Raw genomic sequence first — 144,179 nt, 5'->3', positions numbered from 1 at the left:
CCATATCGTTGGATGCGATTGGGGTTATTGCAGCCATGATTCCCATATGCATACTTCTAGGTGAGGACATCGAGTGATATAGGCAGAGGAACGCCAGGAGCGCTAGGGACAGAGTTTCCAGCCTAAAAGCCTCTATTAGGCGTTGTCAGGCGGAATGGGATCACACCGATCACGGCAGGTGGACCCATAGGCTGATCCAGAACATATCGTCCTGGATCGGTAGAAGACATGGTGAGGTAAACTTTTTCCTTACCCAGTTTCTGTCGGGACATGGATGCTTTAAGAAGTATCTACATGCGCGTGGGCGGGTAGGCTCACCCTTTTGCCCCGTTTGCACGGTAGCCGAGGAAACGGCGGAGCATATGATGTTTCACTCCCCGCGTTTCACGACCACTCGGTGGGTGATGCTTGCGGTCGTTGGGAAAGACATCAACGCCGACAACATCGTGCAGAGAATGTGCGCTGAGCAGCGCGCATGGGGTGCTGTCGATAGGGCGGCAACGGATGTGATAACGGAGTTGCAACGGCTAGAACGTTTGCAACGACAGGGCCTGACATAGCTTAGCTAAGGTCAGCAATGGGCTGATTGGGCATCCTAGGCCCTAGGTGAAGGGTAGTGGCGGTATGAAGTGACAAGGGTGGCGTGTGAACTCACATACGCAACGGATAAGTCGGAGTGCTTAGGCACGTCCTCCCTCCTGAAGTAAAACCTAACGGTAGTTCCGGGAGGGGTCCAGGAACGGGCAGCAGGAGAGTTTTTAGTAGGTAGGCGCATGTTGGCACCTTGTGAATCCTATTTGGCACCGTGAAGGTGCTGTCTATAAAAATTTTCTTCCTGCATAAACAATACAAAAAAAGCATACCTCCTGCAGCGCAACGAAGTCGAACTTGCGTTCCTCACTTCTTCAGAAAGCACGTTTATACTTCCGAGGAAATTTCGAGACTGAAAGTTTCAAGTTCTTAAATTCCAATTGGAGTTATTATTACTTATGTCGATCGTTGCTTTGGTTTTTTAGTGGTTTAGGCTTGCAAGGACCGCAACCAAACCTACAGTATTGCTGGAGGACCAAACTAGCTCATAAGAGCCAGCCTTCCTTGTCATCATACGATCGTGGTTTCCACCGAGGTTGGTTACCCGATCTCCACCGAGGTTGCTCGTATCCCGGTTGGTAATACGAAGAGGTAGGGATAAGAGTTGCTGGGTGAAAGGCTACTGTAGGGTCTATTTTATGCCCAGTGCTCAAGTCAAAAGTAAGTAATAGGCTGATATTTGACTTAATAGCTTCATTTAGACATGATCCGATGAAGTAAGATAAATAAATAAATAAATTTAAAAAAAATAGTAATGTGTGTGAATAGTTTCTAAATAATAATATTATTACCAAAACAGATTTTTGTGTTTGTATTTTTAAAACAGGATGTTTAGGGTTTTGGGTTTGTTAATCAAACAAAAAGTTGTTATGTAACGTAATTGCTCACCTGTTGTTCTTGCTTGTGCTACTAGTTCAAGCTGATTACTGGCCTAGATAACGAAGCGAATGCATTGTATAATTGGCATATATTCCTAGTCTTAGCGTAAATCATACATCTTTACTGTTTTGGCATGAACAGCAAATTGAAGCTTTACATTGACTTAAATAGTTTAATGTGATTTATGCATGTTGGTTACAAGATTTTTTTCGTTTTAATATTCGTATTCTCTTTCTGTATGCACTGCCTGGCCTCAGCATAATAAAAAATCAAGGCGTATAGTAATAGTGCATGGACGAAGATTTTAATCAAAACATGTGGTTTTGAACAATACGCATGGAAATTAGTTCCACAGTTGTTGCTGTATTGAAAGTTAAAAATTATAAGCTACAGAGCAACAAAAGGTAACATTGATTTCCTTTTGCTCACTAACTTATTCGTTCATCGAAGCCAGTATAAAACAGATCCTTAATTAATATAAAATCATAGAACACGTCATTTCTTCTAGCACCCCTGCAATGGTTTTGATATAAAGTAGTTTGGAGTCACCCTCTGCTTACATTCTAAAAGTTTCGCGCTTCATGGTTTCCCTCTGTGAAAACATTTTCATTGCATTTTAAATTGCTTTAATTGGGTTGAGTCTTGATTAGAAATCAATTATGCTGTTTCTTCTGTTTTCATGCTAAATATATAATTCTCTTTCATATACAAATATCTTCGGTCCTTTCTTGGCTACATTAAATAAGTAAAGAAACTTTTTGGTGCAAACGTAGTTTTTCTAACTAAAGTAAACGGAAAATAAATACGAAGACCATTGCGGATAAACCTCTGTGATACAGCTGAGCTTCTCTTCATCTGCCTTTGCTACTGGAAACCAAAAGTATATTTCCTCTTGCAACAACTTAGCACGGAATTCTAATCTGCGAAAAATAGTATGCAGCGTGGAATAACTTTTTGAGGACGGTACAAAAAAAAGGGTGAATAGAAAAATGCCTTGCAGGATGCGTCGTTGAAAGCTTTATGCTCACATGACTAACAGAGCTGACGACATTCCCAATCAGTGACGACGATGATGCTGATGACAGTGATAGTAGATAGAAATGGGAGTGAAAATGCTGAAGAGAAGGTGCATCGGCTGTGTGCAAAAACTCTCCTTTACAATTCTCTGCATGTATTTGTTTGTGCGAGAGGAAGTAAAAGAGAAGTAATTCGTGCGAGAAACCGGAAAATCGGCTGACTGTAAAGCAACGGATGTGATAATGTGCAGTGGAGGAAGCACCAAAACTGACTGTTTGATGGAGGAAAAATGCGGCCATCCGACGAACGAGGCCAAAAAGTGCGCGTTTGTTTGCCTGTGAGGGTGGGGAAAATCGCTGTTCTTAAAGCAGTGTGCCGGAGAACAGAATTTTCGAAAAAATGCACACACATGTGATGAGATGGGATGGGGGCGGTGGTTAAATGAGGTTCATAGGAAGCTGGTCCATAAGCCTTGTTCAATTGTGGTGGGTGGGAGATGCTGGACTAAGGGAAAGTGACATGCCTGTTGGGAAACTTCAAATATCATCGACTGGGAGATACCACAGCACATGTAGAAACCAGGAGGACGGTTTTTGTGTGTACATGAATGCCGTTGGCGTTCAATGCCTATCGAGTTGAAATCGGATGTTTTTTTGCTCCGCATCTATTGTTCAAATCGCGTTTTCAGTAGAATCGGTACAGCTTTTTGTGTGCCGTTGTCACTTAACTGCAGCAGAGGAAATTTTTCATCATCAAAAGTAGTTAATTTTACGGAATTTGTTTGCCTGTTGCCACTGGGAGTTTGTTGACATGTTTGTGATATGTAAAAAGCTAATTATGAACGGATTTTGATTTTAGTAAACTTACGCTTCAGTTGCTGTTTGTTCGCATTGTAGTTAATTTTTAATGTTTTGCCAGGCATTTGCAACTGAATGTTATTGTAATTTAACGTCCCAGTTGGCTTCGAGGTATGACGCTGACATAATAAGTCAGTCGTCGTATGTTCGTATCTCGACTGGGAGAGGCTGTTATAGTCAATAGGATCGTAGCAACTGGCCCTGCAATTGTCCTGCACTCTAACAGCTGGCTGCGAAGTCTGTCGTATAAAAACAGAAGGTCAAGTTTCGATAACGGAATATAGCTTTGCATTGTTATTGTAATCTATTGTGATTGGCGCGCAAACCTAGTTCAGCGAATAATGAGACCTGACATGAATGAGCAGCATTGATGTCTTCAGATACTAAATTTGCTACAGTGTGGTTCAGTAAAATAAAATACGACAGCCATGCAAACAAAACCCTTATAGTCATACAAATTTAATTTAATTATTAAAACTAAATATGTTGCCATCGGAAAATTTAAGTGGTTATATACAGTTAGAATTTTAGAAAAATCTGTTTTCTGTTTATTTCATGATCATAGTGTACATATATTTAAGGAAGCACACAGAAAATTTCATGCCAATCCGGCAAATATTAATGAAGTTATACGCATATCTGTAACAACGTGTCAGAGCGATTGAAGAAGGAACGCGAAACTGTGAGCGCGTGTTTCTCCAAACCGTGTTTTCAAAGTCGGTGAGAAGTTATATACTACAGATTAATCAAAGGTTTTACCTCACCGCTTATTATTTCTTGTTTAATGGACAATTTAAGAGAAAAATTTATGCGAAAAATCGATTTTTTATGTTTAACAAGCCGCCATTTTGTCAAAAATGATTATATTGCTAAATTCTTCGAACAGTCTACAGAAAATATATTTTATCGCCGATTGCCTTCTGGTTTGTCGATTTTCGGTGATTCAGTCCAAAGATATCGCACTCACCGCAAGACGCCTTATTTTAGAAGAGCTCCGGGAGATTACCTATAGCAGCTATTTAAATTAATTTTTTCAAAAACAAAATATGTTAAAATAAAGTCAAAAGCTAGTGTAAGATGTATACAAATTTTCACCTTAATCAATTAAAGGGGCTAACTGTATATAACCCTTAAACAACGCATCATAAGTACATCGTTACTGTCTTTTCGAACTGTGGCAAACCGTGAGAAACCAACATCTTTATTTTGGAGTCAAACTCAGTGTAGTGGTCACGTTTCTCACGCCACGAAAATTCGGCGTTAAATCTTAAAACCCCATATAGGTCTCGTATATCGTTAGCCGTCAAAGTGACTGTGATAGAAAAAAATATGCATTTTCACATACTAAGTAATTTTGTAGAACATTTGAAAGCACTGAAAAAATCTTGCGAAAAGTGCATTTGATTTTTCAGGGTTTTTTAATCAAATCATATTTGGCTAACACGGACCCGAATGACTTTAAATTAAAAGATTCTTAAACCATAAATTCATAAAATCCATAAAACCATCATCATCATATTTGGCTAACCATATAGCCAAGTGTCTACTAAAGAGTTGGTATAAATTTTCTTAATGCATTCAAACGCTTGTCGAGAACAATGAGTAACGAACGATTCAAGATATTAAAATATGGAAACAATGTTTTATTCTGATACCTAGGTGATTTGATCCTATATGCTGTATGCTTTTACGAACCTGTCAAAAATGGCAAGATGGCCCGTCTGGTTCTGCCCGTTGTGTATCTGATTGTTCAACAAAAGTATGATGCTTAGAATTCATTGTTGCACCTTAATTTTGTATTAAACAATCAATAGTTGATTGACTATAAAAAATTTAAAAAGTTCGTTTTTGGCAAGGTGCGATTTTGGCAACATACAATTTTCCGGCGTGTGGCTAAACACGTACCGATGCTGCATATACCTTCATTCATAACGCAGTGCCCGTTGCTGCATTGCAGGTCCCAAACAAGCTTTACACACTTAACAAAAAGCACCGAATTCGGTAAAATTTTACCAAAATCTAAACAGCTGAACGTTCGGTAAAAATTTCGATGGTGCGAATCGACGTTTACAGATCATTAATAATGTTTGGTGCAATAAAAAATTTTACCGAACGTTCTGCTGTTTAGATTTCGGTGAAATTTTACCGAACCGATTAAGTGTGTACTGTCAGGACAATAACTTGGTTAAGGTTGAGCAAATCGGGGCCTGGGCTGAGGGGCGGTAGCTTAGCAGGGGCGGTAGCTTAGCAGGGGCGGTAGCTTAGCAGGGGCGGTAAAACTTAACAGCCGGGGGGGGGGGGTGAAACTTAACAGGGGGTTAAACTTAACAGGGGGTAAAACTTAACAGGAGGGGTAAAACCTAACAGAGGGGGGGGGAGGAAAACTTAACAGGGGGTGATACTTAACACGGGGGGTAAAATTTAACAGGGGGGATAAAACTTAACAGGGGGGTTGCAGCAGTGAGTGTCTAGACTCTATGCAATGTAAAAATGCTTTGCCATATTGTGAAGCATTTATGCAGCATATAATAAAGTTTTTCTCAACAGTGTTGCCAGCTTTTCAGTTTTTCGTTTGATTGATAATACTAAATGAGACAATATTGCTTCAAAAAGGCGCAAAATATACTTTAGTTGTTTGTTCGTATTCGTAGCATTGTAAGATGTTTTTAATCTCGCTGATATAGACATTAGTGCTTACCTTTTTACCTTTGTTCTACTATAACAAAGGTTTAAAAATTGGTCGAAAAACACGAAGTTGATCCGAGGCCCGGAGGGCCGAGTCACATATACCAATCGATAAGGTTCGACGAATTGAGCAATGTCTGTGTGTGTGTGTGTGTGTGTGTGTGTGTGTGTGTGTGTGTGTGTGTGTGTGTGTGTGTGTGTGTGTGTGTGTGTGTGTGTGTGTGTGTGTGTGTGTGTGTGTGTGTGTGTGTGTGTGTGTGTGTGTGTGTGTGTGTGTGTGTGTGTGTGTGTGTGTGTGTGTGTGTGTGTGTGTGTGTGTATGTGACGCTTGACTCGTCTGTTTCTCGGAGATGGCTGAACCGATTCGTCAAATATATAAAAATTACGTGACATGATTTTCTCTGGAATCGCTCAACCGATTTCAACAATTTTAGTATCAAATGAAGGCTCTTGCTACTGCAATTTTTTTGTGGAGAGTTTTATCGCAAATAATCAAGCGGTTCAAAAGTTATGCTTAAAAATGTGCTTTTTCAAGGTGTCAATTAGTCGAACGTTTCTCAGAGATGGCCAAACCGATTTATGCGCTATTAGTCTCATTTGGTAGGTAATATAGCCTAATAGATCACTATTGATTTGGTTTTTGATTGGATGTTTAATTTGAAAGTTATGAGCAGTCGTGTACAGCATAATAAAAGTTACAATTATTTATAACGTATTTAAACAGATAATTAATCAGATTTCAATTATTTTAGTATCAAACAGGAGGCCTTAATGCTGTGAACATATCTGCTAAATATTATTAGAATTGGTTTTACCAGTTAAAAGTTATTTGAAAAACATTGATGAAATTATTCAAGCAAACTTCACTGATATGAACCAAACAGAGAAAAAAACGCGATCATGTGCTCTAGCGTAAAAATGCTTAATTTTCCAGGTGGTGTGTCTTTGGAAAAGTTTATTTAAAAAATCTGGCGCAACTTTTTACACTATTAGGGTGACCGTAAATCTACCTATTATGGTGATACAAATTTTTGTTTTTTTAAATGCGTCCAGAAAAGTACAGTGTCTCCACATAATAACTATCTATCTCTTACTGGTTGCGAAGTGTACCGATTTTTTTAAAAATGCAGCGAAAATTAAAAAGTTGAGATATCGAAAAGCGGTTACGTCACAATTTATTTAGATAAGTAATTTTTACACGTCAAAAAAAATTCACTCAAATCGATCCTCTAAGATACTGCGATACACGCACAGTCGCTGAAAACATATGATTTCGAGGAGAGCGCGTTTAAACTATTGTACAGCACTGCACTTCCCTTCAAGTGATCCAACAGTTTTACTGTAAATTCTCAACGAGACCACGTACCGAAAAATACTATGGGCTCAACATTTCTAAAGATAAAAGCCTTCTGAAAATGCAAAACAAACAAGTTTTTCGATTTTCCAGTGAGGGTCCCCCTTCAGTTTCTGAATCCAGCTAAAGTACAACATATGACATCTTTAAGTACTCAAAATTGCAAAAGTAGCTCATTTGTTGACATATAAAGTGTCCAGGGTTACACTGGCCACAGCTGGACACATTCTAGGAACGTTCCGAATACATCCAGGAAAACGGACAGTTGCTCACTTAAACCAAACCCCAGAATGTCACCCCGCTATTAACTCAAAATAACAAATTATACAAATAAAAGGTAGACATTTTTTGATTGCTTTGGAATATTATACAAATTTATCAGTATATTACATAGACATGCATATGTATTGATGATAACTATCATAGTGTTATCAAAAAGTTGAGTTCCGAAGGCGTGTCGAATTCTAACTCAAATGACAAATGAGATGGTACACACTTAAAAAACTCAGCAAAATTTGCCGAGATTTGGACAGCCGAGCGTTCGGTAAAAATTTCAGTTTTGCAATTCGACGTTTACGGATCTTTACTAACGTTTGGTATCATAAAAAATTTTACCGAACGCTCGGCTGTCCAAATCTCGGCAAAATTTTGCCGACTTCGGCACTTTTTTTAAGTGTGTATAACAAAGGTTCCTTTCACCAATAGGTGGATTAAATCGGGTTTTTGTTTACTGTTCCGATGAGATTAATATTCCCTTAATTAATGCAATTAATCTTGCGGAAAACTGAATAGTTGGCAACACTGTTAGGAAATACTTTATTATATACTGTATACATGCTTCCACGATATAGCAATGTATTTTTACATTGCATAAAGGCTCACTGTTTCAAAAACAGTAATTTTGCATTTTGTTTTAAATGAAAAATGCTGGCTTCCTTGCTTTAAAACGCTATATCTCGGGATCGATAAAGAACACATCGGGGGGATGAGTGATTCTTATGTAAAAAAAATCTGCGAAAAACGATGAAATTGGATTTTTTGAGAACAAATTGTACTCATTGAGAGAAAAATGTAAATTTAGTTTTCAAATCAAGTTAAAAAATATTTGGCAACACTGGTGCTCAAAGATAATTTTTTTTTCGAATTCCTTGGATAATGTCTTTTGAAAATGTGAAATTAGTGTCTTTCTAAACCTAATATTTCCGGAGATATAAGCAAAAGAAAATAGGAGGTCATTTCTCCTCAAAATGGAGGTGCTCCCATTAATCTGGTGCCGGTTGGACACCAAATTTTGGATTTTTACTTTCTGACCGAAAACGAACAATCTGGCAAAATTGGGTTCAAATCCGTGAAGGTCGATTACACGTTTAAACTTATTGTCGGTCACTTGGTGTGGAATCTATACCCATAATACCCATCTATTCCTTATGTTCTGGCAGCACGGACGACGGCGATGAGACGCTTGACCTACAGAATCCAGTCCAAGTACGCGGTGACAGCACCCAGAACAATGACCATTGTATTAACCATTAAACAGAGAAAAGTGTGACTGGTGATTTTGTAGGCTATAATTCTATTCGTTTAGTTCAACCAAATTTGCATTCGGAAGTAAATTCCATTTATAATTTAACTTATTTGTAAGTAACCTCGACAGGTTTATCGCGATTGATTAGATAATTATGTTATGAATTTCGACTAATTTAGTTGGTCTAATCTAGATTTCGCTGGAAAGGAAATAACGTGTTCTCCTACCGATATCCAGTGCATCTAAAGTGCGGTTAGGTATGCGTAGTTTATCTAAGCCGAATTAATTTTCTGTCGATTTCTAAATTAGAATATTAAACTTACATAGGTGATTGAAACGGTTTCTCAGTAGTGCACATTCGAAGAACCTTGGCAGGGTTAGGTAAAACTATATGTAGGTATGCACCACATGCACATTCGGCCATCGTTAAATAAATTTTCTTTTAGCTTTGAGCTGCAAACACCAAACGCTGCTGATTGATTTTTTACTCGCCCCAACATCTTCAAAGATATATTGCAAGGATGCATAAGAATGATGCTCACGACTGTGGAGCCTGCGATCGTCCGAACTCCGCCGATGTTGGAATGGTAGCGTGCGACGCGTGCTGTGTATGGTATCATTACTCATGCGCGAGAGTGTCTCCAGGAGTAGAAAACCGTGAATGGAGATGCAGTCCGTGTCTCTCCGTAGCCGATACTGCGACGAAGAAGCCTGCGAAAAGTTCAATGACCTCCTTAAACGTCCCTGACGCTGTCCTGAATGAAAGTTCGAGAGCCCTTGGTGCTGTTCCTAAGAAGAATAAGGAGAAAAACCCGAGTGCCCGCAGTGTGGCGCCAAGCGAGAAGTCGAGAAGAAGTAATGTTACCCCGAAAAAGAATCCGGAGGTGCCTGCTGTAACGGCTCCAACCCACGGCGAAAAGAAATCTACTAAATCCTGCAGTGCCACTGCGAGGGGTCGAGCACAGCTAGCATTACAACGTTTGGAAAACGAGCGATTACTGGAAGAGCTGAAGTTGCAGGGAGAACGAGAACGGTTGAAGGAAGAACGAATCCGACTAGAAAAGGAGAAGCAGCTCAAAGAGCAAGAGCACGCGATTAAGGCCAAAGAGCTTGCGATGCGAGAAAAATATCTGCGAGAAAAACTCCAGTTGGAAGAACAAATAGCCGATGACGACGACCGGAGTGAATCGAATGCGTCCGGTGGCATCGATAGAACTAAAGAATGGGTAGAAAGTCAGCGACATCAGAATGAGTGCGACGTGGGTGAAAATGGATCAAAACCTGCGGTCCAGAATCAAGAGAATGTTCATAAAGACATTCAGAGTATATTGTGTCCAAGCTTGCCTAAAGGTTTACATGGTGCGGGACTCAGTGCCAATCAATTAGCGGCAAGGCAAATTTGGCCTAAAAATCTTCCCACGTTTTCCGGTGACCCAGAAGAGTGGCCGATATTCGTCCACAGTTACGAGACTGCCAACACCGCTTGCGGGTTCACTGATGTGGAGAATATTATTCGACTTCGAGAGTGCCTCAGAGGCCCTGCGCGAGACGCTGTTGCCACGAAACTTATGTTTCCGCAAAGCGTAAATGCAATCATAAGTACATTGAAACGATTATATGGCAGACCGGAGATACTAGTCAAAAACCTGCTCGACAAGGTTCGTCGAGTGGAAGCACCAAAATCGGAACGACTAGAAACTTTAATCAATTTCGGTTTGACGGTGGGACAGCTTTGCGACCACCTGGAAGCCGCGAACCTCCAGGGGCATCTGTCCAATCCAACACTACTTGGCGAGTTGGTGGAGAAACTGCCCGCGTCTATCAAACTTGAGTGGGCTAGGTTTAAGCGACTTCATGCTGATCCTACGCTGAAACACTTTGGCTCGTTTATGGAGGGGTTGGTGAATGATGCTAGCGAAGTTTCATCCCCGGTTTATTTGAAGACGACCACTGCAAAGGGGGATAAAGATAAACCTCGAGAAAAGGGACATATTTATACTCACGAAGAAGTATCAGAGGTGCAGATCCAAAACGAAAAACGTCAGCCATGCCCTATATGCGAGAAAACTGACCACCGGGTGCGCAACTGCCAGCGTTTCCAGCAAATGGATGTGGCAGCCCGATGGGAAGCCGTCAAACGTTGGAACCTTTGCGAAGTGTGCCTTTATGACCACGGTCAATGGAGATGTCGGTCCAGATTTCGATGCAATGTTCCTAATTGTAGAGTCCGCCACCATACGTTGCTTCATGGCCCAGGAGCAGAACAACCACGAGACCATCAGCAACACGTGCAAGCTTCGGAGTGTAACGCTCACGAACAGACGCCAAGATCAGTGCTTTTTAGGATTATTCCTGTAACATTGTTCGGTGAAAACCGCAAATGCGAAACTTTCGCATTCTTAGATGAAGGTTCCTCTTTGACACTAATCGAAGAAAATTTAGCCTCTCAAATTGGAATAAGAGGCGTTCCGGAGCCATTGGAACTAAAGTGGACATCGAGCGTGATGAGGAAAGAGAATTTCTCAGAGCGAGTGAACTTCGAAATTGCCGGTAGAGGTATGCCGCAACGATACAAGTTGAAAAACGCTCATACTATAAGGGAACTTAACTTACCGAAGCAGAGCTTACCAATCGAGGAACTGTCTCGGCGGTTTACACATCTTCAAAATCTTCCAATTTCGTCTTATAATGAGGCCGTACCGAAAATCCTGCTCGGATTAGACAACCTAAATCTCTTCACACCTTTAGACCGCTGTGTTGGTGGACCAGGAGAACCCATCGCTGTTAAATCATTATTAGGGTGGTCTGTTTACGGGCCAGATGGAAGTGAACGCACGAAGCACGTGGTTGTGAATGTTCACGACTGTGCTTGCGGAGCCGATAGAGAATTAAACGAGTTGGTCCGACAGCAGTTTGTCTTAGAAGATATAGCAATTGGGGCAACGATGCAGCACGAGTCAGTCGATGAGAAGCGTGCTCGTGAAATTTTGGAAAGCACTACCAGATTTGTAGACGGAAAATATGAAACCGCTCTCCTGTTTAAGCGCGATGACGTGCAACTACCAAACAGTTTTCCCATGGCGATGAAGCGGTTGAAAAGCTTCGAGAATCAGCTCGCGAAAGACAGCAACCTGAGAGACAGCGTCAACCAGCAGATTATCGATTATACGCGAAAGGGGTACATTCACAAAGCAACTAAAGAGGAGCTAGCGGAAATAAGCGGAAGGACAGCTTGGTACCTTCCATTGGGCTTAGTGACGCACCCGAAAAAGCAGAAAAAGCGGCTAGTTTGGGATGGCAAGGCTGAGGTGGAGGGGATTTCGCTCAACTCACAACTTTTGAAAGGCCCCGACTTACTAGTTGCACTTCCATCAGTTATATGCAAGTTTCGAGAAAAACGTGTAGGATTCGGAGGCGACATCCGAGAGATGTTCTTACAATTGCGGATGCGAAAGTCTGACAAATATTTTCAATGTTTCCTCTTTCGGTTTGATACTCGCCACCCTCCAGAAATCTATATCGCTGACGTCGTGATGTTCGGAGCCGCATGTTCACCTTGTGTAGCGCAGCATGTATTGAGAGTAAACGCAGATAAGTGGGCGCACGAATTTCCTTCGGCCGCAGCAGCGATCATAGAAAAAACTTATATGGATGACTATTACGACAGCGCCGATAGCCCCGCTGAAGCATCCGAGCTGGCCATACAAGTGAGAACGATTCACGCTCGTGGGGGGTTTGAAATGAGGAACTGGGTAAGCAATAGCCTCGAAGTTGTGGAAACGCTTGGTGAAGGTAATGTCTTCAAGGAACCGCGTGTTCTGCAGTCATCTCCGGAGGATAGATGGGAACGTGTCTTAGGAATGCTATGGCACCCAGAATCGGATAATTTAATGTTCTCTATGGAATTAGGAAATCAGCTTCAACCGTATGTATCTGGGGGCCAACGTCCGACAAAGCGTATCGCCCTGAAGATTATTATGAGCCTTTTTGACCCTCTCGGGTTGCTGGCGCCGTACCTTATTCATGGCCGGACGTTAATACAGGATGTTTGGAGAAGTGGAGTGCAGTGGGATGAAGAAATGAGAGACGAAGAGAGCGAAAAATGGAATCGCTGGGTGAAACTTCTGCCTGACATTGCGAAACTGCAAATCCCACGTTGCTATTTCGGAATGGCGAATCCCCACTCGTATAGCACATTGCAATGTCACGTTTTCACCGATGCTAGCGAAAATGGCTACGGCTGCGCAGTTTACTTTCGCATTGTAGACAACTCGAAAGTTAAATGCTCGTTGGTCATGGCGAAAAGTAAGGTGGCCCCTCTAAAACACATCTCCATCCCACGATTAGAATTGGAGGCCGCTATGTTGGGAGCTAGAATGCTGAAAACGGTTCTCACAAACCATTCGTTAACACCTCGCGAAATTTACCTCTGGACAGATTCATCAACCGTGCTTTCGTGGATTCGATCGGATCACAAAAAATACAAGCAGTTTGTCGCCCATCGCATCGGCGAGATTTAGTCGCTATCCCAGGCGGAATACTGGCGTTGGGTTCCATCTAAGGATAATGTCGCCGACTGCTTGACGAAATGGGTACGAGATACGGAACCAGAGTCGAATAGTAGGTGGTTCAAGGGTCCCGCATTTTTGTATCTCAACGAGGAAGAATGGCCAAAACAGAAGGTCAACGCCAATACCGTGGAGGAGCTACGTTCGTGCTATTTGCTGACTCACATCTCGCTACCTGCAAGTATAGTCGACGTGTCGCGGTTTTCTAAGTGGACGATACTGCTTCGGACGATGGTTTGTGTTTTTCGCTTTATTAGTAACTGCCGTTTACGACTCGCAGGCCGACCAATAGAAACCATTCCCGTGACAAAAAATCAAGTAAAACTATTGAAATGTTCAGTCGTGGCTCAGAAAGTGCCATTAAAGCAGGAAGAATTTCAAAACGCGGAACGATTTCTATGGAAAATGGTGCAAAGCGAATACTATCCCGATGAAGTTCGAATTCTGGTGAAAAATCGTGAACGGCCAATTGAGGAATGGACGTCCATTGAAAGGTCCAGCTCCTTGTACAGATTATCCCCTTTTATAGACGAATGGGGAATCGTTCGAATGGATGGAAGAACTGCTAACGCCGTCTACGCTAATTTCGACGCGAGATTTCAGATAATTCTGCCAAAAGACAGTCCGATTACACGACTACTACTGCATCATTACCATTGTCGTTATGGCCATGCGAATAAAGAAACGATAGTGAACGAAATTCGACAACGGTTTGAAATTTCCTGTCTCCGCTCGGCAGTAGACAAAGCGGCAAAAAACTGCCAAAACTGCAAGATCAAGAAGTGCAAACCCTTACCTCCCCGGATGGCGCCATTACCCGAGCAACGGTTGACGCCACACGTCAGACCCTTCGTTTACGTCGGCATTGACTACATGGGTCCATTGGAAGTAGCGGTTGGCCGACGCAGAGAGAAGAGATACGTCGTCGTCTTCACGTGTCTAGTAGTGCGAGCTGTTCACTTAGAAGTTTCCTATGATTTGTCCACCGAGTCGTGTATTATGGCGATCCGGAGGTTTACACGAAGGAGAGGATCCCCATTGCATATATTTACCGACAATGGCACTAACTTCGTCGGTGCCAGCCGCGAGTTGAAAAGACAAATCGAAAAGATCGATTCAGACTGCGCGGGAACTTTCACCGACGCCCAGACAAAGTGGTCATTTAATCCCCCCTCCGCACCTCACATGGGCGGAGTGTGGGAGAGAATGGTCCGTAGTGTTAAAGAGGCGATGGAATCGTTGGATGACGGACGGAAATTAACCGACGAGATTCTGTGGACTACGCTCATCGAAACGGAGTGGCTGATAAATGCACGACCACTCACTTACATGCCTCAGGAGCCGACCAACCCCGAGGCATTGACACCTAACCACTTTATACTTAACGGTTCTTCCGGTGCTCACGAACCGCTGGAACCCTCGGCAGATTTGGGAAAGGTGCTCCGAGGTAGCTTTCAACGCTCACAACAACTAGCAGATGCTGCCTGGGATCGTTGGTCGAAAGAGTACTTCCCGACAATCAACAGAAGGACGAAATGGCTTAGCGACGCGAGATCTCTGAAAGTCGGAGACCTCGTATATATAACGGAAGGCAGACGAAGGGCGTGGATAAGAGGCATCGTAGACGAAGTCATTCGTGGTAAGGACGGCAGAATTCGGCAAGCGATCGTGACGACTGCGACCGGTAAACTAAAGCGACCTACCGTGAAGCTGGCTGTGATGGAAGTCGGTGGATCGTCGGATCCTCCCCTTGATCCACGGGGCGGGGGATGTTCTGGCAGCACGGACGACGGCGATGAGACGCTTGACCTACAGAATCCAGTCCAAGTACGCGATGACAGCACCCAGAACAATGACCATTGCACTATGGTCCAGAAAGCGATTTTAGACGGACAAAAATGATTGCGCCTTAACGGGATATTCTAGCTCAATGAAGTCTTCGGCAACTTTTTGAATGAAAACATGACGCATCTTTTAAAAGGGTCGTCTAATGTTCAGATGATACCGTAACAACAAGTCAAGTAATAATTTTTTAAATAAGTTTGTTTTCCATTTTTTAGTTTCAAAACATTAAAGATAGATTAATTTCACGTAACTTTTCTAAACATTCCAAATTTCTAACTCTTACGTATTTTCAGCAGTGGACCTTTGTTTATGGACGACCCGTAAAATCATATTTCCTCTTATAACTCTTTTATCTCAACAGATAGCTCAATATGATGTTCTACAAAAATTTGTATACGTAAGAGAAGAATATTTTTGCAGAAGACTGTTTTGCTTTATCTTTATGAGTTAATAAGTTATAGCCGAATTCAGGTTAAAAACAGACCAATTTTACTGAAGCATAACTCAAAAAGCGGCAAACGGATCTTGATGAAACTTTGGCGATTTAATATACACATATGCATAAAGTTTTTAGCGAAAAATGGTGGAGGTGTTATTTTTTTAAAAAAAGATAAAATTCTTTGAACTTTATGATTTACTATAGCTAAAGTTTTCGTTTTATCCATCCCTAACTGCCCAGGTACAGTTTCTTGCTCAGTTTCAAAGCGTTAAAACATAATTTTGTGTAACTATTTTTTTAGAAAATGTCTAAAACATAATACAAAGCTTGTTGCTTTACTATTTATGTTTTATCGAGACAAATACGAACGCTTATCTTACGACAATCGCGGTCTTTTCAATCTGTGAAAAATATTCATGAAGTTTATTTGATACGTTTAGTATCAATGCCTACATTGAGAGAAAAACTATTATATATACGCTGATAAATTACATAATTAAGAAATCTAAATACTATTTGCACTGTGACTGTCGGAGGCAAAGGATACCAGCCATAGAGCTATACATATAGATTGTTCTGTGTATTCCCGAAACTGTACATATTTAACCTTCTAAAGAGGCAACGATAGATAATGACTATTTTTCAAGAAATCACACTCAAAAGAAAGTCAATTTGATATTCATGCAAAAGTAATAATCTGGACTAGCAACAGTTAAGGCATATTATAAAATCTTTATTTTGGGTTTCATATCCAATCCTTGTTTTTTCCAAATATTACGAAACTCAGTGCGTAGTTCATCACTGAATATTTTTGAGGTCGAACATTTTGTTTTAGATGTCCTATGTTTTCAAAAGTAAAAATTGACAAAAATCGTGCAATTATTTTCGTCACAATTTTCCTGAATTTTTGATTTTAAAACATAAGAACTCTTAAACGCATAGTCAGAATGTTGCAATGCTGATGCCAAAATGTCAATCTATTCTCAGCACAGATATTGTGTTATCCAATTAGAATAAATTTCATATATGGCTCTAAGACACTCAAAGCAAAAACTATCTGCAGAAGTCTACCCGTTGAAGGGTTAGTTATATGTTTGCTAATAACTATTAGCATCTCGTGCATTCGCTCAAATAAATCAATGTGGTGTATATTTAATAAATGTTGAAATTGACTGAAGTTTTTTGAGCATTTCAGTGGAATACTAAGATTGAAAATAAAGAAAAAAAAATCCCGATTTATTTCCATTGTTAATTTTATAGTTTTAAATGGATTTAAAAATCATAATAGAATTCTTCTTGAATTTCAATGGTAAATTTCCCGAAAAGTATAACAATTAGTGGAATTTCCTTCGTAAGTAGTTCGATTACCCGCAAATCATAAGTTTTCCGCAGCTCTGCTTCATCTTCGTCATTTTTCACATCGCAGTTATTTTTAGTCTATAAAATATTTTCAAAAAACATTCAAAACATATTGCGAATATACGCGTATAACAGTAAAAGTCCGTGTTAGTATCTAAAGGGATCGTAAAAATCGTTTAATTCAAGGTTATTATTAAACATTCTTTTAGTTTTTTCGCTTAAAAACAAGATTGCGAATGTAACTCTTTGAATGCATTCACTATTTTAGTATCAACCATGGTTATTGCCAGTATATTTGTTGTGTATAGTATTCCATGGTCGCATACTTGATTACTTGAATGTGAATCTATGAAGAAAACGACAATTTTAGCTATAGTAAATCATAAAATTCAAAGAATTTATCTTTTTTTAAAAAAATAACACCTCCACCATTTTTTGCTAAAAACTTTATGCATATGTGTATATTAAATCGCCAAAGTTTCATCAAGATCCGTTTGCCGCTTTTTGAGTTATGCTTCAGTAAAATTGGTCTGTTTTTAACCTGAATTCGGCTATAACTTATTAACTCATAAAGATAAAGCAAAACAGTCTTCTGCAAAAATATTCTTCTCTTACGTATACAAATTTTTGTAGAACATCATATTGAGCTATTTGTTGAGATAAATGAGTTATAAGAGGAAATATGATTTTACGGGTCGTCCATAAACAAACGTCCACTGCTGAAAATACGTAAGAGTTAGAAATTTGAAATGTTTAGAAAAGTTATGGGAAATTAATCTATCTTTAATGTTTTGAAACTAAAAAATGGAAAACAAACTTATTTAAAAAATTATTACTTGAATTGTTGTTACGGTATCATCTGAACATTGGACGACTCTTTCAAAAGATGCGTCATGTTTTCATTCAAAAAGTTGCCGAAGACTTCATTGAGCTAGAATATTCCGTTTAGGCGCAATCATTTTTGTCCGTCTAAAATCGCTTTCTGGACCATAGTGCATTGTATTAACCATTAAACAGAGAAAAGTGTGACTGGTGATTTTGTAGGCTATAATTCTATTCGTTTAGTTCAACCAAATTTGCATTCGGAAGTAAATTCCATTTATAATTTAACTTATTTGTAAGTAACCTCGACAGGTTTATCGCGATTGATTAGATAATTATGTTATGAATTTCGACTAATTTAGTTGGTCTAATCTAGATTTCGCTGGAAAGGAAATAACGTGTTCTCCTACCGATATCCAGTGCATCTAAAGTGCGGTTAGGTATGCGTAGTTTATCTAAGCCGAATTAATTTTCTATCGATTTCTAAATTAGAATATTAAACTTACATAGGTGATTGAAACGGTTTCTCAGTAGTGCACATTCGAAGAACCTTGGCAGGGTTAGGTAAAACTATATGTAGGTATGCACCACATGCACATTCGGCCATCGTTAAATAAATTTTCTTTTAGCTTTGAGCTGCAAACACCAAACGCTGCTGATTGATTTTTTACTCGCCCCAACACCTTATAGAATCGAAAACTACTGAACCGATCGGCATGAAAATTTACATGTGGGTGTTTTTGTAGGCAAATTTTTTTCTATGGTGAATTGAGACCCCTTTAAGAGGGGTGGCTTCCATACAAATGAAATAAAAATTTCCTCATAACTCGAAAACTAATTAATCAAATGGAATTTGGTGTGTGGGTGTTTTGGAGGCATGAATTTTTTCTTTGGTGAATTGGGACCCTTACCTTACCCCTTACCCTTACCTTAGGATAGGGGGCTCCCATATAAATGAGACCCCTACCCTCTTTAGGAGGGGAATTATATTCCCTCCCCCTTCAATAGGGGGGGGGGGGGTCTCGTATACAAATGAAATACAAATATCCTCATAACCAGAGAACTAATCAAGCAAATGGAACCAAATTTGGCATGTGGGGGTTTTGGAGACCCCTTGTAGAGCTCACCTCTATCTAGGTTTATTTATTTTCCTACATCTATTGACTTCTATTACATTCCTTCAGTTGGGTTACCCCTGCGAAATGGTACTTTCTACGAAAAGATTTTCCGTGAAATGGTACATCCCGCGTAAGGGTTTTCGCGAAATGGTATTCTGCGAAACTCTATATTCCGCGTTATGGTCAACCGAGAATTGGTGTTCCGCAAAATGGTATTCGGCGAAATGGTTTGTAATGATGGCGACTATTTAAATGCGATCCGCTTTATTTTATCAGGCTAAGCAATGGGGGGAGTTGTTTTCTACTTTATTGTGAGAAAAATTTGTATAATAAAACACCCATGAACTCCCCAGAAACTTGCAAAACTCGAGATTGTGACAAAGGTCGTCTTCACGATTTCTGTACAACACAGTTTAATTTGTGGCAATACGAAGTTTGTCGGGTCAGCTGGTGAGCCATATATATTCACTGCCATGGAACTGGAAACGATATTCAGCTCTGTCTTCTTTGAAACTCATTATGAATTATTCGAAACTCAGCAGTTTGGTTTAATAGAGAAATTTTATTTCAATGACATTGATATTCCTTCTGGAAAAAAGGTTAATATTGCATTGACTGAAAACCGATAACGTGATTTTTTCAGTCATGTTAACTACTAATCAAGTAACTTAGCAATTTCATGAAAACGGTATCTGTGAAAATTTAAAAGAGCTCCGTTTTTGTTCAAATTGTGTAAACCAATTCAGTTTCAGAAAAATTTAGCGCCACGTTTTTTTATTTGGTTTTTGGGGTACCTGTTTCTGAAATATGGTGGACCTGAAAATCAATTTTTGACCAAACTTTTTTTTAATTAACGTTTAATTAACGACTGAACTGATTCTCATGATTTTGATAGCAAATAAAAGGTCTGTCACAAAAAGTGATAAGAACCCACTAGCTTTCTTCCACAAAAAGTGATAAGAACCAACTAGCAAGGTTCCTTTATCCACCAGGTGGATTAAACTGTTTTTTTTCAGTCGCTTTTTCTGTCTTGTTGTAAAATTAGTATTAAAGTAAGCAAAAAAGTGTATACGTTCGTAATATGACTTCAATTACGTAGTCGTGCTAACGTAAGAACTAGAATGACTCTTAAATGCCTTGGACACTTTACTTTTTGTTCTTACAAAGTATAAAAATTACCTTTTTGCCGACCGGTTTCGGGTAAGTAGTTACCCATCTACGGGGCCGAGTCCAACTAATTATGTTGATGAGAGCAGCTACATACTTAACTTTGTTAAGCCGAAGAGCGGCGATACTATTGGAGCATCATCCTCGTTCATCAGTGGCCGCTCAGCTGTGTCATTACACATCCTCACAGCTGAGCGGCCACTGATGAACGAGGATGATGCTCCAATAGTATCGCCGCTCTTCGGCTTAACAAAGTTAAGTATGTAGCTGCTCTCATCAACATAATTAGTTGGACTCGGCCCCGTAGATGGGTAACTACTTACCCGAAACCGGTCGGCAAAAAGGTAATTTTTATACTTTGTAAGAACAAAAAGTAAAGTGTCCAAGGCATTTAAGAGTTCGTAATATGATTAAAAAAATTCTTTAAACAATTTCGACAGTTAAGCCTCTTAGAAATAGGGTTGTTCAGTAAGAATCATCCAACAAATGTCACACTTGCGGTGACACAACATTTGACGGAAAATTCTTGTGGGGTGGTTTTTATCATTCGAAAGAAACTCGATTGCAGTAACATTAAAATAAAGTATTTTTTAAATTTATATGTTCATTCTTTCGTGGAAAATTGGAGCGATATACGTGTCACATACACGCATCTTTCTATTTAATATTGTTATAACCATCATCCAAACATACACATACAAAGGAAGGAAAATATCAGCTTACTTGATTACATCGCAGAGGTAAAACAGCAGGTGGTCCGAAAATCAGCAGCACACAACAAAGCTGCTGGCTTCGTTGCCAAATCCGAAAAAATAATTCTTGCTTTTTGCCAGTTATCCTTGAGGTACCACGGAGAATGGAAAGCCTTTTTTGCCTTCGTGCCGCTTTGCATCAGCGCCGGTATCAGGTTCGGTTTTGTCGAGGTGTGGAATATTTCCGGAGGGAGAAACCACCAAACATTCCTTCTACTTGTATGCGCATTATGAAAATGAGAACACTCGTCGTCATTGCTGGTAGCAATAGGAAGTTAGGCACTAGTGGCAGTAAGTGAAAGAATGACTGGAAGATTCGTTTGGGGAAAAGTTGGAACGAAGAAATGGATGCGAACAGGATCGGCACCATTCCAACCAAGAGGCAATGATGGTAGTAAGTACGTAAGGGCATAGGATGCAGAAGGCTCATTATGATATGCGAAAATATTTTAATAATAAGAAAAGGCGGTAATAACATTATTAGGATGATTCCGAGTGCTGAACGTCGACGGTGGTTTTGGCTCCCGCTTGAGCCAGCATCATGCGGGTTCCGTTGGCTTTCCACCAACATTTTTCGCTTCAGGAGAAATTTCAGATGTGCATGTGTTTTCATTGTGTGAAACTTACCCATTGTCGGTTTAACCTGAATTTTTCGAAAGTTTTCTTATTAGAGATGGAATTGCTGTTGACTTTCCAGGCAGCCAGGAAGCCTGAATTCTATTTTCGTATCTTTGTCGGAAAGCAAGTAACGAACTGCTCTTATTCGGACGACTAATTTACAAGTCAGATTTATTAACAATGGTATGTTCTATTTTAATTTTTTTTAAACAAAATTCGTTCCGATTACGTTACGATTCACGGTCAATATGAAATCTGACGGTGTTGAAAATTAATCAAAGCTCGAAACAACATTTGCGCTGAATGCAATCCACAATCCGATACGGCATATATTGCTACACATTAGCTCGCTACGAAACGTTTCGCCTTTGTGGGTGGTGCAACACAGCCGGTTCTGGTTCGACTGCATGTTAATTTCCCATGTGACAATGAGTTTTCAAGTTTAATATATCATTTTTGTTCAGGATTTTTTAATCTCTATTCAACAGTGACGGTATGCCATGAATGACACAGTTGAAAACTGTGCTGATATACAGGAGAAAAACGTGTCATAAATTGCATAGTTTTACATATTTCACCTGGAAGCTACATACATGTGCCCAATGCACATCGGCACCACTGACTGGCTGTTACCTACCGACCGACTGAGATTATTTGGAAAGAAGCGGTAGCTTAAAAAGCAAGCCAGCTCGTTGAGCGTCGAGCTGATGAACGGTGTTCATGAATAATTTGTTATAGCAGCGGTGAAATGTTAATAAATTCTGTGAGAAAAATGAACAATTCTCCCCAGTTTTTATCGTAATCAAGTAATATAATTTGGAAGCAGAACGCCAAAATAGAATAGAAATAATACGGGAAATATCGAATCAAGGACTGTAAAAATTAGTCTGCTCGTTGTCAGTGCTGTTTCTTTTTCTCTGTGAGTGTGGGTAGGCGAAGAAAAGTTTCGGTCTGCTCTGAACAGAACACACTGGACAAGGAACCGAAGGCTGCGAAATGAAACGTCTAGTGCTTTTGGACATGCATTTTGTGGAGTTGATGTTTCAGCAAAGTGTCATAGTTTGAATTGCGCCTTAATTTGGCCATAGAAATTATTTTGATTTTTCACAGCTTTTCAGCTTTTAAAAATTTGGCGTAGTAAAATAAAAGAAGTTTTCAAAGGAATCACAATCTTATGTCTTAAAATAACAAAATTTCAATGAAATTTGTAGTCAGCAAGAACATTTCACAGTAGACTCAGTCGATTTTGATGTTTAGTCATAGATGAAAGGATCGGGAATTTCCCTAAACGTCGTTTAAGTTATGTACAATAATATTAGTCTAATATTTGCTTCATCAAAACACAACTAAAGAAACCTGTTAAGGCATGTTTTAATATCAGGTTGTGGCATGCATAATTCCCCGATAGCATAAAATGAGAACGAATGAAAGAGACTCCGTGCAGTTATTGTCACACGACCTAAAATAAAACAAACAAACTACTAGCTTCGGAAGATGGATGGCTTATCGTTAATCAAATACCTTCTGGAAAGTGAAAAGTGGCATCTTGAATTCAACAAACATGGTCGACGGTTTCCGATATATGTATTGAAGCCTTAACGTAAAAGAAGCACTCTTCACTATATATACAAGGACAAATCTATCTTCTGATCCGTACCGTATCGTTTCTTCCCGATGGACGAGAGCGCCCAATCAGGCCAGTCATTATATTTCCTGTCTGCCTGTCTGCACCCGGTTGTTTTTTGGGAACTACGATAAATCGCCGCAATAAAACGCCGATGCCCCTCAGATGGGTTCTTTTTCGCGATTTCCTTCCATTTATCTGGGAATCCATCTCACTTGGTTGCGTTGCGGACCGAAAAGAAACATTTATTTATTTGCTCTTCCTGTTTCTATTTGTTTTGTCAACACATTCGGGTGGAGAAATGTATAGTACTTTAAGATTATATTCGGGACGATGTGAAGTCAATAGCTGCTCCATCGCATAGTTGAACAATGCTGCTTAAATCTGCCTCTTGACCACTAAATTGTCTGAATCATTTATTATTATTATTATTATTATTATTATTTATTTATAATTCATCGAACGCTAGGGTTTACATGAATGACTTAATACTACGTAAGTTGTCACAAATTACTTAAATTCAGACGATTTTTAAACACATTGATACTGACATTAAAGTCGAATTCGTCAAACACTTGATTAAAAACTAAACACATTGCTCTAACAGGTTCGTTCTGCGCGTATTCGGTTCTATAAAATGGTAATCTAAGGAACGGTCGGAGTCGAAGATTTCTTGGAGCAACGCTAACATTGATCTGACTCAAAATTTGAGGAGCGTCTATTTCACCTAACAGTAATTTTCCAACGAAAACAGCCTTGGTAATGTCACGTCTTTTCGACAGAGTGTTCATGCCAAGCAACGCACATCGACTCACGTAAGGTGGTAAATCGTTTGGGTTATTCCAAGGCAGAAACCTCAAAGCGTAGCGAATAAATTTCCTCTGAACCGCTTCAATTCTTTTAATCCATACATCATGATATGGACTCCATACTGCGGCTGCTGTTTCAAGTGTTGACCGCACAAGTGAGAAGTACAGTGCCCTCAGGCAGTACGGATCGTTGAATTCCTTGGAAATCCGGAAGATGAACCCAAGATTGCGATTGGCCTTCGCTATGATGTAAGAGTAGTGCTCCCTGAACGACAGTTGTGTATCGAGCAAAATACCAAGGTCCTTGAACGATGAAACTCTTCCGATTACTTCACCATCAATCTTGTACTGCCAATGTACTAGATGCTTTTTACGCGTGAAAGAAATTACGGCACATTTTTTCACACTAATCACCATGCGATTTTCAGAACACCAATCTGCAAACAAGTTCACCATCCATTGTAGCTGCTTGCAATCTTCAATGGTTCTCACCCGCAAGAACATTTTCAAGTCATCTGCATAGAATAGTCTGCATCCTTCAGGTATTAGTAAACAAACATCGTTGATGAATATGCAACGGTCCGAGGTTACTCCCTTGTGGCACACCAGAAAAGTTTCCAAAAGCATTCGATTCGTGGGACCCAAGTTTTACACACAATCGACGGTTCGTGAGATATGATGCTATCCATTCGACAAAGCTAGTTGGTGCACCTAGACGATCAATTTTTGCAACTAGAATCTTATGATTGACTCTGTCAAACGCTGCTTTCAGATCCGTGTAGATGGTATCAACTTGGACACCTTCGCTCATATTTACCAAGCAGTATGACGTAAACTGTAGTAAATTTGTATTCGTTCTCCGTAAATTATTTATTCGTTCTCCGAAGTGAAAAGGCAAGTATACCGTTAAAGGTCATATCAAGCCACGCAAGGCATGGGAACATGAAAGCGAATATCGTGCCGGATCTATTTACTTTAGAGACCAATGTGGGACTGATTCTATTTGATGGTTTGTAATCTGTACGATGCGGTAACAGATATGTCGTAAAAGACGGATCAGTATTTACAATGAGAAAGACCGGAAGACAAAACATTATTGAAGACCTTTTGCAAAGGAAGCATCCTATTGCAGACTACGAAAAAAACTTTGTCATATTAACATAGTTCTACTTGGTATTAAATGAGTACACAACAACCGAATTCGTTAAACTATCAAACTGTCAGTTAACTATATTAAATCCTGATGTATTCATTGTTCAAAAAATTGTAAGTAGTTTCACGAGCATAATCAAATAATTCGATAACATTAACCACTGAAGTCAAGGCCTTACATGATAGTACAATTGCTCAACCAAACCAAACTAGGTATAGAGTAAGGAGGGGTAAAAGTGCGATTCAATTTATTTATCGGTGCAGATTCCGAGTAAATTGATTACATTGGCATGGATGGGTGACTAACGTGACAGCTCGAATCTAACGTAAACTTTGGTTGCTAACGAAGCATAGTTGCTGAGTTATGTGCAAATGTTATTTTAGGGCGATTTTGATGTAACTTTTCGTTATACGGTAAATACGATGTCAACAGGAGGATATTACTTATTGAAAATTTGTGGCAGCGTTTGCATCACTTATATATCTGTTTCAAATACGGTGAAAAGAATTTACAAAATATATTTCGTTTTTCCATAATTTAATTAAACCCCGTCATGTGCCTAGCGGGGTAAAAGTGCGGTTCACGGACGGGCAAAAGTGCGATTCATAGACGAGGCAAAAATGTATAGCAAATTATATACAACTTTAGGCACGTATAATGTGCCTTTATTATTACATTATTACAGATTATTATTATTATTATTATTATTATTATTACAGATACTAGAAAAAGCAGATCTGCAGAAAACTGTGTGCCCTGCAGATGTTGGAAAACAATGTTTTTCCGCTGATGAAGCAAAAAACAAACGTTTGGAAAAGTTTCGATCTGACGGTGCCTACAATACACCAGCGCAAAACAGGAAAGGTGCAAATTGAGAATATTCCGTATCGAAACATACCGCAGATTGAAGATAATATGGTTTTGTTAGATACTGCTTTACTAATTTCATGGATTCGAGCTTCGCACTTTTGCCCCGCTAGTGGGCTTCAACCTAGAGTTGCACAGACAATTTATTAATCACACGATTGAATTCTATGTCTATAAACAGTCTTAAGGTGCTACACTCCGTTATCGAAAGCCAGTTGCTACAATCCTCTTTGACTTTAACAGCCTCTCCCAGTCGAGCTATAAACAGTCTTATTTATTTGAAAATCATAGGCTTCACCAACTCCATTGAAAACACGGCAGCACATGGTCCATGGTTCATTGTACCCGTCCTTATTGAAATCTACGTAGCATATGACAATTGACTTAATTGGTTCCAACATGGAATAACTCGTGATAGTGACCGTATAGAAGGTTGATGTCTTCGAGAGAGTTTTTCAAAACATCAACGGGTTTTCATTGGATTATAGTATTGCGGAATTATCTCCCTACGTGGCGCTAGCGTATATGTAATACTCTTATACAGGCTGTATCTTGCGCTGCTGACTACCTAGAAAGTTGCGGTCTTCGGGAAGGTTACTCAAATGACTGACACCTTCAAGATGGTATCGAAAACAGCGCAGAACTGACTCACTACGTGGCGATAGTGTATATGTAATATTCTTATACAAGCTGTATCTTGCGCTGCAGGCTATCTGGAAAGGTTACTTAAATGACTGCCACCTGGTCAAGATGGTATGGAAAATAGTGCAGAAGTCACTCCCTATGCGGCGCGTATATGTAGTATTCTTATACAGTCTGTATATTGCGATGCTGAACGCTCAACGCTCAATTTTATTCTCTAGTAACATTCACTGACTGCAAAAAAATCCATCGCGCTAATCTACCAACTATTAATGCTACTTCCTAAATGGCCAGAGAAATCCCACCAACTCACTTATTCAATTAGTCTCAGTCACCTAAACACATTTCCAGCTATTTTCTTAACATTCTTAATGATTCATGAACTATTATATTTGCATTTTTATCAACCATCAATTGATCAACCAAAAAATCAACGTAATTTGATCAACAGGGTACAGATGTACCCACTCAGTAATTCCATCTTTTGATTCAATCGACCGATTTTAATAATTTTTACAGCAAATGAAAGATATCATGATGAACCTTTAAGAAAAATTGTAACCTAAATGGGCTTTCTGTGAAAAATATTGGATCAAAACCCAAATTGTTGCCTTACTTTTAAAATCATTGAATTTTAGTGTTTTCATGTTGTAATGCCTTAAAAGATCCCAGGTTTTATATTTTCTTCTTAAAGTCTGAATTTTTTTACATAACATATCAAAATTTGAGTGTATCTTTTTTTGTTTTGGAGATATAAATTTAAAAAAAAATGGCTTCAATTATTTTTAGGACAACCCTAACCCACTAGAGGGTACCCTAAGCGCAAAATAAAAAAAAATGTGATATAAAATTTTAGGAAAAGAAACAAGTACACAAGGTTTGAACTAAATCGGATCACTCTTTATAGTGGAATTGCTTAGCGGGTACACCTGTACCCGGTTGATCAAAATCGGGGTATTAGACTTTGACGGTCCTTCAAAGTTTTTTTCAGCATTTTCTAAATATTTAAATGATTAAATTTATTCAAATTCGTCTAAATAACGAGGAACAGGAGCCCTTAGGCATAATTTCAAAAAGACCACGCCGTAATCGGAGATGTGAAAATGATACAGGTGTACCCGATTGATCAATTGAGGGTTAAGTATGGGTCTCCACCGAATAACTCGTTGCTTTTGCTTTCCAGTTACTATTAAAGCGATTCAATATTCTATCTTTCTACCGTCACTTTAGTAGAAAGAAATGCCTACAATAGGATCTACTGTGGGGAACTCCCTTGCTCTGGAACTGTATGAATAGTAGCAATCTTCACTCCGAGTCAACAAGCAAGCAAGCTAGCTCGTGCCGGTTCATGGATAGTTCGGACATTCCGGGTACCAATTTTCCAATAGTTATTCATTAATCGTGTCCTTGTTTTTTTGCCGTGTCCTGTGTCAATTGGTCCATTCCGTATTTCCATTTTCGTTTTTCGTGGTAAATGAGGGCTTCGGAATATTATTTTACCGGGGTCGTGAAACCTCCACCTTGCTGATGGGTCTTGCTTCGAGACAGACGTTGTTTTAGCATCCCCTCACCTGGGGAACAGATGCTCAGGTTCGCACCTCCTAACTCAGTTGCTCCAGCATATGGGTTATTCCACGTCAAGTGACCGAGAAAAAGTTGAAACGTGTAATCGATCTTCACGGATTTAAACCAAATTTTGCCTGTTTGTTCGTTTTCGGTCAGTAAGTAAAAATCCAAAATTTGGTGCCGATCGGAAATTCCCTCGATTAATGGGAGCACCTTGATTTTTATGGAAAATACCCGTTTTTTTTTGTCAAAACCTCTTATTTTCTTTTGCTTATATCTAGGAAAATGTTAGGTTTAGAAAGACATTATTTTCACATTTTCAAAGGAAATTACTCAAGGAGTTCGCAAAAGCTGTTATTTTTGAGAACCAGGGCTGCCAAATATGTTTAAACTCAATTTGAAAACTAAATTTACATTTTTCTCTCAATGAAGACAATTTGATCTCAAAAATTCCAACTTCATCGTGTATCGCAGATTTTTTTACATAAACTCGCAAAATGTATATTGAATGTATACGCCGAGCATCGGCAAACGGTTTTATCATGAGAAAACAGTGACGCGAGTGGTTCAACTCGCCTATAACAATGTGCCAGTGCCACATACATTCACGCTTCATAGCAGTGCTAAATATACGAATACCTTGTGCAACGAAAAAGTGCGAAATTACACCTTCTGCTGCCAGTAAAGCCCCTAACACTACTTTAAACTATTCCCTTTTCGTGGTAATATTATTTTGAATACTTTCCCCGGGTGTCCCCGGGCATCCTGTACACTTATTTTTTTTTACCGAAGACTACTATTTTTTCACGAAATTAGAACTGCTGAATGTTCGGTAAAAAATTCGGTGATGGATTTCAACGTTTTCGAAATTTTTTTCCGAACGTTCAGCAGTTCTAATTTCGTCAAAAAATAGCGGTGTTCGGTAAGAAAATTTAAGTGTGTATACCCGCTAAATCGAACACACTCAATGTTCAATATTCAATTTTTGAACGAATTCTGATGTTTACAATGAGGTTCTGTTCGTGATCAAATTCAAAGCTGATACGTGTATTATCGGCGAGCCAGGCGAATAATGTAACTGGAAATCAATAAAAAGAAAACTAATCCAATTTAATTCTACCGTGAACGTACCATATACTGCGCAGTTAAGACATTTTTATGGTTCCTCCGCTATTATAAGTATTCTAGAGTTAAATTGATAACGTTGATAGCAGCAACATGTAGTGCTACGGTCTATAATATATGGTAAAAAACATGGGAATTAAAAGTCGACCAACAATTGAGTACTTATTCACTTATACAACTTATTCACGGTGCCTAATTCTGCGCACTCTCTTGCCCATGTTCCTAATTCTGCGCATGTTTGTTCCTAATTCTGCGCACCTAAAAAGTAACAATAAACATGCATACCATGTAGTTTATGTCTTTATACGCTGAAAGCACATCAAAAATCTGACATTAGCCATTACCATGATTAAATCCATGATCTGGCCTTCTTGTGCTGTCCAGGTGGCACAGGAACATTATTATCATTTGGATTGGCTTATTTTAAATATTTTATTGTCGATAACGTGAAGGGCGAGTTCATTCGGGTTTTCTCTATACTGAACATTATACTTTAGACTAATATTAACAATTGTGTTTTCATATAGAAACCACTCCCTGACAGCTCAATGAAGTTCGACTGTCAAAAAAAATCAGAAGACATGGTTCCATGAATTGGCGTTCGTAGCTTCGGACCCCGAGCCGTAACACAGGATTCCAATCAATGCAAGTTAAAGGTTCTACTTGAATTTCTATGCCTCTATACCTCAGCCATTTGGGAGAAGTTGCGTATTTTTTCGCGATTTCTTCATAGGATACATTACTGCGCAGAATTTGGAACATGAATAAAAAATCTGTGCCTAAATCTGCGCACTACTGCATCGCATTTTTCCAACGAAAACAAGGCATGCAATCACTCTTTTTGCCTAAAACATGACTAAAACTAATTATTCTTTCTAATTATGCTGGGTAATTTGATCATTGCAAAGAATTTCGATCATAATTTTGTTAATTTTCTAGAAGGACAGTTTTAGCGTTGGCGCTAACGACGTTGTTTTCTGACATATAAAATACTTTCAGTTTCACTTTAATTTATTTCGCTGTCAAATATTATGGCCCTTTTGTGAGTAATGGCGTAATATTCAATAGAGATTTATAAAAAAATAACACAATGGCCATAGTTATGCACAATGTTGAAAAATACATATATAAAGAAAAATGCGCAGAATTAGGAGCTGCGCAGAATATGGTACGTTCACGGTACTATGTATATTTATTCTGGACAGATACGTATTTCGCCTGCGACTTGCAGGCCTTCTCAGTGTCTGTTTTCGAAAAGAATAAAATGCATAGTAGAATTAAATTGGATTAGTTTTCTTTTTATTTAATTCTAGGTTTCGTATTTTACTAAGACGCTCCAAAAACCTCAGTGAATAGTGTATGTTCATGAGGGATGTTCATCGATTCAAATAATCACTTTTTCGCAAATTCTTCAATCACTGGCTCTCATACTTGTACTATTTTCATTTGCTGTTAGCTAATTTAGAGTGTTGAATAAATGTTAACTTAAGTAACATGCATAATTGTCTGGCACAAATGTCCAATAGTATTCTAGTGACTGTGTAAGAATAACTGTCATTAAAATAATTTGGCTGAATTCACAAAATTCAGTTGCAGCCAGCAACAAAGGGTTCTTAGTTTAATATAAACTTAAAGTATAATTAAAGGTGATTGATGCTAACTGAATAGTAGCAGCGATAGTACCTGTTAAAAGAGTAGAATCAGGTAATATGTTTTGATCCTATTATTTAAAAGCATCGTAACACACCCCACAATTGTCCTAATCAGCTGGCTGAGATGTCTGTTGAAAATAAACTTAAGGTCAAGTTTCGAAAATGGAATGTAGTACCTAGGTTTTGTGTGTATTCTAATCAGTACGGTAATGTTAATATTTTGAGCAACTTTCAGCTTAGTTTCATCAAGCCACTTGTCTTGTTTTCAAAGTCTTTGATAACAGATCAGCTTTACAGTTTTTCGCTAGAAATTTCAAATACCTACTTCAAATCAGGGTGCTGGTGCTTTCAACGTTCCGTTAACTCTACCAGCTGCCGAAGTAAGAGGGGTACATCTTAGGGAAACTTCAGCATCGGGCTTAAAGTCAACTTCTTTTATCGCCAGCGAGACAGGGTTCAGCTTATCGCAAATGTCACACCGGCTTACATCCTGTGGCTGTGGCTGTGTTTTGTTCAATCCGAGGCGAACACTCAAACTTGGCAACAGATTTCAATTTGGCAGCGGGGCTATCTATGGGAATGTGTCAGCCACGGCTAAAGATACGGCTCTTTCCGATCGGAGTAGACACCCTTATCGCAGGTGGGAGAAATTTATGCCTTTCGGTTCGGCAGCTTGGTCTGAGCTTGAACAAACAACAGCTGGGCTACTGGGTACGAGCGTTCGGGTAAATGTTCTTACTTATCGTTCCGATACAATGGAGCATCTTTGCTAGGAATTGGTTCGAGATTGTTTGCCGCACGATTCCCTATTGCTTCCAATTGATTTCCAATTAATGCGTTGGTTTGCCGCATTATTACAGCAGGAAGCTGACTAGCGAAATTCATACAGCGATGGCACATTTTACTCGGAGTAACCAGCAGTTCAAGAATATTCAGAAGAAGGCAACTGATATAAAAAGCTGAAAATTATCAAATATACAACCAGTCACAACTGTTCTTAAAATTATCGTGCTTCCCGTGGGGAATTGTCTACTCGGAACACGCTACAGTAATTTCAAGAAAAACTGCAGTCTCTATTGTTATGTTTCTTGGTATGATTTGAATTTCGGTCGAAGTTGCATGCATTTTTCAATTACTTTACAGCTTTTACAACGGCCATTAAACTAATTCTACTTACCTCACCAACGTATCATTATTTATGCATATTATATGAATTGCATGTCCGCAACCTACCAGTCAGCAAGTGTTTTCCAGTTTTGATGTTCAACCAATTCCTTTTATTGTTAGTTTCATTATCTCCGGTAATAATCTTGGTCTTCTGCTAGATGATGATGCACGGGTGTCAATCTGGCCAAGTGCAAACTGAGTGCAACGTACATAGAGTAAACAAACTTATTGCTATCCTCATTTCGCGTCTGAGATTTTTCCTCCGGTGGACTCGGGTTAATGGGAAATGGATTTTTTTCTTCAACACAGGGCGGGACATAGCATGAAATATGCAAAATGCATAAACATTGTCGCTGGTCATGTGCCGCTGTAGGGATGAGCAGTTCACTAACTTGGTCGGTTATGTAAGACCTTATAATCGTCGCTCTAGTTCTAGTAGTAACCGTAATACTTTGGGGGGGGGGGGGGGGGGGGGGTAGAGGTAAATTTTAAAAACAAAATAAACGAATTTGAAATTAACGGACCTTTGAAGAATCAAATATTTATATCTTTAAATTTTTATATTTTCAAACTAGAAAACTTAGTCTATGAGAAATTGGGAATTTTAGAAGAAATAAATGAGACACTTTTCTCACTTCCTCGTTGCTTCAAGCTTTTAACTAAAACGCCCAAAAAATAATTTGTAGATAGAATATATAATTTTAAATGTTTCAACACTTGAATTTTATTCTAGTCAATCTAACGACAAATCAATTACTGAAAATCTTATGTTAGATACATGTCTTCAATGAGTGGCATACATAATAAATGCACTATGTACTTTCAATCAATTGCAAATACCAATTCCGATTCGTATATACCTATGTATCTGTGGTTAAGTATTTTTATTTACGCTTAGCTGAGAAAAAAAAAAATCTTGACCATCCCGTCTGAACGAACACATTTCATCGCGTGGCTGGGCGGAATCAAAGGGAAACCAATATCAGTTCTGCAATTCACCTTTTTTACTGTGCGGTGAAGCCCACAAAGAAGCGTCACCCATCAGGACCACTGGTGACAGTGCAGCTGTGCCTCAGTGAACTAGCTGAAGACAACAATAATACCGTCATTCTAAAGAGTAAGGAAAATGTGCGAAAAGAGACATTCGTTTTCATTTCCCTTCGTTTCCGTTTCTCGGCGGGAAACGGTTTTTTTTGTAGCCAACTTCTCTGTTATTCAATATTAAACGTTATTTGCCAACGGATGATGATGATGATTATCGCTTCTTGCTTGAGTTTTCAACTATCCGGCTGTAGTGGCAGCACCTTTCATTGTCCTTATGCACATACACAGACACCGAAATCAACTCACGACTAGGGTGAATACTTTAAAATTATTTGAAAATTTTAAAAAAATATCCCTATTATTTCATTAGTTGTGCATACTGTTGAAAGGTTAATTGCTTGATCATTTCAGCGAGATTGTATTTCTTTATTTACTAGAAACTGATTAGTTCTGAATTATCCTAATGACTACAGAATTGTTTAATATCTTTTAATAAGTTAGTCAAACTTCCGTAATCGTTAATGCATCCCACATGGTCGTCATGACGACAACTTTTTCTATGCAACCCCAAGTGCGGAATAAAATTTCTACCAGAATCTTTCTAGCAGGAAACACAAATTGTTTTAGATTTTCTCCGCCGTTTTTATCCTCCCTGTAGCCTTTTCTCGGGTCAGTTGAATATGAGCGGAAAATGACACTTTTTCACTTCTGCCTTTTGCGCTTGCCCTCTCGTACACTGCTCGCACTGCTGACTGGCGACTGGCAAGATTAAACTCTATGAAGCGCAATTCCATTGGGAATGAGTAATTAAAGCTAACGTATTTGTTCCCTGCAATAAAACAATGGTCGTTTAGTATGCAACTTAATTTACATGGACATGCGAGGAAACCCGACATTTTTCAGACAAGCTCAGACGGCTCGCTGTATGTGTGGTAGGTAGGTATATGCAGCTGAGAAATAATGGCATTTGGTATTTTTCATTGTATTCATCCTTATGATTGTAGAAGATAGAGGAAAATCTCACCGTGATTGGTTTTTTGTTACTCGTTGGGTGACTGATGTTGGATTTTCCTCCACTTCAGTGCTATACGATCTTTCTAAGTGTGTTTTTGCTTCTCACTACTGGTATCTTGTTATTTATGAAAATGAACCACAAGATTCCAGTCGGATTAAATTATTTTCATCAAACTATATAACGTAACTTGGAATTTGTTATTCAGAGTGCTTACCGTTTTTTGCTATATCTTGGAGGAAACTTTTCCGTTGCAGGTGAATATCACGAATTAGTTAGTTTAGAACGAAATAACCTGGGATAGGAGTTAATATTGTATCGTTATAACGGTAGTTTTTCACAATCGACGGAGGGAACGGTAGAAGAAAGTAATTCAACAAAGATTGTTGATAGTATCTCAGGGAAGACAAGATGCGAAGAAGAAACATCAGAAAATTAGGTAAGGGAGACTCATCGAAGCAACGCTTATTAAGTTTGTATAACGTTTCTTTTAGCTCCACCGAGCTATAATGGGAGCCAATTATAACCAAATTCGAACCGTGCCTAGAATTACTCTCCACTGATACTCGGTGTTGGGCTACTGGTCGCAAATTCATTGAACGTTTTAATACACGTAAGCTCGAATAATAACTTGAATGTTGAATCTTCATATATAAGAACTCATCAACCATTTTCTGAACATCGCCGTCAATAGTCATTGTCCGTGGGAGGCGAATGTTGTTTTCTGTGGAGCCTCTTCCTACCATATACTTGGTTTTCGACGCATTGATTTATAATCCAATCCTCCTAGCCTCTGTGTTTAGTTTGACGTAGATTGTCTCTGACGTTCCATGGTTTCTAGTAATTATGTCATGGTTGTCTGCGAAGGCTAGTGGTTGACTACTTTTGCTGAAGATCATTCCTCTCGTTTCGATGCCCGCTCGCCGGATCACACCTTCAATAACGATGCTGAATAACATATAGAACAGTCCATATCCTTGCCGTAATGCTCTGTGTGATTCGAAGGGACTCGAGAATGCCCCTGGAACACATACGTAGCACATCACTCGCTCCAGGGCAGCTTTTATCAGCCGGGTCAGTTTGTTCGGAAAACCGTTCTGATACTTCGTATACAATAGCAGTTCGCACTCGACTGTATTGTATCGCCGTCATCGTATGTATCGTTTTATCGCATGCTGCCCTGAAATCCATGAATATATGATGCGTGGGCACGTTATACTCTCGACAGTTTTGAAGGACTTATTGGAGAGTCTAAGTTTGATCCGTACTAGCCCGTTCCTCCATAAAACCCACCTGATACTGACCTACGAATGCTATTGGGAATAGACGACGTAACAAGATCTGGGAGAGCATCTCGTAGACGGCGTTGTTCAGCGTAATGCCGCGGTAATTACACAATCGAGTAGATCACCCTTTTAATAGAAGTGACAAACCACACCTTCCATCCATTCCACCGAGAACTTCTTCTCCTCCCAAACATTTGCATGCAGTTAACCGGCAAAGTGCCGTTGCAACTGGTTCTTCGCCATTTTTCTAGAGTTTTGCCGGAAGCAGGTCCTTTCCGGTAGATCTATTATTCGTCAGCAGACCAATTTTTCTCCGGAGCATTTCGAGATCGGATGCCGGCACGATGTTATCGCTTGTAGGCACTCCAAAGATAATTTCCATTTCTTCTCCTTCTGTTGTATCGCTATTGAGGTATCCATCGAGGAACTGCTTCCACCTGTTGACCAATTTGTGTTCGTTTGTGACCAGGTTTCGCCCCTCGTCCCTACACATAACATGCTTCAGTGTGTACCCTTCACAAGATTGGGTCACCTTCTCATGAAACTTGCACGTCTCGTTATTCCAGAATAGTTGTTTCAGTCCTTCACGAACACCATTCTTATTCTGGCTTCTTAGGATCGTCGTCGATCGTGGGAAGAGGACAACTCATTCCGCGCTCGTCGATACTTGACCTAATTCTTCCTTATGGCAATGCTTAGATAGTTTTTCCAAATTCTATTTTCGTCTCCATGGCTAGTTCGCTTTCCCCGTCAAACCAATCATTTCGTGCACTCAAGGCTTCTTCACCTAGCATCGTGGTTGCGGCCTTATTGACAGCCGAGCGTATCCATCCGTCTTTAACGATCGAAGCACCTAGTTCCACAGAGGAAGGTGGGAAGGTGGAGCTTCATCCAGTACGCGTAATTTTCGGCAAATGATCAAGAAACATCGGTAATCAACGAAAATATGGTCGATTTAGTTAAGTGTTGTTCAGGTGATCTCCAGGTGTCTTTGTGAATATTTTTGCGGGAAAAGAAAGTGCTTCTGATCACCAGGCCTCGGGATTCTGCAAAGTTGATGCCTCGCTGGCCGTTATAATTCGTGTCGGTTTGCAAGCTATGGGGTCCGGTCACCGAAGTGGGTCTTGTCTCTACGGATCTTCCACATCTCCTCGTCTTTTCGATATATCTCCTGTCCTACCACGGTGCCTAACTTTGGGATTCTAGCTGATCGAGTAGCACCATGTCGCCATCTGCAAAAATCAGTGATCTGTAGTTCCAGGTACCAAGTATCCGTTCTATGTCCTTATTCCGTCCTTGTCCATGCCGAGTATTCCGAATCGAATGTTCTTGATTTTGTAGCAGAACAGTTTAGGTAGGTTGCCTCACTAGCCGAGATAGGTGCTGAGGTAACATATTTCTTAATTCAACCGCCGGCTCCGGATCAGTCGCTGTCGTGAGCCGCTCCTAATCTGGAGTATAGCTGCGCATTTGATTGAGGAATCGTCAAACCATCAAGAGCCGCCTCTTGACATGGGAACAGACTCTTAAGGCTGACAGGGCTATGCCTCGTTGCTACATTCAGCATTCGCATCAGTGCCTCCTTCCCTGTCGGTATACGTCCTTAGTTGGGGTTGGCCGACTGGTACCAACAGGACCCAGGGAAAGCAGTTGCTGGATAGCAGGCTGAGGATTACTAGCTTCTTTGCATCGCACTGAAGAAGAACATATGTGCTCAAGCCGTGTTCGCGCGGAAGGTGCTATTGACGGTGAATATTAGCGGAGTACAAACTGAAAGCGAAGAGTGGCAAACGCGTATGAATCACGAGCACTATTTGGAGAGATTTTCATAGTAGATCTAACGTAAAATCGTACACATCGTAAAGATGCCGGACGACATGTCAACGAAAACGGTACCAGAAACCGAGGGGCCCAACGTGTGAGATGGCTCAGTCAGGTCCTAGGTGACTTGCGATCTCTGAGGCGTCTGGGAAATTGATGATGAGCAGCCCCAAAATCGAGTTGAATATAGACGACTGCTTGAAACAGCACGAGGTTCAATGTGTGATATAGTCGAATAATATTAATCATTTGTAAAACTTTTCCGTTGGGAAAACTATAGTTACCTATTACATTATATGCCTGGGTAGTAGGGTAACCAACGTATTTTGGACCCTATCAGCAGCTGTTCATAATTTGGACATCAAAATCAAATGGAAGTGTCCTAATCATGACAACTGCTGATAGTGTCCAAAAAAAGGTTGGTTACCCTATATTGTTATTGTTATGAAACATGAAAATTATTGTAATATCTCAAAATAATCTCAATTATTTTAAACAGTTACGGTACATTATAATCCTATATTTGAGTTATGATAATCGTTCTAATACGATAGTTTTTGATTGTTTTTCGTTACTCCTGATCCGTTTATAGCAATAGAGTTCTCCTTTTTATTTCGAGCATTTCCTAATTTTTAGTTGACTGGTGAATAATCATGTGTATGTAATGTATATGTAATGTGTATTACCATAGATTCATTTATAACCAAAGAAAAAGCTTAGTAGTATTTGTGGTGCGGTTTTATATGATGAATTAGTATTGTTTACTGACAATTGTGTAAGCTGCTTATGTACCAATGAACAGAAATTAAATTCTAGATCAGGATTTGTGATACCATTTACGGAGTTCTCACTACTGAGAGAATAAAATTAGTTGTGTTTATTTTGTGGAATGTCATTCTTTAGATCCAAAACTTGCTTAATCGTTAAAAACTTAGCTCGGTAAAATCACGCACTCTCAAAATGAAGGTAATCAGAAAAGAAAGGCTGAACGGAAATTATTTACAGCAATAAGAAAACTAAAAACGTCAACAACTGTCTCGCATTGTCTTTAATCGCTGTCCTATCCTATGGCCTAGCACTAGCGTACAGTGCGCACGAACGGCTTCCTGGCGAAAGAGACCTTCGAAGCGATCTCAGCAGCAGGTTCAGTTGGTGGCGATTGTTTCGTGCTGACGCCATTGTTTTTTTTTGCTTCCAATCGCCAGCCACGGTGTCACGCTGCGTTGATGTGCATCCTATCTCAGCTGTCGGATTCGTCCTCGGAGGGCTGGGGAGCGGTCTTCTTACACTGGAAGCAGCCACGGACACACTTCTTCAGTGACCGAATCTTGTATATAACTTGCTCCTGAAAATGTCGAGAAATAGATTGAGAAGAAATAAAAAATGGATGAAAATGGTCAGCACAGGGCAAGTGGAAATAAAATTAGGTTGCACCTCGTAATGGTACCATTTGGGGGAGGAAAATGAACCCGCAAACTCTTGACCGACGATGCCAGATATAATCTTGTTGTACACGAAAAAATTGAGTTTTTATTGATACTATTTGCATTATATATATGCATTTTATAAAATTGGTCGTGTAAATCGACAAATAGATAAGCATTTTTGTACCAGAATCCTTAACATATGAGTAAATAAATATATGATTGCCTGCTTTAAACTTGTCCAGTCATCTGCATATCTGCAAATGGTACTCTTGACAGTGTTGCTGTCGAGTGGTAGCATCGGAAATGTCAGGCGGTCGTTTATTACACTATTATGGCTGCACCTCGGGTGTGATTTTGTCAGTTTGAAGTTTGTACAGAGGGTAGGTTTCTATGCGGAAGACAGCCCGTACAATAGTGTATCAAGAAAGTATCTTTTCATGGGACGCAATTGAGCTAAGCAGTTTAGCATAATGTGTTTACTCAATGTATTTAGCGGTGTACCGTCTAACGGGGTAACTTGCAACAGCGGGGTAACATGCAACAACGCTATATCGATCCCATTTACTGTACTTTTTCATCTGCTACTTCAATTTTTAATCTATATCAGTCACTGAATCTTGTTGTTAGCAGTTCAAAGAAGCCTTAGATACTGTTATGTTGATTTTCTGCTGTTTTGGTGATTTTTAAAAAATCCCACAAGATGGTGTCAAATTCATCGTCAATTTTTCGTCAGTAAAACGTTTGTGTCGCCTACAGGCACTTCAAATAAAAGAAGCCTAACATACATTTTTATAGTAAAATGAACAATAAGGAAACAAAATAATTGATTTATGATGACCAGTTTTGTTTATCTTGCTTGTTACCACATTATTCGTGAAACAAGTACTTAAACGGGGTAACTTGCAACAGCTGGTAGATATAAAAAGCTGTGATCCGTTAGCTTCAAGAAGCAAGTTATCATTTAATTTTGCATCAAACAACACTAAAGCACACCTGAAGAGTGTAAGATACTGTCGGTAACTCGGAAATATGCCAGTTTTTCTCTGGATATACTGAAAATGGCCATAGAAGAGGCCAAAAAGAAAATAACCTCACTGAGAGAATCAACCAGCAATATGAGAGTGTCTAATTACGATCACTCGTAACGTAATGAACATTCATATATTATGTAACCAAGATATCGATGATTTTTAACTCCCGTTCCACTTCATGACGCGATTTTGCATAGTGGATATACGACCATTACACGTCGTATTACACAACTCCCGCTTCCCTAAGTGCGTTACGTAATACGTGAATGGTCCTTAAAGAAGGCAGCTCTATTGGATCCAGACAAGGAAGATCAACTGCATGAATAATATAAAAAGTTATTTTGGTAATTTTTGTTACGGGGCTCATAAATTATTTTCACCAACGTGACATAGGACATTTATGCGTATATTCATAGCAAAAGCATTAAAAATCGCGAGTCGGATTATCATTTGCATATTCAAGTCAAAAGAAACTCATGCAAATCTTTCAATTCGTTCAATTTCCAAAAAATATTGCTTGTTGCAAGTTACCCCGTTAACCCCTTAAGGGTTACTAGTAATAAATTAGTTAAAAAATTCTACAACAGCCAATATTGATCGCATATTTTTTCTCAATATGTGAAATTGTTCTATGCTAGACCTAATTACTTTGTAAAATGGCGTCAAATGTACTACAGATGAATTTTCACTTGCACTCATAGTTGAGAACTGTTGCAAGTTACCCCGTTTGACGGTAATAATTTTTAAATTATTGTACTTGATTCAGTAGACCTGTTATTCAAATTGCGAGGTGATTAGGAACCGTTAATGGAAGGGAAGGCTCGGCGTTACTCTGTTATTTTACCGGGAAAAATTGGGTAGGGGTGCGTTACGTAACTAAATGATCACTTAGAGCACTTCACACGTTCTTGGTTATTCTAGAATTGATACTCGTGTGATTATTTGAATAGCCTAGATAAACCCTAGCCATTCGGTTACAAAAATTCATTTTTTTAGCTGGTGATTTTCTTACGTAAAGATTTGCTGACCATTGCCGAAGTAATTCATTCGGGATCATATTCGTTCATTTGAAGACAGAAAATAAAATCTAGCAATAGGGGTAGGATGCTGGAGAGTGCAGCATTATCCTTTAATACCAAACTAGAGAAAAATAGTGATTTTCTTACATAATCTTTTTGTAGATAATGGAGATATTTTAAAAATATTGATTCCAGGTAATAGTAACCAAAAATTTGTTCAAATAATTTTCTACGATCAATTGTGGTCATACAATTTTATAATGCCATTTCTTGCAGAAATTTTCGTCGTTTGTCGGTTTTATGAATTGATCTGACTTACTCCTGCTAAATCACTTAGGCAGCCATTATCATGTTATAAATATAGCTAATAACGATTTGATCTACCTTGAGCTGTGTATTTAGATATGAGCATATACATGTTATCAACGGCTCCCTTTGTTTTATTGTGCTTTGTTTTATTGCGGAAGGTGAATTGTGGTTTCGCCCTCGACTTTAGTAGTGGAATGCATGGTTGATAACATGACGATTGCTTTATTTTCCTTTGGGACGTAGAAACAAATGAAGCATCTTTGTTGAAAACGTGTATTCTGTTGAAAATCTCTATAAATAACCAGGATGCTGGGAAGATTTTTCTATAATTTTTTTTATCTTTGTCAATTAGTGTTTGTGTTAATTTGTCCGTAGAATGGATGCGTCAGTAACTCAGAATATTTTAATGCCATATTTCTCTGGTTAAGCTAGTATACACTGTGTTTATTTCGTGCAACTGCTCACCCACAGTTAGATTCTTATATGGAATCAAGAATTTGAGCAAGTTTTTATTCATACATTCGTTCTCAATTTTGTTAATACTTCCTTAAACTCAGCAGCGTTATCGAATCCTGTATTACGAGTTATCTCATCATCAAAACGAATGAATCGTGATAACTGACGAAATTTATTATAAGATATCATTGCTCGAATTAATGAAAGGAAATTTCCAAGGTTCACTAAAATGTTTTTTATTGACGCAGGACTACGTCGTACCGCAGGGTGTCATTCCAAAATTTAGAATGGGACCAGCGGCACAAAGAGTGAAAGGTTTTGAACGCTAATAGCTCTTCTAACATAAAACGGATTTTGAAGATACGCATACCATTCGATTCATAAAAGATGCAGTAATTGTCTGGTTACTATTAAATGATCGTTCTTTAATTGTTATATAACAAAAAATAACGATAATTATAATAGACCGTTGTATTTGTATTAAAAGATGTGTGTGTAATGACGAAGATTGTTTAAATAATTGTAATGTTTTATAACAATAGTTGCTCCGAGGATGAAGGCATAGACCTTCGAAACGTCAGCCGAAAACGTAAAATAAAGTTTTCGTAAGAAACCCGAGACCGAAAATTCACATCTTTTAATACAAAAAATAACCAAAACTTTTGAGGTAAAATTTTCTCATACATTTTCCATGCGATTGTTTTGCTCCCCCGGCACGGACGACTATCAGATACACCTACAACACCCGTTAACACTGCCAAGTGAGTTGACTAAAACAGAAGCCGAAATGGTATAAATACCATCATAAGGCTGGAAGCAGCTTCCAAGTGCTGGTTTTCGCTATCTCACACTAATCTTAATCTCACGCTAATGGTGAACCACGCAAAAAGTCAGAATTGCACAACAGTCAGCAGTTTCTATTTCTATGAATGGAATTGCCGAAATTTGCCACAGGTCAATTTCTGATGTAGACTAATCACTTTGAAAGCTATTTTTATTATTCATCACCTGAGAAACCTCTTTGTTGGTCTCATTAAAAATCGTTCTGCACATTTCTGGGGTGATTATCGATTTAAAATTATTTTTGACGTAGGACTACATATTTCATGAAGGTAGCTGGCAGGCTTGTTATTTCCTCACTCATTGTGCAAAAAGTGCAACTTTTTTTGTTCAACACAATGAGCAGAACTGCTTTCAGAAATGAGAAGTAAATCCACACAATGAGAAACAGACTAAACACAATGAGAAAAACTGACGTGCAGAAAAATTTCTTAATGCGCTTTTTAAATGAGCAACTTTCGGTTTTGCTCCCGGTGCTCTCGGTAACTACAGCAGTAAACTTGGAAACAAAACAACCGGTGTGCGTACAGCAACTTTAGACTCAGAGGCGTCAAGACAATCAAAAGTCGTTATATTTTGAATCTTAGCGGAGAATTGCCTTTGTTTATAATGGGACTTTCCCGTTGGTACGCGTCAAGAAGCAAATGTATGGGAATTCAAATGTTGCCATATCTAAATAACATTTTTCGCACTGTTGCCGTTGTGACATGTCTAACCATATGATGCAGTTGCGTTCACGTTCAGCCAAACTCAACTGAATATACTAAATGTAAGAATCATGATTCAACTGCATTAATGGATTAATATTTTTCTGATGGCAATGACCGCTACTGACAATCGTCGTTTTTTCTCAACGCACTACCCATGTTAAAACTACCCGTAGTTGTCATACGTCAGCGCATCGCATCAACGTATTCAAAGTGTATTAACATTCTCCTCAATGAGTACCACAGTGTGCGGTTGCTCATACAACTGCGTTCAGCAAGAAAGAGCACAGTTAAAATGAAACGTAGCAGAATAAATCGCGTTGAAGACTGAGCACAGTTTGAATTTTTCTCTTCTCTTTTTTTCTTCTGAGGAGGTGCCATCCCTGGTAGCTGGTATAGGATGTCATTCCAAAAAATCTTTCTCGAAAAGTGGTCAGGTTTTGAACGCTAATAGCTTAGTGGTTTCCCGATAGTTTTCCAAGATATTTACACCAATTGATAGAAAAATTGATTTGGAAAATATTGAAAATATAGAAAACTATTGATTTCCAATGCGTGTCAATGTAAAATTGAATTTTTTTTATATTTTTGCCTTCCCACGTCAGTGCTTCTCTAGCACGGATGACAGAAATATATACGATATGAGCTATGGGTTAAGCTTCCTTATGGTTGTTTTTAATTTACGCCCTATAGAATCCAATCGAAAATTGTTGAGCGTCAGCTGTTGCTGGTTGCTTGGATAAGGCAACGAAGACATCCAAATTCCAAATGTGGTTGTCAAAGTCAAAGTCCGATTGTAGAAATCAATAAGAATTGTTCTTAATCTACAAGTATAATAAAATAAATAAATAAAGATAAATAAAATTCACCAAGCGAGACGCTAATAAACCGAAGAATCCATCGACTCATTCGCCAGTGAACGATATGGTTTTGGCTGCTATGCCTTTTACTACGCATCGTCAGTCGGTCAGCGGTTTTCGTTGGCGACACATCGGCAAGCAGCTAGCTTGCGACACATCAAACATGCGGCTTTCGAGTCACATCCGTGGCATAATTTTAAAGGGTTACTAGGGTTTAACGGCGAGATGACACGTCTTATTCCAAATAAAAAAGAATGAAGGTCTGTGCTTGAGGCAATGCAACTAGCAAATTTTGTTCTATAGTTGTACAATGGTTGCCAATAATTGTTTGAAAATGTGATGCGTTATACAGCAAAGAAGTAAAAAGGTTACAAATATCGCGAACCAAAATTGAACAACACACTTTTTAATACATTTTGCCATTTTTCCAGAAAGAATTGAAATTCGGGGATAAAAGCGATCGTAGGCCAAACTTACTGTATTACGTTGAAGTATTAAGAACAATCTATTTATATAAGAGGCTTATGTCTGTACCGAAAACCAGGTCTCTGACAGGATGTCATGCTTACGTAGCAATGGGTTGTATTCTCAGTCACCTCACAGGTCCACTGCTGGACTGCTAGATTTCTCAACTGGTTGACTAGGCTGCTCGGGCTTCAAATGGTGAGTTGACAACCTGGAAGGAGCGTCAAACACAGCTCTGGTCCTCACAAGCTCCCGCCTCACGCCTCCACGAGTCATATGATACCAAATGCGGCGTAGCCTGGGCAATGTTGTCAATCTGACAATAGCGAAGTGAGGAGGTGCGACGCGAATACTGGCGCGGTAACCATAGCATGGCGGTAGAGGAAATGCTTCGTCAAACACGAGCGTCTGTTCACCAAGGAGGTGCGGCTCAAACAGCGTCTGTTCTCCATGTTAGGGGCGGCTGATTATTATACTCGTCCTTATGCCAGCAGGGACTCTAAACAGTGCTGTGCACGATGGTCCTCCGGCGAGACAGGGGGTTAGGGGCAGGCCCAACAAGCCGCCCTGGAAAACTAAAAGTTACCAACAACGAAGAAGAAAATAGGGATCGGAACAATCGGCGTCGACCCACGCGACGAAATAAGGACTACGATTGGAAACTCGGGACATGGAATTGCAAATCGCTCAGCTTCCCGGGTTGCGATAGGATAATATATGATGAATTACATCCCCGAAACTTCGAAGTCGTAGCACTGCAGGAACTTTGCTGGACAGGACAGAAGGTATGGAAAAGCGGGCATCGAGCGGCTACTTTCTACCAGAGCTGTGGCACCACCAACGAGCTGGGAACCGGCTTTATAGTACTGGGAAAGATGAGCCAGCGTGTGATTGGTTGGCAACCGATCAACGCAAGGATGTGCAAGTTGAGGATTAAGGGCCGTTTCTTCAATTACAGTATCATCAATGTGCATTGCCCACACGAAGGGAGACCCGATGACGAGAAGGAGGCGTTCTACGCGCAGCTGGAGCAGGTGTATGATGGCTGCCCGCGACGGGACGTGAAAATCGTCATCGGTGACATGAACGCGCAGGTAGGACGGGAAGCTATATATAGACCGGTAATCGGGCCAAACAGCCTGCATGCCGCAACGAACGACAACGGCCAACGATGCGTAAATTTTGCAGCTTCCCGCGGAATGGTAGTCCGAAGTACCTTCTTCCCCCGCAAAGATATCCACAAGGCCACCTGGAGATCACCAGACCAACGAATAGAAAACCAAATTGACCATATTCTAATCGACGGTAAATTCTTCTCTGATGTTATAAACGTTCGCACCTACCGCAGTGCGAATATAGATTCGGATCATTTCCTAGTTGCAGTTTGCATGCGCTCAAAACTCTCGACGGTGCATAAGACGCGTCGAAGTCGTACGCCGCGACCCAACATCGAGCAGCTACGAGTCACCGGAGTTGCCCAGGAATACGCGCGGCAGCTGGAAGCAGCGCTACCAACGGAAGAGCAACTTGGCGCAGCAACTCTTGAAGATGGTTGGAAAGGCATTAAGACCGCCATCGGTAGCACTGCACTAGCGGCACTAGGTACAATGAATCCGAACCGAAGAAATAATTGGTTCGACGGCGAATGCGAGCAATTAGTGCAGGAGAAGAATGCAGCACGTGCGAGGATGCTGCAATACCGTACGAGGGCGAATGTGGATCGATATAAACAAGCACGGAACAGGCAAAACTCAGTCTTCCGGAGGAAAAAGCGCCAACAGGAAGATCGGGATCGCGAGGCGATGGAAGAACTGTACCGTGCTAACGATAAACGGAGGTTCTACGAGAAGTTAAACCGCTCGCGCAAAGGCCATGTGCCGCAGGCCGATATGTGTCGAGACTCATACGGTAATCTTCTCACGAACGAACGTGAGGTGATCGAGAGGTGGAAGCAGTATTATGACGAGCACCTTAACAGCGATGTAGCTGAACATGGAGGTGACGATATGGCAATAGATCTTGGAGCACGTGCAGAAGACGACAGAATACCAGCCCCTGACCTCCAGGAGGTAGCAGAAGAGATCGGTCGGCTGAAGAACAATAAAGCGGCTGGGGCTGATCAGCTACCCGGCGAGCTGCTGAAATACGGTGGTGACGCACTGGCTAGAGCGCTGCACTGGGTCATTGTCAAGATTTGGGAGGATGAGCTACTACCGGAGGAGTGGACGGAAGGCATCGTGTGTCCGATCTACAAAAAGGGCGACAAGTTGGATTGTTGCAATTACCGCGCAATCACACTGTTGAACGCCGCCTACAAGGTACTCTCCCAACTTTTATGTCGTCGACTATCACCATTTGCAAAGGAGTTCGTGGGGCAATATCAAGCGGGATTCATGGGTGCCCGTGCCACCACGGACCAGATTTTCGCGCTTCGGCAAGTGTTGCAGAAATGTCGCGAATACAACGTGCCCACGCATCATTTATTCATCGACTTCAAATCGGCGTACGACACGATCGATCGAGATCAGCTATGGCAGATTTTGCACTACTACGGATTTCCGGATAAACTAACGCGATTGGTCAAGGCGACGATGGATCGAGTAATGTGTGTTGTTCGAGTATCAGGGGCAGTCTCGAGTCCCTTTGGATCTCGAAGAGGGTTACGGCAAGGTGATGGGCTTTCATGTTTGCTGTTTAACATCGCTTTGGAGGGTGTGATAAGAAGAGCGGGTATAGACACGAGTGGCACGATATTCACGAAGTCCGTCCAGCTTCTTGGTTTCGCTGACGACGTTGACATCATTACACGTACCTTTGAGAGGATGGCGGAAACGTACATCGGACTGAAAGCTGAAGCCAAACGGATAGGACTTGTCATTAATGTATCGAAAACAAAATACATGAAAGGAAGAGGTTCTAAAGAAGTGAATGCTGACCTCCCTCCCCGAATTCATTTAGACGGTGATGAAATCGAGGTGGTAGAAGAGTTCGTGTATCTGGGCTCACTGGTTACCGCAGACAACGACACCAGCAGAGAAATACAAAGACGCATTATGGCAGGAAATCGTGCCTACTTTGGACTCCGTAGGACGCTGCGATCGAACAAAATTCGCCACCGCACGAAGTTAACAATCTACAAGACGCTGATTAGACCGGTAGTCCTTTACGGCCATGAGACATGGACTATGCTCGTGGAGGACCAACGCGCCCTTAGTGTTTTCGAACGGAAGGTGTTGCGCACCATCTACGGCGGAGTGCAGATGGAAGACGGAACGTGGAGGAGGCGAATGAACCATGAATTGCATCAGCTGCTTAGGGAACCACCCATCGCTGCCACTGCAAAAATCGGTCGCCTGCGATGGGCTGGGCATGTCGTGAGGATGTCGGACGACTGCCCGGTTAAAAAAGTTCTCAATAACGATCCGACTGGAACGAGACGGCGGGGCGCGCAGCGAGCAAGATGGATCGATCAAGTGGAAGGCGACCTGCGGACCCTACGTAGACTACGTGGCTGGCGAATTGTGGCCATGGACCGAGTAGAATGGAAACGACTTCTTCGTACAGCAGAGGAAACCACGGCCTGGAGCTGATTAAGGTTAAGGTAGGCTGCTCGACTGAAGTGGTCGATTAGACTACTCGATTTGATTGCTCTACCGGACTGCATAACTGTACTGCTCGACTGAACTGTTCGATTCGACTGCTCGACTCAATTGCTTGATTGGAGAGATCGACTTGACTGCTTGACTGAACAGCTCGATTTAAATACTCGAGTGGATTACTCGACTTAACTACTCGATTCGACTGCTTGACACATTGGCTCGACTTACTACTCGACCCGACTGCTTGACTTAACTGCACGATTGAACTGCTCGATTAAACTGCTTGATTCCACTGCTCGAATGAACTACTCGATTGGACTATTTGAATTGACTGCTCGACTCAACTGACTAGACTACTTGATTTGATTGCTCGACTCAACTGACAGCTTGATTCAATAGTTCGACTAGACTGCTCGACTTAGCCACTCAACCCTGCTTGACTTAACCGTTTCATTCGACAGCTCAACTTAACTGCTCGATTCGACTGCTCGACTCGACTGCTCGACTCGACTGCTCAACTCAGCTGCTCAACTGGACTATTTGACTCAACTGCTCGAATGAACTGTTCGACTGGACTACTCGACTTAACTGCTCGACTCTACTGCTCGAATGAATTGCTCGACTCAACTGTTCGACTTAGCCGCTTAACCAGACTGCTAGACTAAACCATTCGATTCGACTGCTCGACTCAAGGGCTCGATTAGACTACTCGATTCAACTGCTCGACTGGACTACTCGACCTAACTGCTTGATTAAACCGCTCGACTGGACTGCTCGATTTAACTGCTCGACTCGACCACTCGATTCAACTGGTCGACCGGACTGTTCGACTGAACAGCTTGATTTAACTGCTCGATTTGACTGCTCGACTTGACTGTTCGACTCGCCTGCTCAACTCGATTGCTTGCTTGTTTCATATACTCGGTGTTAAATCAGACAAAATTTTAAAAAATGGGTTAATGATAGCAAACGATCAAGAATTTTCTAAGCAACATGTTACTCCAACCAGACTACATAAATGTTGCAAACAGCCAGATGTTTTTATTCATTTAAAAAAATCCAATACGACCATAAAAAAATTGTTTCAGTTTCCGGTTATGACTCTTTTATGTACAATAACTTAGAGCTATATTATGCAATTTAAGAACTCAAAGAACTAATACAAAGACTAGACATCTTCGCAAACACTGGTCAATGGAATGTATCCGCAGTTTTCTGGATTCTGAACAGACATTCATATTTTCCGGATTGTAAGATTCGGGCTCAACTAGTGTGTTAATATGTACGAAATGTTGGATTCCATCGCTTGCATATTCACACAAGTCATCAATTTTGATTAGATTATAGTAGAAGATCGAATTTAAGAAGGTATCTTCGTGCTTTTATGAACATATTTTACGTTCGGCACTTCAAGTTGGTTTTGCGTGACAACGGAAACACTTCATAACATGTTGGGACACTAAGCGCCTGTCGTCGTCGTTTCTAAGAAATGGAAACAAACGAAGTTGCAGGTGTATGGTTTTCACCCCGGGTTTGGAAAGCAAAAGTTTGCTCGCAAGTGTTGATTAATTAAATATGACGATGCTTAACATTGACGCGGGTTTCAATAGTTTCTGTTCGATTCTACTCAAAACGTTTCGATACGGTCTTGACTGAAGCGATGCGTGAAAAGTGAATTTAGCAAAACAGTTTCTTCGACATAAATTCTGTAGTTCTCTTGAAAACTGTGAAGGTTCATAATGCACCCCAGAAATCCTGTTTTATTCCGAGATTCTAAAATTGGTGAGCCTTGTTCAGCAAGGGTTCGTTCAAAGTTTGTTTTCGGTAACGATCGCTTAAAGGCAGTTACTTTTGAGTCCATGCTATTGAAGATATAAAAAAATATCATTAAACAGGCTGAGCAACTCTTCAGACAATCACCGAAGGCGGTTTCGTATACCGTTTTGGATATCGTGAAGCTTTTGGATTAGGCAACATTGCATCACGCCGTGTGGTGAAAGTAGAGTCCTTTGAGACTACAAAGTATTTCGCATTAATTTTTGCATATGCATTGGCTTCAAAATGACAAACACGTCGTAACCACCGCAAGGATGCTTGCAGTACGTATTTAGTCATTTAGAGGACTGGGCTTCAAGTTTCATTCCAAAGCGTTTGCAGTTGACAGGTTCGTAGTAATTCCATCAAAAATCAATTGCACAATAGTGCCTCCTGCATCGGAAGGCTGAAAAAGTTTGTTTCAATGGTGTTTTTTGTTTGTTTTTCGACGTTCATTCCGGCAATTGAAAAAATACACCACTGGTATTTTCCAGTTCTGCTTGATGCCAGACACCATGAATACCATAGCACCTTTCGACGGAATAGAATGTTCAGGCGAGTTCGTTCCATGATTTACCACTTTCTCTAACCGCTTCGTATTGTGGTTCCACTCCACGTATTGCCGACTGGCAATTTAGTCTATAATTAAATTACCGAGGAAGAGGCACACCATTGCACTGGTTTTCCAATTGGGGAACAGTTAGATTAAACTTCTAGATCGGTGGGTACACCGAGCTATAATCGACGGAGGAGGAGGTGGGTTAGGTATTATGATATCTAATACCTATAATAGAGTTTTTGAAATTTCCTAGATTAACACTAAACATTGTTGAATTTGGAAAAGTTTATAAATGATTGATGATAACTTTCGGCCGGAAACAGTAGGTCCATTTTAAATTAATCGAAATTGCGTAAAAGAGACTCCAGTGAATATTCTGATTTATATTCCTAATTCCATTATCACGCATGCCTTGCTTCGAAAATACCGAAATATACCCATAAAATTGGTGGATTGAAAATATGCCATTCAATGTTTTAACGATAACTTGAATTCAGATTCATACAAAAATGAACAGTCTGTTGCTTCACCTAGAAAAAATAACCTTTCAAAGGACAAAATGAAAACCGTGCATACAAATGTATCACACATGAAATTGTGTCCTCGTCACGTTTCAGCGATTGGATGCGGTAGAATGATTTGCAACGGAACAAAAAAAGAGCAAGCAATCCATTCGACATAAGCAAACCAACTAGCGGATGCCATTATCCTTGGTCGGCGCTCTGCTATCGGAGATCCGCAAGCTTCCATTGCTTCACAAATCCTTTGCATGGGATTGAATTTTATATTATTAGTTTCATATGTGAGAGGTAGAATTAATGCAACGAATTGTTTGATAAAGACTGTACTCGGAAAAAGTGAGACATATGTTGATTAGTTGGAAACTTTTTAGCGCATAGTTAAAAATTCACAAGATTTTGAGTGAATGCTAAGAGTGAAATGTTTATGGAAAAATAAAAATATAGTTATACGGATCTGGATTCATGTCTACTTGTTAATTCTAAATTTATACACTATTCTTAGTATTTAATACTTATTTAATAAGTTGTAGAAGAACATGGATGTAGTCGATGCCAAATATAGGCCGGTGGACAAAAATCTTTTTGTTTTTTTTTTCACCCTCCCCCCTTCAGTTGTCTAACACCGCAAGGACAAAAACTTTATAAAATATTCGTAATGGCCTAAGTTTAAATATTGTTAAAAATGAAGGAAAATCAGCAAAACTTGATACTTTTCGATGACAAATAGGGAAGGGGTACACTACCACGCGAATCGTCGGAAAATTTTACATAAGATCACTTACATTTTATCTGCTGGCAGTGCGTTTATGAATTTCGTTCATTTTTAAGGTAGTTTTTCCCATAGTGCAATGAAATGTTAATAAACGCATTTTCAAGTTTCGAAATTACTTTGAAGTTTCGAATAATCTCAAGAGTGGAATCCCACATTAGTCGACATAACAATGCATTATATTGCATTGCATTTGTACGAAATTGTTACTGTTATTTAAATATATGCAAAAGTATCCATAACTTGAAAATTTATTATGTTGATTCTATGTTGAAGATGCGTCTTTTTCATTAAAATACATTATTTAGCCCTGAAAATGGAAAATTTGGCTGTGGAGTCGGAATGAACAATTATTATACCAACTTTGGTTGAAATCGCTGGTTGTCGAATCCAAACCATGTGTGCGTTTGAGATGGAATGACCCACAGACGATTGAAGATTGTCTTGTTCTCAGGTTACGAATTTAGGAACCGCACGTGTCTGATGAAATATTCACAAAGAAAAAGAATCAAATTCCAAATTATGCTATTCGGCTTTCCTGTATTGCATTTGTCATATATGCAGAGTACTGTTTCAGTTGTTTAAACAGTGTTACTGTCACTGCCGCTAAACCCATATAACGGTGACAGTAACGCAGCTGTTTTCCTATCCTCTTTCTATGTGGTGCGGTATGGTCTAAAGCTAAACCAAATGCCCACGTCATATACGATGCTATTAAACGCTTCGCAAAAGTTGTCATTTCAGCAGATTTCATCATCTCAAGTTTCACTTCCGCATAGATTTCTATCATGCTATTGGCCCCCTTTTATGCAAGTTTGCTTTTCGAAGAGTGTCCATGGCACAAATTTCACCTTTTGCTGTTGATTGACGAATCTGGTTTAAATTGCATTTTATTTCATCCAACTAAATTTGAATAGTAAGTGTAAGCATGAATTTCAAATTTATATGTCATCAGATTATCAAAATAAACATGGCCCGCATTAGTGCATGATACCATTAGACGAAAAGATAAATTGATAGAAGAAGAATCTATTCGTGATAACTGACGATTCCAACGTTATATATGCCATGTTGATTGCAGAGTAAATATTTCCAGCTCGTGAGTAGTTTGCTTATGGGATACAGACGGGACATATTCATCAGAACAGCGCCAATGGTCACCAGTGTCCTTGTATTTTATTTCATATTATGATGATGATAGCAATCACTGCTAGTCTAGTATCCATGGTCATCAGATCAATTTGGCTCATTTTCCCCGTGGTTAGACATTGCAGCGTATATCATTTTTACGACCACGGTGACAGTATTGGGATTGAAATAATATCTTTAGCTAGGCCAGCGCTGTAGTATGGTTTTCAATAAGCGAAATGAATTGAGCACTAATTGAATTATTATGGAAGGTAGACGATAACAAATCCCTATTCGATACCTGTGGATCATATTTTTGATACGCGTTGGAATAATAAGATATACTGCTAGATAGAACATACTGCTGGGGCAAAACTATGAATTACAGATGATAAGATAAAGCCAGTATGTTTTTTTTACAGTGCGAAAGAAATGCGGTTTGTTTTGTCAGACTAAATAGACTAAATTATGGTTCGTCAGATATTTTGCAGGTAGTTTTGCTAGAAAACTTATTATTGACCTTCTGTAAACCAATCTAATTGTTGTATGTATCATTTGTGTATATAAACACGTCTTTCGATTTTAGCAACTAAAACCATTCATAACCATTGTAAGAGTGATGGGGTACGGAAGGCTGGCAACCTAAGGAAAATGATCATTTCGTAAGATCGGAGAAATAACATTGCTAATTCTTTCTCACAAAATTGTAGTTTATATTGTTTTTAATAAGATACGAGACGCGCAGTTGGAGAGTGAATACGACCGCTGCCCAAAACATGATATCAAGATCATCATCGGGGATTTCAATGCTCAGGTCGGCCAGGAGGAGGAATATAAACCGGTGATTAGAAGGTTCAGTGCACACCAGCGAACCAATGAAATGGGCCTAAGACTTATCGACTTTGCCGCCTCCAAGAATATGGCCGTACGTAGTACCTTTTTCCAGCACAAAATCCATCACAAGTACACCTGGAGGTCACCAAATCAGAGAGAATCACAGATCGACCACGTTTTGATCGACAGTCGGCACTTCTCAGACATTATCGACGTCAGATCCTATCGAAGCGTTAACGTTGACTCGGACCACTACCTAGTGATGGTTAAGATGCGCCCAAGACTCTCCGTTGTGAACAACATTCGGGATCGACGCCAGCCTCGGTTAGATCTCGCGCGGCTGAAGCAGTCAGACGTCGCCGCAAACTACGCGCATTCACTCGAAGCTGCGCTGCCGGAAGAGGACGAGCTGGACGAAGCCCTCGAGGACTGTTGGAACACTATCAAAACAGCCATCAGCAGTGTAGCGGAGAGCTCCATCGGGCATGTGACCCGGAATCAGCGGAACGATTGGTTTGACGATGAATGTAGGAGGGTGATGGATGAGGAGAACGCTGCGCGGGCGGCCAAGATGCGCAGTGCCACACGTCAGAACGTGGAAAGACACAAACAGAAGAAGATGCAGCGTATCCAAATCTTTCGGGAGAAAAAGCGCAACCTGGAAGAGCAGGAATATGCAGAGTTGGAGCGGCTGCATCGTTCTCAGGAAACGCGAAAGTTCTACCAGAAACTAAACGGATCCCGCAAAGGCTTTGTGCCGCGAGCCGAAATGTGTCGAGATAAGACTGGCAGTATTCTGACGGACGATCGTGAGGTGACCGATAGGTGGAAGCAGCACTTCGACGTATATCTGAATGGCGCCCAGGTGGAGAACCATGGCGGCGGGGAAAGCGATTTCGACGGTGCAACAAACGGGGACGAAGTGCCAGCCGCAACGATAGACGATGCTAAGGATACCATCATGCAGCTAAAGAACAACAAGTCAGCTAGAAAAGATGGCAACGGAGCGGAGCTTATTAAAATGGGACCAGTAAAGCTGGCCGTTTGTCTACACCTACTAATTGTTAGAATTTGGGATACGGAACAGTTACCGGAGGAGTGGAAACATGGGGTTATCTGCCCGCTATATAAAAAGGGCGACAAGTTGAACAGTGAGAACTATCGAGCGATCACCGTTCTCAATGCCGCCTATAAAGTGCTGTACCAAATCATTTTCCGCCGACTATCACCAATTGCGAACAGATTTGTGGGAACTTATCAAGCCGGCTTCGTCGAAGGTCGGTCTACAACGGATCAAATATTTACACTGCGGCAAATCCTTCAAAAGGGCCGTGAATACAAAGTTCCCACGCATCATTTGTTTGTTGACTTTAAAGCCGCATATTATACCATCGACCGCAAAGAGCTATGGAAAATCATGGACGAGAACGGCTTCCCCAGGAAGCTCATCAAACTGATTAAATCTACCATGGATGGTACACTGTGCTGTGTTCGGATTTCGGGTGGATTGTCAATTTCATTCGAATAACACGGAGGGCTTCGTCAAGGCGATGGTCTTTCATGCCTGCTGTTCAACATAGCGCTACAAGGTGTTATGAATCGAGCGGATATCAACACGCGGGGCACGATCTTCAACAAATCTAGTCAATTCGTCTGCTTTGCCATGGATATTATCGGCAGAACATTTGTGGCGGTGGCAGAACAGTACACCAGACTAAAGCGCGAAGCAGAAAAGATTGGGTTAAAGGTAAATAGGTCTAAAACAAAGTACATGCCGGCCAGCGGAACCGAGGCCGAACGACACCGCTTGGGTAGTAGTATATTGATCGACGGCGATGGGTTTGAGGTAGTTGATGAATTTGTTTGCCTTGGCTCACTGGTAACGGCGGACAATGATACCAGCCGTAAGATTCGGAGACGTATTATCAGCGGAAGTCGTGCTTACTATGGGCTTCAGAAGCAATTGCGGTCGAGCAGACTAAGTCCCCGTACAAAGTGCACCCTGTACAAGACGCTTATTAGACCGGTTGTTCTCTACGGGCATGAAACATGGACAATGCTCGAGGAGGACCTGCGAGTGCTCGGAGTTTTCGAACGACGAGTGCTAAGAACGATCTTCGGCGGCGTACAGGAGAACGGAGTATGGAGGCGGAGGATGAACCATGAACTCGCACAGCTCTATGGCGAATCGAGTATCCAGAAGGTGGCTAAAGCTGGACGGATACGATGGGCAGGGCATGCCGGAACACTATTCTGCAAAGATGGTGTTTGCCTCAAATCCGGTAGGAACAAGACGACCAGCAGCGCAGAGAGTAAGATGGTTAGACCAGGTAGAGCGAGATCTGGAGGAGGGTACTCGGTGTCCGAGGAATAGGAGAGCGGTAGCCCACATCCGAATAATTTGGAGAAACCTTGTTCCACAGGCTTTGTCTTAGGACGACAAATCACTTAAGTAAGTAAGTGGTTCTATAACTAGAATTGGCAAAGAGTTCACTGATCCATATTGCTGGAGAGCATTGCATTACTCTGTTGTTCTATCTGTGTTAGAAACACTAGCAGTAATTTGTAGCCCTTACGCATTTAGATTCATATAAACGAAGGTAGAGATGTAGGTTATCATACATTATTACATATAATAACTTGTGTGTATTATGTAATGCTTCTATATATATCAGAATGAACGTGATAGCTCCACGAGACGACACGCGAGAAGCGGCTCGCTCAAGGGAGAGCATTGATTACGCCAGCCAGTGGGACACGGACTCATTTCATTATGTGATTTACATTCACCACATTCCACACTATTAAATGAATTTACTTGTATATAGGTTGGATTTAGATAAAACATGGTTAAAGCTACTCAAAATACCCTTAAAGTGTTCAACCTCGGATTTTGAGTAGGTAGTGGAAACTTATATGTGCGTTATTTGTCACAGAAAATAATTCAATTATTGGTAATTAGTAAGTTACCGAAATTGGTTAAATTTTCTACTCATACTTTAAAAACTTTTTGAGAATTTTTAATCAAGTTTTAGCTAAATTCGACCTATTTACAGGCAATTTGCAAATCAAGCGAGAAGCCAACGTTGTCTAGTTAGTTAACCTAGGTAAGTTAACCTATAGTGGACCATTTACCTCTAATGAACCTCGGGAACAGTTTAGGCGAGTATTAGATTGTGCTTCTTATTTCCGAGGATATGTGACATGAAACCGAAAGAACTAAACATACCAAACAGTTCAGTTAATAAGATTTTAGCAGAATTTAATGATTAATATCTCAATATCGACATTTTCAACAAGCTAGAGTCCATTTCCTGGTTAACAATGTGAAATGTCGCCATTAGAGGACGCTCTTCACGCAAAATACACTAGAATTCCTCTAATGCACCCGGTCGCTATCCTATTGTAAACCACAAGGTACATAAAGGGAAAAGGGTAAGGGACATTCCAAACTGTTTTAAAAAATGTGTAAAATATTGAGATTTGCCACATAAATTGATATTTGTTTAGGCTTAATCGAAATTTACTCATATTGTAAGTGCCATCGGTTGCGTGTTTAGCGTTACCAGTTTACAATAATTCGTGGAAGAAAACTACTCAAGCACTAACTGGTCCACTAATGGTTAATTTACCCTACTCTCACGCGAGTGTGTATGAGAAGTATAGCATTCAATGCTAACGCCGCACACGCAAGCGTAAATCAAACAGCCACTGTTGCTATGTGTAGACATTCTGCTACCTACACACTCGCGCACGCACATTCTCAGGTCGTCTTCCTGCAAAGCGTATTCGCGAGTCAAATAACTCCTGAGCAATCAGCTGCTCGTGAGGCCTTGTGGCGCACTGGGATACAGGTTGTGCATTACTTTTTCTTTTCTCCTTCATTCTCGCTCTCGGTTATACTAAGGGGGAGTGTAAACCCTCGCGAGCAATCGGTTTCAGCAGCTCGGGATGCAACGACGAACCATAGCTGTTAACACACACTCGCAAAAACTCGACGCATGAATAAGTACGAGCGAGAGTCCGATGCTTATGACGGCGCATTCGTTAGAATGAGTACGCGTGTGTGAGAAAATTGGACCACACGAGTGTGGGTTTTACAACACTGTTTACTCGTAGACTAGTTTAAGAGCTGGATCAGTTCTACATCGGTTCCGTGTCAGCTTTCCATCAGTTCTGTCTTAGTTCTGCTACAGTTCTCTATCAGTTCTGCATTAATTCTGAAGAAGCCTCGAGTTCCCCCGTTTGACGGGGAATGCCAACAAATGATGGAGAGGTAAAAAAGTGCTTGGAAAAACTATCTTAGCATTGCCATGAGGGAGAGTTTGGCCAAGTACCGACGAGCGCGGAATGGGTTGAGCACAATCCAGAGGAGGAAAAAGCGCCAGTAGGAGGACAGAAAACGCGAGGAACTAGAACAACTATTCCGAGCTAGTAAGACGCACTAGTTTTATGAAAAGATGAACCAATCTCGTAAAGGATGCATGCCGAAACCTGATATGTGTAGAGACGTAGGAATGAGGAGGGAAACGTGGTTACAAACGAGCCCGAGGTAATCGACAAGTAAAAGCAGTACAAGCAGTATTCAAAGCTGACGATGTACAGAACGCTAACCAACTGGTAGTCCTCTACGGATTTGAGACAGTTACTTTGCTCACGGAGTACATTCGTGCACTGGTCGTATATGAACAAATAGTGTTGCGGATTATTTTTGATGAAGTACAAATGGAAAGCGGAAAGTAGCATAGGCGTATGAGGCTCTTCCTTTCATTTCTCAGTCAATTTCAAAGTCGCCTGCAAAGCCTAGGCTAGGCTGGACTCGTTCGACATTTCCTGCTTTGAAGTCAATGAAGATGTGATGTGTGGCAAGATCTGTTGGATGGAAAATATTTAGTTCGCAATCAGCGCGGGTTCACCTGAACCTCGCCTGATAATTCCCTGCGAATCATTGTGCTATCGGTGACAGCAAGTATTATAAAAGCCTAGGAGCGTACCTCGTAGACGGGCTTTTTCAGCGTTATGCCGCGATAGTAGTTAAGTTAATCAATCTCTTTATAGATGAGACGAACAATGGATGGATGGAAGAATACCTCCGGTAACTTCTCTTCCCAAATCATGAAATAATGCAGTGCTTCGGGAAGATACTTGCACCTGACTGGCAAGTTACACCGATATTCGATGGACGACAAAAGTAGGCAGTCCGGAGTACTATCGAAGAAACCTAGTGCTTCGTTTAATGGTCTTTACTTAATTCTTGAACTGCTGTATCTTCGGGAAGATAAGCACCACTTTTTAAATGACACTGACGGTCGTTTTGGTCGTCATTTTCTTCAGACTGGAAAACTATACCTGTTCTAAAGGAAATTTTCGAAACTAACACTTTCTTTCAAGGCACCTTAAACATTCGTGCAACTATGCGATCTACGAGAGATACGAATGGAAATACTAGTGTTTTTCGGTCATGTTTGTAAAGGTCTTGTTGGCGCATTCGCATTTGTCAGGATGGGGGTAAACTGGTTTTCTTGCTCGTCGGTATTTGGCCAAATTCTTCCTCGTAGCAATGCACAGATCATCTTTTCAAGACACTTTTTGTTCACCGTTTGTTGGCATTTCTCATGGCATGCGCTCGTCACCTAGTACCGATGGACGAAGGAATTCTGCCCCAACCGTCTTCGAGAGTTGAAGCACCTAACTTTTCCGAAGTAGGCAGTGCGTCATCCAGTGTCCGCGTGTAGTTCTCGGTAGATTGCGAGTTATACAGCTGCGTTATGTTTAGCTCAGGAGAACGGCTTTGACGTGCCTGGTATACGGTTAACAGTTTTGAGTGCTCATATACTACTACCAGGTCTGAACCAATATCCGCAGGCCGTAGGGAACGTATGTTCGTGGTGTTAGCAGAGAACTATCTATGAGGATATAGTCAATCTGTGTACGTTGCTCAAGTGAGTTCCAGATGGCTTCATCGTACCTCGTAAAGCTGCGTAGTTTATGTATCGAAGGCCGTTATCATTCGTGTCGGTGTGCAGGCTGTGGGGCCCGATCACCGTTGTATACCCTTCTTCCCTACCGACTTGGGCGCTCATATCCCCGATGACGATCTTGATATCCTATGGCGAACAGCTTCTTTCTCTTCGTTAGATCTACCTTCAAACGGGCAGTGCATGCTGATGTTGCGGCAATTGAAGAAACTGTCCTTTATGTACAACTAATACATCCTCTTGTTCATCATCTTCCAATCTATCGAGCAATCCTGCATTCTGTTCAACACTACAAAGTTCGTTCCCGGTTCGTTGGTTGTGCCACCACTCTGGTAAAACTGGGCTTCTTCCGAACCCTTTCTCCTTTGCGATAGATTTTTGTAGAGCTACGATACCGAATCAGTGGGGCTTAATCTGTTCGAGCAGCATCCGGTCGTCACCTACGAAATCCAGCGATTCCATGTACCCAGTTTCCATTCGCCATCCTTGTTCCGTTGCCTAGGTCGATATTGGCCTTGCCTGCGTTGCTGATATTGTTCAGGATTTTTCGTGAGAAAAAAAGAAAGGGAAGTATTTTCGCTTTCTCTTTCAACGCTGGCAAGGCTAGACCACCCAAAATACAGATCATCCAAATGGAATAATCATTTGCATAAAATTATTACGGGGAAAGTTGTGTGGAAAATGTATATAATCGAAAATTTATTTAGAAAAGGTGTATTCTTTGTCCAGCCTATGGTATAAATTGAAATATGAAAAGTACTATGCATTTCCGTAAAAAATTAATATTAATCTTCTCATCAGAATAGATATTGGAAAGCACAATTCACAATTTGTTTTTTGTTGAAACCTTGGTTGAAACGTATTAAGTAAACGATAGAAATGTTTTGTCTTTATCGTCATTTTTTCCATAACCCATTGACCTTCCACTACAATCAGTGCCAGCTGTGTGAAGTATAATCTGCAGAATTACAGAGATAAATCCGTGTTTTTGACATAGCTGGAGTGTTCTCTCACCTGTCATGATGGGAATGGAAGCAAGCAGTAGAAGGGGTTGGACAAACCTAGCAAACAGGATCATATATTCCGTCCGATTGGAACGGAAAGTCAATTCTCCGTTACTTCTGTCGGTGAAAGGGGTGTGCGTGTGTGTGTGTGGTGAAAAGAACGATTGAACTCACCTGCATCAGATTAAAGCACATGGCTATCAGTGCCATCCCAAGCAGTAGATAGATGGCGCATAGGATGAAGCTGATTTCCATCTTCGTGTCACCTTTCGTTTGCAGCTGCAGAATCGGATGATCGGGCAACCGTTGAGCGTGGGCGCAATAAAATGGTACGGAAATGAAAAAAAAAATCAAAAAAAAGAGAAAGAGTAAGTGATGAAATAAAAGCAGAAAATTCATGGTTCGTTCTGCGGATGACGCGGAACACTGTCAAGAGCGAAAGGTATGGTAAATTCATTTTGCATTTTAAACTTGTTTGATCTGTTCAAATATTTAGCTGTGCGGCGCTCAATGTTTTTTGAATGAGACCAAAGCCAGTAGGAACTTTGATTAGGAAACGTAATTATGGCGGTGCTTTCGAGGATTTCACGATAGCACCAGTAAAAATTACTTCCTGTTCGTCACTATCGAACCAATACATCAACTTTATGCTTGAGCGTCCTTAAATTATTGGTATATTTTATAGATTAGTTTATATTTTATTTGCATTATCTTTCCGATGTTCCCTAGCAGCAAATCATTCAATGTTTCTATAATAAATTCAAGCTGGTAACATTTTGTCTGACAAGAATGTCGTATTGCTTTGCTGTGGGTTACAGTTGTCTGATATTTACTTTAAATAACTGCAAATTGCATTCAATTGTTCCAGCTGCAGGTGGCGAACGACGGATATCATTCATGGACGCCTAAGTAGCTTAATCGGTAAAATTTTACCGACTTTAAACGGCGCAATGAGTGTGTTTGATCCTGGACGACAAAATAGAGGAGAGAGTGCAAAACTAGCGTATGAACTACATACAGCTAACAAAATGACAAACTGTAGAAGATTGGACATGCAACGAGAATGTCGAATGAGGGCTGTATTTGGCAGAAACAGAATTTAATTGAATTGAAATAATTTGATACGAGTCTATAACGCAGGTTATTAAAGTAAGTATTTACTTTTCACCTTATCACATTTAACACAATGTAACGGATTTGCACAGATTCTGGAAAACTAAAACGTCCATCAGAATCGCGAGAATAAACATTGCTTTTATCCCAAATTTATTTAACTTGCACAGTGTAATTTGGCAAAATTCCACGTGCATCGACAAATCACTCGCAAGGGGTGGTCATTGCATATTGTAGCCAGCGGTCTGTTTCGTGTAAATCGTCGGCAGATGTTGATTGAAAAACATGCAAAAGCTTTTAACCGAATAGCTGATACATATATTTGATGCAAATTTGATCTGGAAAAACACTACCCGTTTCGTGCGTGCTGATGGTACTAAGTACTTTAAGGTATGAAATATTATTATTTTTGATACATTATGATGCTCTTCCTTTTAAGTAGGGCGCGGGACCAGTTTTTTTGACCTGTTTCTATTTTGGGTTTATACTCTGGGGAAAATTGCCGCGTTTTCTCTCCAATAGGCAGTTTTTCGTTTGCACATCCGATTATTCCGAAGTTAATGAAACACGAAACTAATGAATGCTGAATAATTAGAAGTCTACCGAAAATACAATCATAATCCGAGCGGAAGGGCTCACAAAACATCAATTTTCTACCATTTTCGAATCTAGTTTATATCGTTCGTTGATATCCATTTAGTGATCTAGGAGGATCGTAAGACCTGTTATTTAGAAAAAGAAAAATATGTGCATTGACCTTTACAATTATGATGCGTTTTATTCGTGATGATAAAGAGAGCATGTTTATTTGCGAATCCTTTCGATACCGCACTGTGCATGACGCGTTTCAGCTTTGCTCGAAATTTGTGCGGCTATAACCGTTAAGCTGGGGTTACTTCGGACGCCGAATGACACGGTATTGTGCACCGACTGAGGTCATTTGCGAAAAGTGCCCACTGATCTTTTTACAATTTATGTTCATGTAAAATAGTGACCATCACTTTATTTTATAGTACGCGCTCCCGGTAACTGTGATTGCTTTTCCGTCTTCACCTTCGGTTGCCATGGTGCTTGGAAGCAGCACTGCTGTTCCAGTTTGCTAGGATACAAGTATACTTCTGAAAGTGAGTTACTTTGTTTGACGTGCTCTTTTATCATTTTGTGCGGTGGCACTTAGCAAAGAACCTTTCCGCGCTCGACAGTATTTTATTTTAGCGTCCTTCTCATTGCTACCCGTGCAACGACTTGACAAGATCATTAAAAAGCGTTCATAAAGTATGCGAAGCTTAAAAACGTCTTTATCTGTTGTGTTTTTGCGGTGCTTGTGTTTTATGGTGATTTTCCCGCTTGGACGCTGCTGAAGGAGCCAGCTTCGCCCATGTTTAATCTGCAGCCGCAGACCGGTACGAGGCAGACAACAATAACCAAGTCAACAATTTTTTGTGATTGTTACCAGTTTAGATTAATTTGTTTAGAGGTAATTTTAATGTAGGTTAATTTAATTATAGATTCAAGGCACAGACAACCAGTTGGCAACCATGGTTAACACTGTAAAATATAATTGTAGACTGCGTGGTGAAGGTTTATTGTTTGAGTTTCAGTGACGGTTCCCACACTCTCGATGGTCTTCTTGGCATTTAAAGGTTAAGCTGAAGCTCATCTAATTTAACGTTATTAGTGTAAGGCAAGTTTTTTGCGGTGAACGTTAACTTTATTTAAGTTATTTGGTTTTATGAGTAAATGTAAATGAGGGTCCCTGGCGGAAAGGAAACTGAGTATCCCTGCACAGCCCTTGGTTCACAGATTCGAATCCGAGTAAGGTTATCACCGCATCAAGTAATTATCTTATAGTTTTGTAGAATGAACTCAGTTTTACCTTCATGGAGATGAAATCCTTTCTAAGGTTGAGAACTGAAGCAATAGCGAAATTAAATGGATTCTATAATCGGAAATTATTTACTTATTTATTTACTATTTGGTGGGGCTTTCAACCGCTGGTTGGTTCGCCCCAATATAATCTGAAATAAATATAGACTTTAAACGAATATACGGTGTATGGGAGCCTCGTATAAAATTGTAATGGGTGGTCTTTGCACATTTTATGAATCTGAATAATACGTACATATGTTGGTTTTAAAAATTACCTGGGTCCTAAACTGTCCCTTATTTGAATTATAGTCATATCGTATTCACTGTGAATTGCGTAGAACAGTATCATTTAGAACGGATTGAATTTTACTCTCGAATACAATTAAAAACCATAGCATGCGATAGGAGGGCTGGTATTGAAATGAATATACGAATCGAGATAAGCATTACATCAGATCGATAGTCAGTTATAGAAAGCAAATGAAGTGTGAAATATAAGAAACACGTACATTGACGATGTCACAGTTACGGTGCCTGGTGTAAAGGTTTTAATTATTATTGCTCGGATCTTACGACTTGGAATGTAGAATGGATGAAACCTTCTGTAATAATCGGTGATATGTTTAAATTGAGTTTTTTGAGCTGATGAGAAGGAATCATCAGTATATTCACAACACATAGAGCTTAACTGTATACATACATATACCATTCAATTTGTCTTAAATTTCTGGCTACCTTAATCTTTGTAACTTACAAAAGTTTAATATTGCTTTAAAATGAAATGCGGTTAGGGGTTCACTTGTGGTCAATAATATTTTGTTTCAGTAGATTGCATTTACTGCAACATAATATCGCTAAGCAAAATTGAATAACGAAGCGAAAAAGGCTGCTTTGCTGCAAACAATTCTCAATGAAATACAAATTGATGTTAGTTTTTTATGTTTCGTATTTTATTTTGCTGGTTAGGTATAAATTTTATGCTTTACTGCAGAGGCTGTAGCATGTGCCTGTAATGTTAAGGGGACGTAAACGACTAAATCTTTTGAAAATTTCATAAATTTTGTATTCCAGATTTTGGTTCTGCAGTCTTTTCCCGCTTATTTAAATAGCAATTTTGTAATGATCCCATCCCGGGAGTGGCCGAAAAACGATCATACATAGAGATGCCAATACCGGGAGTTATTTTGAAAACCGGTTTTTCGGTATTGATAAATGCAATACCGGTAAAACCGGTAAAAAACCGGTAAAAGTTAACTCTTGAAAACTATATTTAAAAATCAAATGATTTAAAGAAGATCCTTCCATAATCAATGATACTTAATTTCTGTCGTATAGTAAATTGACTAGTTCATTAAAAAATAATATTTAACAATGCGAAAAGAATTTACCGTATCATCTTTTAAACGAAAACAAATTTCAATGAAAAACTTCCGGAGGCAGAGAATCTTCATTCGGTGTGCACAGAGAAAAAAAGAACAATTCCTAGTGATAAATTAGAAATGTAGCGTAGGAAAACCCTTGTTCATGAGCTTTTAATAAGCTGCTTAGATACTGACATTTATGATAAATTATAACTGAAGGTCCACTCTGCTGCTCGGTTTCTGAGTTTATTCCATTGACTAAAATAATAAAACATTGCAGAATTTTATTATTAAAATATCCTTGATGTCTTGAAGAATATTACGAAGTCATTGCAAATAGTGCGGCTAATTATAAAACGAATAAATATACGAACTCTCTCTGAAATTCTACCAATACAGTAACTCGAACAGCAGTTATGCGATACTTGAAAGGTGTTCCGGGAGTAGTTTTAGAGTTCGTAGTTCGTAGAGTTTGCAATTTTTCCGGTATAGCAATTCGACAGCAGCCGAGGCTGGTTCTTATTCAACAACAATTTCTTATTTATTCATGAATTTCTCATCGCTAAAGTAAAGCGTATCCTTGTTTCTCAGCAACGAAAACAGTTCTCTTCAACGACCCCATCGACACTAGTAACAGAGGAGCTCAACATGCAAGATGGCACGATCAGGTCGATAATGATTTGCGACTTCTGAGACGACTGAGAAATTGGCGACGAGTAGCCCGTGGAGTGGAACGAGTTGAATGGAGACGACTGCTTAAAAAGCATGAGGCACTCCGGCTCACGCTGACAGCGGTGAGGTATTTCAGGGTTTTCCCTTTGGAAGAACTACATAATTGAGTTATTATTTGTAGAACCTTCAATCATGAATTTAAGTTTCCCCGTGCTTTACAAGTTTTACCAGCGATTCAGGCTTCTTGAGTTGTTATTTGATCATGCAAAAAAATAAAGAAAATACCGGTTTTTGGTCTTGGAAAAACCGGTAATTCGGTATTGGAAAATAGCCCGGTAATACCGGTAAAACCGGTATAGCATCCCTAACCGTTATGTGTGCGACAAAAAAACACCTTTAGCAGGGCGACAAGGGTACCCGGGTACCCAAAATTGATATTGTTATAACATCAACAATTTTAAACCGATTTCGACGAAATAGGTGTCAAGTGATTCGTTTATTTATCTAGTTTTGAATCATTTGGCTATTTGGCCACTAAAAGATATACGGGGCCCGAAAATCCGGAATTCCGACAGAGTGTCCGCTGTGAGGAAGAGAAATGATTGTATTGCAGGAAAATCAGTCATGTGGATATAAAAACTCTAAAAATTCATACAATGTACTATTTCATATAATGAGATGAATCAGGTTGGCCATTCCGGAGTAGGTTCCTGTGGGGTCATGAGTAGCCAGTCCTGGATTGGAGGTAAAACCTAGCAATATGGGTATCAAAGTTCTTGGAATTAGTTCGGTAGGTGATATTTTTTACATTTCGATGTATTTTGATTGGTTATTTCGAAAATGGTTTCTACGGGGTCACAGATGATACCGCAGGATTCAAAATAATGCTTAGCATTATCAGAACCGTTCAAAACGTAGAACCATCTGTTATACATTTGGAACCAGTTCCGAAATTATCAATCAGTACTAAACTGACCATTTCAATTCAAAACATCTAAAAGATCCGCTAAACCAATTCTAATATTGGATTAGGCACCCAACTCGCCATCTGTATTCCTACAGGAACCAAATTCTGGAGTGGCCAATGCGATCTAAAGTCACCAATTTATATAATTAGATGAAAAAAGGGTCCACAGTGTCAAGTTCAAAGCTAATAGGTTTACTGAAAGCTGATATTCTTTCAAAACATGCGGCTTCCCACGTTTTAACGAATGTTGCTCCGGAATTACCGATTCCCGGGAACAACTTGTCATTAGATGGCCAAACGCTTTATCTAATCAAAACTAGATAAATGTACGAATCAAATGCCACCGGTTTCATCCAAATCGGTTCAACATAACTAAAGTTATGAAGATAGCAAATCATGAGTACCCGGGTACCCTTGTCGCCCTCCTACGTAATAAAAAAATTCAAGTGACTCTCATTGCTAAACCCTTTTATGGATATGCACCAAAAAACCTCAATTACTTAAGATCAACGAGTTTTACGATGTCGCAAAATTTCAATTACGTATGTTTTAAATTGAATGAGTTATAACTATTTTAAAACTGAAAAGGTACCCGGGTACCCCGTCGCACACATAACGGCTAATCATACACATAAGCTTTCCAGTGCGGTGTAGAACAACCTCGACGGAATAAAACGACGCTCCTGTAAAACCACGATTTTCAAACTTTATGTACCTTTTTCTCAGAAACTACACAACGTATTGGAATAAACTTTTTTTTGTTTTGTTGGTAATAGCTTGACAAAGACTTTTATAACTTTTGAGCTTTGTAAACGAAATACAACCAGAGTAAAAAGAAAAAGAAGTCAACATTTTATTTTTTGCCATCTTTTCTTCTTCTTTTTCGTTTCTCTCAAGTTCGGACCATTATTTAGTCCGATCGAGTGTGTAAAACATGTTCATTTAGACGAAGTCTTTTTCACCCAATCGCAAAGCAATGACTAGAAATTCCAGTAAATTATTGCTTAAGATTTGCTAATCGATTGGTGCAAAAATATTGAAAATTGATCTGGAAATCACAAAGACGTTCAAAACCTATCACTATTCTAACAAGACTTTTTGGAATGACCCCCTATCTCCACTACGATCCAGTAAAACACAGTAGAGTAAAGAAGGGTAAAAGTGCGATGAGGGTAAAAGTGCGATTCAATGATTTATCAGTGCGGATTCCTAGTAAATTGACTACATTGGCATGAATGGGTGAGTACTTTGACAGCTTAAATCTATCATAAACATTTGTTGTTTACGAAGCATAGTTGCTGAATTATAGGTAAATGTTATTTTAGAATGGTTTTGATGTTATATTTCGTTGTACGGCAAATACGATATCAACAGGAGGGTATTACTTGTTGACAAATTGTAGTAGCGTTTTACATCACTCAGGTATCTCTCTTGAAATTGTGGTGAGAAGAATTTACAAAATATATTTCGCTTTTCCATAATTTGATAAAACCCCGTCAAACGCCTAGCGGGGCAAAAGTTCGATTTACTGACGGGGTAAAAGTTCGATTCATGGATCGAGAATCTAACTCATTTTACTGACGGGACGACGACACTATGCAAGTCCTTGCGACTTGTGAGTTACCGTGCGCGACGCTGTTCGTCTCTCAGCGTTTTAGCCGCGATTCTCAACGGGGTTGTTCGGGGAAAGGTTTCGTTGCTATCACGGAGGGAAAAAATTCCAGTTTGTTTCAAACGAAATTTTTATAACAACCTAAAAATATTTTTGTTTCAAAACGAAATTCTATTTGAATCAAGAAAATAACAGTTTTGAATTAAAAGTAAAGTATTTTCAAATTGTGTTTAACATCGATACAACAATAAATATTTCAATCATACATATCAGTTTGAAACAAAATGAAATTTCTGTTTGTGCGTAAAACAACCATAAATGTGGTTGAAACTACATTTTTACCTTTGTTATAGAGTAAGGAGGGGTAAAAGTGCGATTTAATGGTTTATCGGTGCAGATTCCGAGTAAATTGACTACATTGGCATGGATGGGTGACTACTTTGACAGCTTGAATCTAAACTTTGGTTGCTTGCGAAGCATAGTTGCTGAGTTATGTGCAAATGTTATTTTAGGGCGGTTTTGATGTAATTTTTCGTTATACCGGTGATACGATATCAACAGGAGGAAATTAGTTGTTAAAAATTTGTAGCAGTGTTTTACATCACTTGCATATCTGTTTTGAAAATACGATGAAAAGAGTATATTTCGCTTTTCCATAAGTTAATCAAACCGTCAAGCGCTTAGCGAGGTAAAAGTGCGATTCACGGCCGGGGCAAAATTGCGATTCATGGACGAGACCAAAATGTATAGCTAATTATATACAACTTTTGGCACTATATTACAGATACTGGAAATGGAAGATCTGCAGAAAACTGGAAAACAATGTTTTTCCGCTGATGAAACAAAAAACAAACGTTTGGGAAAGTTTCGATCTGACAGAAGCTGCAATACACCAGTGCAAAACAGGAAAGGTGTAAATTGAGAATATTCCTTACCGAAACATAACGCAAATTGAAGATAATATGGTTTTGTTAGCTACTGCTGTGCTAATTTCATGAATTATAGCTTCGCACTTTTGCCCCGCGGTATTCGTACTTTTGCCCCGCTAGTGGGGTAAAAGTGCGAATCGGCATTTGATCAGAAGAATGAAGAATTTATTTTCAGTAACACTATTATTCCAGATGATTTATAGTTGAATGTAAAGACATTGAGTAGCTGCATCACTATAAAATATATTTTGTTGTTTTCCTTCTTTATATCTCGCGAAAATTGATGACAACTTCAAACATCGCACTTATGCCCCGCCCTACTGTATATAAATACTGTGTTTTACTGGATCGTAGGAAAATATAAAAATTTGCAGTGGTTCTTAGGTTCTTAACTAATATCTCCCATCCATGCTGACAAAGAAGGGGGCGCTTTCGAGCTTCCGAACGTCTATTCTTCACTCAGAAGCGGCTCAAAACAACGTCGGATCTTCATGTTAGGGGAGGCTGATTATCATCCTCTTGCCAGTGCTGTGCAGGCTGGTCCTTCGGCGTACGACTTGCAAGTAGCCTTGTCAGATTTGGACTTGCATATATGCACTTGGGTGCTTTCCGACAAGTTGAAGAGTCGTAAGTTCGAAGCCGTACAAGAGGTATGCTCCGTTCTTATGCGGCTATCCGAAGCAGCCATCTTCTGCAATAACCCACCTTTCTTCTGTCTTTGATTTTTTGCACCAATATGTTAATTTCATCCATGCTCTACTGAAAAAGCACTGAAAAAGTGGTTGATACAGTGTTTTCCTAGGATGCCCACCGATTTGACATACCCCAACAATGAAATTTGAGGCGATAACAGCTAACCATTCAACACTGTGAAAACTTTGGCTGTAATAAGTCTGGATAATGCTCGTGGATATCAGGAGTGAAATTTAATTAACTTATTGGATATTGGATGTACGACACAATTGTATTTCGTTCTAAGGATTGCTGGTGAGACTGTTCTACTTGTGCCTATATAGACACCATTCATTTTACTCTTTACGCTAATATATTTATATTATAGTCATATAATCTCTTTTTGGAACTACATATTCTATGTGCAATACTATATATTTTGCTAAATCGTATATTGCTGGACACACGAACATCTATGAGGATTGCGTGAGTTTTTGCGCATCCTCTTGCAATAGGTGTTCAACTAACGTACCCATTTCTACAATCGTAAGGGCATGGCCAGGTGTATGGTGTGCTTACGGGCACACCATATCAGTCACCCATGGTGTGTATGGTTATCTATGTTATGCTATAACAGCTAACCATTCAACTGAGCCCCTCAATGGGCCTAATAATGGCACCCTCACTCTACATTAACCATTTCGACTCTATGCTGATATAAATAAGTAAGTTTGCCAACTATTGCAATCTCTTCAAAGAACCTCATAAATGTACAATTAAGGAGGAAAATTTCGTTTTTCTTTTAAACGTTATTGAATGTATTATCAACAAAGTTTTATCGATACATGATAATCAACTCAAACTAAATGATTTTTAAAGCAAAAGTTCGTTGAAATACAGTTTGCATGTAGCTGTAGCTATTAATGTACCGATATTGTGTTAAAACTAGTAGAACTACTATTGATAGAGCAGCTGTTTGGGGTAGGAAGTGATATCAATAGCATAGGAGTATCCGGTTATTCTACTAATAATTGAATAGGGAATAGTGTTTGCTAAAACTGGTACACCAGTTTTAGCGGATGTAAATCTATCGAAACAAAAGGCAAAGTCTCATTAATTGTGGCAAACCTAGCTTTTGTTTCGCTTGATAATGCACTATCTGCCCTATCGTTACTTATTGCTGCCCAAAAATCAAAAATGCACGTATTCAAACAGTTAAATTCTAGCCAAACTCACCGAAGCGCCTGGTACAATATCACCGAATCCGATGCTGCTAAGTGAAATGAAGCAGAAATAGCTGCCATCAAGGATATCCCAGTTTTCCCAGTCTGCGAACAATCGAGCACCGAAAAATATGTACCTGAAAAGAAATCACGAAAGCAGTGTATATTCGGAAAGGAATAAAAATAACAGGAAAATTTTAGCTAACTTACCCAATCATGATCATTATACAAATAGTAATTGGAACGGTCACAGTTTGCGGCTCGGCAGTGATTTCCTCGTCGATCTCGTCCTCCGGGTTGGAGGTGGTAATGGTAGCCGTGTCGAATTCATTTTCACCGAATTCCGACTGCTGTGGGCAGGTTGGTCAACCGGTGGTGAATGTTTGTAATGTTGCAGTGAGTGAGAGAAGCCACAACAAGGTGAGGAGGGAGTTGGTACCGCGAAGAAAAACATGAAATTAACAAGAGAGGAAATTTCGTGAATAATGGCTCAAAATGAAAAAAACGAAAAAAAATGTCGCGCGGTGCACAGCGTATCGGTCTTTGCGGTGGCGTCCCAGTGGCAGTCGTATTTCTCACGCCATTGTTGCTGTTCACAACATAAATTAAAATGTGCGACCGTTCTCGTTCATTGCTTGCGAATAATGAAGGAAACTGGGATTAAGTACGGCAACTCGGTCGTCTGCACAACGAAAAAAAACAAGACTCCTCCGCTTGTGGATGTAGAGTTTATCTTAATTTGCTGTACGTGAAAACAACCTGCTTGAAATAATTTCCAAACATGACTTATTGATAATTGTTCATTTTACTCCGTCATGCCTGCCTAAGGAAATGAAGCGGCGGAGGACACAAAGGAGCGTTGAAATTCCGGTGGACTTCACAAGCCAGCTTCATGAATATACGGCCAAACGGAGAGTGAATCAGCAAAATTGGCAGACTAAAAGGGCCGAGAAATGAATTGTAATTCTTCTCGACACCTTTGTTGGACATTTTATTTTGTAATTTAAATTCAACTCAGGATGCTGCAGTCCCTTTCGCCGTAGATGCATCGGAAGTGTATGAATCCAGAAGGCTAATGGGTACAGTTACAGTAGTGGTACAAAGATACTCGAGACAGGGCAGTAAGAGAACATTGAACCTTACTCAGTTACAAGCCGGCGTGGCTGAAAGGATTTGAAAAGTTAGCACTTGAGGAAATGATAATGATCCTGTTCTGGACAGTATATTGTACTGATAACTACGGCAGCTATGTTTGTCATTTGGAAGTTGATACAATAGTTCATAATGTGATGCATATTTTGCAATTCAGTTAAAATTCTATTTCTAGATCATTTTTGACTAGTTTTTACTAAGCAGTAAGATCGTGAGTCTATGGAAAAGTTTTTGCTTCATGTCGTATTTCTGATTCGAGCTACTACTTATTGCTACAGTGCATAGTGCTTTAAAATGCAAATAACGTGATCGTCAGTGTGTCAAAAGAACAAATGTAAATGAAATGCTAACTATATTTTTGTGAAAGTTATTGCATATTTTTAAAGGTAACTTCTGATTAAAACAGATTTTTGATCCATCAGTAAATGAAATGAAAACTTTGATTTTATGATTAGATAAAATAAAATGGCGGCCGTTACGTTTATTGAGATATTGTAGGTGCATCGCGGGTTGGTAAATGGTTGGATAATGCGTAAAATAGACCCCATTGTGGTCCCTAGTCTCTTTATAGCAACTCCTACCCCTACCTCCACGTGGTACCAGCCGGAATACGAGCAACCTTAAACGTCGATGACACTAGGCGAGTTTTTAGGTTGCTAGTAAGCGAGTTGGCGAGTAGATCGTGAACTCGCCCTGTGTCATCATACACACTAGCTGACGAGCAGATTATTTGCTAGTAGCGAGTAAAGTTGAATGCTGCTCAACTTTACTCGCTACTCGATGGCGTGTGCGCTTGTTGGCTATGGCTAGCACACTAGCTGTGTGGCATCATAGTTGCGAGTACCTAGCGACGCAGCGAGGGGGTTTTTAAATTATTAATTTTATAGCCCCAGAAAAGCCAAATATTTTTGCTAATTTTGAAATTGTAAAGGCAATGTTAATTAATTGAAGTAATTCCTCGTAATGCTTCATGTTTACCAATTAAACATCCATGAAGAAGTTAGAATTAAATAACGTAAGATAACTCTTATCTAAATTGTGCATTGTGTACGTTAAACTTGATCGTTTATCTAGCAACGATTTGTTTGTATGTACGGCATCGCTGCCCAATACGTTTTAGATTTATCAAAACCCCTCGCATGCTAGCTTACTTGCCGATTTGTGTGTCATCATGACTCGCGCATTCGCTAACTCGCCCACTCGTGAGATCGCTGACTAGCAGCTTACAAACTCGTCCAGTGTCATCGACGCTTTAGCGGAGATCGGGTAACCAACCCCGGTGGAAAATAAGGCCGTATATTAACAGGGGAGGAGGCACAGTGTTGTCTCGACACTGAAAGATGGCTGCCCCATCCCGAGACTCGATAGCGTAAGCCCTAGTAGGGCTACCTATCTAAACCCAAAAAAACTTACAACAAGAGTCAAGAAATATCTTCTCGGAACATTCGGCTTGGACCAAGGCGACGAAATAAGGACATGGAATGGAGACATGGTACCTGGAACTGCAGATCGCTAACTTTCGTTGGTGGCGACAGGGTTCTATGCGCAGCTGGAGGTAACGTACGACAGCTGCTCACCACGGGACATCAAGATCGTCATCGGGGATATGAACGCCCAAACCAGCAGGGAAGCAATGTATAGAACGGTGATCGGGCCCCATAGCCTGCACACCGACACGAACGATAACGGCCAGCGATGCATCAACTTTGCGGTTTCCCGAGGCTTCGTGATCAAAAGCACCTTCTTTCCCCACAAAGATATCCACAAGACCACCTGGAGATCATCTGACCAATGAATCTCGAACCAAATCGACCATATTCTCATCGAGAGTCGGTTTTTCTCGAGCATCACTAACGTACGCTCCCTTCGGAGTGCGGATATTGACTCGGACCACTACCTAGTAGCAGTACATGTGCGCTCAAAACTATCGACGGTTTATACCTCGCGACAAAGTCACCCTCCTCGGCTAAACATTCGGCAACTAGACAACCCAGCGAACTGCCGAAAACTACGCGCGCGTACTGGATGAAGCTCTGTCTTCCTCTGTGGAGCTAGATGCTTCGAACCTCGAAAACGGATGGAGTAGGATACGCTCGGCCGTCAACGAGGCCGCAACCGCGGTGCTAGGTGTGGAAACCTCGAGTGCACGAAATGATTGGTTTGACGGGGAATGCCAAGAAGCGATGGAGAAGAAAAAAGAGCTTGGGAAAACTATCTGAGCATATCCACGAGAGAGAATTTGGCCAAGTATCGACGAGCGAGGAATGAGTTGACCACGATCCTGAGGAGGAAAAGGAGGAGGAGCGCCAGAAGGAGGACAGAGATCGTGAGGAGCTAGAACAACTATTCCGGGCTAATGATACCCGCAAGTTTTACGGTAAGGTGAACCAAACTCGCAAGGCCCACACACCAAAACCTGACATGTGTAGGGACGAGGGAGGGGATATAATCACAAACGAGCGCGTGGTGGTCGACAGGTGGAAACTGTTGTTCGATGAGCACCTCAACGGCGATATAGCAGCAGCACACGCAAAGGAAGTTAACCTCGGAGTACCTACAAACGACAACAGCGTACCGGTTCCCGATCTCGAAGAGATCCGTCGAGAAATCGGTCTGCTGAAGAATAATAGAGCCGCCAGAAAGGACCGACTCCCGGCTGAAATCTATAAAAATGGCCAAGAGAACCGCTAGTAACGGCACTTCAGTGGCTGATTTCAAGGATTTGGGAAGAAGAGAAACTACCGGAGGAGTGGATGGAAGGCGTAGTCTGTCCCATCTACAAAAAAGGCGACCGGCTAGACTGCCGTAACTACCGCGGCATTACGCTGGTCAACGCCGCCTACAAGGTGCTCTCCCAGATTTTGTTGCGTCGTCTATCCCCAATAGCAAGAGATTTCGTAGCGCAGTATCAAGCGGGCTTTATGGGGGCCCGTGATACTATGGATCAAATTTTTACTCTCCGACAAACCCTTCAGAAATGTCGAGAGTACAACGTGCCCACACATCATATTTTCGTGGTATTCAGAGCAGCATACGATACCGTTGAACGCGAACAGCTATGGCAGATAATGCACGAGTACGGTTTTCCGGACAAACTGACGTGGCTGATCAAAGCAACTCTGGAACGAGTAATATGTTACGTGCGCATTTCGGGACACTCTCAAGTCCTTTTGAATTGCGCAGAGGGTTACGGCAAGGGGATGGACTGTCCTGTATGTAATTTAATATCGCTATTGAAGGTGTGATCCGGCGAGCGGGAATCGAAACGAGAGGAACGATCTTCAGCAAGAGTAGCCAACTCCTAGCCTTTGCAGACGACCTCGACATCATTACTAGAAACCGTGGGACGGCGGAGGCAATCTACGCCAGACTAAAAACGAAGGCTAGGAGGATAGGGCTACAAATTAATGCGTCGAAAACCAAATATATGGTAGCAAGAGGCTCCCGAGAAAGTAACGAGATCTCTGGTCACCGCCGACAATAACACGAGTAAGGAGATCCAATAGATCAAAATAATGGTCGTAGTGGTCAAATCTTCCGACAAAAAAAGGAGATCCAAGAACGCATTCAAGCTGGAAATCGAGCCTACTTTTTCCTCCGCAAGACGTTTCGATCTAGGAGCATACGCCGCCGCACAAAGCTGGTGATGTACAAAACGCCAAAAAGACCGGTAGTCCTCTAGGGACTTCAAACGGTAACTTTGCTTACGGAAGACATACGTGTACTTGCCGTTTTTGAACGAAAAGTGTTGCGGACTATTTTTGGCGGAATGCAAACGGAAAGCGGAGAGTGGCGGAGACGTATGAATCACGAGCTACAGGCACTGCTTGGAGAGATTCCCGTCGAACACCTGGCGAAAGTTGGAAGACTACGGTGGGCCGGCCATGTCGCAAGGATGCCGGACGACTGTGTAGTCAAATCCGTTCTCTTCAAGAACCCTACCGGCACCAGGAATAGAGGGGCTCAACGTGCACGATGGCTCGACCAGGTTGAACCCGACTTGCGTATGTCGAGACGCGCAACGAATTGGCGACGAGTAGCCCAGAATTCTTGATACGGCAAGAGCCACCCCGGCTCTCGGCTGAATAAGTAAGTAAGTAAGGTGCATCGCGTCGCAGTGGCTTGTGCTGTCTCAAGAATTTCTCTCCAGTATACTCGGTCTTGTTACTAGTATTATTGTCGGTGGTGTCAAGGTCCCAAACAAATGTACCCATTGTCCATTTCCAGCTCATCGTCGCCAATTGCCATTTTTCGTGGAAGATAAACGTTGTTTTGTCTGTAGCCTTTTCGACGCATTGATTTATAACCCAATCTTTTCAGCCTCCATTTTTAGTCAGGCATAGATTGTCTCCGCCCAAAGTTGGCGTTTAGGCCGGCAAACCTGTGTAGTCGCACGGAGCCTCGCACTTTAGGGGTCTCACTCTTGGTGATGACTAGAGAAAAATGTTGAAAATTGTAGTGGACAATTCCTTTTCTCTGTTATTTAAATGTAAAGTGTTAAGTTTTAAGGCAATATTGATGAAATTAGGCTTCGCTGCTTTGGAATGGGTCGTTACATAATGATCCAAACGACTTGGCTCTTTTTCAGTTTTCAAAGAACTCTTCGTTGCATGGAAACCTACAGAAACCGCACTGTACTGTGTAGTTACATTAATGGAAAATCACTCAAATATCAATAGACGGCATTTTGTGCTTTCCTTGATATTGAAGGAGCTTTCAATTACACGTCCTTCGTTTCTATTATTACGTTTCAATTATCAGAAAGGACCAGAAAGGTGGCAGACAGAAACGAAGGAGAAGTACAGCACGGAAGAGGATCTCCGCGCAGTGAGTCTTCATCATCGAGTTGAGTAACAGCCGCTCACAAAAGTAAAGAGGCTCTCCAGGCGTTTTCAGGCTCACCAGAAGTACACGAGCGAGGGGATGTTGACGCACTCATTGTGCAGTCGATGGAGGTGAGTGCCGGTTTCGCCCTTTCACAAAGTCGAACGCGACTGTCAGGCTGACAGCGCTGCACGTCTCAAAGATAGAAGGTAACAAGGGAGGAAAGAAAATTTGACAGAAGAAAAGTGAAAAGTCATTTCGAGTTGAAAGAAGAAAGCTGAAAGGTGATAGAAGATATAGCTGAAAGTTGATAGAAGATAAAGCTAAAAGTTTGATATATAGAAGTAATAAAATTATAGTGATCAAGTTAATCGGTAAAGCACAGAGAAACGGAAAGTGTTTTTTTTTTCAAAAAGTGCAACGAGTTCGAAGTTTTTAGTTTGTAGTGTGTTTGAAAATTATTGCTAATATGTATATGTGATATTGAAGTGACCGTGTTATGATGTGCCACCTGACAAAGAAATGGTCCATTCTCGAGCCTTGATAAAGAATATAAATTATTCGAAACGTTGGTGAAAGAGAAAAACACCGTTTTTCTGCTTTTTAAGACTGCAAAGCCGAAAGAAACTCCTTTGAGTGAATTACCAGTCGATAAAAGATTGCAGTGATAAAATATATGATAAACCTCTCTCTTTCTATCGCTTTCTCTTAACGAGCTATAAAAATTTTTATCAAAAATAACACATTTTTCAATTGATTGTTTCTGGGATTCTTTGAAGATGGCTGACACGGTGGATACTGTCGTATCTTACCGACCGCGATGCCTTTGTGCGAGTTAATGGAACTAGCTCCCTCCATTTTGAGATAAAATCAGGTTTGCCCCAAGGAAGCCACCTTGGCCCACTGCTGTTCAATCTTTTTGTGAACGATTTGTGCTCCACTATAAAATCTCCAAAGTTGATGTTCGCTGACGACCTAAAATTTTACCGGGTAGTAGCATCGTCAGTTGATTGCTGCGCTGTACAATCCGATATTGATTCGCTGTTGAATTGGTGTACATTGAATGGCATGGAAGTTAATATACAGAAATGCAATGTGATCTCATTCTGCAGGAACAGACAGACTACTTTGTTTGATTATAGAATGCAAACAGTCAGCATCAGCCGGGTCGATTCTGTAAAAGATTTAGGAATTCTCCTTGATAGCAAACTATGTTTCGCTCAGCACGTTGCAATTACAACTGCCAAAGCATATGCGTTACTAGGCTTCATCAAAAGAAATACGCAGCAGTTCGATGATGTCTACTGTCTGAAGTCACTCTACTGCGCAATAGTACGTAGTATTTTGGAGTACGGAGCGATAGTGTGTGCACCTTACCATGCTGTCCAGATCAACCGGATTGAACGAATCCAGCGACTCTTCATTCGGTACGCCTTGCGAACGCTACCCTGGGATGATTCAATTCGATTGCCTCCGTATGAACATCGATGCGCTCTTATACGGCTACCCACGCTGGCGAATAGGAGAAGGTTGCTGCAACGTTTATTTGTCTTTGATCTTCTTGGAAACAATATTGACTGCCCGGAGCTGCTGGAGCGGCTTCAAATCAACGTACCACCCAGGCTTACCCGTCGATCGGACTTTTTTCGGCTTCCAATGCATCGCACTCTATTTGGCCAGAACAATCCTATTGACGTATGTTGTCGTGAATTCAATGTAGTGTCTGACTCTTATGATTTTAATATTAGTAGAATGACTTTTAAATTTAGAATAAGTATGTATTAGAATTAGGAACTGTCTGTGCGATACCATCGAAGACTAGTAAATAAATAAATAAGATCTCCTGATGGAAATATTTTTTGTTTATAGACAAAATATAGTACTTTCACCTTAATGGTTATATAACGCGAATTGTTTTCATAGGGTATGTTGCTGCTTCATCGTAATTGCCTATTCCCGTCCTAGCCAACACAAATTAATAAAAATATCAGCATTTTTATGACACACAATGCAAAACTAGAATTTCCCTAATATTTTAGTTTTTTGTCTATCATACGTGATCAAGCAAAGTGAGCTGAGATCTATTTAAATGCTTTTTATCGTTAAAGAAGTCCCATCAGCCAAATTACCTACGTTTTTTCGTGCGACGAAGAAGAAAATGTCTAATTTCCGTCATTCATAAATGTAAATAACTCATGCAACGCATTGTCGTTATTCTACAGCCAGGAAAACTTGCCTGACCTGCAGAAATTTTGCAGAATAACATTTGTCATGCCGTCCTACACAAATCCATGCGCGTCAGCTACGTAAACATTGTTGTGATTTTTAGTTCGGACGATGAAAAATTTTGATGGGCGGATTTTAAAACGGTACGACGAATTTAAGATATAAAGTCAGTTACGTAATCTCAATAAGATGCTTTAATAATCGCTTTTCAGTGATTTCAAAGTTCACGGATCGGAAGGTAAGTGTGTTTATTCAAATCAGCACAAGAACTTTTGGAATATTCATTAAATCCATCCTACAACGGATGAAAATTAGAATGGCTTTACTTACTACGACGGGAATTAGAAATAAACCCTATATTTTATAACTTCTTTTTATACATATAAGAGGCTCGTCTGTAGCTAAGACCAGGTCTCTTACAGGACGTAATAAGAGGCTTATCGGTAATTAAAAACAGGCCCCTGGTAGGACGTCATGTTCTCGTAGCAATGAGTTTTATTCTTAGTCACCGTATCGGTCGGCTGCTCGATTGCTCAACTGGTTGACTAGACTGCTCGACTGGGCTGGTCGATTAAACTGCTCGATTTGATTGCACGACTGGACTGCTCAATTAAACTGCACGACTGAACTGTTCGATTCGACTGGTCGACTCAACTGCTTGATTGGACACTTGACTGCTTGACTGAAAAGCTCGATTTAACTGCTCGAGGGGACTACTCGACGTAACTGCTCGATAAGACTGCTTGACTCAACTGCGATTTCACTGCTTGACTCAACTGTTCGACTTAAATACTCGACCTGACTGCTCGACTCAACTGCTTGACTTGATGCCAAAGCCGGGGAAACCACCTGGTGATCCTTCGTCGTACAGGCCAATTTGCCTATTGGACACGTTAGAGCGAATTGGAAATTGCTAGAGCGGGTAATTCTAAACAGGCTGACGCCTGTGGTGGAAAGTGATGTCGGGCTGGCAGCTCACAGTTTGGCCTCCGTAAGGGGAAATCCACTGTAGACGCCATAAAGTCCGTGACGGAGAGGGCCGAGAAAAGTTACTTCGAGAATCGGACGCTAGTGTACGACACGGCGGACGGGACGAAGAAGTACAAAGTGACAGCGGGTATTCCACAGGGCTCGATTGTTGGCCCGATGTTGGTGCGATTGGGTGCTGAAGCTCGAACTACCCACTGAGGTCGAGATCACTGGCTTTGCCGATGATATCGTCTATGCAGCGGCATGGGCCCCGGCTTTGGAGAGTAAGCGCACTCAGGCATGTCTGAACAAGGTGTTCAGGCTATTGGCATTGCGCGTTGCGTGCGGCTACCGTACCATATCGTTGGATGCGATTGGGGTTATTGCAGCCATGATTCCCATATGCATAATTCTATGTGAGGACATCGAGTGCCATAGGCAGAGGAACGTCAGGGGCGCTAGGGATAGAGTTAGGGTGAACTCTATTAAGCGTTGGCAGGCGGAATGGGATCACGCTGACCATGGTAGGAGGACCCATGGGCTGATCCAGAACATCTCGTCCTGGATCGGTAGGAGACATGGTGAGGTAAACTTGTTCCTTGCCTAGTTTCTGTCGGGACATGGATGCTTTAAGAAGTATCTGCATACGCGTGGGCGAGTAGGCTCGCCCTTTTGCCCCGTTTGCACGGTAGCCGAGGAAACGGCGGAGCATGTGAAGTTTCACTGCCCGCCTTTTATGGCCACTCGGCGAGAGATGCTTGCGGTCGTTGGGGAAGACATCTACGCCGACAACACCGTGCAGAAAATGTGCGCTGAACAGCGCGCATGGGGTGTCGTCAATAGGGCGGCAACGGACGTGATAAAGAAGTTGCAAAGGCTAGAACGTTTGCAACGACAGGGCCTGATATAGCTTAGCTAGGGTCAGTAATGGGCTAAGTAGGCAGCCCAGGCCCTAGGTGAAATGTAGTGGCGGTATGAAGTGACAAGGGTGTTGTGTGAACCCACACAGGCAACGGATACGACGGAGTGCTTATGCACGTCCTCCCTCCTGAAGTAAAACCTAACGGTAGTTCCGGGAGAGGTTCAGGAAATGGGCAGCAGGAGAGTTTTTAGTAGGTAGGCGCATGTTGGCACCTTGCGAATCCTATTCGGCACCGTGAAGGTGCTGTCTATGAAGATTTTCTCCCTGCATAAAAAATATAAAAAAACTACTTGACTTAACTGTTCGACTTGACTGCTCGACTCAACTGCTTGACGCAGCTACTTGATTGGAGAATTCGAATCAGCTGCTCGACTCAACTGCACAACTCGAATGCTCGATTAGATTACTCGATTTAACTTCTCGACCTGACAGCTCGATTCAACTGACGCCTGGATAGCTTGATTCAGATGCTTGACTAGACTGCTCGACTTAGCCACTCGACCTCAACTGCATGACTTAACTGTTCGATTCGTCTGCTCGGCAGGGCTACTCAACTGAACTGCTCGATTCTACAGTTCGACTCAACTCGACTGCTCTATTTCACTGCGAAACTTAACTGCTCGACTGAACGACTTGACCCGACTGCTCTACTAGACTACGTGACTAAACTGTGTGATTCGATTGCTTGATTCAACTGCTTGGCTCAACTGCTCGATTAAACTACTCGATTTAACTGCTCGACTGGACTGCTTGACTGAAGAGCTTGATTCAACTGTTCAACTAGCCTGCTCGATTTGACAGCTCGACTCGACTGCTTGATTCGACTGCTCGACTCGCTTGCTCAATTCGATTGCTTGTCACGATATCATGGTCGGTGTTAAATCAGACCGGACCAAGTCGCAAAATTTTAAAAAATGAGTTAAGGACAGCCGATCAAGAATTTTTTAAGCAACATTTTACTCTAAACAGACTACATAAATGTTGCAAAAAGCCAGAGTTATGAGATGATTTCGAACGATTGATAGCCATAAACCCTACAGAGCAGCAAACTTTGAATGCGTTTTTCTCGAAGTCAGAATTTTGACAATTGGTTCTGTTTGTGCTAACCCTGAAAAATTTTTTTTCAAGTTTTATTTCGAAAACAAAAGTTCATATCACCCCAATAGGTGAATTCACGGTCACACTAATAGTGCAGAAGCATGGCTATATTTTATTAGTAAACTTCTCCGAAGATACCCTTGAAAAATTATGCATTTTTTACCACCGTGCGGCACGAGGAATAGAGGCGACCAACGTGCTGGAAGGTTCGATCAGGTTGAAACCGACTTGCGTGTGTCGAGACACTAAATAAATTGGTGACGAGTAGCCCAGGATCGAATAGAGTGAAGAGAAATTCTTGATACAACAAGAGCCACCTCGTCGGTTCTATGATGCTAGAAGTAAGAAGTAAGTTAAACTTCAATTTCATGTGGAATTGTAAGTTCGATCATAAGTCCAATTTAAAAGTTCACTTTTAAATCCAATATCAAATAAAACTTTTAATTTCAAGATAGAAATATAAACGGAAGACCAGCTAGAAATGGATCAAATACGACATGCGCAATTCCGTATTTTTCACTTTTCATTGCAAAGGAGAACAAATTTGCAAAATCTCAACTATTGAAAGATTCTTCTTTCAATAGTTCTTTCATTAATGAATCAGTGATTAAATTTTGATAACAGAAATGTTTGACACTTGGTTAAATCAAACAGATCTTGACAATATTTCCATGTCATTTTTGTGTTATCGTTAGAGTGAATTTGTAAAAATCTCAACCAGTGAATAGTCATTGTTTCAACTTGGTGTATTTTTCAAGGATTCTATAAGCAAAGTAATGTTTCCAAAAACCAAATGCAATTGGTCGATAGATATCTTAAGCACCAAAGTAAACATTATTAAACATTTTAGCAAGAGATTAGTAACATTCAAACAGCCAGGTAACTGATAGATTTTGCGCCATGCTGAAACATTTTTAGGTAACGTATCAACAATTTGCTTTCATTTTGACATGTTAAGCTAGTTTCGTAAACTTGGTTTGTGCACCGCGGAGGTCCAATCTACTAATCCATTATAGTTTTGAAATTACTCCTCGTGGGGTATACATTTCCTTCCCCTTACAATACGTATTTCAAACCACAAGTCGCTCGAAAAATCACCAACGATGTTATAAAATTTCAAATTTGTATGATGGACAGCTCACGTGGGATCTAATTTAAAGTAAACACACCATGAAACATCACTTCTGTCTGCATGTGCGATGTAGATCGCTCTACACCATCACTAGGCAAATGCATGCCGACGGACAGCCTGCATGTGCAGTATGATTAGTTTTCGTGTCAAATCTATTGAAACAAGCTATCCGTTACGTGGCCTGCGGTGCTCTGGTTGAAAATTTCTGCATCTTCGTAATCAACAGTGTTGAACGCAATTCCCAAAGCCATGTGAAAGCAATCTTTGCGAAAGAACACGTGCAAAATGGATGCTTCATCATTGTCAGTGGAAAACGGAGCGAAACTTTTCTTCAAAAAGTGCTTCTCGGCGGCAGTGTCACAATTCGTGCCAAGGTGTCAAGGGATGCTTTTTGTATCTGAAATGAACAGATGTACTAGGAGAAAAAAAACTATAAAAAATTCCAATTGGAGGATCTTTCCTAGAAACTAAAATATACAATTCCGGAAGCCAAATTCCGGAAGAGCAGATATTGGAATATTCAATTACAAAGCAAGAAAAAAGGATACTACACTAAGCAGTTGCAAACCGTGCTTGCCATTGTTTGCTATAAAAATGGCAACAACAAAAAAAAAACACTTCAAATGCATCGAAAGCTGAAAACACTGTCCGTTTCAATTTTCCAAGAGCAGCTACGGCTCCAGCTTTGAGCTGCGTCTGCTGTCTGTAATGTTCGTTGTAAAAGGAGACGAAGCAGCAAATATGCTAACCTGGCCATCAGACCATCGGACAGGGACAGGTGCATGCGGTTGAAGAGAAATTAATAAAATTGTTTATTTGGCATTACATTACACGACGGACTACTATTTGGTTTCGGTTCAATGCAGACTGGCTCCACTGCATTGCAACCTCCATCTTCTCTACCACGCTACCACTCACCTGATAGTCCCGTTCCTCAGTCCTCGCTCTGCGTTTGGCACGGAGCGCACGCCGCCGGGCTACGCCTGGACACACCTGGCACAGGCAGAATTTGGCGTAGATCCATTTAAATGACTTGGCCAAAATATCACCTGAGTCGGTTTTTGTCCGAAAAGTTGCCACATCCAGCGGTTGTACGGAATCGTATATAGACACCACCGAGAAAAAATAAAGTCGAAATTGAGCGTTAGCATTCCTGTTCCGTGGGAGAGTTGCTCAGTCTAACGGGTATTACGCTAATCTAGAAGTGCACATTTCATCAAAGATTTTCAAGCATGATTCCTGTGTTTGTGTAGTTATTTAAAGCAAAATAAACCAGAAGACGCTGTTCAACTGTTGATTTCCTTACTTCTTGCCTGAAATTCTCTAGCGATGTGAGTTCAGATTGGCGTTATATGATATTTTCTTTGAAAGCAGCAGGATATGATACTCACCAATGTTGGAAAGATAAAGAAGAAACAGTGGCATTCCTATGATTGCATAAAATATCGTTGCAATTTTCCCCCATTCCGTTCGGGGTACGATATTTCCGTAACCTGTTGGAACAGAAATAGAAGCAGAAACAGAAACGTAAGCGAAGATGAATTTAAGTTTTTCTTTACTTTTAGAGTGATGAGGATCGTGGTGGAGGTTGCCTAATGTAGAAACTCAAAGCTCAAGGGCGAAACTGTAATATTGTGAAAGTTGCTCTGGCAAAAACAAACTTGCAGTTTGCCGCAAAATTTACCTGCTTTATAGTGCAAATTCAACAAAACTGCACTGAAGTAGAAGTTGTAAACTTACATAAAGAATCCAGGAAAAATAGTAATCATGTTTGAGTCCAGTTTGTTTTGTATCTCTGCCGGAAATGCGATGTGATGTTTTGCTCCGTCCTACGCTGAGCAGTGAAATGTAATAAACGAACGCAGTTATCTTGAAAATTCCATCTCTGCCGGTATGCAGAAGGGTTTTTCCCTCTAACATTTTATGTGAGACGTTCCACATGCTATAGTACGGCTATAGGCTTTAATTTCTCGTGAGTAGTTTGATGTGTGTGCTTGATCTTTCACATCTATGAAGTGCACTCGATTTTCAACAACGGCTACATTCAGGACTGCCGTGCTCTTTGTGCTACGATTTTACTTTTTTAACTGTACCGCCTCTGCTTAGCAAAATTTGCAAAGGATATATACGGAATACCAGTAGAACTAATTATTATCTGCAATATTGCTGAAATAAGTACTGTGATAGGGTAATTTGCCAATTGTTGGGCACCTAACGCAGGAACTTTCAGTTTTTCTTGTCTCTCGAGGAAACTATTGATATATTGAAATATTGCATATATTATGGCATTTGAGTTTTTGTCTCACATCATACAGACCCAATTGTTGCCCACTTGTTTAACGTCATTTGCCTAATATTGCACACTTTCAACCCAATTGTTGCACGGCAAAGAAAAAATTAAGTATAAGTACCGTACCGTTACCATTTTGTCACATTTTTTATTTAAATCATCGCCGAACAATGGTTTACTTCAATACAAGTGTACTTGGTACAAATTATTGCGTTGATTTAATATATGTATTCATAAAAATGAATTGATACATTTTTTTCCGGTGTCTTTCCTTTTTCAAATTTAAACGCAGTACAGTATACTCTCAGAAAAGTTAACTCCCTGAAAAGTTAATTGTTCAGAAAAGTTAAGCGTATATCAGCTCTCATGCAACGCTCTGAAAAGTTAATTTTTGCCTTAACTTTTCCGAGAGTTTGAATTTATTGGTCGTCCAAGCGTTTCTTCACACTTGTGTTTACCTTCTATCTTTATTTCCCATTTTTCGGCTTATTGTCACCTTTCCACAGTTTCATACAGAGTCGCATCATAACTGGGATTAAATTAAACTTTTGTATCGGATAGTTGCAATAATAGTTCAATACGGGCATATACTAGTCGCAGACTACGAAAAAACAAAAGTAAACTAGTGTAACCGACTATTTTAAACTTAGTGAAACGTATTATTTTATAAAAAACTTACGAAACTAAGTATTATTTCATAAAGATATTGCTACATATTTCTTTCCATTACAACTTCCAGATACATAAAAATAGCTATCCTATATCCCGGAATGCATTTTTCGCTTTTCTATTTATCATTTTCAATGACTTTTAGGACTACTCAGAAAAGTTAATATTTCGGAAAAGTTAATCGACCCATTCCCCAATCGATTAACTTTTCCGAGAGTCTACTGTATACGTTTTTTGTTTGAGATTTTGTTTTTCCAAAAGCAAAGTTTCTTGATTTTTTTTTGCATTCGAGCGTATAAGCGACACCACAACTTTTAAATTCTTTTAACCACAACATAACTTTCTCCTCTTCCTTTAATAGAGGCAGAGGCATTGTTTTACGTTATAATTTTCGTTTCTCAAGAAATTTTCATAACAAACCTCCAAACACAGTTTTCCGCCAATAGGCTGCGGATTACGGATACGAGAATTATTTCCCATTCACGAAAATTGTAACACGCCGGTAATATTATTAGGCTTTAGTTGATTTAGTAACCAGAGAAATAGATAATTGTTGGTATTGTTTCAATCGGACATCCAAATAGTGGTAAAATTTCAATAAGGGTTGGATCAAGTAAGATTAGTAAAATAGGACCTGGTTTAGCGGCATTTGCGGATGGTGTGCAGGAAATGGACAAAATCCTAATTTTTTCCAACTATTAACCAATCGTTATTTATTTAACCAAACATTATAAATACAAGTATTTTGAATAGGATAAAAAGCAATGTAAGCAACATTTGCTTTTTGTTGAAATTTGAAAACTTAAATGTGATGAGTGATCCCTTAACCAAACTGTAAGCTTTCGGCGTATTTTGGCTCTACTAAGAGTCGGATGTTATGAGAGAATTTTTCTATGCCAAATATTTGTTTGCTAACCATCATGTTTACACATATTTGAAAGTTTGGAGTGCTGCGAATATATTGATGTTCTCAGATATTTTTCAAAAACCGAGAGGTGGGCAACAATTGGGTGGTGAGTAACAATTGGCAAACTACCCTATATGTTGTTATTAGGGCGTACTCTTAATACAAATACACTATTTTTGATGTACAAAGAGTGTATCGTGAGAAAGTGCATCGAAAATATAAAATATAGAGAAATACTTAAGTTACCAATATTATACATAATAAGCAGCTCTACAACCGTACCATACAATTTTTCAAATTTTGTTCAGCTTATTTGGTACTGTCAAATAACTAAAATTGAGGTAGAAAACCTTTGTTATAGTATAACAAAGGTAAAAACATGACAGCTGTGCCTCAATCGACCTGACTGTTGCTCTGAGGTTTAATTCAGAGTAAATGTAACGCCCGTACCTTTCATTTAACGAATTTAAGAAGTAGCCTGGACCTAGTGGGTGAGTCCCGATCAGTTCATGGTAAGTCAAAAGTAGCCGCGTTGGTCAAGAAATAAAATGACCAGCGACGGCATAAAATAATAAAACATTTCTTGGAATGCGCGTCCTAGTTTATGCAGGGTGCGTACAAAGAAATTGAAATTAAACTACTTCTACTAGGGTACGGGAGGGTATTCCCATCACGCTACTAATTTCGGCAAACATTACCTTTTTTGGCTACACTTTCCCAAATAAAAACTTTGCCGCCATATAACAATACTGAAACGAATGTAGCACTCATAGGCTTTAATGTGTTATAATTATTTTCATAAAAATGTAAGTAGTTTGTTTACTTTTATTCAATAAATATCAAAACCACTGTTTTTCCACTAGCACGTAACCAGGCTGAAAAACTAACAGCAATCGCTTACGCGTATCCGCTCTTGATGATGGTTTGGAAAACACACAATTATGATTACGTTTACTTATTCTAGAAACTAAACAGCTGTGGATATGCTATCACAGAACAATTCTGCTTCTTTTTATCACGGAAGAACACAAAAAATTCCCCTCTGATATGAAAATATAAATCAATTTTCATTTACTAGCCATTAGCAGCATTTTATTTTTAATTCCAGCGTATGGTGCATTATTTACACTACTACCAATATATGTGCTGACATATCTGGTATTTGAGTGACAACTGGCCCTAGTGTATATGAACGATTCAGTGATACACTAGCGCCAGCAGCAAGCTATTGTCACTGCAAAAATAATTATCTTTAATGAGCCCGGAATGTAGGCAATAGCGAGAAGTTATCTATCGGTTATCTATCTTGTTGCTCGGAGAACGAAATAAACAACAAATTTCCGCATGGCTTGCAGAAAGCGCTACGGCAGTGTCTATAGTTAGCCCCATCGGCGCTAAAATTTTGCTGCTCACGAGACCAACGTCCCGGAGCGTGCGTAAGGTAAGCAAAGAGAGTGCGAACGATGCTTTGCCAAATATTGTTTATTAATTTTCACCCTCCGTGCAGCGATGTCAGATCTATGGATTATTGTGCGTGCTTAGATTTGGGACCCTTCAATTTTCTCAATTTCTGTGAGTTTAGAATAGGTTATGAGAAAATTTGCATTTCATTTGTAAGAAAGCCCCCCCCTCTTAAAAAGGAGAGGGGCCATTATTCCTCTCCTAAAGTTGGGAGGGGTCTCAATTCAACATAGAAAAAATTTTTGTCTCCAAAAACACCCACATGTAAAATTTTGTTCCATTTGCTTGATTAGTTCTCGAGTAATGCAGAAATTTGTGTTTCATTTGTATGGCAGCCCCTCTTAGTGGGGGGAGGGATCTCTAACCATCAGAAGAACCTTATCTGGCACCAAAATCCCCTACATGCAAATTTTCACTCCGATCGGTTCAGTAGTTTTCGATTCTATAAGGAACATAGGGCAGACAGAAATTCTATTTCAAATGCATAGATTTGTATGGGAGCTCCCCCTTTTAGTGGGGGGAGGGGTCTTTTGCCATCGAGAGAACCTCGAACGAGAAAACAAATCGACAGACAGACAGACAGACAGACAGACAGACAGACAGACAGACAGACAGACAGACAGACAGACAGACAGACAGACAGACAGACAGACAGACAGACAGACAGACAGACAGACAGACAGACAGACAGACAGACAGACAGACAGACAGACAGACAGACAGACAGACAGACAGACAGACAGACAGACAGACAGACAGACAGACAGACAGACAGACAGACAGACAGACAGACAGACAGACAGACAGACAGACAGACAGACAGACAGACAGACAGACAGACAGACAGACAGACAGACAGACAGACAGACAGACAGACAGACAGACAGACAGACAGACAGACAGACAGACAGACAGACAGACAGACAGACAGACAGACAGACAGACAGACAGACAGACAGACAGACAGACAGACAGACAGACAGACAGACAGACAGACAGACAGACAGACAGACAGACAGACAGACAGACAGACAGACAGACAGACAGACAGACAGACAGACAGACAGACAGACAGACAGACAGACAGACAGACAGACAGACAGACAGACAGACAGACAGACAGACAGACAGACAGACAGACAGACAGACAGACAGACAGACAGACAGACAGACAGACAGACAGACAGACAGACAGACAGACAGACAGACAGACAGACAGACAGACAGACAGACAGACAGACAGACAGACAGACAGACAGACAGACAGACAGACAGACAGACAGACAGACAGACAGACAGACAGACAGACAGACAGACAGACAGACAGACAGACAGACAGACAGACAGACAGACAGACAGACAGACAGACAGACAGACAGACAGACAGACAGACAGACAGACAGACAGACAGACAGACAGACAGACAGACAGACAGACAGACAGACAGACAGACAGACAGACAGACAGACAGACAGACAGACAGACAGACAGACAGACAGACAGACAGACAGACAGACAGACAGACAGACAGACAGACAGACAGACAGACAGACAGACAGACAGACAGACAGACAGACAGACAGACAGACAGACAGACAGACAGACAGACAGACAGACAGACAGACAGACAGACAGACAGACAGACAGACAGACAGACAGACAGACAGACAGACAGACAGACAGACAGACAGACAGACAGACAGACAGACAGACAGACAGACAGACAGACAGACAGACAGACAGACAGACAGACAGACAGACAGACAGACAGACAGACAGACAGACAGACAGACAGACAGACAGACAGACAGACAGACAGACAGACAGACAGACAGACAGACAGACAGACAGACAGACAGACAGACAGACAGACAGACAGACAGACAGACAGACAGACAGACAGACAGACAGACAGACAGACAGACAGACAGACAGACAGACAGACAGACAGACAGACAGACAGACAGACAGACAGACAGACAGACAGACAGACAGACAGACAGACAGACAGACAGACAGACAGACAGACAGACAGACAGACAGACAGACAGACAGACAGACAGACAGACAGACAGACAGACAGACAGACAGACAGACAGACAGACAGACAGACAGACAGACAGACAGACAGACAGACAGACAGACAGACAGACAGACAGACAGACAGACAGACAGACAGACAGACAGACAGACAGACAGACAGACAGACAGACAGACAGACAGACAGACAGACAGACAGACAGACAGACAGACAGACAGACAGACAGACAGACAGACAGACAGACAGACAGACAGACAGACAGACAGACAGACAGACAGACAGACAGACAGACAGACAGACAGACAGACAGACAGACAGACAGACAGACAGACAGACAGACAGACAGACAGACAGACAGACAGACAGACAGACAGACAGACAGACAGACAGACAGACAGACAGACAGACAGACAGACAGACAGACAGACAGACAGACAGACAGACAGACAGACAGACAGACAGACAGACAGACAGACAGACAGACAGACAGACAGACAGACAGACAGACAGACAGACAGACAGACAGACAGACAGACAGACAGACAGACAGACAGACAGACAGACAGACAGACAGACAGACAGACAGACAGACAGACAGACAGACAGACAGACAGACAGACAGACAGACAGACAGACAGACAGACAGACAGACAGACAGACAGACAGACAGACAGACAGACAGACAGACAGACAGACAGACAGACAGACAGACAGACAGACAGACAGACAGACAGACAGACAGACAGACAGACAGACAGACAGACAGACAGACAGACAGACAGACAGACAGACAGACAGACAGACAGACAGACAGACAGACAGACAGACAGACAGACAGACAGACAGACAGACAGACAGACAGACAGACAGACAGACAGACAGACAGACAGACAGACAGACAGACAGACAGACAGACAGACAGACAGACAGACAGACAGACAGACAGACAGACAGACAGACAGACAGACAGACAGACAGACAGACAGACAGACAGACAGACAGACAGACAGACAGACAGACAGACAGACAGACAGACAGACAGACAGACAGACAGACAGACAGACAGACAGACAGACAGACAGACAGACAGACAGACAGACAGACAGACAGACAGACAGACAGACAGACAGACAGACAGACAGACAGACAGACAGACAGACAGACAGACAGACAGACAGACAGACAGACAGACAGACAGACAGACAGACAGACAGACAGACAGACAGACAGACAGACAGACAGACAGACAGACAGACAGACAGACAGACAGACAGACAGACAGACAGACAGACAGACAGACAGACAGACAGACAGACAGACAGACAGACAGACAGATCGACTACCATAACTTCAGAACGCTTCGACCGATCTCCACCAAACTTGGCACACATGTTCCTTCATATAAGAGAATCAGCATGCATGCAGGCATGCTACAGAGTGGGCTTAGCCAATAATTTGTGCATACTTACTCCTGGTGGTGACACTAAAAACATTGTTTACAAACAAGTTTCGTCTTGAAGTGAGATGAAAGGAATGACAGGTTTGTTGTATCCATGGAAGAAACACTGTTGCACCTTCTACTTTTTTTTATCAGGATAGCATGTAATACTAAACTAATAAATAAATAAAAAGCTGTGTTTAGACAGTACAATAACAAAACTATTCATTTCCAATGGGTGGGATGGCCATTGTTAAACGCGGAAGATGCAAATAGGAAAAATGGCTTTGTTTTTCTTTCTTTATAGGGTTTTATAGAGATTTCCGTAAAGAAAACAGGTGTGCAGGTGGCCGGGTAGACAAAAGAGGCGGAGCTGACAAATGGGGAGGAACGTCCGAAAGAGAAATAAGCGTTGTATTTTTGCATTATAAGCATTTCGGTTACAATAACCGATGTACAAGTGGCTGTGAGACAAAGGCTCCCCGAGTAAGATCGGGCACTCAGCTAGTATGTACTATTTCTTAGTTTAAAAGTAGTCCTTGTCACATTATAGTCCAAACAGTCAGATACAACATTAAACTCACGACAACACACATCAATAGGATTATTCCTGGCAAACAAAGTACGGTACATTGAAAGTCTAAAGAAGTCCGCTTGTCGGGTACGCCTTGGCGGAACGTTGAGTCGAAGCTGTCAAAACATCTCCGGGCTATCGGCATTGTTTTGCAGGAGGTTGAAGATAAATAGTATAGTTACTATATATATATAGTTCGGCGGATAGAAAATCGGGAGCCAAATAAACGTCAAAAGCGGAGCCAAAAGCTTTTCAAAATCCAAAATGCAGGAGTAATGTTAAAAAAACACACTTTATTTTCATAGAACTAGTCATTTTCAACACCCGCCAGTGATTATTTTTCGTAAAAACCTGCACATTTCACCATAATTTCAAATTTAATTTCATAAATCAGGGATGCCAATTCGCCTGGTTTTCTATCCGCCGAACTATATATATAGTAACTATAATAAATAGTCGTTGCAACATACTCCTCCTATTTGCCAAAGTGGGCAGACATATTAGGGCGCACCGGTGCTCGTAGGGAGGCAAACAGACTGAGTCATTCCAAGGCAGCATTCGAAGAGCGTATCGGATAAAATTACGCTGGGTTCGTTCGATCCGGTTGATTTGAACTGCATGATAGGGCGCCCATACAAGCATGTTCCGGAGGAAGTAAGGAAGTAGAAACTTTCTAAGTTTGCCAAGAAATATCATGATTTGGCAAGCGATCTGCTGATGTTCGTGACTACTGAGACTATAAACGCGCAGATTAACCTCAAAAATACTGCGGACGATATTTGGTGCAGTACAAACTAAAAGCGGAGAGTAGTGAAAGCATTTGAATCCTAAGCTATGGGCGCTGCTTGGAGAAAATTCTTTCGTTCTCTTCAACAACCCCACCGGCACCAGAAATAGAGGGGCTCAACGTGCAAGATGGCTCGACTAGGTCGAAAGTGATTTGAACCTTTCGGGACGCTTGAGAAATTTGCGACAAACGGCCTCCCGCACCATTTGTTCGTTGACTTCAAGGCCTCATATGATACCATCGACCGAAAAGAGCTACGGAAAATCATGAACGAGAACAGCTTCCCCAGGAAGCTCATCAAACTGATTAAATCTACGATGGATGGTACACAGTGCTGTGTTCGGATGTCGGGTGGATTGTCAAGTTCATTCGAATTACACAGAGCGCTTCGTCAAGGCGATGGTCTCTCATACCTGCTGTTACATAGCGTTGCAAGCTGTTATGAACCGAACGGATATCAACACGCGGAGCACGATCTTCAACAAATCTAGTCAATTCGTCTGTTTTACTGATAACATGAATATTATTGGCAGAACATCTGTGGTGATGGTTGAACAGTACACGAGACTAAAGCGCGAAGCAGAAAAGATTGGGTGAAACGTAAATACACAGACGTAACACTGAAGCCTGATTCCATTGTCAATAAAAACGATCATTTCAAATTTTTACTTAAGCCAAGACTCAAACAACAGTCGCTGCCCGAGAACGCTGCTCGCTTGCGCTGGTGCTGTTGTGAAATAATATACAAGTAAATTTATAGCATTGCTAAATTTATAGTGACCTGCTCTGAGCAGCGCGAAGATTACACCAGGTGATGCTAATGTTTTTTCCAAGTTTTAGAGGTGTCATTGAAACGATGTTTTGTTAGAAAATTTGTTCAAAGTGTTACGTCTGTTAGTCTGTGGTAAATATTTACGTCTAAAACAAAGTACATGCTGGCCTGCGGAACCGAAGCCGACCGACACCGCTTATGTTGTAATATAATGATCGACGGCGAGGTTTGAGGTGGTCGACGAATTTGGAGGCTGAGGATGAACCATGAACTCGCATAGGTCTATGGCTAACCCAGTATCTAAAGCTAGACGGATACGATGGGCAGGGCGTGTTGCAACAATGCCGGACAATTACCCTGCAAAGATGATGTTCGCCTTCAATCCGGTGTCAACAAGACGACCCGAAGCGCAGCGGGCAAGATGGTTAGACCAGGTGGAGAGAGATCTGGCGAAGAGTACTTGATGTCCGAGGAATTGGAGAGCGATAGCCCACAACCGAGTTAATTGGAGAAGCCTTGTTCAACAGGCAATGTCTTAGGACGGGAAGCCACTTAGTAAGTAAGTAAGTATATTTGAAGGTAATCAAATCAGACGGAAACACAGATCGATTAATGTTGATTTGGATCGCTACCCGGTGCTGGTTAAGATGCATCTAAAACTCCCCGTTGTGAACAGCATTCGGTACAACGACAGCCTCGGTTAAGTCTTCCGGGGCTGAAGCAGTCTGACATTGTCGTACACTACCCGCATTCACTCGAAGCTGCGCTATCGCAAGAGGGCGAGATGAACAAAACCCCTCTCAAGGACTGCTGGACTGATACCATCAACATAGCCATTAGCAGTTTAGCAGAAACCAGCGTAGGGCACGGAATCAGCGGAATGACTGGTATGATGATGAGGAGAGCGATCAATGACGAAAACGGTAAGCGAGCGGCAAAGGTATGCAGTGCCACTAGACAGAAGGTGGAAAGACAGAAATAGAAGAAAATGTAATAACCCAAATTTTCCGGTAGGAAAAGCGATGTCTGGAAGACCAGGGGTACGCAGAGCTATCTCAAGGAACGCAAAAACTCTACCAGAAACTGAACGCATCCTGCAATTCTGGATTTGTGCCGTGAGCCGAAATGTGTTGGCGAATGATAGTATTTTGACGGGCGATCGTGAGGTGACCGACAGGTGGGAATAGCACTTCGATGAACACTTCAATTGTGCCCAGCCGGAGAACCATGGCGGCAGCGAAAGCAATTTTGACGGTGCGACAAACGTTGAACAGTTGCCAGCCTTAACGATAGGTGAAGTTAAGGATAGGATTTTAAGAATAATCGGCTGGGAGGGATGGCATTTCTAATGATTTCAAATTAATTTCTATAGTATAATGTACAATAGTTTTGTTATAGTTATGCTATCAAACTTTGTTCAGGTTGTTAGCTCCGGAGTAGAGGCCTTGAGTAGAGTTATCGTAGAAAGAATTGGAGCATCAACACTTTCTTATTTATTAAATAGAAGTAGGTACTCAAAAGAATATCGATTCAGGGTTTTCGATAAACTAGTAGTTTTAGTTTAGTGTTCTCCGGTATTATCATAAATAGGCCTGAATTTATATAAATAACAAAGCCGATAATAGAAGTAATGAAATTTCAGATGAAACAGTGAATGTAATAATAACTACTTAGAATGATATTAGAAGTATTATTATCCAACCTCACAGAAAAGAGGGTAAATTTTCTCACTTACTACTTCAATGAAATTCACTTATTTCTTCGAGTGTGCTAAATTTTTCGCCTATTATGTAGGTTGCTAATGCCACAATCAAAGGATATTTAAAACAAATGCAAACATACATCGCGAAGCCATATGTTACCACTTTTTTCCAATTCAATATCACTGTTAGTGAATAAGAGTGCACTCGTGCTGGAATATGCAAAATCGCAGAACAGAGTACAATGTACGCCATCACATTGGAAAACAAAACACTTGTGCCCGTGTTTGTTGAATGCATCCATGATGCATATGTTTATGCTGGAAAGGTTTGCGATGCGTATGCACCATAACACGAGAAGCTGCGTAATGATGATCCAGGTCCTTTGGAGAAGTATAAACTGCATTGCTGTGGAAGATGGTTCGAATGGGGGTAAATATTTTTCATATCTTGCACTACCGGTGGAGAAAATGTTTGCCCACCGTTACGTCGTGAGGTAGTCGTACGTAAAGGCTAAATAAGGATGCTTCCTGGATATAGCAGGGGAAAAAGTGTTGTTAGTACTTCAAAGTTATCCACGCCTTTAGAAACACGTCAACAACTAATATGCATGCCTTGTAGTTTATGCAATCGTTGAAGAACGTGGTTCCGAGGCGAAATAGATGTTCTGTATGTGGAGCATCTGATTAATATGATTTGAGCTAGTTTAATCTGAACTTACACGTTTGAAATACCACAATTCAAAGGATTTCAATCTAAGCTATTGAGTCGCCGACGGCAGAGATAAAGCATAAATAGAGAGCTGCAAATTTGTTTCACAAATTTGTTGGAAGTACGAAATTGAAAGTTAGTCAATGAAAATGAATCATTCCAGGACAATGTACGTTATCATATGACATAAATCTTTCATAACTGCTCCATTTAATCATAATTATCATCAATTAAATGGTTTTATGTTTGCCTTAATTGGAAACAACAATATTTAAAAGGCTGCAGAGCACAAGTACAAGTACAAGAGGACTTGCATCGAAACATAAAAAGCTTTATTGGAACCTTTGGACAAGAATTAATGATTAATAAAAATGTATGTACTAGTTGAATGTACTTTTTGCGCTCCAAAAATAATATATAATATATCAAATATTTTCAGTTGAGGAACATATCTACAATATGCTATCTAGGTATAGTCGACGTCACTTTACCAGCTGTAGCAACTATGCTTTTCAATTATTATGGCATTTCCAATTTGTCTTCGATGGCTAAAATAAGAATGCCGGAATCGAAGGCCATCATCAATACATTAGATGCTGTGAATTCTGCCCACGTCTCCAATACATAGCAGCATAGAGCTTCATCACTACTCACTGCTGAGTATGTCAACAGCCGCGATGGACTTCAGTTGCCTTTTTTGTGTTGTCGGTTTGCAACATTTCTCGTCACGGCTGGACGGTCAAAGATGCTGATAGAATTTCAATCATCTACAACTTATACGACCATGAAAAAAGGATCTATTACAATTGACTTTGTCCGGCGGGGCATTGTTCCGAACTGAACTAAGACCCATTCCGGGAATAATCTGTTCGCTGGTTGGAATTCGAAAACTGGCGTTTATACATATTTTATTGGCCGTGATACGTTTGGTTTCTAGCCAGATTTACTGTGATAGAGGGACTCCGCGCCCCTCCTGGCACGTGGAATGTAAAGGGATTAGATGGAAGTAAAGGGAAAGCAAAAGCACTTACCGATCGTGGTGATGACTGTTAGAGAGTACAGGAATCCCCCGGAGAAGGACCACTGCGTTTCGCTTTCTAGCGTGATGTCGCTACCCTGCCAGCCTCGGCGAGCCCACAGCACAATCTTCTCCTGATAGGCACGTATTTCTTCTCCTACTCTAGAAGGAAAGAAGACAGCCAGCGAGAAAACAAAATGTACGGAAATAAATTTCTTAAGAAAAGCATTCGATAATTGAAATGAGGTTTTGTCGCTTTATTGGACCCGTTGGGGAAGTAGCGGGTGAAATAGGCGCAGATGAAAGTCAAACTTTGCAAAGCGGATGCCAATCGACCCTCGCAGCGAAATGGTGTAGACAGAATGGACCGAGGGTGCGCTGTTTTTTATTTAGAGAAATAAAATCGATTTTCAGTGTCAATCGGCAAAGTTCATAATGCCACTAGAGCCGGATTAAGTTTCTATAATCCTTATTGCCGCTGACCGTAAAGTAATCAGGACTGTCTGTTTAGGCGAAAGATCATTGCAATGTGTATCCTTGGCACTGAATATGGTCGATAGTATATAGCGTTTGGTTAGTATTGCCTGTTATCGCACTGGATGCGAAAGTTTACAGCGATGAAATTATTGTTAGATCTGTGTTAGGTGGCCATTTTTATGCCATTTAGTTATTAATGTTACTGATAAACTTTGCAATGCAAAATGTTTTAGACGTGCAGCATGATGTAAATGGTGTTGATTGAACGATTGATGCCATGGTTATTGCCAATTTAATGTGGGATCCGTAAGAATAGAAAATAAAAATTGTTATCACTGTACTTTCTTAGGGTACATCGGCTTAATTTGAGAAAAGTTTCAGATGAGTGTATTACAACAGAATCACTTGAATTATTGTAATTCGAATAATTTATAACAAGACAAAAACAAATGAGGGCGAGTCACTTGAATCAATTGACCGTAATTTATTTGAATGATATTGTACTACCTCAAATGACTATTCAATAATATTTGAGTTTGCAAAAGCTTCATTGAAACGTCTGGATAATAATTGGAATCGCTACCTCACGATGAAATAAGACAAATAGCGTCAAATATATTTCAGCTACCGGCACTGATTTTTTGTTATTCGATGAGAGAAAAAACATATATTTGCTGGAGATCCGGTGCAGAAATTTATATTTCAATTTTAACATAGCATTTGGGTGGAATGAGTTTACGACAGGCATGAAAAAAAATCGAACTATGAAGAGTTGCACGTTGACATAAGGAATGAATGTACTGAACTTTAGTTTAACTATTAGACCTATCTACCTCTGGAAATTATCCAATGAATTGCCGTTATTATTGGTTCTACGCTATGTTTAATTCTGTAGGGAATTGGTCTTTTTCTTATATGGACATTATCACTGCGATTAAGATTTTGATCTATTGTGATATTGTCCAGGTGTTTTGTTTTCTGTATTCCGTACTTCTTTGTTTTTGCAATCGATTGAATGAACTGCTTGTTGTCCCTGCTTGAGCGTCAGAATTTTTACCTATTCCGCATTGCATTCATATTTTTACAATGTTTCAACCAATCTTGATTTCTAGAGCCAGGAAGTACGTGAACTAGTTATAATTTATTCATGGACAATAGGGTTCATTACGTGGCTGGTAAACGGCTGAATAATGCGTACCGTCGGTGCCTTGTGCACGTGTAGGCATAAAATAGACCCTACAGTGGTTCATAGCCTCTTATTCAGCAACTCCTATTCCTACCTCCTCGTGGTACCAGCCGGGATACGAGCAACTTTGGTAGAGATCGGGTAACCAACCCCGGTGAAAGCCAAGGTCGTATGCTGACAGAAAAGAGGGCTATTTCGAGCTTCGTTGGCCCTCCGGCGAAACAGGGGTTGGTGTAGCAGGCTTTGCAAGCCGTCACCACGAAAAATACTAAAGCACGGAACAAAGCACAAACAAATTCTTACTGGAATAATCGGAATAGACGTGGAACTGCCGATCTCTCAATTTCCAAGGGAGCACTCGAATGCTCTCCGACGTATTGAAGAGCCGCAAGTTCGACGTCGTAGCGCTGCAGGAGGTGTACTGGAAGAGCTCAACGGTACGTACGTTCAAAGATGGACATACCATCTACCAGAACTGCGGCAACACACACGAGCTGGGTACAGCTTTCATAGTGATGGGCGAGATGCGGAAACGGGTGATTGGATGGTGGCCAATCAATCCTCGAATGTGCAGGTTGAGAATCAAAGGCCGATTCTTCAATATAAGCATCATCAACGTGCACAGCCCTCACCTCAGAAGTACCGATGACGACAAGGAGGAGTTCTACGCGCAGTTGGAGAGTGAATACGACCGCTGCCCAAAACATGATATCAAGATCGTCATCGGGGATTTCAATGATCTGGTCGGCCAGGAGGAGCCCCAGCAAACATTTTGGTCTGTATAACTTAATTCTAAATGAGATAAACGTCAGCATATAAGGTTTATCAAGTCATATATCATGCGCAGAAACGGCATATACATGCAAAAGTGGAGGCGATATACATGATTTAGTTCTTCAGAATAATTGAAATGCCGACAAAACAAAACAGTTTATACGACTGAGCCGATTGACTGGATTGCATTTCGACACAGTTACTATAATATTTCTACTTTACCCTTCGCCTTTCCCCATGTGATAAATGGCAAGTGTCAAAAATTGCATACAGAGCAGGCTATTTATAGCTAAATATTCGCCCTGAAAGTCAATGCAAAAAGTAAAAGCTTCGCTGAAAGCTTTTTTTCATAAGCTTCCAGATATTATCGACCTGTCACAATATTTAACTTTTTTGTTTATATCATTTAAAACAAAGCTGTACTCACCTGGTTTAGAACCAAGAACCACCCGTACCGCAGTATTTGTTCATTACCTTTAAGCTACTGGTACATCAGTACCTCAGTGATATTTTTGCACATCTTAAACCGAAGTTATCGTATCCTATCTGATGCATTGAACATGTAAGTACGGATTTGATTTATTCTCATCCGACATACGAGTTTGTGTCAATTGTGACTGAATTAAAGTGCCGTAAATAAGTTTGCATTTGATCGTTAATTTTAATGATAATGCTGACTTCATGGAATGATATGCACTACCTTTGTTAGCATTCCGTGGTACAGATTGTTCTAAATATACATTAGAATACGTTATATGCATATTCATATTTGATTACATAGAAATAATATTATTAAAGCTCAAACATTTTTGTATGTTGTCTGTTATTTCACAAGCTCCTAAAAAGAAATTAAAAGTTATTTAAAATAGAATGCTGAACATTTAGATGCTATAGGACAGCTCAAAATTTCTTACAACAATAAGCATCAAACATTATTTTTTACTGTACCAGTTTAATGCTGAATGTCTTTTTCCAATTCCACTTAACATTTGCATTTCTTCTGAAAAGCCATAAGATGCACTGATATTAAGGCATTTAGATTAGCGGAATGGATCATAATCTAGACTTGCCCAGTTCTGAGAAATACTCTCCTTAGTAAATTTTAAGATTTCCGTTCGTTCACTTACCTATCAGAGAAATTTCTAAAAAATTATGAGTTTCTATTTTTAACATTTTTAATTTTTAAAACGTTACGTTACGTGATTTTAATATGCCAAAAAAAAATCAAACTCCTCAAAGAGTGCTTTTTCAAAAAGATCTTTTATTGTCTTGTCAGTATGACTTAATCATTATATGCTTGCTGCTTAATACTTAGGCGGGCTTATTTGAATTATTAACATTTTAAAATAGTTAAAAAGGTAATTGTAAAAGTTTTTCAAACCAGATAATAGTTTTTTGAATATTCCGCCACACTAAAAATAAGTTCAATGCACCCTTACACACAAGTTTAATGCACCTAAAATCTCATGATTATCACTGCTTGTATATAAATCTAAAACGATGTCATATAAGACATTTTGCAAAACATAATCCGATGAAAACTGTAATTAAATACGATTACATCTTCATGATAGCCATTGTTGGTAACTAAATCTAAGAAATCGTCATGTGCGATATTCGCTAAGCATAACCCGATTATCTTTCGACCTATTTACGATTTTTCCTATTAATTCGTATATCAATCATCGTGTGCATTACATACGATGAAATTTACACAATGTGCTTACAACATGTGTACATTTATACGAGTCCGATGTGATATCCATTTATATAAGATTAAATCTCGACATGAATATACGATATCTGGTTTGCTGGGTACATACCGATGATTGGAAGGTTCAGTGTACTTTGCCACCTCCAAGAATATGGTCATACGTAGTACCTTTTTCCAGCACAGAATCCATCACAAGTACACAGACAGAATCACAGATCGACCACGTTTTGATCAACAGTCGGCACTTCTCAGATATTACCGACGCCAGATCCTATCGAAGCGCTAACGTTTACTCGGATTACTACCTAGTGATGGTTAAGATGCGCCCAAGACTCTCCGTTGTGAAGAACAGTCGGTACCGACGCCAACCTCGGTTAGATCTCGCGCGGCTAAAGCAGCAAGACGTCGCCGCAAACTACGCGCATTCACTCGAAGCTGCGCTGCCGGAAGAGCACGAGCTGGAGGAAGCCCCTCTCGAGGACTGTTGGAACACTATCAAAACAGCCATAAGCAGTGTAGCGGAGAGCTCCATCGGGCATGTGGCCCGGAATCAGCGGAACGATTGGTTTGACGATGAATGTAGGAGGGTGATGGATGAGGAGAACGCTGCGCGGACAGTCAGAACGTCAGAACGTGGAAAAACACAAACAGAAGAAGATGCAGCGAAACCAAATCTTTCGGGAGAAAAAGCGCTACCTGGAAGAGCAGGAATATGCAGAGTTGGAGCGGCTGCATCGTTCTCAGGAAACGCGAAAGTTCTACCAAAAACTGAATGGATCCCGAAAAGGCTTTGTGTTGCGAGCCGAAATGTGTCGGGATAAGACTGGCAGTATTCTGACAGATGATCGTGAGGTGACCGATAGGTGGAAGCAGCACTTCGACGAACACCTGAATGGCACCCAGGCGGAGAACCATGGCGGTGGGGAAAGCGATTTCGACGGTGCAACAAACGGGGAAGAGGTGCCAGCCCCAACGATAGGCGAAGTTAAGGAGGCCATCATGCAGCTAAACAACAACAAGTCAGCTGGAAAAGACGGCATCGGAGCGGAGCGTATTGAAATGGGACCAGAAAAGCTAGCTGTTTGTCTACACCGACTAATTGTTAGAAGTTGGGATACGGAATAGCTACCGGAGGAGTGGAAAGATGGGGTTATCTGCCCGATCTATAAAACGGGCGACAAGTTGGACTGTGAGAACTATCGAGCGATTCTCAATGCCGCCTATAAAGTGCTGTCCCAAATCATTTTCCGCCATCTATCATCAATTGCGAATAGATTTGTGGGAACTTATCAAGCCGGCTTCGTCGAAGGCCGGTTTACAACGGATCAAATATTTACACTGCGGCAAATCCTCCAAAAGGGCCGTGAATACAGAGTTCCCACGCATCATTTATTCTTTGACTTCAAAGCCGCATATGATACCAGCGAACGGAAAGAGCTATGGAAAATCAAGGACGAGGACAGCTTCCCCAGGAAGCTCATCAAACTGATTAAATCTACGATGGATGGTACACAGTGCTGTGTTCGGATTTCGGGTGGATTGTCAAGTCCATTCGAATCACACATAGGGCTTCGTCGAGGTGATGGTGTTTCATGCCTGCTGTTCAACATAGCGCTACAAGGTGTTATGAACCGAGCGGATATCAACACGCGAGGCACGATCTTCAACAAATCTAGTCGATTCGTCTGCTTTGCCGATGACATGGATAGTATCGGCAGAACATCTGTGACGGTGGCTGAACAGTACACCAGACTAAAGCGCGAAGCAGAAACGATTGGGTTAAAGGTAAATACGGCTAAAAGAAAGTACATGCTGACCAGCGGAACCGAGGCCGAACGACACCGCTTGGGCAGTAGTATATTGATCGACGGCGATGAGTAACGGCGGACAATGATACCAGCCGTGAGATTCGGAGGCGTATTATCAGCAGAAGTCGTGCTTACTATGGGCTCCTCAAGCAATTGCGGTCGAGCAGACTAAGTCCCCGTACAAAGTGCACCCTGTACAAGACGCTGCTCGGAGTTTTCGAACGACGAGTGCTAAGAACGATCTTCGGCGGCGTACAGGAAAACGGAGAATGGAGACGGAGGATGAACCATGAGCTCGCACAACTTTATGGCGAACCCAGTACCCAGAAGGTGGCTAAAGCTGGACGGATACGATGGACAGGGCATGTTGCAAGAATGCCGGAGTTAAAACCACCAAAAAAAAAAAAAAAGAATGCCGGACAACTACCCTGCAAAGATGGTGTTCGCCTCAAATCCGGTAGGAACCAGACGACCAGGAGCGCAGCGAGCAAGATGATTAGACCAGGTGGAGCGAGATCTGGCGGAGAGTACTCGGTGTCCGGCGGAGAGAGAACGGTGTCCGAGCCCTCAACCGAGTTACATGGAGAAACTTTGGTCACCAGGCTTTGCCTTAGGACGGCAAGCCACCTAAGTAAGTAAGTAAGTAAGTAAGTAAGTAAGTAAGTAAGGGTTCATTACGTACCTCAAGTCAGTACCATTTTTATAAACTTGTCCTAGCATGAGGTTTCATTGTAGATAAATGCAGAATTCAGTACGAAGGAAGGATGAGGGATGTGCTTAAAGCGGCACTATTCACCCCAATATGTCAACCCAGGGGCTTTTCACACTACTTTTAAGTTCTGCGAATTTTAAGTAATACTCGTAATGAAAAATCTTTCTATAGTTGAGCTTTTAGATTCTTTTTAAATTTCAGTTTTGGTGAGCCGATGTCGTCTCAAAAATTTTTTGGGATATGAGGTGCATGGGTTGATATTAATGACTTTTTTTGCATCGTATCAGTTAAAAAATTTGTAGTGAGAAACCTTTGTCGTTTTCAGAGTTATTACTAAAAAGCTAAAAGGGTTTCAAATTTCTGCACAGAAAGAACAACGTCGAGAACAAGTTTTTCTCTTTTTTGCGATGTTTTTGTGTTCTGCAGATTTTTCTATAAAGCTTATGAACAGGCCTCACATTGTTTTTGAAGCAGCATATCGTTTCACCTATACCATGTTCATAAAAAAATTCTGCATATCATGTGTGAATATTGTCAAATATTATTTAACAAATCATTTACAAGGTTTTTTTTTCTAGGAATTTATACAGCACAAAGTGTCGAAAGTCAACGAGGCCAACAGTTCAAAAACTAATTTATTATGCGCACATGAGGCATAATTGCTTCACGTTATTACGCAACACAATTTTTTCAATTGAACTGTAAACTAATCGCAGCATTCAATATTTGTTGATCTTCAGCTAATATATGTACAGAGCTCTAGTATTCGAGCCGCACTTCAGTTGTGGTCACAGCTAATTACAGTTTAATCGATAAGCTATGTTTAATCTAATTATTCGCTCACAATATCAAACATCAAAATTTGACCACATCAATACATTTCGGATCATTAAATAAAAACATAGCTGCCGATTTTATACTAGAATGCTTTTTTTCTAGATTTAGTCACCGATAAATGAGTCAATATTTAAATTTTTGTTTCGAATTATGTCCCAAATCAACGCACTCGGCTATCAAACATTGATCCAATGGAGGCTTATCGTGCTTGTGCACGATTTCAATCCACAACATTTTGCGATTCAGTTTGATTTTTACGATTTTTATAATTCATCACACGAAGCCCGTAATGAATTTCCGCTCGAAGGGATTTCGGGCTCCTCCAGCGGGATACTAAAAATGAAACCGACGTCTGCTAAAATCGTGTCACGGTTGAATGGCGGGTTTTACGATGATCGTATTTTTTTCATACGCGATTCCGCCCAATTATTATTTCTCTTTCTCTGCGGGTCTGGCAATGCAAAGGAAGAGAAAAGAATCATTCGATAACTGAACGAACATTAATTAATCCGAAAACCCCATTAGACCGCGTTGAGTTGAAGTGAAAAATCGAAGGCAAACCAGGTCAGTTGAACGGACGGATGCGAGTAAATGGCTTTCAATTGGTCAAAGTATGGCTTTCACACGAGTGTTAGTTAAGCTGAAAGCAGTCGTTAGTGGGTTCGGCGAAATGAATCGGTCTCATCGTGAAAACGCTGTGAAAATTGCGTCATTTAGGAAGATACGGAATGATGAATCAGGATATCGTGAACCGGCATTGCATTGTGGAATAGGCGGAAGCGTACTTTAGACAATTAATGGCGAGCCAGACAATGATGGAGAATTACTCACCTCTCTTCGAATACGGTTTTGTTGAACACATTCACCTCGCAGCAGGATATTTGCCACAGCCTCATGGCAGTCTCGTTTCTCTTGGACGGTATTTGAGCAAACCTTTCTAAAGCTTCATTACCTTCGATCGCGATGAACATGAACGCACCTGTAATTGAAGTATACATAATAGATGATAGTCAGTCGTGGGAAGGTACGGAGACTTATTTAGAGCAGCACCGAGAAAGCAAAACAGTAAGGATGTGGCTAATCTATTACCATAGAGTTTGAAGTAGGCAGATGAAAAGAATCAGATGCAGATGGGAAACGGTTAGATGTCAGGAAAGTAAAATAAAAGCTAACCCCTTTAGATTGAGTTGCTTTCAGGGTGAGTAGAGGTGATTGCTCTTATAATTACTTTTTTCCTAGCTGGTTTGCTACCCGGCAAAGGAGCGAACGTACTTGCTAACGTAGAAGTATGGCGCGTCCTAAATTTATTAACTTTTTTGATGCCTAGAATCTTTTTGAAGGATATTTGGGAAAAAGTTTATTATCGTCGTACATTTCTATACTGATGAAACTCACATCGCACAAATTAAAAGAAAATATTTTTTATTAACTTTTTCATCATTTATGAAAATGAAAAAGATAAGTTTCACCTGCTCTATCCCATTTATATTTCTTCTTTGCAAATTAGACGAAGTTGAAAACATTGGTAATTTATAAAGAGCGCCCATCTGTGTTCTAAAATAGATCAGAAAATTTAAAATCTTTGTATCCGGTTGGGGTTCTACATTAATTTTCTTGGATAATACCGATAAACCGGAAATAGCTGTTAGTCGGAAGTTATATTTGTCTTATTGTGACTGGATCTTCCAAGATGAATTCTGATCTATTCATTTTTACTGTCAGTTTTCTCCATTCTACATCTTTTAAACACTGCTGATGCTGTACATCGCTTTAATTTTCACCTGTCAAATTCTCCAAGCATCCGTCGATTGTCATTCTTTAAATTTATGCTTTAAGTCCGCTGCCGTCCATCTGCCATACAACATGCGGAAAACGTCTGAGATCTGTGTCTAGTTTCTTGAAGGCCTTACACTTTCTTGGTCTTGTCTCGCCTGCTGAAACTACCAATCCCAGTATCGTTGGTACCGACAGCATTCGAGGTGAACTTCGAGTTCGAGGTGTTGTCCACTCCAGCATACTCGCAACTTCTTTGATTTTCTGAATACTTGATTCGTTGTAGAGTTGCGTTAGGTAAGAATGGTACGAATGGCCAGGGATTGCAAGTTCTCGTCGAGTATGGTCTACGTCTCGTGCCCGTACCAAACATGTGTAAATTTACCACCGCTATTCTCTCCCTCTTATCCCTACCACCACGCGTGATACCGGCTGGGGTACGCAACCTTGGTTGACGCACGCAGACAGGGAAGGGGAACAGCAGCTCTCACCTAACTAAGATAGCAGCCTCATTGACGGGACCTTATCCTAACAATCTACTGTACCCTGGTGAATTGGGAACCGTTCAGTTTTAGAGCACGGGTTACGAGCTTTACTGAAATTCAGTGCTATGCATCAACAGATGCTATCGACCTGCAGGATAAAGAGAGTTGAGGAAATCCTAAAGAAGCACATTTAAATTCACTTGGGTGATTTCGACCCGAAGATTGGATGAAATAACACGGACCTTGAACGCGTCAACGCCATGACCTAGGAGAGATGAGCTAGAACGGGGAGCTGTTTACAGATTTTTTTGTTAATAACAATATGGTCATAGCAGATCATGACAGGACATGAGGTCACGTGGTTTCCCGCGCAGGCCGAACAGAAAACCAAATAGACCACACCTGCATCAGCCGAATGCGGAGAAGGGGTCTTTTACGCAACAAGCGTAGTAAAAATGACTCATGATTCCAGGACTCCAGTCATGAATAATCATGAATAGAAATCATGAATAATAATCATGATATCAAGAACTTTCTTAGGTACGAAAACAACACAAGATTATGAATTATAATCGTATGGCAGTTCAGTTCACGATTTCATCGCCTTCCTGGTATCGAAATCAGATTTGTTTGCAATTGCAATTTCTAGTCCAATGTCGAATCCGAATCCAAGTTCAAATTTACATTTAAATTCTAATCTGATATCGAGTTGAATTTGATATCTAATTTCAAACCTAGTTTCAAGCCCACAGAGATGTCCCGTCTTTTCTACGAAATTAGATGTAAAAATCAGAGGGGTTGTGTACAAGACACGACCGCATATATAGGTGACGCAGGACTACGTAAGTCTCTTTGTAGTGATAGTAGCATATATTCATGCTTGTAATCATTCGATTCTTCATGTATACATGCTATATGCAACATATATACATGCTACATGCGTTGTATGTAACATTTATCAAAGTAGTAACATTGCATACGTTCAATTCTCAAAAGATTGTGCATTTGAAAACCATTTAAAAAAATCAACACAAACTATTGCTTTCCTGCTACCTTACTGAAATTAAAGATTGTTTTTATTACCCATGGTTCTCCACGTTGAAGGGATTTTACCAATTCAATCCTATTTTATCAACAGCATATCTTTTCACTACACTTATAATGAAACGGCAAGCATGCGTATTCATACAGAGTCGTATTGTAACCGAACACTACAGCTGTAGCACATTTTTCCAACACAGATATCAAATTCGCCTAGGTTTAATCTTCTCGCAGTAAAGAATTTGCAATCTGTTGGGACAACGAACTTGCGTCATTTTTTCTGGCACACTTCCCTAACACAGACATCAAATTGAACTAGGTTTAATCGCGTTCGTAAGAAATCTGTTGGCACGAGGGGGCTTTGACACTCTTTCTGGCGTACTTCCCAAGCAAGGACATCAAAATGGTCTAGGTTTAACCGCGGTGATAAGAAATCTTGTTGAAATGAGGAGACTTCGTCACTTGTTTTGGCTTACTTCCCAAGCACAGATATCAAATTGGTATAGGTTTAGATCATCGTAAAGAATCTTCCAACCAATCACGAAGCGAGAATTCTGGTGAAACATAGGTTCATTATTTTCAATTTTTCAATAGTTCAACATCAAGAATCCATACTTTTCTTCATTTGGGTCAATTCTTAGAAGATTTTCCAATCGATTGGTGTAAGAATATTGAAAATCGATCGGAAAACCGCTGAGCTATTAGCGCTCAAAACCTTTCATTTTTCGTGACGCTCGCATTTTTTGATTTTTTGGAATGACACCCTATCTCAAAACTTGCCGTAAGACGTAGTCCTACGTCAAAAATAATCATGGTGTAACCCGATTATACAAATTTTAGTCTGATCTGATTGATTTTAGTGAAATTCCCAATTGATCCACCTTTTCACTTTTACCTTCTGTTTACATGCCAGCCGTACACAGTGGATATAAAACGAGTGCACCGCAAATATAAAAGATAGAGTAATACCTGCGTAATTCAGCTATGTTGTAGATAATAAATGTCTCACACATTACTTTTTTTTTAAATTTTGCTTGGCTGAGGTGGTACAGTCAAATAAGTAGCCTTCTTCTTCTTCTTCTTCTTCTTCAGCATAGAGCCGGGGTGGCTCGTGCTGTTTCAAGCACTCGTCTCCATTCAACTCGGTCTTCGGCCACTCGTCGCCAATTTCCTAGTCGTCTCAGAAGTCGCAAACCGCTTTCGACCTGGTCGAGCCATCATGCACGTTGGGCTCCTCTATTCCTGGTGCCGGTGGGGTTGTTGAAGAGGACTATTTTCGTCGCGCTGTCGTCCGGCATCCTTACGACGTGTCCGGCCCACTGTAGCTTGCTAACTTTCACTAGATGTACGATGGGAGTCTCTCCAAGCAGTGCCTGTAGCTCGTGATTCATACGCCTCCGCCACTCTCCGCTTTCAGTTTGTACTCCACCAAATATCGTCCGCAGCACTTTTCGCTCGAACACGGCAAGGGCGCGTATGTCCTCCGTGAGCAGCGTCACGGCTTCAAGTCCATAAAGAACTACCGGTCTAATAGGAGTTTTGTACATTGTTAGCTTCGTGGGGTGGTGTACGCTTCCTGATCGTAGCGTTTTACGAAAGGCAAAGTAAGTCCGATTTCCCGCTTGGATGCGGCGCTGGATCTCCTTACTAGTGTTGTTGTCCGCGGTCACCAGCGATCCCAAATACACGAACAACTCTACCACTTCTAGTTCGTCGCCGTCAACGGTTATCGTCCGTGGGAGATGCACGTTTGTTTCCATTGAGCCTCTTCCTTTCATGTATTTGGTCTTCGACGCATTTATTTTTCGCCCAATTCTCCTAGACTTTCAGTCTGGCGTAGATTACCTCCGCCGTCGCAAAGTGTCTGGCTATGATATCGAAGTCATCTACAAAGCCTAGACGTTGGCTATCCGTGGTAAAAATTGTGTCTCTCGTTTCGATGCCCGCTCGTCGAGTCACCCCTTCAAGAGCGATGTTGAACAGCATGCAGGATAAACCGTCACCTTGTCTCAACCCTCGTCGCGTCTCGAAGGGACTCGAGAGTGTTCCAGACATGCGTACGAAACACATCACTCGATCCAATGTAGCTCTGATCAGTCGCGTCAGTTTGTCCGGAAAACCGTGTTCGTGCATTATCTGCCATAGCTTGTCTCGATCGACTGTATCGTATGCTGCTTTGAAATCAATAAAGATGTGATGCGTGGGTACGTTGTACTCCCGACATTTCTGTCGGATAGTAAAAATTTGGTCCGCAGTTGCGCGAGCCCCCATGAATTCCGCCTGATAATTCTCTACGAAACCATGTGCTATCGGTGACAACAGGCGTAACAGGATCTGGGAGAGTACCTTGTAGGCGGCATTTACCAGCGTAATACCACGATAGTTGCAGCAGTCTAGCCGATCACCCTTTTTGTAGATGGGACAAACCACTCCTTCCATCCATTCCTCCGGTAGCTTTTCCTCCTTCCAATCCTCGAAATAACCCAGTGTAGAGCCTTTGCTAGCGTTTCTCCGCCATGTTCATGGAAATCTGCCGGTAGGCGGTCCTTCCCAGCGGCTTTATTGGTCTTCAGCAGCCCGATTTCTCGTTTGACTTCTTGAAGATCAGGTGCTAGGACATTAATATCTTCCATGGGCGCTACTAGGGTAATTTCCGTTCCGCCTCCTTCTGTGACTTCGCCATTGAGGTGTTCATCGAAGAACTGCTTCCATCTGTCGATCACCTCACGCTCGTTTGTAATTAGATTCCCTCCCTCGTCCCTAGACATGTCAGGTTTCGGTGTGTAGCCCTTCCGAGTTTGGTTCACCTTCTCATAAAACTTGCGCGTGTCATTAGCTCGGAATAGTTACTCTAATTCTTCACGATCTCTGTCCTCCTTTTGGCGCTTTTTCCTCCTCAGGATCGTGGTCAACTGGTTCCTAGATCGTCGGTATTTGGCCAGGTTCTCTCTAGTGGCAATACTTAGATAATTTTTCCAAGCAGTTTTTTCCTCTCCACCGCTTGTTGGCATTCCCCATCAAACCAATCATTTTGTGTACTCCGAGGCTCAATACCTAATACATTTCCGATGGCCGAGCGTATTCTGCCCCAGCCGTATTCGAGGTTTGAAGCACCTAACTCCTCGGTAGAAGGCAGTGCCTCATTCAGTACTCGCGCGTAGTTCTCGGGAGCTTGCGGGTTATCTAGCTGCCTGATGTTCATTCGAAGAGGGTGGCTTTGACGTATCCGGATACGGTGGACAGATCCGCCCCGTCGGAAGACCGTCCCTCTAGAGAAAACCCGTCCCTCTATGAGAACGTGGTCAATTTGGTTCATTGTACGTTGGTCAGGTGATCTCCAGGTAGTTATAGGGCGTTCAGGATTTTTAAATGCACTATTAAAAGAAATATGCCAAGTTTAAGTTCACAAAATTTTGTTCGTAACACCATCCGTGTTAATATCATCAGTGTTGCCAAAACAATAGAAAAGGTTACACCAGCTTTGGACCATATGTGTACTGGTACATAATTATAGTAAGATCACAATAAATAAGAATGATATAGGTATAAATAAGCAATAAAAAAAATAAACAAATTAAATTTACAACGTCTAATGCAAAGTCTAATTATATGGAGAGGGACTGTAAATGATGCGGTCCCGTGTAGTTTTAAATAGCAAACATCCTTTCCTCTTTTTGCCATCACTAGGAGAACACGCTTTGCAATTGAACTTGAATTTGTCGAACCTTGAGCTTGAAGACCTTTTCAACAAAAACATTTTCCCGGCAAAAAAAAAAGTGAGCATAAAAATAAAAATTGTTTTTCAATAACATGTATTATCACTCCTGGTTCGTATATATTTGCAATATGTAGATAATAGAATGGCCTAAACTTACTCAAATAAAATGTGTAGTATCAACGAACCCGATATTATTGTGCAAATCTACGAAACCATAGCTAGTACTTACCCGCAATCATGTAGAGGACAACTAAAAATATAATCCCGACGTTGCTGAACATAAATGCAGTGAAGTTGCGACAGTGGTCCTTGAAGCGCTCGGCAAATGGTGGTTTCTGCCGCCGCCGCACCGAACGTTTGCGCTCCATGTCGACTGCCCCGGTGTCTAGCCAACCGGCTGCCTCCGCTGGTGCGTAGGCCGGTAACGGACTGGCGAGAGTCTACCAGGGGCGCAGTCGACTACAAGGCTGCTCCGTTTCGGACCGGTCTGGAAACAGCCTGTGGCCGGAAGTTGTTTTCCACTTCGGCGAGTAATTTCCGCTCGCTGCTGCTCAATTTTTTGCTTGCTCCTACTGATTTTTTTGAGTCGCCACTGCGGGACACTTTGACACTTTTTGGGGCTGCAGCTGGTGCACCACCCGGTCACTATCGCGCACTTGCTTGTGTAGCAGAAACAACTCATTAAAAACTATTTTATTGGGAGAGAGATAATTTTATTACGCCTGTTGCTGCTGCTACTTTTACCGCCACTGTTTTCATTCATTTTTCTTTCCGTTTCATTTTTTCACCGCTCGAGCCAAGGAAAACTTCTTCCGCTTTCAATTAAATGTCGACGTAGTGCTAAAATATTCTATCACACCGACCATGTTCTTCATTTTCATTTGAAATAGTTTTCTAACAGCTACTCGTTCATAGTCGTCTTCATCTTAATTTACCATCACTGCTGGCTGGGGGGAAAATGCGGATTGTTCACTAAACACAATTAGTTATTTATTTCCGTAGATGGACAGTTTTATTACGCTCTCAGTGAATTAGATTAAGTTACTCTTGAGATTTTCATTAAAATTTATCGAGAACGAGATCTGTGGTTGAGCAGACTTACTTAAAAATTTAATTGCCAATGTAAATTGTACAATAAATCTCGTGTTTCATTAACTTAAGAGCAACACGGTCTTGGCAAAAAAAAATTTAAGCTTTTAAAGAAACTATGTGATCAATAATCTTTTTATTTGTAATTAAGACAATACGTATAAAACGAATTGCTTTCGAGCAGTAATCCTTTTAAAACAGAAGTGCTTGCACTGCTGTATCTGTCTCATGATTCGACCGGCTATTAATAAAGAAGGCGAAATTTGTCTATCGAGCACAAATGCAACTTCCGATATCAACATTTAATCAGTCCCAGTAACGAGTCAGTTTTTGTTTGCATCGTTTCACATGTCACTCTTGCACGTTCCGTTCTAATTTCTGCCTATTTCAAATATTGTGGTAGTGTAGTGACCACTAGCTGAGTTGGTGTCTTCCGTGTACATACTGGGAAAATTGGATATCATCCTATTCCAAATACGAGCTTTCTGGCAAGATCCCTCTGGCTTATGACCCACTGGTGTGCATGTGAGTGTGAGGGAGAAAAAGGAACTCTAAATACATTTATGACATGCTAGTTTGCATTTTCTCATCAATACTAGAACGGGCAACCTCGTCAAAGGCTGTAGAGAGGCTTGCTTACCGGCCTCGCAATAGTCAATCGAACCGATCGTTCTCATCGAGCCACTGCTGACTGCAACCGTTCGAAAAAGACTCTCCCCGGTCATGTCATCACAGCATATCAGCATCATCATGTCGGAGCTAACTATTAGAATTTCAGAGCACTTTGGCCCAAGAGGAATATACTTCGGTGCGGTAATAGAATACATGTCCAGCAAGTGCATCTTCTGCATTCCTCGCCAATGCAATGACAACGGTTTGAATGATGCTTGTTAGATGACGTCCGATGTGACTTCGATATCAATACCAGTGGTAGCCAGTAGTAGCGACGGGAAATGGAGTCGCAGGGGTGTAGCTGTGCATAGTTGCGAACAATAGTTGCTTTGAAGTCAATTATCATAAAAACTTGCGAGCGACTGGAAAAAGTAAGCTACATGACTGATATGAAACAAAATTGCGTAGGAGCACACCAGCAAGCACCTATTCCCCACTGACAGCTCTCATGTTGGGAATTTCAATAGGTTTTAGTTCTCAATACTGGTATTGGAATTGCTGGTTTCTAAGGCTGTGGATTATTTCCCATAGTATGGTTATAATGGTCATTCATTAGACAATTTAGTTTGTTCATGAAAATTAAAAAACAAAAAAAAGCGTATCTATTTGTTATGCTAGTTTCACTATTAGCTCTATCGCATTGTGCATGGTAGAACAAACAGATTATATGCATATTTACAAACTATAAAAGAATGGTTAATAGAGTGCCTCAAAATAGCACTATGTCAGAAAACCCGGGGGCTCACCCCTCAAATGATAGCTTAGGGTGTCACAACAAAACTTTTATATCGTGTCAATATTGGTAGACGCAATTTAGGAGTCGCACATTTGAGTTTTATGAAAAAATGGCATTTTTCAGGAGTAAATTCAAAAAAATATTTTTAGAAATGGTTAAGTAGACGAAACAAGGTACAAGGTATTTTTTTCACAATCAGAGTGATCTGATACACTCATAAAAAATTATGGCGACATGTCTGGACTCATATTTGGTTACAGAAATTTGAAATTCGGCAAAATTTTGAAGTTTTCGAAAAATTTCGGCAAAATTTTGAAATTTTCGAAAAATTTCGGCAAAATTTTGAAATGACGAAACGTCAAAACAGGGTATCGACCATTGTCTCAGAGCAACGTAGCTATACTGTATAGATGGGAAATTTTATGACGAACAACTTTGCCGAAGAAAGTATGGACGTATGTTCGAATCTCGCTGAGATATTTACGATTTTATGAAGGTGGAACAAAACACATTTCTGTGATTTTCAAATTTTGGCAGCTTTATGTGAAAAAGGTGATCTCATGTAAAATTTTCCGTGGAATCTCGTGGTGCCAACCCCTTTCCTGTTTGAAATCGGGAAGTGCCCCATTTCGCTCATTTTCCCCTATTTTTGACATTTTTTCACACTTATTGAACTATACCAAACTAGACTTCGAGAAATAATACTTAAAAACCTGATAACTTCATGCAAAAAAGTCCGCAGAATCGATCGATTAATTTTATTGGTTGAGTTCCCGTTTAATATGGTCGGTTTGGTTATGCGAGTTCAACCTAAAAAATTATTGTGCTCTAAACTAAATGGGATAAGCCCTATTTGATTCTGCGGACTTCTCTACACGAAATTAGGCCATTGCAAATCATATTTAAAGTTTTTGTCACCCCCCCCCCCCCTTGGAAAATCGGGGGGCAAAAAAATAATTTGTAGGATATGAGTCAAATTTCTGTTTAGAAAATCAATTGTGTGTGGGCTCTACAGTCTGAAAAACTCGAAAAATGAGTCTCCGAGTTGAATTAACGCTTCTAGCACGGAACAGAAATGGAAATTCGAACAATGGAATTTCCGAAAATCGTCCATAAAAATTTTCCTTCGTTTTTGTCTTTTTTCGTATATTTTTGCATAGAAAATAATAACGTATATATTATAAGCAAGAATAGATTCGGTTTTCACGTTTAAACCTTAAATAAAAATTCTTAAAATCCATGTTTTTTTTTGCTCGAATAAAAAATTTACTTTGTTTTTTTTTCGCCGCCTCCCCCCCCCCCCCCCCTTCAGTAGCCGAACACCGGAAGGACAAATACTTTATAAAATATTTGTAATGGCCTTATAAGGCTTTCAAGTTTTGTTTTCTCAAAACCTTGCTTGGTATAACTCAATAAGTGTAAAAAAATGATAATAGGGGAAAATGAGCAAAATGGGGTATTTCGCGATGGAAAATACGAAAGAGGTGGGCAACACGAGATTTGTACGTATAAATTGTACGTTATATCGAGTGACGTTGTATCGAGGGTACGTAATAACGAGGGTACGTTATATCGAAGTTTGCCTGTATTTAAACCGGCCTATTGACAAATTGAGTAAAAACTGCCGGCGTGTCGCTACCTGTTGCGATGGTGAGAAAAACGAAAACAAATATCAGATGCGGTACATTTCATGAAAAATTTTCAGTAAATTTAATTTTTAACTGGTTTTCGATTGAAAACTTTACTAAATTTTTATCAGGTTTTGTAAGAAATTTGCTGTTTTACAAGTTATTTTAAAAACACTTTTAAAATATGGAATTGAAAGAGCATAAATTTGAAGAATACTGTAAAAGTTAATGTGGCGACTTAACTAATCGAACCCAGCAGTGATCCTAAAGCGGGTTTTGCATATTATTGGAATGTTTTTCTACTTTACAAGATCCTTATGGTTGTTTTGTATCGGTTCAAGTTAAAGTTCTGGGGATTCGAATATCTTTCAGTCCTATCGAACCATGTTGCTCCGGCACTACATTAAAATATGAATGTTTTCTTTAGTTATCCTGTATCTTGCTTGCAATAGTCTGGTTTATATTAATTTCACAAAAAACAAGTTTTTTACCACTCAAGCACGTGGATTTTTATAATATAGCGTGATATGTAACCTGTTTGTTGTCGCATAAATATACAAAAACATTATTTTCTCGTATGTACTGTAAACAAACCACTGACAAAGTATATACCAAAAATAAAGTACTCAATTTTCTTACATTTTGCAATAATAATTTTACTTGTACATTGATTCACTACATTAAGAAAATTAAAAAAGTGAACTTTTTTCGATTCTTCAAGCAAACTGTCAACTTTCTCACCGTTCGGCTAGTTCCAAAGACAACCACCGTCAGCGCATAAGTTTCGGTCGAACAGGTCAATTACGGCCAAACTAGCTAATCGCGTGTGGTTAATTTAGCAGCTAAGCGCGAAGGAATTCAGCATAATCGAGACCGGTTAACGGGAAAATAGCAGTCATTGACTTTTCGTCGCAGAGCCCAATTTTGGAAGCAGTTTTTGGGCCCAAAAGCGGGGTTCGGTTTATAGAAATGTATTCACTGCATTCTTCTTGCCAATCTGAGCACAGTGAAATATATTTTCATGCACATATCTTTTTCCAAACAAACAAAAATTGCTTTTGAAATATGCAGAATCGATGACGACTAATTTCACCTTAATTGATTACCTAATAATCAAAACATAAACCAATCGATTAAAAATTAATCGACTATTTTAATGGATAATCGATTAGTTCGATTAATCGAGAAGTAATCGGACTTCACTAATTCGGCTGATAACAGCGGTACCTACTACCTAGTACTAGCAAAGAAGGCTTGTTGTTCGTTGAAAATAATTTTTACTTTCAGGACATCAACTTGGTTAAGGTTGAGGAAAACAGGGCCTTGGGCTTAGGGTGGGTTGGACCTAGGTTGGACCTAGGTTGGACCTAGGTTGGACCTAGGTTGGACCTAGGTTGGACCTAGGTTGGACCTAGGTTGGACCTAGGTTGGACCTAGGTTGGACCTAGGTTGGACCTAGGTTGGACCTAGGTTGGACCTAGGTTGGACCTAGGTTGGACCTAGGTTGGACCTAGGTTGGACCTAGGTTGGACCTAGGTTGGACCTAGGTTGGACCTAGGTTGGACCTAGGTTGGACCTAGGTTGGACCTAGGTTGGACCTAGGTTGGACCTAGGTTGGACCTAGGTTGGACCTAGGTTGGACCTAGGTTGGACCTAGGTTGGACCTAGGTTGGACCTAGGTTGGACCTAGGTTGGACCTAGGTTGGACCTAGGTTGGACCTAGGTTGGACCTAGGTTGGACCTAGGTTGGACCTAGGTTGGACCTAGGTTGGACCTAGGTTGGACCTAGGTTGGACCTAGGTTGGACCTAGGTTGGACCTAGGTTGGACCTAGGTTGGACCTAGGTTGGACCTAGGTTGGACCTAGGTTGGACCTAGGTTGGACCTAGGTTGGACCTAGGTTGGACCTAGGTTGGACCTAGGTTGGACCTAGGTTGGACCTAGGTTGGACCTAGGTTGGACCTAGGTTGGACCTAGGTTGGACCTAGGTTGGACCTAGGTTGGACCTAGGTTGGACCTAGGTTGGACCTAGGTTGGACCTAGGTTGGACCTAGGTTGGACCTAGGTTGGACCTAGGTTGGACCTAGGTTGGACCTAGGTTGGACCTAGGTTGGACCTAGGTTGGACCTAGGTTGGACCTAGGTTGGACCTAGGTTGGACCTAGGTTGGACCTAGGTTGGACCTAGGTTGGACCTAGGTTGGACCTAGGTTGGACCTAGGTTGGACCTAGGTTGGACCTAGGTTGGACCTAGGTTGGACCTAGGTTGGACCTAGGTTGGACCTAGGTTGGACCTAGGTTGGACCTAGGTTGGACCTAGGTTGGACCTAGGTTGGACCTAGGTTGGACCTAGGTTGGACCTAGGTTGGACCTAGGTTGGACCTAGGTTGGACCTAGGTTGGACCTAGGTTGGACCTAGGTTGGACCTAGGTTGGACCTAGGTTGGACCTAGGTTGGACCTAGGTTGGACCTAGGTTGGATCTGAAATATGTGAAAACGTTGAAAAAAGTATTGACCGGAAGTCGCTTAAAGGCAATTGAGCCGCGGAGGTTGCCTCTGGAGCCTACAAGGAAAGTTTCGGATGACGCTTAAGCTAGCTGTGTTTTGGTGTTGATGACATATGCTCTGCCACCTGGTATATGAGGATTTTGATTTCACGGGTAGTGATACCGTAATTGCTCACGAATCGTGTTTTATATTCATTATAAAGTCGCCCGTTGTGCTTAACGAGTAATCTGATTTTGTTATGGCATATTTGGATGAACCATTAATAGAAACATTGGCTTTGGTTGCTTTTTTGAATGCTTTAACGTTGCTATATATATACAATTTTCTGTTATTTTGTGCTTTTCAATCAAATTTGAATATGTCCCGATAAACTATGCAAGTGGGACCAATCGCCATGATTTTAAAAATTTTCCTTAGATTTATTGCATGTAAATCGATAGTCCATTTTTGTAATTAAACCTTCGATGTGATAGCAATGAAGAGTTTCTGTGCTGTAAGAATTTCAAAATAATCACGGGTGTAGATTACACAATCGAACGAACCCCAAGTGTGCAATTTTTAGGTCCCACTTGCCCCGGAGTTCCTTACATATAACTAAACCATCTCGGTTGAAAGAATGTAGCTTAGTTAGACCATTTAGTTCACCTGGCTTCTATCGCTGTCTAATGAAGGTAATTAATATATGAAATGGCCATAAAATGCTAGGACACAAATACAAATTAGGTTCACATTTCCACCGATTTCAAATGTAAATGATACTCTATCAATTTATTCCTAGTATTTCAACCATGATCGGCACCAGTCGCATTTGTCAGCAAATTGGCAGTTATGCGCTACAATTTGATACACAGCCAATATCTTACTGTATCATCTCTGGTGTAGGACTCACAGTATGTTCATATGTACGTATACTCAAATGAGAGTACGGACAGGATGGCTTCGCCAGCTGCACGACCGGCACGAGCTGCTAATGCTGGAAAACACTTTGATAATTAATTTCGAAGCAGCGTTTTCCTGTGTTTCCCATTCATTGGAGATGAAAAAACTTGTATTTCCGATGCGATGCTAGTTCGAACGTATGTTCTTAACATTCTCAACACAGTCAGTGAAATGAGCATCCGTAAGGAATTATGGAGTTGTACTAGCGGATGACGGATAATCAAGAGCATATTTATGGAATTTATTTACCGTTTATTACCGGAATAACGAATATGTATCCAACGAGACGATGTAATTCTGTTTTTCAACACTAAATTATCATAACACCATAATCTCCTACGGATAACAATATACACGCGTGCCGACGGACTAATCGACATGCAGAACACGTATCCGCCACTTGTACCTACTGATTCTATTGCAGAATAAATTTTAACGAAATCATTTCCTAACTACGTATGCCGTCAGTTAAAACCTGTGCAGTATCCTGCCTGCGACGGTTGGTATATATCAGTGCAGTGCGCTCGGTTATTGTCGTCCGTTTGCTTCAACGACTGGCAAAGCAGCTTTGATAAACAGTGCAAACATTTACTTTTAATCAACCAAGCCTGGTGTTTCGACTCAAACGGCAGTTGCACTTAATCATCCCGTGCGTATGCCGGCTTTTTCGTGCGATTTTCATCTCGATGGTATGGTAATGCGCTTACGAGCGATTAATTGTGCTTGTTTGGGTGAGAATAAAAAGCGGTTTATGACGTACGAAATAATGTGCACAAATGTTACAGTTTTACTGACCGTGTCAATACGTTTATTGGGAAACAGTTCAAACAACAAATAATTTAATTTCGCTCTAAGTAACGAATAATTGAAGGGAAAATGTTCAAAATATGGCAGCTGACATGTTTTATCTAAATTTGACTGCTCGTATTTTTACTGAAAAATGAAATGTATGAAGAAAAGCGATAGTTCGGTTATACAACAAAGTATATCGGAATGTAAAGTGTAGTAAACGTTAAAAATCGCTTGAGAGAAATTGTTGCACTTGAAACCGAACTAGTGATCCCTGCTGGGTGAGACGGTAAACAGTTATTGAATATCTCTTTCAAGTACTTTTTGGGTGTTCTTCTTATCGCCGATGTCGGATCTGTCAGTACGCTTTCAGTACAGTGCCGTTATTCTATAAGATTAAGTCATATCCCCTCGGCGATCTCTCTTCCTTTTATCACACAATTGCTAAAACAACTTTTCGTTTTTCCAAATAAGTACGTCCCTGCCAGTAAAGGGTGCAATCAAAATAGTTAATTTATTAACCGCATTTCGAGAGCAATGTCTTTTGACGTAGGACTACGTCTTTGTTTACTATACTGGGACTGGGTAGCACTTTGTAAAAACGAGAAATAGAAGTGTAACGTTTGAATGAAATATTTCAAACGCTAATAGCTACTATACCACTGAACGAAACATAACAGTTAATATGTCGTTGGATAGATAAAATGTCCAGCAATTTTATAGTAACATACTAATAATAATTTTTTATACGCTAAATAGTGAAAATGTGTGTAAAGATTCAAGGTCGAATTTTTCCATACATTTCCGTTGTTATCGCCTATAGCTTCACAGGCACGGACGACAATTAGATACACCAAAGGACTTGGATCCAAATGATAACCTTGAGACTACTTTGTAAGCCACACCCCTTTTCCAATCCAATCGGCAACATCGATGGCTATTGACGCCAACAGCGACCCCGAAGACAAGCGGAATCAGAGGGCAATGGCCAACGTGAATCCCACACGATGCACTTAACATTACATTTTGCATTATCCCCATCGCAGACATGCGAAGTTGTTCGATAGCTTGCTCAATCAGTGTCGGACAATCATTTAAGCAGCAGCGGCAGTGCCAGTGACTATAAAATGGTACTCTTGGTTCGCCGTCTGCTCATTCATCGCACAATCGCACTACGCACTGACGGACGGTCAGTATTTACCATCGACCCGACCATCGAAACCCAATGGCATTTTGGCGGTAATTTTCGCAAACCAACACTGAAGGCAAATGGAAACGGATCGACTGACGGGCAGCAAATTCAGCAGTAGGCCGTTGTGGTCTTAAACAGTTCTTATAAGAACTATAGTAATTGAAGAATGGAAAGATTTTTCTACACTTTCTAAATGGTTAACTTTCCATTTTGCGTTATACCATGGAGCATCGGATAATCATTCGAGCAGCAGCAGCAGTTGATCTGGTTTCCCCCACCACCTACACTAGCTTACAAGCAGCAGCGGCACTGCCAGGGACTATAAAATGGTACTCTTGGTTCGCCGTCTGCTCATTCATCTCACAATCGCACTGACGGACGGTCAGTATTTACCATCGACGGCTATTGGTGGCGAAAGCAACGGCATTTGGCGGCAACACCAGCGATTGGAGGCAACACCGATAGCAATTGGGAGGTAAAAACGATAGCATTTTGGCGGCAATTGGAGGCAAATCCAATGGCATTTTGGCGGTAATTTTCGCAAATCAACACTGAAGGCAAATGGAAACGGATCGACTGACGAGCAGCACATTCAGCAGTAGGCCGTTGTGGTCTTAAACAGTTCTTATAAGAACTATAGTAATTGAAGAATTGAAATATTTTTCTACACTTTCTAAATGATTAACGTTCCATTCGGATAATTATTTGAGCAGCAGCAGCAGCCGATCTGGTTTCTCCCATACCTACACTAGCTTACAAGTAGCAACGGCAGTGCCAGTGACTATAAAATCGCACACTAGGTTCGCCGTCTGCTCATTTACCGCACGATCGCACTGACGGACGGTCAATATTTTGATAAAACTAATCCATTTCTACTTTACAGTGATTTGGTATTTCCTATCACTCCTGTATTAGCGGGCAACCATCATCCTAGAGTCTTAAGGACCGAATAGCGACATCCATCTATATATTGGGAACAGTAATTATAGTACTGATTTATAAGAAGTGATATCAGCTCAAACATAGTTCTTTTCAGGGCCACCAAAACAATTTCAAACGGTTTTTTTCAAAACCACCATTGATTCAATGAAGAATTATAAATCAAAATATTTCGCTCTTCTTTTACAAATAAACACTCAAACAATGATACTCACAAATACTCAAATATGCATATGCCAGAAATGCAGTTTACATTAGTCTTTGATTTAATGATCAGACATAAAGTTATACTTCATCGATTAAAACATGTTATCAATATAATGAGTATTATATGACACAGTCCTACGTCACCCTTTCGTACAACCCTTAGGGCTGTATACCTTGTAGTTTTTTTTTTAATTGGGTACGTTCTCCACTGCGACCAGTTATTTGATCTATTGTGGCGGGCCCCTATTTACTGTAGCCACGTCATGGTGTCCTATCACCGTAAGTATGAGTGATTTCCATTTGTTGACTAATAGCATTGTCCCAATAAGGTATTGAATAACGAATAAAGTTTATTGCCTTATTGGGCGGACTTGTCCACACAACAGAGGGTGGTATTAAACCTTCATCAAAGAATTTACTCCTCCTATGATAAAGTGCCACGCAGTTACAAAGCAGATGTTCCGCATCATTCACATTTTGAAAATTTTTGAAGGAAAAATTTTTCAAATTTGTATAAGCCTTATACCCCGGTAAAAACATACGTTTGAGTGAGAAACGATAAGTTTTTGTAGCTTTTTGCACTGGGTTTAGCAAGCTCTATACGAGAAAGACCATAAAAACCAACTGGATAGAAAGGTTTTAAAAACGAGTTAACAAAGGAGAATAGGAAATGGGATAGGAGAAACAGAAAAAGAGAAAATACGGTCAGAAAAGGGGTAAAATTAGTAATGAAAAGTACGGAACAGATGAGAACGGAAAACGGGATAGAAAAGGAGTTCAAAAGCGGAAACATCTGCTAGAAGGAAAACAAAACGGAAGAAAAAACGCAAAACGGGACAGAAAACAGAAAAAAAGGAAAACCAGAAAAGAAGACCGACGGAAATAGGAGGCAGTGAAAAGGAAAAACAAGAGTGAAATGGAAAGAAAATGAAGCCCAAATAGAAAAAACGTGACAAAAAAGGCACGGGACGAGAAAAAAAATAGAAAGGAAAAGAAAAGGAGAAGTTGGGACATAAAAGGGGTAAATGGAACAGGAAAAGATGAGAACGAAAACAGAAAAAAACAAACCAAAAAAAAAAGAAACCTGAAGAGAAAAAAATGAAAAAATGGGAAACAAAAAGGAACCCTGGAGAGCAAAGGGAAAAGGGAGCCAAAACAGGAAAAACGTAACAGAAAAGAAGGAAAAACTAGATATTAAAATCAAGGAAAAACGTGCCAGATAAAGATGAGAAACGGTAAGAAAATGAAATAAAAAGAGTTAGAAATGGTCGAATACGATAACTGCAAACAGCATAAAAAAGCGAGAAAACCGGAAAAGAAAAGAAATTGTAATATACTATAACAAAGGTAAAAATACGAGTGAAAAATAACAGGAAAAGCAAGACAGAAAACGAAGAAAGTTGGAACAATGTACACCAGGAAATACGGGAGAGAGAAAAAAGAAAATGTTAGAAAAAGAGGAAAAATGGAAGGTAAAAGTGAGAGCGAAAACAAAAAAATATTACAGAAAAAGAGAAAAAAAACGAAAAAAAATGGAAGAACGGGACTCAAAACAATGAGAAAAAAAAAGGAAAAAAAGAAATGAGTTAGAGAATAAGACAAAAAATATAAACCCTAATTTCAAGTAAACCTTCGTGTTTGTTTTCGTGTGCCTGTTCGATTTGATGTGAAACATCAATTTTTTTTGTTTTGATTTTTTATTTTAGGGGTTTTCTTAGGCTGCAGCTGATTCACACCTTCTCAAGTTCAAGTTAGTGTAAATGCAAGTCTAATTTAATGTCCAATGTCTCAATTTCAATTTTCCAGATACAGATTTTAAGCCTTAGTCAAATTTTAAGTCAATTTCAAACTCTGATTTCAAGTCCAATTTCCTGTACAATTTGAATTCCAATTTCAAGCGTAATATCAATTGTAACTCCAAGTCTAATCTCTAGTCGAACTTAATTCCATTTCTCGTCCAGATTTAGGTCCAATTCCAATGGCAATGTTAAGTTCAATTTCGAGCCTCATTTTAAATCCAATTTTATGTCCAATCTCAAGTCTAATTTAATTCCAGTTTCCAATTTTATTTGTTAGATTATAGTCATTTTAACAGCTTGGGCCATTCGTGACTTCTGCGGGGTTGGGATTTGAAACCGGGTCTTCGGTGTTAGAGGCGTGAAAACTAAGCGTCACGCCGGGACTGATCCCTCAATTTCAGGTTAAATATCAAATAAAAAATTCAAATTGTGCTTGAGGTCTAGTTTCATATCAAATTCCAAGTGAAATTCCCAGTTCAAATTATTTCGATTTCAATTCTGTTTTGAAATAACTCTAAGTCAAGTTACCAGCTCAATTTGAAGTAAAGTCTCAAGCCTTAGTTAGTCCAAATTCAAGTCTAATTTAATGCCCTATGCCAAATTTGATATTAAGTTCAATCGAAGTCGAAAGTCCGGAGTTTTGCAACCTTATCGGCCGGTATTTTAGTGACAAGTAGTTATCGATCCGCCATCCTACAATTACTCGATTTTTCCAGGGCAAAACAATCTCGTGAAAGGCAGGGTGCCCCACCCTATGTTTATAACTAAGCACACTATATACGGATACGGTTTAAAAATGCGAGTTACATCTAATAAAACAACTATCGTCAGTCATTAAGTGACCTAAAACAAGGCCGTTAAAAACTTTTCGGCCATAATTTATCTTCGCTCACATCGTTTGTTCATTGTACAGAATATTTACTGTGCTACAACTGCTCTGCTATCTTCAATTGAAACTTTTATACCAACACCAGTTGCAGTATATCACCGCTATCAAATTAGACACTGGAATCAGCTGTTCATCAGACAACACATTCACATTAAATTTCATTCTACAACTTCAGGTAAGCAAATTGTGCAAAGGTTGGTCTAAGCAGAGCAAACTGTTATCTCCACTGTGGGCAGGTTATAAGACATAATAGTTGGTCAACCGTCATAAGATGGGTAAACTTCTGTTTCTTAAATAGTCTCCCGCTTTACTTGTTTATTTTAATTATATTCTTAAGCCAAGAACAAATGAGTATATTTGAATATTGAATTGAAAGCTTAATAAATATGAGTTCAGAAACAATATCAATAATTTTCACTGCTAAAAATGTTTATTGATCTTTTTATAGATTTGCGTCAGTAGCTCCTCTGCAATCTTCTTCAACACTGAAGAGGACTAAAATCAAAAAGTAAATGCCTACAAATGTCGCAATGTGAATAAAAGATTTACTACCGCATTGAAGAACGGTAGTCTGGCTGGAATTCATTATTCAAAGCCTGCATACACTAATAAAATTTCTGATTAATCAAATCATATCCTGACTGTATCGAGAGGTAATTCCATTCCTGAGTGCCACTCTTCTCTAGGTTCGAAAGAGTTCGAGTAATAAAGCAGCTATGTGACACTTTTATGAGCTCGCACACCACTTTCTTTCATTCGGGTGTGATCCCATCACGCCCGCCCGCCAGTGCGTGGCTACAAAGTGAAAACTCGGCGGTCATAAAATTTTCAACGGATTTCGGATCTACTCCGGCTACGTGCCGCCGTTGTCGCCACAGTGTCCGTTCAGGAAAGTGCCACTCAAATAATGGTAAATATGAAATATTATCGCCATCATTCAAAATCCCATCGGTGCCGTGAAAAACAACGGCAAGTCAGTAAGCAATCAAAAGGTTAAGTAGACATTTGAAACACTCAGTCGTTGTGTAAATGGGAACCCAAACAGACATCAAACCTTTGTCCCCTGTCGAGAGTGATGATTTCAAGCGATAACATACACTCGCCTGGCAAATCGGTTACGTGTGTTGCGAGAGTAGCCGAGCAATATATGTTCGTAATTAAATGTCGATGTCTATCTGATCGTCCTAGCGAGGCAGCCTAGAAGACGGTTGATACCGTTTGCGCCGTTTGTAACATATTTCCTGCAAACCTCTTCACAAACAACCTCTTGCCTAATGCCGCAGATCTCAGTGTCTCAGCCTCAGGTATACTTTCTGAACGTGCCTGGTTTACTACCGAACTGTATTCAACGATGTCAAAACCGACAAAATGAACAGCTGAGAATTTTCTTTATACATGATGTCATTTCGAAAAATGTTGATTCTTTTTATGCTGCTGATTGATTGGGATAGATTGGGCTAGTTTTGTTACCCTTTCAAGTGTTAGCTGCTCAAGCCCATCCTTCCGGCAGAGCGTGTGAGTTTGAGTGTAGTTTTTGATTGCTTTGCTGTTTGCGACAGCGGAGAAGAACGCAGATGTCGCTGCGAACGTGTTTCAAAGCATTCCTTTAGAAACCAGCAAGTATACACATTTGCTCTAACTTGAATGTGTGTTGCTCAAAGAAAAAATCGAACCTGTCTAGAAATTCAATAATGGTACGCTGGTTGAAGTTTCTATATGTATCAGGTCATCTGTTGCACCTGAGTCTCGACATTTCACTTTCAGCTGACAATATTTCCGTCTGAACATGTTTGAAAAATACTTCCATTTCGTGCTAACGAAGTTAATCATTTACTGAGATTACTTTAGTAACCTGGCATAAAATTAGATTGAATTCATTTGCGAAAATATAATGATATCACACTGTTATGCAATTTCCATTTTCACGATTTTCAATCTGGTAAAAAAAATCACTAAGAATTGCTGGTGTCGTAATATTAAGTTAGGGAGTAGAGAATAAGGCAAAGTGAGAAATGTATAAAATTTTGCGGTGTTGAAATTGGTTTAGACATCTCAGTGGAAAGTGACTCGCAGAAAGACAAACACACGTTTCTAGTAGGTATAGTACAGGACGGAGGGGCGCCGTGGAAGATGTACGCAGGGACAAAAGTACGCACCGGGTATGAGTACGTGTTAATGGTTTATCGGTATATATTTTAGTTTATTTAATGAGCAATACTTAGCCAAGTGAGAGATTTGTTCGCTTGGGTTAGCTGTAAAAATAAAAATGATAGATTATTTTTGAATTGCAATTTCTGTGCTACGGAAACATATTTTGATTTGTAACATCAGCTATTGTAGTAGTTTACTTTACATTTATGGTCCTCTAGTACTAGACGTACATATCGTCTTCGACAGCGCACATTCAGTGGGTACGGTTCTACCCCAAGGTCTACGACCTCTTTCTGGTTCTCTGCTGAAAACAGTTTTGGCTATTCTTTCGTCGGGCATTCTGGCCACGTGCACAGCCCACCGCAGGCTGCCACTAACTTCACTATATCAGAATATTTGCATGCTTGACACTGCTTGAAGAACTTCACTGCTTGAAGGAAGTTGATCGACGAGTACTTAGGGTTTTTGATCGTAGGATTACGTCGTGCGAGTGTGCAATCAATACTCTGTGGCAAAATGGAAAATGGAGTGTAGCGCAGACGCATGAACATTTTCCATTTTCCATTTTGCCACAGAGTATTGATTGCACACTCGCACGATGTAATCCTACGATCAAAAACCCTAAGTACTCGTCGATCAACTTCCTTTGGCATCCATGACTTACGTCCGTAAAGGGTTACTGGGAGGATTAGTAATCTCTAGAGAGTCGGTTTCGATCGAATTTGTAAACTGTGGGACTTCAGCTGGCAACGTAATCCGTAGAAATTCGCGGCTACAATTCGTCGTTTTAACTTATAAGGTATATGAATCTTTTCACTACTTCATATCGCTTCCACGATTCTTGCCAGCAGCTTTGCACTTTGATACTTACTTACTGACTTATTCTAATGCGATGTGCCTCAGGATTTGATCTGCATAATAATGGTTTGCCATCAAACTCGGTCCATGGTTGTTTGTATGCAATTTCTCGACTTCCAGCTCATTATCTTCTTGATCAAATCATCGAGCACGCTGCGCACCTCTACGTCAGGTTCCAACCGGATTAGAAGCGAAAACCATTTTCGCGGAGTTGTTCCGCCCATTGTACCTTTCCTGCTTTAGCAATTTTCTTGATACTGGGTTCGCCGAAGAGCTGCACCAGCTCGTGGATCATCCTTCTCCTGCATACACCGCCAAAGATGGTCCTGAGCACACGACGTTCAAAAACGGCCAGTGCTTTCAAATTAGAGTTTTGTACATGGTACATTTGAAACGAAGGTGAGGCTTACTAGACCTTAGGGTCTTGTGGAGTCCGTAGTAAGCACGACTTCCGGTAAGAATACGTCTGCGTATTTCTCTGCTGCAGTTGTTATCCGACGTCATCAATGACTCAAGGTATACAAATTCGTCCACCACCTTGAACTCGTCCCCGTCGACTACCACACATTCGTGCATGCATGCATGTTGAAATCCGCACGTTTCATAACACCTTCTAGCGCGATATTGAACAGGAGACAGGAAATACCATCGCCTTGCCAAAGTGCACTGCGTGTTTCAAACGGGCTTGATAACGCGCTCGATATCCTCACACAGCACTGTACACCGTCCATCATGGCCTCAAACAGTTTTGTCAGCTTCTCGGGAAAGCCGTTTTTGTGCATAATTCTTCATAGCTCTTCACGGTCGATAGTATCGTAGGCGGCCTTGAAATCTATGAAAAGGTAGTGCGCAGGGACTTAGTATACACGACATTTTTGGAGGATGTGTCGCAGCACAAAAATTTGATCCTTTATCGATCGCCCCCCCGGCTTGATAATTTCCCATGAATTTACTTGCTAGCGGCGAGACATGGACACCATTCCGTCTTCGTGCCATTTGGGTGTTCATTGTAGTGCTGCTTCCACCTTTCGATCACCTTACGTTTAACCGACAAGATCCCTTCGTCTTTATCTCGACAAGTTTCGGCTCGCGGCACAAAGCCTTCCCTATAGAATCTACACGTTTCTTAAGAACGATACAGCAGTTCCATTTCCTCGCACTCCATTTCTTCCAGGCGGCGTTTCTTATCCCGAAAAAAACTGGGTTGCTGACTTTGTTTCTGTTTATATCGTTCCACGTGTTGACAAGTCCTTTGCTGCAGTATCGACGCCCGCGCATTCTCTAGCATTCCTCGTCGAACCAGACGTTACGTCAACTTCCTTCAAGGAATCTTATGGTACCTTCGGTTACGCTGTGGCGGTTACGGATGGCTACTTTAACGCTATCCGCTCGGGCGCGCACTCAGTAGCGACTTCAACTAACTTGAATCGTTCCAGATTGCACTGTGGCGGGTGCCAGTACAGAATGTTGGTAACAACGGAAAGTCTTTGGCACTCTTTAACCATTTGAAGGTAGTGATCAGAACCGAAGCTTGCACCATGATAGGTTCTAATGTCGATGATATCCGAGAAGTGCCTGACATTAATCAAAACGTGGTCAGTCACGCACTTTAGCATATCGCCCATTACGATGAAAGTTGTACCCAGCTCGTGTGTATTGCCGCAGCTCTGTGTCTACTTCCTGCAGCGCTGCAATGTCGAACTTGCGGGCCCTCAGTAAGTCGGAAAGGATGTGGGTACTTCCCAGAAAATTGAGACTTGCAGTTTCATGTTCCAAGCTTCCAATCGTTAGTCCTTTTTCGCTGTAAAAACATTACCATTTCAGAAGCTTTCTAGCGAACTCATCGGCAAAAATGAATTGGAACGTGCTGCAGACATCACCTCGACGAGTTGCTTTATAATACTTATGTCCGGAAAACTGCCCCTAATCCATCTTCACGTACGTTTCGTCATTCATAAGGCTGCATCCTTTGTAGTTTGTAAGAACCTCATTGTGCAACTTCCGGCACGTCTGTTGGCCACTCGATTCTGCTTCAGTGTCCTGTTTGATTAAGTAACTACTGGCTCAAAAAGACCTAATTCCTTCGCGCGAACGAACCCTTCGGACGGTGAGTGCTTTAGCTGGCATTGAATTTCTTAGCGATAGCATAATCCGGCAGCCCTGGGTTTGCCTTATTTCTTCTCAACACCTTAAAATGCATGTCGACCACGTCGGATTTTCGTAGTCGATTCCCAAGATTCTTGGTAGCGGGTTTGGTACCATAGTTGACTTCTTTGGAACAAAATTAATCGTGACAAACTTTTCATTACTGAACGCTCTTGCAAAGTTTAATCTAGGGAACATTTCAAAACAAACTACTGTCAAAACAATTCAGACTTCGACTACTAGGAGGGCAGCAGTAAAATAAACATTGCCTGCGAGTAATAAATTACTTAAACAAACAAACAAAACAAAATAAATTGTGGAAACGTCAGGTTAAACCCAAGTTGCATTAACAGTTTTATTACACTCTTATGATGGTTTTTGTGATTAAAATTGATCATAAATACCGTTGTAAAACTGCAATAAAGCTCGAATTGCTTCTTGGGAAGCTACATTACGTATTATTGAATTGAGACTATTATTTTAATACTATAGGGTCATTAGGGTTTGTTAAATCATTTTTTAAACAAGGTTTGAACTGCTGTAATCTTCTTTCTTTGACATTCCACCAATCGCAACGTAAAACAGAAATAAAAATAATTCTTCCTAGCAGTCAACCTGCCAGGCGTTTCACCGAACGATGAAATTGATATTTTCTCGTCTATTTACGTATGATACGATATCTGTATCACAAAAGAATCTTTACAATGTAGAAGGATAATGCCTAATTTTGGCTAAAATAGTCCAGCTCACAGACAGAACAGACGACTTTTTGAAACCAAAACCTTAAAGCTTAGAGCCATTTGCATGAACACAATGAGTTCACCGTTTGTAGTATCACTTTTCCTCTAGTGCCCAATTACCATTATTGATTTCCAGAAAACAGATATTTCATCTTCCCTGAATATGTTCATCCACACAAACAGGCGAAAAGGCAATCCTTGTGCCAACGGATGCAGCCCGGTCACCGGAGACCAGCCAACCGGTGACCGCGCTCACGCATGGAATATTTTACCTCTCAGCAGTTTTGGATAATTGCGCACTTGTCAGGTCATAAATCGATAAGGATTGGCTTAATTTCAAAGTAAATAGAACTCGTGCACTGCAGCTGATGGTTACCTGCCTGCGCCGAGGCTGAAGGCACATCCACCTGTCTGCTGAAGTGGACGGACGGAGAACCAGTTGAGTGTGGCAAATAATTCCACCACCCGGTGCGTTATTTGAATTATCCGTGAAGTGTGCGAAGCTGACCGATAGCGCACCATTCGGCAAACATTTGCCGCCGGATATGGTGAATGCGGGAATTGTTTGGCGAAACATAACGACAACGATCAATGTGTGTATGTGTGTGTGTGAGAGAGATTATTTCCCCACAGTAACTGAAGCTGGAGGGTTTGCGGGTGGTTGAAGCACGGACCTTTTGTATTAAACAGGTTGTGATCCATTAATCTTACATAGGTATTGAATGGTCGCTTTCACTGCAGCTATGCCATTTATTTCAATTAAAAACACATGAGCTGCATATTATGAACAGTTTTATCAGTCTATAAAATTATTCCTATGCGACCATAACCTGTATATTTATCTGACCTTGGACTTGGGAGTTTGCCTGATCTGAAGGAACGGAACCGAATGAATTTATGTTTATGCAAATTAGTTCGATTATGGTCAATAACAGAAACAGCCTGAAACGACGCTAATTGGCTGGTAGTGGGTTTAAACACAAAGTGCACCGAAGGCGGCTTCTTCCCGCCTACTGTCATCAGTGGTAAGAAGAAAGTGTCATCGAAATGATAGCGCATGATAATTTATGCCAACATATAATCAGCATTTCGCGCTAATTTGTGTTTGAACCCAATGCCGTTTCGCATCGTTTAATTGAGCGATTAAATTAACAACTCTAATGAAGCGCAATTAATTCGTAGGAACAAAAATAAGTTCTGATCGCATCCCATCGATGGTAAATAATATCAAGTCTTTGAAGAAAACTTTCAGTTTGTATAACAAAGTAGATTTGTTTCGTTATGTGATATAGGTATTATACAAATAGCATAATGTTTGTCATATTGTGGTCCGCGTGGTTTTGTGGTTAGCCGTATCGGTTGGCTAGCTCGTACAGTAGCAAAATTGAGTTTGATTTCCGAACAAGTTCCTAACTTTTCCGCATTACGCTTTAACATTTATAATTGCAATACTTTCTTCTACCGTTTGTCAGTTGTTGTAAACTCTAGGTAACTTCAATAATAAATTCCGCCATAACAAATAATGCCAAATCAGATGATTTGTTTCGGAAGAGTGATTTTTCTATGCAGAGATAAGTACTGATGTGTAATCCTGTCATTTGAGTAATAGATTTTAACATAATAAATACAAGTGGTTGTGTTTTATTCGTAGGGCGAGAATAAACAGCTTTTGAAAGCTTTACTATCTTGCATTCACTTATTAGAACTTGCATTCACTTATATTCCAAATGTAGACGAATCCCTTCTCTGCAATGCATTCAGTGCGGGGACTATTTCGAGAAAGTAGCTATGCTAAGAGCAGGGCTGGGAATTTTCCATTTCAATATCAAAATTTCGATGAAAATGAATGCAACTATTAGTCAACATCGGCAACAACATAGCAAACTAATTGAAAAAGAAAATAACGTGCTGTACCCGAGTGAAGATTTTTTTCAGATCAATCCGTCAAAATTATTTTGGCAGTGACGAGTTCATTCACTAGGTTCTATCACGTATTGAATGGTGCTGTCAATATCAATATCATTAAGACCACGCTATGTCCGAAGGTACTTATTATTTAACTTACATGCATCTCAGATTTCTTTTCACAGGATGTTAGTATAGGTCAAACCCAAGTAGCACACGTTGTCACAATTGAGTCGCAGCGGCTGATATGCGACAAATTTAAATGTAAAACTTCGGTTACAGTAACCTAAAAAATAACAGTTGTGTAACCGAAATAGCGCAACTTATGTAACTAAATATGGTTACATTAACAGTTACTCAATAACCAATATGTAACATGTATAGTTACAAAATGGTTACTATTGAAGTTACACATAAACTGTAAATTGACTTTCAATTGATGGCAAATTAGTTATCTTGAAACTTTTATTGCATGGCGAAAACAATGCAGCAAGTTTATTATTTCAATCTATGGCTGTCAACGTCAAGCAGTAAATTTAACTGTTGAATATAGAAGAGTGTACAAATTTCGCTTGTTATTTCAACACAAATTTTAATGCAGTTTCAAATTTATGGTGAAATGCATGATTCTAGCTTTGAAAAAATTACGCGCTCTCATTTAATCTAGCTTTTCGTTATTTACTTCTTTGAAAAATTGATTTTTTGTAAAACAAATATGTACAAATATAAAAATTTTAATTTTATTTTCTGATTTTTAAATTTATTCTTAGCAATAATGAATTAGTGGAGCATTCACCTAGAAATCATTAAAAACAAATTGTTTTCGCTATCACTTAGTAAAATTCATAGCCATTTTGCCTTTGGTTTTAACTACTACACCATCGTCCTTGAAGTTTTGTATCGTTTTCGGCATATTGCATGAAATAATTTTAAGCAGACACTGTTCATAGATATCGGGAAAAGGTGTTTTTTAGTGATTCTTGTGAAAAGAAAGTGTTAATTTAATATCAAAGAATAGTTTCACTTTGAATAAAACAGTTTACCAGCAGTGTTAATCATAGAAGGTTACAATTCAGTTACATTCTAGTTGCACGTAATCTTAGCCTTCGACCTGGTTACGCTATCGGTTACGGTAACCAATATTAAATCTGTTTTGGTCACTTATTTCTTATGTCGTCATTTCTAAGTTACACTGTAACCTATTTTCATTGCCGATTTCGTTTCGATGTAACTTGATCGTTTTGACGTTTGAGAATAATCAAAATTTGTTTATTTAATATCAATGTCTGTGCGGAGAAGACTCCAAGTACCATCAATTAAGTAAATAAACGCATTTACAAGAGCATTTTACAACCCGTGTACCAATTGTTTATCTTTACCATAAGTAAAATTCTTGAGATCTAGTTTTTGCTTAATCCGTTGTGTTTACAAGGAACAGTGAACAAGTTGTTGCGAGATTGTTACTAGCCGACTATTTTTGACTTCGTAACTACTCGTAACGGAAAATTAACTGTTTTGCGACCAGTAAGTTGATGACAAAATTGGAAAAAGGTTTTATTTGTGTCACTTGATAACTAATTGGTAACTCGTAACTGAAATGTGACTGTTTTGCGACAACCAAGTTGTTGACAGTTCGAAAAAAGGTTTCAATTTGGTCATTTGGTAACTACCTGGTAACTTTTTGAGATTTTTGTCACAAGAAAACTTCATTGAATGTATTTCGAATATAGGCTTCAAGCCCTTTACCCATTCTTAAATCTATACAAGTAATAATGACTATAAATCTAATTCTACAGGTTACAAAAGTTACAAAAATTACAAGTCATAAAATAAATAGTCTAGAGTTAACGTAATTGTCCTCTGAAGTATAAACTAGGTCTATGCCTAATCACATCCGAGCTCATGCCAATGGTTATAATATGCTGCAGTGCATTGAAGGCATTCATGAAGCGAGAAGTAGGTTCGTGCTGCGAATAATTTCTGGACCGAAAAGGCGGCTCAAAGGTCCTGCGTTGTCGGAGTATGACTGCACTATCGTTGAATATTAACCGACTGCTCAGAGGTTGGCTGTTTGTTCGTTCTGAGAGGATATTCAAAAAGAATACTATGTCGGCTATTTTATGTCTCGAGTGGACCGTATCAATATCCACCAGAGAACACAGATCGTGATACGGTGGAAGCTGTTCTCCGTTCCATCTAAGATTCCTGAGAGCGAATCTTACAAACCTTTTCTGGATGCCTTCGATGCGCTGGATGTGCGTTATATACTGAGGACGCCAAATAATGCTCGCAAAATCGAGTTTACTTCTGACAAGGCCTTTGTAGATCGAAAGTACTGCGTAAGGGTCGTCGAGATCACGGCCAAATCTTCTGACAAGTGCATAAAGTCTCAGACTCTCTTTAATCACATTGTCAATGTGCCTACTAAAGGAAAGCGAGCGATCGAACGTTATCCCCAGGTCACGAACATATTCAACTCGCGGCACTACATTTCCTCGGTATGCGTAATCAAAGATAACAGGGTTGGTTTTTCTGGTGAAGGTCATAACTGAACACTTGTTGGTATTTACTTTCAATCCACGGATTTCGCAGTACCTTCCCACATGACCTAAATCAATCTGCAATTTCATGCAATCAAAACTAAAAAGTAACTATTTTTAATTTTATGTAACCTAACTCGTTACAAGTATCCTAAATGTAACTGCTGTGCTACCTTTTTGTATTTTTTTATTTTTATGATTAGTTACAAGTGCTACTTGGGAAATAATTAACTTAAAGAAGGTTTTAAAATATTCTATCTTGGATTTTCTACGAAATTCAATTTTCAAGGTTATATAGGGGTCATCTCCCCTCAAGTGATCATATCCGTTGTAATCGACCACCTCCGATTTCAGTCAAATTTGGTATAATTGCACATTCCGACCCCACATTCAATGTCGTAAAGTTTTGTACGGAATCCCCCTTGCAGTGACATGCAGTGAAAAATGAGTTTTCTTGAAAATTTGAGAAAAATGGAGAAGCGTCACTGCTTAGGGGGACTTATCAATTCACATAAAACTTTGGGAAATTGAATGTAGGGTCGGAATGAGCAATTATACCAAATTTGGTTGAAATCGGAGGTGGTCAATTACAACCATCATTTCGTGTTGTGAGCTGGAGAATACTTACAGCATCGCAATCATATCAATTGATTAACTATCCACTATACTAACTGCGGATCAGCTGAAGGCTACTCGTCACTGATGATAAAAACTCAGAATCTCAAAACTCATAAAAAACCAAAATCAACTGTGAATCATGTCAACTTGATCCTACGCAGAAAAAGTCACGCGTGATACATATCAATATACATATAAATTTGTTGTTAGGCATTCTCTCGTGCGATACGTAGCTCCGAGTGAGTGTGAGAGAATGAATGAAATAAATCGCAAAGTTAAACTAAAACACACATTTAAATTACATGTTTATCTAATTCTTATTAGGCTTTTTACTTTCTAATTAAGAAAATGTCGATTCCCGCGAATGAAAAATGTAGATTCCGCCAATATGTTTGCCATCTTAATTCATGGATGTGTGCGGCATTTTTCGCTGCTGATGTTTTCTCTGGCGGTAGATTCTCTATTGCTCTCTGGTTTGTTGTATGAAATGCCAGCTGTGGAAGAATTAAGCAAAATGCTCACCGCTGAATTTGGTTCACATTGCATAGCAACAGAGACATTGCGTATAATAGCGAGAGAAATTCACATGTGAATTTGGCGTTGCTTTGCTGCTGTGAATTTTTCAAGACTGCTACTGGCAATGAAATCCTGAACTACATTGCAGAACAGGCTTCTTCAGCCATACAGCCAAAGTTCAAAAGCGCCAGCTTACCGTTTACCTGCTCCTCGTTTGTGCCGATGAGGAAACAGCCATGGGAAGGGAATCCTTGGGGTACTTTCTGAGCAGCTTTGTTACCCTGAACGACAGGATCTTCCGTTTGCTCTAAAATCAGAATAACGGCTTCTCTACACAAGCGTGGGGCGTACTTCGTTGCAGCCGGATAAGAAACACCCTTAAACTGGCGTTGGAGATAGCCTTCTGTCTGCAAACCAAATTGTCAAGCAGGGCTTCATGCTGAACCACATGTTCGGAATAGCTTGCATGCGACATGTTGACCGAAACTCCCGATTAGGAGATTCTGCGTCACGAGCAGCGAAGGTACGTGTGGAGCAACCTCCCGAGAGAGTTCCGCAACTATCTGCTCCTGGTACGCCAGTAATGGTTGCAACGGTTAGCACGATTCGCAAGGCGGATCGGCATCAACTAATTAATGTGCGCACATCTACGATGGTTGCAAAGGTTCATAAGGTTTCCCGTAAGGGAGCTCTGCATAAGCCACCAGTCACAATTCACACAGCACAGAATCCACCGAAAAATGTCGGTCGTGATTCGCCCTTTTATCTCCTATAGCCACTGAAGCCCTCTGATGTTGAAAAGTAGGCTAAGCAACGCTGGCCATCGCTCGTTAGCTTCTGAGTCAACTGTGCCAAGCACAGGAAATCCCAAACATGGCAGGCAGCCTTCGCTGCGTGCAAGTAAACCTTCATCATGCCAAGGGTGTTTGCGGTGTGCAGTTTCACCGTCAAACTGTAAGTGCAAACGAATACGGGGAATCAGAAGGTTGTTTTAGTTCCACGTACTTCCCAAGTGACAAAGACGATATAAAACCATCCGAGGTTGCTGTGCTCGTGCTATACTGCTAGGCTATCAACGTCCCGTTCTTGATGGATTTCAATGCAAACGTCCCCACGTTGCGTGGGGTAGCACGGATGTAAATAATAGGGGTGAGTACCTTCTTCAATACTTAACTTCGAATAATGGAATGGAATGTAGGGAACTTTCCTACTTTTGTTAATGCTACTCGAGATAAGGTCCTTAAGCTAACTCTGTGTAGCACTTCTATAAATGAGAAGACCAAAAACTGGCATATATACCCGCGTCAGTTCTAGTGGAAGTTGCAGCTAATGACCTACAAAGGAGGATCATTGATGCTTTTACCGCGAACGGTTCATTAACTACAAGGACAGGCTACCATGTCGTGCCCTGGTGAAATGAAATGAAATGGTTTATTCAGCAGGACTTAGATCACGTTCAACTGGGAGACCTATGGGGCATCTCTCAACACAGAGCTTCGCAAGGCCAAAAGGAAGTCCAGAATCAAATTTTGCGAAAGCTTCCAGACTCTGCCTGGGTCTGTGCTTGAAACGCAAGATACAGCCTGTATAAGAATACCACATATACGCTAGCGCCACGTAGTGAGACAATTTTGTGCTATTTTCTATACCATCTCGAAGGTAGCAGTCATTTGAGTAACCTTCTCGAAGACTGCAACTTTCTAGATAGTTAGCGCAAGATACAGCCTATTTAAGAATATTTCATAGATTTCAGCGCCACGCAGTGAGACAATTCTGAAATATTACAATCCAATGAAAACCCGTTGATCTACTGAACAACTTTGTCGAAGACACCAGCAAATATATTATATTAACAATATAGTTCACTTCGCAAAATCCCATATATATCCGAAGAGACGCAAAAGTAACACCCTTGCGGACAAAAAGGTGACTAAAAGCTTTTTGTAAAAAAAATATTTAAGCGTGTAACCAATACACAAGAAAAAGGTGCGGTAGATAGAATGTGCTATCTCTAACGCTATGACGACAATCTTCTAGATGGTTACGTTAGGTATAAAATTTAATTGTGTTACTACCAATACTAACGGGTGGCAACTAAAATTTTGGAATTTTTTCACGGCCCTTATGCTCAACAACAACCGAGCTCAGAGAGAAATGAGAGTATGTATATGTTAGCACTCTTTCTCCTCTTTTCGTTAATATTTTTTGTTTTGTTTATGCTTCCCCAGTTTTGCTAAAAATGGCGTCGAAACAAGAAGCATTTCGGGAGCGCGTTGTATACTTCTACGTACTGCAACAGAAATCTCGGCAAAAAGTATACGGTACAACATTTGAAAAGCAAATATGTTGCGGCTTTGACTGTTTACCATACCTAAAATGCCCAAAAACTATTCGCAAGCAAGGTAGTGGAAGACCAGCCAAAATTATGGACGCAGAAGGACATCGTTCTCTTTCTCGTTTCTTCAACAACAAGCCCTCTGGTTTGGCAACCCAAGTAGCACTTGTAACTAATCATAAAAATAAAAAAATACAAAAAGGTTGCACAGCAGTTACATTTAGGATACTTGTAACGAGTTAGGTTACATAAAATTAAAAATAGTTACTTTTTAGTTTTCTAGTGACAAAAATCTCAAAAAGTTACCAGGTAGTTACCAAATGACCAAATTGAAACCTTTTTTTCGAACTGTCAACAACTTGGTCGTCGCAAAACAGTCACCTTTCAGTTACGAGTTACCAAATAGTTATCAAGTGACACAAATGAAACCTTTTTCCAAACTGTCATCAACTTGCTGGTCGCAAAACAGTTAATTTTCCGTTACGAGCAGTTACGAAGTCAAAAAAAGTCGGCTAGTAACATTTTCGCAACAATTTGTTCACTGTTCCTTGTAAACACAACGGATTAAGGAAAAACTAGACCTGAAGAATATTGCGAATGGTAAAGATAAACAATTGGTACACGGGTTGTGAAATGCTCTTGTAAATGCGTTTATTTACTTAATTGATGGTACTTGGAATCTTCTCCGCCCAGACATTGGTATTAAGTAAACAAATGATGATTATTCTCAAACGTCAAAACGATCAAGTTACATCGAAACGAAACCGGCAATGAAAATAGGTTACAGTGTAACTTAGAAATGACGACATAAGAAATAAGTGACTACAACAGATTTAATATTGGTTACCGTATAACCGATACCGTAACCAGGTCGAAGGCTAAGGTTACGTACAACTAAAACGTAACTGAAATGTAACCTTCTATGATTAACACTGGTGGTAACTGTTTTATTCAAACTGAAACTATTCTTTGATATTAAATTAACACTTTCTTTTCACAACAATCACTAAAAAATACCTTTTCCCGATATCAACAATGTGAACAATGAACAATGGCTGCTTAAAATCATTTCATGCAATATGCCGAAAACGATACAAAACTTCAAGGACGATGGTGTAGTAGTTAGAACCAAAGGCAAAATGGCTATGAATTTTACTGTGATAGAAGTGATAGCGAAAACAACTTGATTTTTAATGGTTTCTAGGTGAATGCTCCACTAATTCATTATTGCCAAGAATAAATTTAAAGAATCAAAAAATTAAAATTTAAATTTTTATATTTGATTTATAAAACATCAATTTTTCAAAGAAGTAAGTAACGAAAAGCTATATTAAATAAGAGCGCGTGAATTTTTCAAAGCTAGAATCATGCATTTCACCATAAATTTGAAACTGCATTAAAATTTGTGTTGAAATAATAATTTATACACTCTTCTATATTCAACAGTTAAATTTACTGCTTGACGTTGACAGCCATAGATTGAAATAATAAACCTGCTACATTTTCGCTATGCAATAAAAGTTACAAGATAACTAATTTGCCACCAATTGAAAGTCAATTTACAGTTTATGTGTAACTTCAATAGTAACCATTTTGTAACTATACATGTTACATATTGGTTATTGAGTAATTGTTAATGCAACCAGATTTAGTTACATAAGTTGCGCTATTTCGGTTACACAACTGTTATATTTTAGGTTACTGTAACCGAAGTTTTACATTTAAATTTGTCGCATATCAGCCGCTGCGACTCAATTGTGACAACGTGTGCTACTTGGGAATCAATTAAGATGCACCAGACGAATGTTTGAAGAAAATTTCGATCGCGTTTCTACAAAAACATCATGCAAATGGACAAGACGCGTTTTGGCCGGATAGAGCATCAACGCATTACGCCAAAAAACACAATCGTTCCTGAATACCTATTCGATCCCCCACCCAAAAACCTCGACCCGAAAAATCTGTCTCAGTGCGCCCAATCGAAAATTTCGTCGGGATTTTGAGTTCCTTGGTGTACAAAAATAACTGGAGAGCCACGAATTGCAAACAGTTGATTAGTAGAATCAAGACATGCATTCGCAAAGTTGACATAACGGCCGTACAACGCTCCTGTTTCGACGTCAAACGAAAGCTTCGCCGAACAACCGATTACGGACTGTTTTCAAATGTACACTAATTTTTTGTCGACAATGGATAATGTATCTTTAATTTCGGTAAATCAGATCTTCTTCATGTATCTTTATCTTTTTTGACAGCTTGAGTAAAAAATTCCAAAATTTTAGTTGCCACTCGTTATGCTGGTTCCCTTGTTTACATATCAAACGACAGAATCCAGCAAAGATTCAGTTGTTTAAACAGCAGCAAAACCAGATTAAAAAAGCCATTATACCTATGAAACGTTAAACACACACTACATTCGATATAAATGAAAAAGAAAATAGTCCAAAATATAAACTTTGTTTGTCAATTTCATGATTAGAAAAGGGATGATAGAGCTTCTTTTAGTCGTGAATTAAAGATAGAACCAACAAAACGGCGAATGTCGCAAGCGCGAACAAACCGAGGGAGAGCTGATTTTCTTATGCTGGTCCCTCTCCCGTTTTGTTTACGTTTGCGACTTTCGCCCTTTTGTTAATTCTATCTAGAATTGACTAAACTCTATACTGAAAGTTGAGTTGTTTCCGATAGACGTGTCGAATTTACGGTGTACATTGGTAACCTTTTATGCCACAATGGCGCTAATAGTCGTGTCTTTAGGATTGTAGAAGAGGAAGAGTGAACTATATTGTTAATTTTCTTATATATAAAAATTGATTTATGTCTGTCTGTCTGTCGGGATGTTCCTTATAGAATCAAAAACTACTGAACTAATCGGAGTGAAAATTTGCATGTAGAAGTTTTTGGGGCCAGGGAAGGTTTTAATGATGGTTAGAGACCCCTCCCCCCACTAAGAGGGGGGCCCCCATGCAAATGAAACACAAATTTCTGCATAACTAGAGAACTAATCAAGCAAATAGAACAAAATTAGGCTTGTGGATGTTTTTGGTGACAAGAATTTATTCTAGGGTAAATTGAGACCCCTCCCTTCTTTAGAAGGGGAATTATGACTCCTCTCCCCTTTAAAAGGGGGGGCTTCCATACAAATGAAATACAAATTTCCTCATAACTCGAGAACTAATCAAGCAAATGGAACTAAATTTGGCATGTGAAAGTTTTCGAGGGCAAGAATATTTTCTATGGCGAATTAGGACCCCTCCCCACAAATTCTGCCCTGGATAAGAGAGTGTTCGTGAGGTGCTCGAACCAGCTGTAGTTGTTTTAGAAGTTGTATTATTTTCAGCTTTGTATAAAGTATTTTGGGAGCGAACTGCGATACTTGCTATGAAAACATAACGTCAGAGTCACAGGCTGGGTTTTCGGTACAGACGGTGCCGCAGTCTAGTAGTTTGATAGTGGTAATTCAACAACTACAATAAATTTGCTTACAGGTGAGTGACACTCTGGGTTAAAACCACTCTAAGAAAAAAAAATGCTTTATTAACAGATTTATAGCTAGCTGTAAGCATTGTTTGACCCGGCCTCGGTATTGCGTAAATCCATCATAAAACCAGAGGATATGATTAATATCACAATAAAACGTGAAGAAGGAAGCAGAGCTCAATGCCTTATGGTTTTAAAGGTGTCGTAACATACTTGGCCATCTTCGCGTACTAAGGGAGTTCAAACTATAATCCCTAGTAACGACGTATTTCTGGTTGGATGGAGCACGGCCTGCAGATTTGCAGATCTCGATTGGAATCTGCAAGGACAACAATGAACCTGGACACGTTACAGCGTCCGAAAAAAACTAACATGATCGAGGATCGAAGTTGAGTTGGTTTGTCATATTACAACCGAGCCCAACCCCCTATCGAAGTTGTTGGGACCGACCAAATAAAAAAAAATACAACCGACGATGCCGTAAACCACAGAACGACGACTGTATATGAAGCAGATCGAAAATCCACAAGTATATTTTCTCTTCCAGATAATCTTCGTAACCCGATCTCGTCGATAACGACGCCAGACAATAACCGTGCATCAAATGCGTTCTTATGCAAAAATGTTCTACGAATGTGCTGTCATACCAAATATTATCCTTACATAATAACAACTTTAGCGGTAGGAAATAAGGCTACGCATGTTTTTAAATGGCATGATTTTTTTTATCAGCTGCGAAGTTAGATTTACGTATATCTTTTCTAAAAAATTCTTTTCTAAGTGTGTTTTATTACTCTATTGCCTCCCTAAACCCTTTCTTCTCTCTGTTCATGTATGTCCCAAAACTCATTTTCCCCTCTCTCTTAGGATGTCGCACAAAATAAAAAATGAAAGAGGTAAGTTTGGATTTTCACTGCCTTAAAAATGTTTCACGGGACTTTGCAATTTTCTGATTTTTTCCAGCAGTTAATTTCATAGATCTATTAACATAAAAAAATGGGTTTCAAATAGCAATTGTTTCCTGCCAGGATTTATGTAGATTATCTTTTTCTATCGAGGGATGTCACGTTTTCCTTAGATCCCTCCCTTCCTTTGTCACAACTTGTCACAAAATTAATACCTCCTTTCACTCCGAAATCGTCAACGTCATTATTGAACGATCCCAAAAGGCATTGTGCTCTTTTAAAA

The 144,179-nt window shown here is 40.3% G+C and overlaps 3 protein-coding genes across 3 annotated transcripts; 2 read left to right on the top strand and 1 right to left on the bottom strand.

Annotated features, from left to right (window-relative positions):
• The first annotated feature begins 9,429 nt into the window (after positions 1–9,429).
• Positions 9,430–13,428, top strand: LOC128735785 (uncharacterized). Its single transcript, XM_053830272.1, has one exon. The coding sequence runs from the start codon at positions 9,430–9,432 to the stop codon at positions 13,426–13,428; it is 3,999 nt and encodes a 1,332-aa protein (XP_053686247.1).
• A 453-nt stretch (positions 13,429–13,881) lies between these two features.
• Positions 13,882–18,268, top strand: LOC128735784 (uncharacterized). Its single transcript, XM_053830271.1, has 2 exons — positions 13,882–15,303; positions 18,254–18,268. Exons 1-2 carry the CDS (start codon positions 13,882–13,884, stop codon positions 18,266–18,268), a joined length of 1,437 nt encoding a protein of 478 aa, XP_053686246.1.
• A 20,336-nt stretch (positions 18,269–38,604) lies between these two features.
• On the bottom strand, positions 38,605–112,687 carry LOC128735783 (potassium channel subfamily K member 18). Its single transcript, XM_053830269.1, has 9 exons — positions 112,549–112,687; positions 106,134–106,281; positions 97,808–97,956; positions 84,818–84,919; positions 84,345–84,475; positions 71,314–71,450; positions 71,117–71,240; positions 60,860–60,964; positions 38,605–38,709 (listed from the first exon to the last, which is right to left on the bottom strand). The coding sequence occupies exons 1-9, from the start codon at positions 112,685–112,687 to the stop codon at positions 38,605–38,607; spliced, it is 1,140 nt and encodes a 379-aa protein (XP_053686244.1).
• Positions 112,688–144,179: the final 31,492 nt, after the last annotated feature.

Source organism: Sabethes cyaneus, chromosome 2 (assembly GCF_943734655.1).
Source record: "Sabethes cyaneus chromosome 2, idSabCyanKW18_F2, whole genome shotgun sequence".
In the NCBI taxonomy this organism is placed as follows: domain Eukaryota; kingdom Metazoa; phylum Arthropoda; class Insecta; order Diptera; family Culicidae; genus Sabethes; species Sabethes cyaneus.
This window is presented reverse-complemented; position numbering and strand designations above follow the sequence as displayed.

Coding starts and splice junctions, on each gene's coding strand:
- LOC128735785 (XM_053830272.1), top strand. CDS start 9,430: ATGCATAAGAATGATGCTCACGACTGTGGAGCCTGCGATCGTCCGAAC.
- LOC128735784 (XM_053830271.1), top strand. CDS start 13,882: ATGGTGCAAAGCGAATACTATCCCGATGAAGTTCGAATTCTGGTGAAA.
- LOC128735783 (XM_053830269.1), bottom strand. CDS start 112,687: ATGGAGCGCAAACGTTCGGTGCGGCGGCGGCAGAAACCACCATTTGCC. Junction 106,282..112,548: donor TGTCCTCTACATGATTGCGG/GTAAGTACTAGC, acceptor CTTCAATTACAG/GTGCGTTCATGTTCATCGCG. Junction 84,920..97,807: donor AACAGTCATCACCACGATCG/GTAAGTGCTTTT, acceptor CTGTTCCAACAG/GTTACGGAAATATCGTACCC.